Consider the following 144,179-nt stretch of genomic DNA (forward strand, 5'->3'; position numbering starts at 1 on the left):
TTCGACTTTGGAATTAAAAGTACTTCCAAAGTCCTGAGCTACCTTTTACATATGTCACCTCTAAGGTCTACAGGGACTTTGTAAAATATGTTTTATAAGCCCTGGTGTGGGAAAAATAGATAAATTAATTTTCTCCATTGTGGTGAGGGAAAAATAGATACATTCATTTTCCCCATTGTAGTAAATGTGCTCCATAGGCTATCATGGAGAGACTTTATTTTAAAATAATTAAGTCTTATTTTCCATAGGAAGGAGCTAAATATGCCATGTTTAGTGTCAAATTAAAAGTTATAATACATCCAACAACTTGCTACTGTTGAATGTAATATAACTTGTACACAGAAAGAGTTTTAGAACTCTTTCTAAAAGTTACCAGCTTTAGCTCTGCAGTGCCCTTCTCTGATTAGTCAGCCTATGGCAGCCTGAGCCAGGCTGTCTTGATGAGTTGTGAAGTGGCCCGGGCTGAAACAAAGGAAGCATCTGGTGGGAGGAGATCTGGGTCAACAGATGGTGAAACAGGATGGGGGAGATCAGCCAAACTGGTCTTTAAAGCAGGGAAGGACATTTGAGACAGCCACTATACATCCCCCATTTCCTCCCACCCAGACAGCCAGGTGCCCCTTGATTAGATTAAGGAAGGGGTGTGTTAAGGGAAACTTAGCCACACAAGTGGGTGAGCTCAGCCAGACCCAACCTCCGGGATTGATTTTTGCCACACTTTCCAGGAAGTGGTCACTTAAGACAGTGGTAGCCTGCACGTGATTGGTCAAGAGACCCCGCTACATTCAACCATATGTGAGAAGAATCCCAACCTAACTCAAAGACACTAAAGACGTCCTGGTACTATTAAGCAACCTAGAGTTTGACAAAGACCAGGATCAACTGATGACCCTAGATGTTGAGTTGCTCTATACCAACATTCCACAGGAAGCAACTCTAGAAGTGATCAGCAATTTGCTGAGTAACAGCGTCTGGGATTTCATCACTCCTCAAGAATTTGTCTTAGACCTCGCTCATCTGGCATTGACCAGAAACATTTTTGAGTTTGACAAAAAATGTTATCTACAGATACAGGGCACTTCAATAGGAAGCACCTTTGCACCCAGTCTGGCCTGCCTATATATGGACCACTTCGAAAAAGAAATGGTGCTCACAGAAGACAATCCATTCTTTGATAACATCAAGATATGGAAAAGATATTTTGAGACATCTTCCTCATCTGGAAAGGCACGAAAGAGGAAGCCACCACTTTTGTCACATGGCTAAATGCCCTGAATCCCTTCTTAAGATTCACGTCCACCATGGGGGACCCGGCCATCTAATTTCTCGACCTTCTCAAAACTGAGAAGAATGGTCTCCTCAAAACAGAGGTATACTATAAATCAACTGACAGGAATAATCTGCTGCAATTTTGCAGTTTTCACCCACATTCCCTCAGAGAGAACCTACCTGTTGGACAGTTCCTATGTCTGCGTCGTAATTGCACTGAGCTCACAGATTTTAAGAAACATGCCAAGAGTCTCACTGATAAACTACAAGTGAGAGGATACCCTGCATACCTCTTGAGGAGAGCTGAAAAACGTGCTCGCTTTAGCAATAGAGAGGCATTATTGCAACCCACCACCAGAACCAATAAAGCAGATACTTTAATTTGTGTTACTACATTTAACCCTGCGTCCAACACTATCAAAAAGATAATAAATGAGGACAGGAAAATTCTCACCTCAGGAGGACTACCCTTCCAACTGCCTCTGAATGCCTTTAAAAAGGCAAAGAGTATCCAGGACATGATTGTCCACACTCGACCATGGGACACTCCCGTTATAAACAGACAAGGAACCTTATGGTATTTACCACCCCCAAGCGGACATTTCCCCTGTGGCAACTGCAGTGTTTGCATGTTTACTAAGAAGACCCTTGCGGTGGAATTGGGCCTTCAAAAGCACTGGGAACTGAGGCAGATCACCAACTGCAACAGCAAGAACATTATCTATATGATAACATGCCCATGCGGTCTGAGGTACATTGGGATGACAACCCGAAGAGTAGGCACATGTATCTGCGAGCACAGGAGCACCATTCGCTGCAAAAGAGATGCCACAAAATTGACAGAGCACTATTTCACCAGAAACCATCATCCCAACGACATGAAATGGGTGGTCATAGATCAACTCAAACTCACAGTAACTAATTTAAAACAAAAGTTACTATTCCACGAACAGAGATGGATATGGAGGCTACATACTGATGCGAATGGACTTAATGACAACATTCAATGGTCCACCCTGGGCTAACATCCTTACTCTGTGTCAGCATGAGTATATAGAATATACTTTTATCTAGAATCTTTCCTGGTTTCTTCTCCCATTCATGCCTTAATATCTAAAACCCACAATAATAGACATTTTGTGCAGGATTTCAACTTCCCCCGTGTGTCCCTCCCACTCCTCTTTTCTTGGGTTCTTTCTCCTTTTTTCTTTTTTCCTTCTCTCTTCTTCTCTCTTTTTTTCTTCTGTCTTTTTCTCTTTCTTTCTCTCTTTTCCTGTCCCCCGCTGGTTGTCTCCTTTTCTTGCCTCAGTTTGTTTTTGGTTCTTTCTTCTTTTTCCCCCTTTTTTCCCCGTTCTTGTCTTCTTTTCTCCTCCCCCTTTCCCTCCCTCTCCCTTCCCCATCCTCCCTTGCTCCCACCCCTCTTCTTACCCCTCATCTCTTTCTCCCCTAGCCCCCTCACCCGCCCCTTATCTTTTCCACCTTCTTTTCCCCCTTGCCCCTCCTTCTCTTTTATCTTTCTTCCTCTGTAAGCCGTTTTTTATATTTTTATGGTTGCCCTTGAGCACTCAGAGCACCATGCACTCTTGAGCTTGGGCAGCCGCACCTCACTGAGGTGCCATTCTCCCAGGGAGACTACATTTCCTGTCTTCCCTGGGAGCGTTATGATGCGCCGCGGTTGCCGCGACGTGCCATACACGCGCGCCCGACCGTGTCTCCACACTCAAGACACGCGTCACGGCAGCGCTGGTGTAACTACACCTGGGAGCATTATGGTGAACCGCGGTACCCGCAACGCGTCATTTACGCAAGCCCGACCGTGTCCCTACTCTTGAGACACGTGTCGAGGCAGCGCTGATTAACATGCTTCCGGAAGCGCCGTATAAGTATACCTGACGCCAGATCTTTCCGGCGCTACACTGACGACATTCCTTACCATTCACTACCTCCTTTAAATACCGGACGCCCCGCATCCTGGCACCAGAGCAGCTGGGCACGGGCATGTAGGTACACCCACCGGTATTTCCCTTTGGAGTGGTAAGCCATTTCTCAGGTTTTGCCTGCATCTTACATCTTCTGAATTGTTTACCGTTTGGTCGGAGGTCTAGTTCCCCTACCTTTTAGCCCGTAAGCTAATTCCATCTGAGCTTACCATTCTAGCCATTAACTCTTCTGGGCATTACCCAGCTACTTACAGTTTGCTTTTCCGACTTCTGTCTTGTCTTTGTCATTGTTTAACCCCTTCGCTGCCAGGCCTTTTCCCCCTCCTGTGCCAGGCCTTTTTTTGGATATTTGGGGCAGTTTGCGCTTAGGCCCTCATAACTTTTTGTCCACATAAGCTAGCCAAGCCAAATTTGCGTCCTTTTTTTCCAACATCCTAGGGATTCAAGAGGTACCCAGACTTTGTGGGTTCCCCTGAAGGAGGCCAAGAAATTAGCCAAAATACAGTGAAAATTTTGTTTTTTTCAAAACAATTGGAAAAAGTGGCTGCAGAAGAAGGCTTGTGGTTTTTTCCCTGAAAATGGCATCAACAAAGGGTTTGTGGTGCTAAAATCACCAGCTTACCAGCTTTCAGGAACAGGCAGACTTGAATCAGAAAACCCAATTTTTCAACACAAATTTGGCATTTTACTGGGACATACCCCATTTTTAAAAAATGTTGTTCTTTCAGCCTTCTTCCAGTCAGTGACAGAAATGGGCATGAAACCAATGCTGGATCCCAGAAACCTAAACATTTTTGAAAAGTAGACAACATTCTGAATTCAGCAAGGGATAATTTGTGTAGATCCTACAAGGGTTTCCTACAGAAAATAACAACTGAAAAAGAAAAATATTGAAATTAAGGTAAAAAAACAGCAATTTTTCTCTACGTTTTACTATGTAACTTTTTCCTGCAATGTCAGATTTTCCAAAGCAATATACCGTTACGTCTGCTGGACTCCTCTGGTTGTGGGGATATATAGTGCTTGTAGGTTCATCAAGAACCCTAGGTACCCAGAGCCAATAAAGGAGCTGCACCCTGCAGTGCGTTTTCATTCTATACTACGGTATACAGCAATTCATTAGCTGAAATATAAAGAGTAAAAAATAGCTATCAAGAAAACCTTTGTATTTCCAAAATGGGCACAAGATAAGGTGTTGAGGAGCAGTGGTTATTTGCACATCTCTGAATTCCGGGGTGACCATACTAGCATGTGAATTACAGGGCATTTCTCAAATAGATGTCTTTTTTACACACTCTCCTATATTTGGAAGGAAAAAATGTAGAGAAAGACAAGAGGCAATATCACTTGTTTTGCTAATCTATGTTCCCCCAAGTCTCCTGATCAAAATGATACCTCACTTGTGTGGGTAGGCCTAGCGCCGTGACAGGAAACGCCCCAAAACGCAATGTGGACACATCACATTTTTTTAAAGAAAACAGAGGTGTTTTTTGCAAAGTGCCTACCTGTAGATTTTGGCCTCCAGCTCAGCCGGCACCTAGGGAAACCTACCAAACCTGTGCATTTTTGAAAACTAGAGACCTAGGGGAATCCAAGATGGGGTGACTTGTGCGGCTCTGACAAGGTTCTGTTACCCAGAATCCTTTGCAAACCTCAAAATTTGGCTAAAAAACACATTTTCCTCTCATTTTGGTGACAGAAAGTTCTGGAATCAGAGAGGAGCCACAAATTTCCTTCTACCCAGCGTTCCCCCAAGTCTCCCGATAAAAATGATACCTCACTTGTGCGGGTAGGCCTAGCACCCGCGACAGGAAATGCCCCAAAACGCAACGTGGACACATCACATTTTTTCATAGAAAACAGTGCCTACCTGTGGATTTTGGCCTCTAGCTCAGCCGGCACCTGGGGAAACCTAGCAAACCAGTGCATTTTTGAAAACTAGAAACCCAGGGGAATCCAAGATAGGGTGACTTGCGGAGTTCTGACCAGGTTCTGTTACCCAGAATCCTTTGCAAACCTCAAAATGTGGCTAAAAAAACAAGTTTTCGTCACATTTCGGTGACAGAAAGTTCTGGAATCTGAGAGGAGCCACAAATTTCCTTCCACCCAGCGTTCCCCCAAGTCTCCCAATAAAAATGATACCTCACTTGTGTGGGTAGGCCTAGCGCCCGCGACAGGAAATGGCCCAAAACACAACGTGGATACATCACTTTTTTCATAGAAAACAGTGCCTACCTGTGGATTTTGTCCTCTAGCTCAGCCGGCCCCAGGGGGGACAGAAATGGCCTAAAATAAATTTGTCCCCCACCCCTCCAACCCCCCCCGGGAGCGACGCTTGCCTGTGGGGTTGCTCCCCCTGCGTGATATTGGCGCCCAAAAAAAAATCCCCGGTGCCTAGTGGTTTCTGCCCCCTTGGGGACAGATTGACCTCAAATCAGCCAAAAATTTACCTAAAATCTCCCACGGGGGCAGAAATGGTCTAAATACAATTTGCCCCCCAGGGGAGCGACTCTTGCCTAATGGGTCGCTCCCCATCTCTAAAAAAACAAGCAAACAAAAAAATAGAAACACAAAAAAAAAATTTGTCCTGGCGCCTAGAGGTTTCTGCCCCCAGGGGGGCAGAAATGGCCTAAAGTAAATTGGCCCCGCACTTCCCCCCACCCCCCCGGGAGCGACCGTTTGCCTACGGAGTCGCTCACCCTGCATGACATTGGCACCAAAAAAAAAATCCCCGGTGCCTAGTGGTTTCTGCCCCCCTTGGGTGCCGAATGGCGTAGCAAAAAATGGCCAATCTGCCCCCAAAGGGGGCAGAAATGGCCTAAATACAATTTTCCCCTCCAGAGGAGCAACCCTTGTCCAAGGGGTCGCTCCCCATCTGTGAAACAAAAAAAAATTACAAATCCCCGGTGCCTAGTGGTTTCTGTCTCCCTTGGGGGCAGATCATCCTAATCAAAATATGCTGATCTACCCCCCAGGGGGGCAGAAATGGCCTAAAATAATCCACCCCCCCCAGGGGAGCGACCCTTGCCTAAGGGGTCGCTCCCCTTGCGTGAAATTCATGTAAACAAAAAAAAATCCCTGGTGTCTAGTGGTTTCTGCCCCCAATGGGGGCAGATTGGCCTCATCAAAATAGGCCAATCTGCCCCCAAGGGGGGCAGAAATGGCCTAAATATAATTTGCCCCCTAGGGGAGCGACCCTTGCCTAAGGGGTCGCTCCGCACCTAAACAAGGCCTTCCTAAAAAATGCCCCCCATTGGGAGCTACCCTTGCCCAAGGGGTCGCTCCCTCATGTCTATTTCACCAAAAAATACCATCCCTGGTGTCTAGTGGGCATTTCAAAAGCCGGATTGCAAGCAATCCGGCTTTTGAAACGCTTGGAGAGACTTCAAAGGGAAGGAAATACATTTCCTTCCCTTTGAAGCCTCTCCTTGCCTCCCCCATGTGATCGCGCTGGAAGCTGTGCTTCCAGCACGATGGGGGAGGCCCTGTGACAAATCAGCACGCGCTTGCACGCTGACGTCACGGGGGGTGGGGGGTCGGGGGTGGAAGGGGAAGGGCTTCCCCTTCCATCCCTGCCTAGCACAGGGGGGGAGCGCTAGTGCTCCCCCCAGTTCCTGAGACTTGGACGAGGTGACCTCGTCCAAGGCACACGGGAACTGGAGCCTTGGACGAGGTCACCTCGTCCAAGGCACAGAACCGGGTAATCCCCCATTAGAGTGTGACTCCAAGGGATACCTCCCCCGGCATTTCCCAGACAAGAGGCTAGTCCCCTTTTCCCCTGGGGTAAGTCACAACTGCATGTGAGTGTGTGTGTGTGTCTTTTTAGCACTGTCTTTACCACCGTGTGTGCTGTGTTTTGTGCTGTGGTTTGCAACACTGTTTCACCATATTATAATTCCAGTTTATTCATTTATCCTGTAGACCTACCCTAGTATGAACAATCTGTTCAGGTAGGCCTTTTACCTTTTTCCTTACACTTAGCGCGCATGCCTAATAGCAGTCATATTTAGGGGATCCTAGACCCTGACGAATGCCCCTGACCTTCCAGCACATAGAGAGGGCAGAAACATGTTGGTCTCTGCTTTTTAGACTCTATGAGACATTAGCACTTAACTGAGTCCCAATCCCTTTTTAGCCTTACCTGCGTGCACCTTCATTAAAATACCCAATCGGGATAGGTGACATGTATGGTAATTTTATTCCCACCTTATCTGGATCCCTGATAATTATCCAGTAAGATTTATTTCAGCACTCCCTCTGTTGTTCCTTTAACAACAAGGTTGAGTCCCCCCAGGTAGTACAATCTTACCTGGGTGGGGCTAGGTGATCAAATGATGAAGCATGACACTATTATGTGTGTGAGACCACCTAGTCCGTAAAAGGAACTCCTTCTTGTAAGACACAGACATTTCCATAGTTACTTTCTACATACACCTCCACTTAGAACTAACCTACGCCTAATCAACACTAATAGCTGAGGATACACTCATCCAGTTGCACCCTCATCTCTGACCACCCCACACTTCCAGTGGTATATGTAAGGATAACATCGACAGGGCTGCACCCCACCTCAGATCCCTACAAGGAAAAAGACCAGAAGAAAAAGGACTGCTTTGCTGGACCCCTGGCCTGCACCTGGACATTGCACTCTGAAGGACTGCGCCAGCTGCACACTTAGGCTTCACCACTAAAATGATTTTGCCTGTCTTCAACTACTTCAAGAAGGGACTCCCTGTTTGCTACAGGCAGAAAATAGCTGATCAGATTCCCCTGCATCAAGCCCTGAAGAAAATGACCAGTGGCCAGTGGTCATTTTTGGATTTGAGCCAGGTGCATTATAGGCGTTGGAGTCCTAACTTTACTATTACTTTGGTGAGGGTTTGTGGAAGAGGGGCAGAAATGGCAAAAACTGACATTCAGTCGGCATTGAGATTATTGCCTGTGCAATAGGATGATTTTTCACTTTTAGGTTTACAGTTTGATAATATATTTGTGGATAGGATTTTCAGTTTCTTGTTCCCTTTTTGAAAAATTTGGTTGTTTTTTGCATGTTTTTTTCCAGCACCGGAGTGGTATTCGTCTTGCAACACACTACTTAGATAACATTTTTCTGGTAAGGCGAGCTGAGTCCACTGATTGTCAGAGAGGTTTTGAGAGTTTTCAGATGGCCATGGAAGAGTTGGGTGTTCCACTGGCACCGGATAAGACTGAATGTCCATCTATGTGCATTACATTTCAGGTATAGAATTGGACTCAGTCAAAATGGAGGCAAGACTGCTAGGTGATAAAGTGAATAAGTTGATTTAATTGTTGGAAGAGGCAGTGAGCAAAGCCAAGCTTGAGTTACGGCAGGAGAAAGCCTTGTTGGGACATTTGAATTTTGCCTATCGAGTGGTGAGAGTGGGAAGAGCTTTTTGTAGGCGACTTGGTTTTGAGATAAAAGAAGCAGATTTACCACACCACCATATTTGGCTTAAGGCCAGCATCAAAGAAGATTTGCAGATGTGGATTTCCTTCCTTAAAGGATTTAACGGTATTACAATGTTCATGGCTGATGAGGAATGGTTGTGGGAAGTCAAAAGATTTTCTGATGCCTCTGGAGTTCATGTTTCGGAGTGAGGATGGTCATTGGGCTGCTGAAAGTTGGCCTGAGTCTTGGAGAGCAGTACACCACAGCATTGTGTTTCTTGAGTTGTTTCCTCTGTTGGATGCTCGGGTTTTATGGGGTGACAAATTGGCCAATAGGCGAATGGTATTTAATGTTGATAATCAAAGTGTGGTCAATTTGGTTGATCTACCAAAAGCGTGCGCTGAACAAGTTTTGAAGCTGTTGCAGCTCTTTTACTCAATTGTTTGAAGTTCAACATTTTATTTAAGGCAGATATGTTCTGGGTGTAACTAATGATATTACTGACACGCTATTTCGTTTACAGTGGCAGAGATTCCGTGAACTGCTCCGGGAGCAGATGTTCAGAAGAAGGCCTTGTTGCAGGATCTTTGGGGGCTGGGAATCTGAGGATGTTACAGTTGATTCTTCAATCCATAGATCTGTCCACTCAGAACAATAAGGCCTAGTTTTAATTCCTTAAGTCAGGTGCAGTTAGGGGATGGGAAGGTAATTATGTACAACAGCACAGGTGTAATGACGCAGTTCGATTCATTATGGGTCAGATTGATCTGGGATTGGCTGTGGTTACTATATCTGGGAAGATGTTAGATATTTCATTTTATGGTAAGTATTACTGGGGTTATGACCCAATGGAAGGTAAAATATGCAGAAAAATTGTTTCTGGTTGAGCTAGGGAGGTGGAAGTAAGGGTTAACAGAAGGCATTCTATTACTGTTCAATTGTTATGAGTTAATTTGTTAAGATACATATTGGGAACTGTAGACATGGTTTGCTTTTCCTCCTAGGAGGTGATGCTGTTTTCCGTCTTGGTTATAACATGGTGCCCTCATGCTTTCTGAGTTGCTGGGGACAAAGGTTTATGGAGGCTTGCGACTTTATCACATAAGTATCCTGGAAGATGGAGTCAAATTATGGTTGGTCTTGTCAAAAACAGACAAGTTCGGTAGGGATCATGAAGTTGTTTTATGAGCAAATTTGTGTTCTTATTTCCCTTTAAATTGTTGGAGTTCATTTTCTTCTTTGCTTTTATCTCATGTGGGTGGATATGTTTTTATGACCGGGGATGGTTCTGTCTTACCCTTGTTTCAGCTCTTTGCTGTTATAAGAGCTGCTCTTGGTAAGTTGGGAATATTTCCTTATGTATATGGGACACATTCATTCTGCATTAGAGTTGCTACAGATGCAAAAAGGGCAGGTAAAGTGGTAAAATGATTATTGATTTTGGGCATTGGGGGTTGGAGGTCACATAGTTTAAAGAGATATATTAGACCAAGTACATCGGCTAGTTAACATGCTCATAATGTCTTGTTGTTGGCATATTTGGTTTTCTTTGGTAAATTTTATTTTTCTTTTCAGGTGTGTGGCGGGTGCTGATAGATCCGGTTCTTCAGTTTGGATTGTTGCCCACTCATTTTTTCATTGAGGATCCAAGCATGCGGAGTCACAGTGTTTCAGTTGTCAGTTGGAGTTTGATGGTGTCAGAGTAAACATTTGGTAGTGGAGGGGGGAAGTGGGATAAGACGGGGTGAGCTATTAGGGGTGCTTTCTAGGAAATTGGTACAGGATTTCTGTCCTGATTTGTTGGTTTTGCAGTTAGGCGAGAATGATTTGCTTTCAGTGTCAGGTATTGGTCTGCTGAAAGTTATGAACTTAAATTCACTTAGGTTACAAGCTAGATGGTCTGTAACACATATGTTGTGAACCAAATTGGTCCATGAGACCTTGGAGAGGTGCAAGGAGTTTCTCTGGTATTGAGAAGCTGCACAAGAAAGGTGAATAGGGAAATGAGGTTTTTTTTCTAGGCAGCCTGGAATCTCAGTTTTGCAAAATTTAGAAATTGTTTCAAATTATGTTTCTCTAAATTGACAAGATGGAGTACACTTATCTTTTTTGGGCTATGAGTTTTATATCATGGAATTACATCTGAAGATTGCTGTATTCCTAAGTGAACATTTGTGGTACACTTAAGTTTTACATTTTGCTTTGGGAGATCATTGGTTTGGGTGGGGCAGGAAATCACTTATGGGTTTTTATTGGGTGGTGGATCTCAAAGAGATTTCATTGGTTCGGAAGGGGATATGGAACCACAATAAGGAGACAGCAAGGATATTGAGAAGGACCAAAGGGATGAAGGGGCGAGGGAAACAACATGAAGTGGAGACCAGGGCAGAGGGGCACTGGATTTTTGGGCAAGTGTGGGTTGAGAAAGATTATTGAATTTTATTAGAGGCTGGGGGTGGGGTGGGGTTTAGAGGAATTTAATGTATTAGTGAGGGAATGATTTAGTTTTGTTAGGCTTCATGCCAAAGGTTGTTTATAGTTGCCACACCTGTTCTGTTAAAGCAGCATTTTACCCCTTAACAGATGTAACGTGGTGCTTTGAGTGCTGTTTTCGTCTGATGGAGGTTTGGGGGGAGTAAGGGCTTGCCCGGTCTCCCCCAGGGCTTATCAGACATCAGTGGTGCAATCCACATGGAAGCTCTTGATTGGTGGGTGGTCATTATGGGTGGGGTCAGATAGAGGATTTATAAAGGGTGGGTAGGGTGTGGGCAACCTCTTTGGCTGCTGTCACACCCCAGGTAGCCAGGGCGTGGTTTTATGTCAACCCTCCCACCCATCCCCGAATTGTTTTTTTTTTTTGCATTATTCATAATTTCATCTTTATGAGTTGCTGATGCTTGTCTCCGGTTCGGGTTTTTAAGGGGATTGTTTCCTCTCTTGTACAGTTCTTTTTCTTAATCTTTTAATAGGACAGGTCTACTATTTTTGGCTGTTATGTTTTTTGTTGGTGTAGACAGGTCTGGTTAGGCGGATCTGAAATATACTTCATTAGTTGGGAAAAGGGGATGGAACCACAATAAGGAGAGAGCATGGATATTGAAAAGGACCAAATGGATGGAGGGAGAAGGGGAGCAACATGAAGTGGAGACCAGGGCATTGGGGTACTGGATTTGTGGGCAAGGGTGGGTTGGGAAAGGGCATTGAATGTTATTAGAGGGTGGGAGTGGGGTTAGGAGGAGCTCAATGTATTAGTGAGGACATGATTTAGTTTTGTTAAACTTAATGCCAAGGTCGTTTATAGTTGCCTGACCTGTTCTATTAAAGATGCCTTTTACCCCTTAACATGGTGTAGCAAGGTGCTTTGTGTGCCGTTTTCGCCCGATGATCGTATATATCACATCTATCCCAAGGCATATTAGCACGCTTTACACAAAATCATCATTTTAAGTGAGAAATTAAAAACATTTCTTGAACAACTTGTAACTTGGTAACAAATGATTACAAGGGGTGGTATCAGAGAGATTGATACAATACACCAGAGGAGGATTTTCTGAGACAATTTCAACTAATTTGCACATAGCAGAAATACAAGTGACAAAATAGCAAAGAAGGAGTCTATTTATCTCTGCCTATTGTCTAGTTTGGGAGGAGGGCAAAGTTCAGAATTGATTTGTAATAGTATATTCCTCATACCTCTACAATCGGAAGAGTCTTGTACTGGGGTGTAACAAAGGCCCTCACAGCCCCAGCGGAGGGTGGCCGAGCTCCAGGGGGACCACTTACTACAGCACCTGGCCTCAGGGACTCCGGAGGGGGCTCCCTCTATGTTTTTGCCGGGGGCCCCTTCCAGTTTTGTTATGCCACTGGTCTTCTATCATTAACTTGATAATAATTTTGATACAATGGCCACTTGATAAAATAGTCACATAACAAGGGAAATAGATAAAATATTATTTCTTATAATACCTGAAATTTGCTTAAGAAAGTAAATAAACCTGTATTGTCCATATTTGTCTCACTAGACCAACATGAGATCAGCTATTGCAGTTTTCAAAATATAGGAGTATATGCCAAATTAATATTTCAGAGCATTCATAATGAATTTATCATGCAGACATTGATCAGATTATTGTAACTTTTGCATACATGAATATTATATTGTTTACTTCGAATATGTCTCACATTTTTCATGCGTATACAATATGTCCATTTTTGTAATTGATGCCATTTGTATTATTTGGAATTTCATAATATTAGTATTGACTGCTTTTGGACTAGAAATTACAGAGGATTTGCTCTGAGGAAGTGAAAACAGATTGTTTAAAGTGGCAAAACACTTGTTGGCACTCTGGCAATCTCCTGTTTTTTCTAAATATTGATACCACCTTGGAAAAGATACCTCTGACGACCTTGAGTATTCCTTTTCCCCTTAATAGTTCAGGAATAGACGAAATAGAAATGGGGTTCTGATCAGGGTCAGACTGGCCTATTGGGCCGTCAGGCAATGCTCGATGGGGTGGTCTGACAAATCAGTTCATGAGTCGTTTGTACTGTTAATTTCGCTGGTATTACCCCAAACATTGCCTGCTGTAAGCTCAAATCCATGCACCCTTCCATAGTTTGTAAAACACTTACAAAGTATATCTTTGCAATTTCAAAACTGGCCTGACTTTTACCTGTAGAATTCGCTCACGGTGGCCAAGCCTACTTTTTGTTCCATTCCCACCAGGGTTATGATCCATAGATGTAAGAAGTTCCAGGCCGAAACTGAAGCCCCACTGAATGATCAATTCTGAGTATGGGAAGTATTAAATTGTCATGATTGGAAGAGTTACAACTTCTGAGGACGCTGAGACATTACAAGAAAAGCAGAAGTTTTCTAAAGATTAGGCTGATTGTTCTGGTGCATCGTTTTGGATGCAGTGCATCAAGGTTTAAATGTGATCCTTGCCTTTAGAGGCAGTCAATTAAAGATCATGGGTTGAATGTGACGGCACTTCCCCTGAGGCCTTTATTAATCTAACTACTGAGTGGGGTTATTGCTATATATGGTACAATCTCATTGTGAGGTGCTGCTAGGATTGAATTCCTGAAATTATGTCTTGAAACAACAATTGCATGCATAACTATTTTCAGAAAGACTGCAGTGATAATTTGGCTGGCTTTCTTGAGAAAGTGGAGGAAGATATTGTCAAATTTTGCTACTTTCTTGATATCTGGAAAGAGAGTAAGGCTGGGACCAAGTGTAAAGCTGAGGTTCTATGCATGGAGAAGAATGATAGAATACTTCACGTTTCAACAATTTCCTTAATTGTACATAAAGTTCTCATTTTGGAGAGAATTAGAGAAAGAGCTCTAATTTTGAGGGTTGAGCAGAACATAATTTTCTGAACCCAGATCCTGTGGATTTTGCAAAATGGAGCGTAGGAAGAAAATGTCTTAAATGACAGACGTTTTAAGATATATTTGTGTGTCTCCCCCTTCCCAGAGTCCTCCCCCACCCTCCCACTCCCACCCGCCCCCCACATATACACCAATACATGCACATACATACACATACATACACACATGCATACACACATTCACCCACGCATGCATACATTCATTCACACTCACAGCAACACTCACAAACATACATCCAGACACACACGCAATCACATGATACAACATGCACGTACACACCCACCCACTCATGCACACACACATTACACATGCATGCACACATTCACACACAGTCACACACAACCCCACACACGCATACAGCACCCCATACCCCCCTCTCCTGTCAGAGAATCCATCTTACCTGCTTGCAGGGGGTCCTCCGGCCGGAGACGGGACGCGGCACTGCTGCCAGCAGCAGCGTCCGCCAGCAAAACACCACCAGGCTGTATCATGGAACATGATACGGTAGGCGGTGTTTACCTTACCGCCATCATGACGATCACTGGAATTCCTCCAGCCTTCTGGCAGAATTCCGGCTACGGTCATAATTCCATGGACGGTCAGTACGGTGGTGACAGTATGTTGGCGGCCGTTGCCTTGGTGGTAGGCGGCATTTGCCGCCAATGTCATAATGAGGGCAAGAGTCTGCTCAGTTTGAACGGAAAGAAAAGTCAGCCACATATCCTCCAAAAAAGTTTCAGGCAATGTAAATCACACACTCAATACGCTTCAATCTGATGGTGAGGTAAAATGGCTGTACTAATAAAATTAGTTTCCAAATAAACCAATAGGCTTTCAAGAAAATAATCTGCATCAAATAGGAAACATTTGAGATCCCCTACTTTTATGCATAATTATAGGAAGGTGCACATTGGGAATGTAGAGAATATCACAACATTTGTGCAATGAATGAAAATAATAAACAGTACTACTGCTTAGACCAGACATGTGCAATAGCCTTGAATTTGCTCCAATACAGGAACATTCTGCATGTGGCTTCCTACTCTATGAATGCAAATTGATACATTTTAGCATGACAAGTAAACAGTACCATGAAATGAATTCTTTTTTGCTCATTTTCTTTAAACTTTACACTGCTAGCGAGCCTGGTCCTTAGTAAGTAAACTTACAAAGGCGCGCGTAGTGGTCAATAAACCTTTTGATTCTCATGGAGTAATCGAGCCATGTAGTAATCGATGACCATCAATAATCGATACACAAATCGATGACCATGAAGGAAAATATTGATCATCAGGCAACAGCGTCAACACTTCATGAATAACCATAACTCAACTATGCGTTTTATCAATTTAATTTCCCTATTAGTTACAATGCTATTTCATGAGGTTAATTCAAACTTTATTCAATTGACTGCAGTATTAATTCATTAGTGACCACCAATAACATAATCTAAGCAGAACTTGAGAAAACATGCTTTCTAATGCCTCAACATAAGCCAATAATGATATATATGTTGACATGAATAACAGAGTTCAGCAAATCAGTCCATGAATCATTTGTCACCGTATATGTCAGCATTTCAAAATAGGAACCCGACCTAACCCTGATTAGCATTAGCATGTGGGACTTCATGCGAAAACAGTTTGGAACATCTAGCTAGGGGAAAACTATAAAACAGCGCAGTTGGTACCTGGAAAGAAAAGGCACAAAAAGTCAATCAGTCACATTGTCATAGCTACCTATCCATGGTATGAATCAGCAACAAAGTCAGTCTTCATCTTCAGGTCATCAATTGATCAGCTACGCATCAGGCTCTCAAGAGCATGAGCCCAATGACAGAATCTTGCATCAATTTCAACAAAAGGTCTCTTCCCAATCATTTGCCTCTAACATCGCCTCATCAGTTCTGAAGTTTTCCCCCTTTGTCACAATATTATATTAAAGTCACCCAGACTATCCCTCAAATCCTGATTGGTCAATTAGTCACCATATGTGAACCTACCCAATACATTCAGCTCTTCAAATCTATGAATTCTAATATTACGTCATTCTCAGGGTGTCGATTGGTTCACTGTACGATGTCCTCATCATCCGGCTCATCAGGTATAAAAAATGTTGCACCTTCTTCTCCCGCCAGTGTCTCTATTGTTTGAGTCCTGGGAAAGTACACCTTGTCTGCTTTGCACTGAATTGAATACATACTCTTGTTCCCCATCTCCTGTTCATTGGGTCATTGCAGAAAATTCTAGCTAAGCAGATTTTATTCACACGAACAGTTCAGGGTCAGTTCAGCACGTTAGCTTCTCTACATTGCATGATTATTCAGCTTCTGCATGAGGCCTGGAAAAAAATAGCCAAAACTCCAGCTAAGTTAGCTCTACAATATAATGTAAAACATACATTATATATCTCAATATGACATATTACTGCATTATTATTACGCATTTTCAACATTTCACATATTTTTTGTCATTTTTAGTATAATTTGTGTATCTCGATGACCACTCTCTGTGGGCACATTTTCAAACGTGCACATTAATTTTCTACATTATTTTTCTCTACCCTTTATCATTATTATTATTATCTCTAATTAGCATATTAGCTTTAACATGAATGTGCTGGCTAACCTTGGCCTACTCATGTTAACAGAATGCTGGTTATGCTAATTAAAACACTTTTAAAGCGAGCATCATCTTATCATAATTAAAAATGTATTTAAAAGGAGCAGCCTCAGAAGTTCACAATACGGGTTAAGTAAAGGAGAGACTAGAATGGAGCCATGAGATATGATGTCATTTTCCCACCTAAAACGATAATCTCAATCTTAAATGAAGTTAGAAATTATTGCTATTTGCCAGCTTACATCAGACATCCAAATCACCTTGGTACCTCCAGGATTTTCACTAGACTGCCAACTATCAACTTGGCTATCAATTCAATCACAAGCTGCTGAGAACTCTGAGATGACAAGCATGCAAGATTCTCCTTTGTCAAAAGAGACAATACAAATTATCTAGGATCTTTGAAGTTACAGTTTCAATGCCGAAACCATAGCACATGACGATTTGTGGTCAGCCAACAGGTGTTCCTTGGCAAATAAGTTTTTCAATTGGTTCCCAACAATAGCCAAGCTTAACTCTTTACTGGGCAGATGTTTGATGGAAAATATAGATTTAGGTGATGTTTTTATGACAATGGGGACCAGGGAAAAACAGAGAAAAGGACAACAGAAACATTGGAATCTTTTCTGTGATTAATTCCTCTCAGGCACCTCTTAGGAACTGTCTTAAACGTTTTAAACTCAGCTATTGATAGGTTAGAGACCTCATGGACCACAGGTCCAGATATAGGGAGCAGTTACACATAGTGTGACAGTCACATACCCGTCACAGAGAGTGAACAGTACAATAGGAGGTGTTCACTTCCAAATTTGCCATGAAGAGATGCTGGAATGGCATTTGGAGATGAGAAGACAAAAGGTATGTAGATGGCTGAAGTTCCTAAGAAATAACAAATGTAGATAGTTTGAGGGAACGAAGGGGAAACAGTGACTGCAAGGGCACTAAAAAGGGCAAAACCCACAAAAGATATGTAGAAGAATGGTTGGGTGGGAGCTGAACAATGTGGAAAGTCACAACAACCAAATAATAGGCTTCCTGGCATTTGCTTCATGTTGTTTTTACCTCATCACTCCTGGAACTGTACTTAGAGCCAAGAAGTGAGTCTGTGAGGGTAAATCTTTATTGTGTGGTGTGATTTGAATGCTTTCAGTTTTCAAAGATCTATTCTCTAAAGTTTCTAAGCCATTTCATTCACTGGTATAATCACAGGACTGTGTGTGTGTGTCAGGTCTGAGAAAGAGCCTCTTATCAAGTCACTCAGGGAAAGTTTGAAAGTAAGGAAGTTGTTTTTGATAATGTAGGCAGGTAGGGTACCGAACAGATAATTTGCTGTTTAGAGCTTCCTAGTGGTATCTGATAGTTATTATCTTTGGATGGGTAGGAGGGTGGTCCCTCTGTTTGATGTTTTAGGTAGCAATGTTTGGAATTGTGAAGAGCTTTTATTTCTAAATAGGACTTTATGTTATTGAAGAAATATAGAAATTCTTTTCATTTGGTGGGGAATGGTACAACACTGCACAAGCAGCAGCTTTCCATTTAATATGTGGATAAGTAAATAAATCTGTTAATGAGTTGATTTAACTCTTTCTGTATTTAGACTTGGCTACTTGTATATTACTCTTATCTTCTCCAGTATGGTGAGCAATTAAGGAGATTAGTTTTTACACCACGATTGTCTGATGGTTCTGATCTCTCATCTTTCACTTAGGGTTGGGTCAGAGATTTATGGTAGTTTTTTTGTTTTTTCCTATTAAGAAGACCCTCATTGGCTGCTTTTGTGATAATATTGTTTAACTTTTCAACAAGGAAACTAATATAAGGTAGTAAGCATAGGGGCATTAGCTCTATTAGTCATGCCCTTTCTCCAAGACTGGCATCTTTTTGAGATTGAGAAAAGCTGAGATAAGAATGAGACACAAAATGAAAAAAATGATCAGACATCTCAGTTTGTATGGGAGACATTCATTTGATGATATCAATATTACAGCATATATTTTGCCTTTTGACAAGCATAGATAGTGAAGAGTATTCCCTATACTTTGCCATGTACAGATCTACCCCCAACTGAGGAGTCTCTGTGTGGTAAAATATAAGAAAAATGTAAAAAAAATAACTTGAAAATAAATAATACAAATGTGTTTATTTTAACTATTAATCAAAAGGCGAATTATCAGGTCTTTACCACTTTTGAATGTGAGGAGATCCTCAGTCAGATACATTTTCAGAGGTAGAGATTTCCAATGGAGTGCCGCTAAGCAATTAAAAGAGCAGCCATCCATTCTGGCTTTTTTAATTCGTCTACTGCACACCCGAGCTTGACTCGAAGATTGAAGTGCTCTTGTAGGCTTATAGAGAATCACTTGGCCAGGCATGTGTGCTGGCTCTAAACCACAGAGTGCCTTCTAAACACAGCAAAGTATGTTAAACTTGGCTCTTTTACACACCGGTACCCAATGCATCAAGTTAAGGCAAACTTAAGGCAAGTTAAGGCAAACAAGTTGAGGCTGATCTTCTGCTGGAGCTATTACAAATCAAACTGGCTGCCTCATTTTAGATACGTTGCAGATGGTTAACCAGTTAGTTAGCTATTAATGTGCATTCATCAACTATGTATTTACTTTACATGTAGGACATGTTTTTTCTTTTTTTCTGTTTTCTGTGCAAAACACATATAAGCTTCCTTGCTACATCTATGGTTCCACCACTCAAGTCATCATAAAGATGGAAAACGAAACCCAGCACTCATGGACACATAATGACATAGCCAATGCATCAGGGCAATAGTTAAGCGGATGCTACAAAATTGGCTGAAGCTAATCTTATCAAATGTAGAGATACTCACCTGCAGCGCATGGTAAAAATCTGTGCAGGAAACTCAAAAAATGGAAATATTAAACACAAAGTGAAATGGAACGTGTGAATAATGTCTCAGATACATAGTTGGAAAAAAGCTTGCACTAGATCTCTAGATACTTCAAACAGAGAAATGGCGTGCAAGATTAGAGTGAGGTGATTTTGTTGTCCTTAAAATCCACAACACATATACCCATGCACCTCAAAATCAATATTAGAAATGTAGCAAGGAAGTGGTATTAATGTTACAAGTTTGGTGGGAATATATAAATATATCCAGACATCCGGCAAAGACATATTGAACCATATAGATGCAATCATAGGAATACTGATTACCAGAGTCAAGGATCCATTCTCCTACATCTAGGTACTGGGGGTGCTGGAGGAGGAGTTAACTACAGTGAGCTACAATTACTCACATATTGCAGTATTTAGAAAAAATAAAGTGTTCAATCTTCCCCATAACACAATGGATACATATTTTATGGCAAGTTATGGCTAAAAGAACACATATGATATCCAGCAAACCACTAGGACCTACCTTGCATCCCTACAGTTGTTGAGAGACTTACCTCCAAAATTGAAGGCTCTGGACCTGTTCAAGAATAATTATCTTTGAATAACGGATGAATGTGTCAAAGTATTAAACTTTGAAGGGTTAAGAAGAGCCACTAAGGACAAATCCAAGTGGTAGGGTGGCCCCTGAATTGGAGAGGGAGAGAGTTATGTTAGAGAGTTGGAGTTAACTATTATGGATGTTTTTCATCTGGAATAAGAAGAAATAAAGCCTGTTAGGAAGATTGACGAATGTCCAACAACAAGTCTGAAATGTGTGTAATTTATTCTGATTATAGGTCCAAATGTATTATATATTCCAAATACAAATACCATTGTTATCCAAACAATATCACTCAACCATCTTGACTAATAAACAGGACCACCCCCAAATATGTTTGCACAAAACCTGGGTGTGATCATGGACTCCAACCTCCAACCACAGGTCAACGAAGTGACCAAAATGCATTCTTCAAAAAGAGAAGCCTATGCAGGATTTTCCCTCACTTGGGACTCTCTCGCAGGGCCATGGCATCTAGAGCTCTAGTGTTATTCAATGACTATGCAAGTAGGCTTTACATGGGCTCCCAAAAATCATAAGACCCTGTTCAAAAAGCTAAGGAACATATTTATACTTGTTTCGCGCCGAATTTGCGTCATTCTTTTTTAGGCAAATTCGGTGCAAAACTAACTCCATATTTATACTTTGGCGCTAGACCCATCTAGCACAAAGTTATGAAATTAAAGTCATTTTTGGGACGTGGAAACCTACTTTGGGTCAATGAGATGCAAAATACGTGTTCCCGTGCAAAAAATGACTCATATTTATCCCCCTGTGCTAAAATCACACATGGAGGGAGGAGAGGTCAAATAATGGTGCAAAGCTTGCTCAACACCATGGAATGAGCCCACAGGTGCCCTCCCTAGGCCCCAGGGACACCCAAACCAGAGGGACAGCAGAGAATGGGGGACCCGGTCCCAAGAAAGTATAGGTAAGTATTATTTAGTTAGTGCAGTTTTGCACCAAAAAGTATAAATCAGGGATTTACAAAATGTGCCCATAAAGTATGTTTATGACCAAAGTTACCTTTTTTTCCGCCTTAATGAAAAAGGGTTAACAAGGTATTTCTGGTGGACGAAAGTCCATTTACTGATGCAGATGTCCCTGTCATGAACGTAAAGAAATCCGCAGTACTAAATCCAATTCAAGTGTTGGAAAAGGCATGGCATGGTGGGTTTTTGGAAGTTTGGAAAAGCCCATCAACATGTACATTTGTGAGCATTTCCAAACTCATCTCTGACCATTATCTACCCTTGAAATGGTTGGAGATTTCTCTAGCCAGTGGCTGGATAGGGAGAGGGATTACCCACAGGTTTCCTGGAGTACAGGGAAAAGGCTTTCAGTATGGGAATAAATGTTTCCCTGTGTGGGGAAACAGGGCTTTCTTAGATGAAGCTCCTATTCCTCCTCTGTGGAGTTCTCAATATCAGAGAATTTCACAGAGAAATAATAGGAGCCCCCTGTGCAAAAACACTTTTTAATCTGCAGTGAAAATATTGTGGAAAAAACACGCACAAAGATGGGCCTTTTGGAAAAGCTATGATATTCCAAGCAGTAGGCCACGGAAACTGCCTGTTGCACAGCTTTTTAGATGTACTTCTCGGAATGTTGTGAATGCCCTAAATACGTACAAGTACATTCTGGCACAGATTTAAAACTTTTCCTGTACTTTTACATTTAAAATAATGAATAGAGCCCTTAATGAGCAAAATATAACAGGTCCTGAATGCTGCAGCAAGTGAAGTGCTCAACTTAAGTAAGTGCTACCACACTACCCCTGGCCACTAGGCTTTGCGCTAGCTTCCAGAGGCTTCACAAATCTCATTCAAATCTATCTTCCTTACTCACAGGCTATCTTCAGAAAAACATCCATAGTCCTTAAAAGAAATGCATACCCTAATGCCAAAAGAGGACTCAGAGATGCAGAATGGCACAACACCATTCCCTACCAAATAAAACGTGATGGGCTATCTGTACAGACCTGTAAACCCCTGAACACACGCCTGGCAAAATGAGGATATTCAGCAACCATCTTGGGTTTAGAGGGGCCCCAAAATATAGGCTCTTTGTTGAAATATACGGCCAGATTTACAAGGCCCTGATGCCACCGGAGCATTCTGCAGCACACATAAAAAGAGCAAAAGGCCATGAATGATTGTTTATGGGCAGGAAGGTGTTTGCTACTCATCCTACTTGACCTATCAGCTGCCTTCAACATGGTCTCGCATAACACCCTCTCCTCCAGACTCTACATAGCTGGCATCCACGGCAAGGCCCTACAGTGCGTGTGCTCCTTCCTGACCGGCACAACACAGAAAGTCCTGCCACACATGTTGGAACCGACAGAGATCAGCTGTGGAGTACCTCAGGGCTCCTCCCTGAGCCCCACACTGTTCAACATCTACATAGCGCCACTCACATCCAACGCCAGAAGCCATGGACTGAACATTGTCTCCTATGTGCATGACACCCAGCTGATCATCTCACTGACAGAAAACCCTACAACTGCCAAGAAGAACTTCCACAATGGGATGGAAGCCATCTGTGCCCAGATAAAGGAAAGCTGCCTCAAGCTCAACTCAGGCAAGACCAAGATCCTCCTCCTAGGACCCTCCACATCAGCATAGGATGACTCTTGGCAGTCTGCTAAACTCAGCACCCCCCCCAGATCCCAACAAACCATGCACACAACCCCAGCTTTATCCTGGAGTCATCTCTCACCATGACCTGCCAGATCAACTCTGTTGTATCCTCCTGTTTCCACACACTCCGACTTTTCTTGAAGATCTTCAATTGTATCCCAAATGACTACCGCAAGACCGTAGGCACACCCTGGTCACCAGCAGGCTCGACTATGGCAACGCCCTCTACGCCAGGCCCACCCAGAAGAATTTGAAGAAACTACAGCACATGCAGAATGCCTCCACCAGACTCATTCTGGACGTTCCCCATCGCGAACAAATCATCAGTCACCTGAAAGAACTCCACTGGCTCCCCATCAAAAAAAGAATCAACTTCAAACTCCTTGTCCACACATAAGAGGCTCTCCACACAACCTAGGACACACCTACCTCAACCACCACATCACCTTCTTCTTCCCTGCCAGACATCTCTGCTCCGCTCAACAGTCACTAGCCACCGCACACGGAAAACCTTGGCTGGAGGAAGATCCTTTGCCTTCCTCGCAGCAAAGAGCTGGAACACTTTGCCCCTTCACCTCAGACAGCCACCATTGTTACCTAAGTTCAGGAAGGACCTTAAGACCTGGCTCTTTGACTGATAGACAGAAGACCGCCCCCCCCACGACAGTGCCTTGAGACCCTTAGGGGTGAGTAGTGCACTCAACAAATTTCTGATTGATAGATTTATACGTCTATGTGTGCTGCATACTGCATTGTAGATTGTTTATGTGCAGTAAGGGGCACTTCCTGCACATACACAACCATTCCCAGCGCTATGTTGCCTGCGTTGGCAGCTATATTTAGCGCCGGTGCAGGAGGAAACATAAAGATGCCCCGTATTTTAGTAAATATGGAGCATCCCTGCATTTCTAAAGGGATGCAATATGACACTGCAAATTTTAGCATAGCACCACGCTGCACCACTTTATAGTAAATCCTCCCCATAGTGTCATTCGTATCAGGGATTATTATAGCCAGATTTACTACATAATGGAGCAGCGTGGTGCTGCTCCAAAATGCGCTGCGCCACTTTAGAAACACAGTGATGTTCCATATTTACTAAAATACAGTGCACCCCTGTGTTTCTCCCTGTGCAGGCGCTTAATATAGCTGACAGCACCAATGCAGGAATCCTTGCACCATAGTGAAAGGGTGTCTCTGTTGAAGGGAATGATTGCCTATGGGCAGGAAGCTGTCCCATCTTGCACATAAACAATCTACAATGGTGATTTGGCACTTCTATGTGTGCTGCAGAATGCGAGCACTGACATAGCAATAAATATGAAATATGAGTCCTTGTACAATATCTTTGTGGTAGGAAGATCCTTGACTACTTCAAATAACATCATTGAGGCAGTAATTTGCACCTGTTCCCCTATGTCAATGAAAGAACTGATGTTTTGTAAAAAAAAAGGAGCCAAAGCCTAGCATGTAAAATGTATATGCACAATTTCCACTTGCTCAGCTCCACATCAAAAACATCTACTTTCAGGTCTCCTGCCCCATTTACACAATTTAACCACTGTGTAATAGAGATCAAATAATGTTTTATAGTGCAGACTCTTAAGCCCTGCTGTGATCAATATTCTACTACTAAGATCTAATGACTTTTGCATCTCCCCAAGTCGTCAGGTAACCCTTCTAATACCAATGAGTATAGTATCCCAATCCTTGCTTTTTTAAAAACAGCATCGTCTAAGGAAACTCGGTCAGGTAAGAATTGAGCCTGATCCATTTTGTTAAATATAACCCACACTCTGGAGAAATTTGAAAGATTCTACTCTCCCTAGATCAAACGTTTCTTGGAGATTACTAAGGAGAGCATCTTCTCTACCTCAAAGAATTCCAAAATTACTGTGACCCTCTTTTGTGCCCACCATCATCCTACTGCATCTTGAAACACCTCAGGTAATGTGGGGGTCCCCTAGAGAGGTGTATATTAATTAAATTTCAGAAGCCCAATCCATCTTTTGACCATTTACAATACCTTACAAGCCCCTTGTAAAACCTTAAATTGTGTTTTCTTATGATAGCTGGGTTCGATATTTTCCCCTAGGCACCCCTTTGCATCCTGACCCAGTATTAGCTCATAAATCAATGGGGATTCTGCTATGGAAATATTCCTTTTTTCTACCCATAATTAATATACCCAGATGTTGAAGCAGTCAGGACCAGTAATACAATGTAAGGTTCAGTACATCTCACAACCCTTGAGCAGTACCATAAATGTGAAGGCCCTTTTTGCCTGTTTAAAGTCACAAATTAAACTGTAACATAAACTCTCAAATCTGGCCAGCCAAATCCTACCAAATTCCAACAGGATAACTCTAAATAGATACAGGAACTTAGGCAACATTATCATTTTCAGGATGTTATACCTTTCTATCAATGACAGTCAAAGGGAGTTAATTCGCCTAAGATCTTGTCCGATCTGAGTAAGAAAAGGAGACAGATTCAGGTTAACCAAATGATCTATCCTTGATGTAATTCTTACTCCCAAATACACAGTTTCCTCCACCCATTGGAAATCCTCAAAGCAGGTGCCCTTTGTGCATATAGTCTGTGTTTTTGCCACATTAAGCTTATACCCAGAGTACTTCTCAAAAGATTCTGCATTTTTCTCTATTTTCTTAACTGCCTCAGAGGGGTTAGTAGCTATCACTACTATATCTTCTGCATAGACAAGAACCTTGTTGTTAGCTAAATTCACTACCACCTTTCTAGCAGAAAGATAAAGAGGTTATTATAAACAGCAAATAATAACGGAGAGCATAGTCACCCCTGCCTAGTTCGTCTTGTTATCAAAATTCTCTCTGAATCATAATAATCCTTGATCCGAAGTTTAGCACTTTGAGATTGATACAATGCCTTAATAGCCTGGATGAAACCTGATCGAAACCCTGTGCAAGAACTTGCCATTTTTTCAGCATCCAACAATATCAGGCTCATGTCATTTTCAGTAGCTTCAGAGATATCAACTCATGTAATCGCCCTCCGAACATGATCTACTGTGCCCTGAAACAGAATAAAACCATGCTGTCTTTGTGAGACCAAAAACGAGATTACCCCGCCTAAGCGATTAGCCAAAACTTGAGAATATATTTTTGCATCTCAATTAATTAATAATATTGGTCTGTAAGTCCCTGGATTTAGAAGCTGTTTCCCTTTCTTCTTAAAAATAACAATATTTGTTTTCTCCCAAGAGAGACGGATGTCTCCTGCCTGAGCACTGAGAAAGGTTGCTAGCAGGTCCTGTGTTATCTCCTGAAAGGAGAATTTGTAAAATTCTAAGGGTAATTTACCAAAGCCAGTAGCTGTGCCAATGGATAAAGAGGTAACCTCAACTTTGATTTCATCCTCCGAGATAGCTGCTTCCAGGCCATCCCTCTCCCCCAGAATAAGTTGATTTCTATCAAATCTCTTTAGCAGGCCCTCATACTCTCAATTAGGGATCTAGCCCACTTCCAAATACAGTTCCTGATAATAGTCTCTAAAAACCTTTATTATTTCAGCAGCAGATCCAACTTCATTCCCATTTGGATCCTGTAGTTCTTCAACCCCTTTTTCTTTCTCCTCCTGCCTGATGGCAGTCCCAATAGCGGCCCCACATGTTCCTCTAAATCATACCATTCTGTTCTATGACTCAAAAATGTGGCAGCTATTTCCTTACCAAAGGACCAACACATTTGTGCCCTCAAAACTGCAATCTTCTGCTGAATTTCCATACTATCCAATTTCCCAGCTATTAGATTTGTTTATTTCTCCTCAGCCAATGACAAGGCAGTATAAAGGGCCCAAATCTGCTTATGTTTCTCCTTTTTCCGAAGCAGAGAGGAACTCTGTGTTCCCCATAGCCAATTTAAGAGCTTTCAAGACCACTAGATCTCTAGCAGCCCCTCTGTTAATGGCTATAAACCCTCCTAACCAATCATGCATATGTGCGACATATTGGTCGTCAAAGAGCAATTTCCTATCAAACGACCAATTGTTATATGGCCTGCTAAAACCACAGACCAGGACTTCTTATACTAATGGATTATGATCTGACAGGTACCTAGGAAATCTCTTGACAGTTGCATGATGACATAGCGAAGTAGAAACAAAATATAATCTAGATGAACCTATTTATTGTGTGGGGCCAAAAAAAAGGTTTATCCCGGGTCAAGGTTGATATATTTATCCCATGTGTCCACCAACCCATGCCTTCTTAATCTCTAAATGTATATTGAGATTCGGCATGGAACAAGCGGAACAGGACAAGCAATTATTCAACATTTAAAAAATGAAAGGCATCAGCCTCATTCAAATTGCAGTCATATACTGAACATAATGTATATCGTCCTCCCCCCAAGCAGCACTACAGAAAAACCCACCTGCCCCTTTTATCTTCAGTACTTCAAATCACTGAATAATTGATCTGACTCGCTAAAACAGCCACCCCCCTGGATGCTGAATCCAATGGGTGTAAGCAAGGAGTGAGAGCCTCATATCTGCAAAAATAATTCTGCCCCAGGGGATATGTCTTTCTTGGATACATACAATAACCGGTTTCATCAACCTTAGTTATAATGCCATTCTCCATCTCTTAGCCTTGTCATTAAGACCACAGATATTGATCATACAAATATGTAATTTGCTTTCAGGAAGAAAAAAGAGGCCAAATAACTCCTTCACAGTTACCAAAAGCCTGGGGACAATCAAAAAAAATGAGCAAAATCCAGGGGTCAACTGCTTTTCCAGCACCTGAAAAATCCTACAAACACTGCTCCTTATTACCAACATTTACCCTAGCACCATCCACCCATTGTGTTTGCTTTTGTGTATCCTGTCAAAAAATAGAAGCTCAGGCGTCATCCCTCAACCTGTCCCCTCCAACCTCCTCTATACCCCCCATCCCTTCAGCCCCAACTCTCCCAACCCTGCCACTAAGAGCAATTGGAGCAGCCAGGTGCCCCCTCTTTCCTGTGTCCAGAATACCAAAGACAGTGTCATACAGAGTCCCGTCCACCCTGCAAAAAACAAAAAACAAGACCCCCAGGGCCCAACACTGAGCCTTAGATCAACATTATTATCTTGACATATCTCTCTGATCCACTTTAAGCTACATGGTTGTTATAGCTATTATGAGTTGCCAAAAGGCAGGTACCATGATTCAACCCATCCAAAAACTCTTTTACAGCAATTTCCAAAGTGAAAAAATTCACCTCATTAGATACAACAACTTTTAAGTTTGCAGGAGCCTGTACAACTGCCTCAGCTTATTTATCCTGAAATGGTTGTATCAACTGCCTTAGGAGCCATCGCCTCTTGACAGTAGCATGACAGAAGTCAGGATAGATAAAAAAGAGAATCCCTCATGAGTGCACTTCTTATTTGAACAAGTGAGCTCAAAGATTGCTAATCTTAATAAAAAGTTGCAGAGGAAGATCATAATTGCCTGTGGTTTACCTGTGACCTATGGATGTCTCGGATGCTGTTGGAAGCTGTACTTCCAGGTCCTAATTCCATTGAGACAGTTCTTTAAAGGTATTTTGGAACAAGTCCACTATAAATTTCTAAGTATCTGCTCCTTCAGTTCCTTCCGGGATCTCAAGTACCCACAAGTTGTTCGCCTCACTCTATTCTCAAATTCTTCCAACTGTTAACGAGTGTCCATCATTTGAGCTTTCACTGCTTCAGTCTTCTTACTCTGTGTCACATCCTCACTTTCTAGTTGAGCAACTCTGGCCTCCACCTCAGCAATCCTTTGGGAAAATTCTGGGCAAGTCTTTGCAAACCTGCAGATAGCCCCTTGAAGGTTCTTATTGGCTGCCTGGACTTTGTGACTATCTTCTCTGGGCTCTTCTTGATGACCCATAACCCCCTGATAAATTGCTTCCAAGGTTGCTCCGTTGGGCTGCTCAGATGGGCCCCGCCCTTTACCATTTGAAGAGATGCCATCAAGAGGAGTGTTAGCTGAATAATCCCATCTCAGGTCAGCCCCTGCATAAGTCATGTTGGTGCTTGGAGGTCATCCTGCTATTTATGTTTCTCACATCTGAGTGTTCTGAAAGAGAAAAAAAATATTCCCCAAATTCCCCAGCTTCTGAGTCACCATGAGGAGGAGGAAGAGGTTGAACGTGGTCAGCCCCCCTGGCCTTTGACCCTTGCCTGAATTCTCAGTCAAGCCTTGTAAACATCCTGAGTTCCCTGGTCCTCTCAGAGCTCATCTCTTTTATTCCTCCATTGCCCCCAAGACCTCTGGTTCCACCACTACCTTAGAGTCATGTGGGTTCTCTGTTCCTTCCATATGGCGCCCATCCAGAACATAAGTAGTATTAGTCTCTCCCACTATATTCTCAAAAATAACATCAACAGAGCTGGAAGAACCAGCAGTACTCACAATTAAGTCAGTATTATGCTGCGATACCGGAGGGGTATTAACTGAGTTCAGGGCCTACGCAGTCCACATAGCTCTAAACAGGAGGTCTAATCCCAATCCAATCTGAGTGCCTTTGAGCAAAGTTCCATCCTGATCCGTGACATCTGATTGAGCCACAGTAGTGCGAGCCGGTTTCTTAAAAAAGTCTGTGGGTGCCAGAGTCAGCTTACTAGGCTTGCCAGGAGCATCTGCCAATCCAGATATCTTTTTGTACTCTGTGGAAACACTGAGCTTGCCAAGTTCCTAACAGCAGCAGCTAGCCCTTCCATGCCATCCGAGTTCTTCTTTTGCTCCACCCCTCCCATCCTAAGAGGAGGGAGAGCATCTCTGGTATGAGACTGCAGCATCCTCTGAGTCTTTCCTAGTTTCCCCAACCTTGGCTTTGGCACCATCTGGAAATATGCTCTGAGAGAGCGAGCCCCCAACTTGGAACCCGCTGGTAACTCACGGCTCATGAATGCTGCAACTGCGACTGCAACAGCATGAAGACCAGAGCTCCAGGCAGTATCAATAGGGGAGCTGCACTCACTCTGATGGAATCCAGCACTCCCCTGTAAGTACAAGCGCCGCTTGACAGGATCTTCAGTAAGTATTCCCACGGAACCAAAGTGCTATTCCATGCCCTCCTCTTCGTCTGTCAAAACAGGTGGGCTCATAGAAGACAAAGAGCATTTGGTTTGAAAAGGGAAGAAGAGTCTGATCCGCTGCATTACATGGTTGCCACCTTGCTTGCCATCTCACTTACAAGCTGTGCATTTCTTGTGTAGTTTCTCATCACATCACATATGCTTTCAATAGTCTGTACTAGCAGGTGATCAATGTGACTGTGATGTACAATGTATACAAGCACATATCTGTAGCTTTGTTAATACTCACAGTCAAATGTCTCTATAGCCACTGGTCTGAAGGTGCATTACAATTACTGTCCACTGGAAAAGTAAGCTGTCACGTGTTGTGGTACTGAAACTAGAAAAACAATGCAATTGACCTGCAATTTGGACAATTATAGCATGTAAGAGATGTTGATTACAATGCAGTGCACTAAGAACATAGGCCGTCATTACGACTCTGGTGGTGAGTGATAAAGGGGCAGTAATACCGCCAAATTATGACCATGGCGGTGAAAGCGCTCATAGACAGCCAATGTACCACACCAACCACCAGGGAGGAAACAACACTCACCACGGCGGTAGCTGGCAACAGCCAGGTGGGAGACAAAGTACTGCCCACCATATTAAGACACTGTAAACCGCCACCTTTTCCAGGGCGGTACCAACGGCATCAAAAGCCTGGTGGAAACACATCAGTGAAGAGAAAAGACTCACCATCGGAGACACAGGGAAGAAGAACGCCGCCATGGAACACGAACTGCAAGTTTTTCAATGATCTTCTACGTTATGCTCCACCTGGAACACCAACGCCGACGAAGATGACTATGGTGAGTACAGCCGCCTAGCACACAAGGGAGGGAGGGAGGAAAACAACAGTGACACACACACGCACAACATACACCCAACACACACACACCATACACATAACCACCTGCACATGTAAAACAACTTGCCCCAATACACAGCAGAATAATGCAAGGACAGCAGGAATGGACGAAAGTGATTGTATTCAAATCATCATCTAAAAAGTTATCAATTTGTCAATGAAACTTGTATGTACACATGTACACAAAGGGACATTGCCCAGTCCACTGTTCAAAGGGCCCACATGGCCAAAGGGCACAGTCTAAGGCCCAACTCAAATCCTGACCATATACGGATAGAACACTGCAGGGGCATCAGGTTGCAAGTGGGCAGGCACCTCGGGAGAGGCACCTCAGCTGGATGCGGGAACAAGCCCACTGGTTCTGGATGGGGCTCCATGCCCATTGCTCTGTCCTGGGGAATGCAAGGCCACAGTCTCACAGGTGGGTGACTTCCCCACTGGTTCTGCAGGGAGCAACATGCCCATTGCTCTGTCCTGCGGAGTGCAAGGCCACAGTCTCTGGAGTGGGTGACTTCCCTACTGGTTCTGGAGTGGACCCCTTGTACAGCATTCCCTAGAGTATGGCTTACATGGCATCTGCTGTTAGTGATGGCTGCAGTGTGGTGGAGGATGGAGGTGCCTCCTGCGCAGCCTTTGTAGTTGGTGATGGCTGCAGTGTGGTTGTGGATGGATGTGCGTCCTGGGCAGCCTCTGCAGTTGGTGATGGCTTCAGTGTGGTTGTAGATGGGGATGCCTCATGGGTAGCCTCTGCTGCTGGTGATGGCTGCAGTGTGGTTTTGGAAAGAGGTGCCTCCTGGGCAGCATCTGCAGTTGGTGATGGCTGCAGTGTGGTGGTGGGTGGAGGTGCCTTCTGGGCAGCCTCTCAAGGTGGTGATGGCTGCACTTCTTCAGCTGGTGTGGTAGCCCCATGACAGCTAGTGCTGGTGGAGGTGTCATCCTGGCAGCCTCCCCTGGAGTAGAGGGCTTTGTCTCCTCCATTACATGGGGCGTGGATCCCTTACCCTTTCTGGCAGGGGTGCATGGCATCTCCCCCTTCTTGGATGGAGGTGTAGGCTCCTTCCCCTTCTTGGATGGAGGTGCGCGGTCCTTCCTCTTCTTGGATGGAGGTGCAGGCTCCTTCCCCTTCTTGCCTGGAGGTGTAGTATCCTTACAACCACAAGTAGGTGGTGCCACCACTGTCCCCATGGACTGTTTGGCTCAGGTGCTGAGCTGGGTCTTTGTACCCTGCTCATACGGGCAGGACGGGGGGAGGGAAAAGGTCAAGTTGGGCAAGGAAAAGCTTTTTAGGAACAGTAGGGTGGGAGGAGTGATGGGAGTGGAGGTAGAGGGAGTAGTTGTAGGAGGTGTATGTCTGCTGGATTTGGATGCAGGTGTATCCTGATGTGAAGTCGATGGCTGTTGGGTGTGTGAGTACTTGCATTTGTGTCCTTTAGGAAGGGGGGGACAGACAGGGTGGGAGAGGACAAAGGGGGTGTATGCATGGTGGTGTCTGCTAGTGAGGTGTGTGTGCTGCTTGGTGGGTTGATGCTGGTGGTGGCTGCTGATGTAGTGCATGCAGGTGTGAGTGTGGACATGACTTGGAGGGAGGCGGAGGAGGAGGGGAGACAGTGGAGGCAATGGATGTTGTTGTGTCTGCATCTGTATGGTGTTTGCATGAGTGCTTGTGTGATGAAGTGTGGTGCTTGTGTGTGCCTGGGATGGGTTGGAATTGAGGAGAATGGGCCTGGGAAGTGGTAGCTGGAGGGGGGACGGTAGAAACAGGGACAATGGCTGCCATCAGAGAGGTGGCCTGAGCCTGAATCGATCTCTGTTGGGCCACCAATCCACTGTGAATGCCCTCCAGGAATGCATTGCATTGCTGCATCTGGGATGCCAGCCCCTGGATGGCGTTCACAATGGTTGATTACCCTACAGAGATGGATCACAGAAGGTCAATGGCCTCCTCACTGAAGGCAGCAGGGCTCACTGGGGCAGGGCCTGAGGTGCCTGGGGCGAAGGAGATACCCACCCTCCTGGGTAGGCGGGAATGGGCAACTCGCTGAGCCCTCGCTGAGGGCATTGCTGGTACGGGGTGGCTGTACCTGCAGCCGGGATGGTCACAGAGTTGTCTGCCACCCCCAAGGAGCTCCTGTCAGTAGGAGGTATCTGAGTCTGTGTTGTCACCTCCAGTCTCCGCCATAGTGCTCCCCTCACCCTCCATCCCACTGGTTCCCCCTGCGTCGGTGGACTCTGCCTCCTGGGTCCTGTGGGATGCAGCTCCCTCTGTCACCGGTGCCCCTGCTCCTCTGCCAGATGATGCTAATGCACACAAGGACAGGATGACAAAACAAGTAAGGCGGAGAGAGAGACAAAGGATACACTAGGTCAATGACTGCACCAACACTACTATTGGCATACACATCACAGTCACACACAGGGAAAAGGCTTAAGCACTATGCATTGCACTACCAGTGATACCGCTAGTTACTAAGGCAAGATGAGGATCACATACCGCCAACTGCAGCACTCCTGGGACCCACGATGCCCAGCCTGAAATGGACTGCTCACAAGCTAGGTTACTGTATTTGCCATATACCCATTACCCTTCAGACGACCCACCTACAATGTCTGGCCTGGCCTTAGGGGCACCCACTAATACACATTCACCACCTGTATACCACCCCACCTGCCAAATATGTAATGATACCCACTATACTCACCCCCTTGTGGTTGCTCTGATTCCTTCAAGCACCCATCCAGCTCAGGGTATGCCACCACCAGTATGTGGGCCATCAGGGGGGTCAGAGTCTGACTGGCACCCCTTCCTCGTTGGGAGGCCATCCCCAGCTGGGCCTCCGCAGTCTTCCATACCCAACGTCGCAGGTCCTCCCACTGTTTCCGACAGTGGGTGCTCCGCCTACCATAGACCCCCAGGGTCCACACGTCCTTTGCGATGGCACACCATATTCCTTTCCTTTGACGGGCGCTGACCCACAGAGGCAATACAGACAGGAGAACACTATTAAACAAACTGTCCAGCCTGTCACACAAATGGCCCACCATACCCGTTTCCATCAACATTGGCACACACATTGCCCAGCGCACAACATGTACACCGCCATAGGACATTCCTCCCACCCACCCACCCCCCTTATGCAATGTTTCACACACATCTCCATGCATCCTTCCCACATGCATTGTACCCAAAGTGTACTCACCTGTTGGTCTGGAGTCCCATACAGCTGTCTGTACTGGGGTAGGACCCCATCCACCAGTTGCTCCAACTCCTCCGAAGTGAGGCAGCGTTCTTTTCCCCGGTCACACGGGCCATGGTAGGTTCCAGACGCAGGTCACAGCAGCACATGCAGTGTGGGTATTCTCCTGTTGAAGGTCAGGAAACAAGTGAGGAATCAGATATAAAATGGCGGTCGTATCTGCGGCGTGTACACCATCACCACCAGCGCAGATCCCCAGTGGTCACTGTACGCCATAGAACCCCATATTAGCCAATGAGGAATTGCACGGCGGTGCAAGACCACCTTTGCCACTACGCCCAACGTCGGTGGAATTACCTCACTTCCACCTGTACCCACATACAGGACAGGCGGTAGCAATTTCAGGGGCGAAGAACAGTAAAATCGACAATAACTGCATCACAGAATAGATTGGCACATATCTCGCCATTAACACTGTTCCATTACATAAATGGACCATGTAGACTGCTGTTGCAGTTTCATCGTTCCAAATGTAACAGCCTAGTTACTCTTTTGTCCCTTAGAATCCTACCGCTGCAGATGGATAGGAGGTGGAGACATACCCCCATCTACAGAGCCCTGGTGGACTTGGCTACACGGGAGGACAGGCATATTATCCTCACCTATAGACTGGACAAGGCAACAATCACAGAGCTGTGTGTCCAATTGGAGACAGACCTGATCTAATCTATCCATCATCCAACTGGGATCCCCCCTCTTGTGGAAGTGATATCAGTGCTCCATTTCTTGGCAACTGGTTCCTTCCAAGTGACATTGGGCTTGTTAGCAGGAATGTCACAGCCAATGTTCTCAATTGTGCTGGCTAGAGTGTTATCTGCCCTGGTGAAACATATGTGCAGCTACATTGCTTTCCCCCAGGTGGAAGATTTGGCAGCTGTGGGACATATCACCAATTATATTGGGGTGATTGACGGTCCACACATTGCATTTGCACCCCCTCCCCCGGCAGAATGAACAGGTGTTCAGGAATCATAAGAGTTTCCACGCCACTGCTAAGTATCCTGGGACAGTGCGTGATGCCCTTGTTCTGAGGAATAGCAGCATCCCAAATGTGATGGCCCAGCTACAAAGGCACAGGTTGTGGCTAATAGGTGAGCCTTGGTCCCCACCCACTGTATGTTATTGTATGCCTCTGGTGTTAACCCCATAGCATTGTGTGAGGCTAAATGTGCTCCCTCATTCCTTTCAGGTGACTCTGGCTGCCCACACCTATCGTGGCTGCTAAGCCCTGTGAGGAATGCCACAACAGGGGCAGAGGAACGTTATAATACGGCACATGGGTGAACCAGATGAATCATCGAAAGGACCTTCCTCCTCCTGAAGGCCAGGTTCAGGTGCCTCCATCTGTGAAAGTCTGCCAGATAGTAGTGGCATGCTGCATGTTGCACAACCTGGCCCTCAGATGCCATGTACCTTTTCTACAGGAAGAGGAGACTGGAGATGCCCCTGTGGCAGCAGTAGACTCTGAGGACAGTGAGGATGAAGTGGCTGAGGAGGAGGATGAGGACAACAGAACATCAGTTGTCCGTCAGTACTTCCAATGCCACACAGGTGAGACAGCGCAACTGTACATATCTATGACTATTGGAGTATTCTGTTTGGCTGTGGCATGATGGAATGAACTTCCTTTTATCTCAACTTACTGTCTGCTATGGTTTGTCATTTTACAGATGTTGGTGCCATAACAACTGTGTATTGATGCGCTGACTACAGCCAGCTACAGGTCATTATTTCAATACTCACACAGTGTACAGTTAATTTGCAATGGATGTGAATGTTTCCATTAATACACATTTTCAACACATAAAATGCTAGTAGTCATGTTGTGTTCAAGGATGTTTATTGTAGTGCTAATAAATTGAGGGTAAAGTGCAATGGGATGGGGTGATGATGGAGGAAAGTCCAGGGTCTTGTTCCAGTCTTTTTGTAGCACATGTCCAGTGTCCAAGGGCCCATAGGAAGGGGAGCAATGGCAGTTCAAAGTGGACAAGGTGACTGAGTGGGACACAAGTGGGACAATCAGGAGATTCTCATTTCCTGGTGGGGGTCTTGGCAAGTGTCTCTAGCTTCTGTCTGGGTGGCAGGGAATGTTTGCGGTGTGGTTCACCTTCTGCAGGGGGAGGAATGCTGGTAGCCTGTGGGTCCTGTGGCAGGGTCTCCTGCCCCATAGCTGCTGTGGAAGTGGAGGGATGGTCAATGGACTGGCTAGTGGCAAAGGCCCGCTGGTGTGCTGTTGCCTCCCTCATAATGTTGGTCATGTCTGTCAGCACCCCTGCTATGTATATCAGGGTGGTGTCAATGGCCTGCAAGTCCTCCCTGATCCCCTGATACTGTACCTCCTGCAGCCCTCTGTTCTTCTGCACCTTGTCAAGGATCTGGCCTATTGTGTCCTGGGAATGTTGGTAGGCCCCAGGATCTCAGAGAGTGCCTCCTGGAGAGTCGGTTCCCTGGTCCTGTCCTCCCTCCGGCGCACAGCAGTCCTCCCAGTGTCCCTGTTGACCTATGTCTCTGTTCCCTGAATGGTGTGCCCACTGCCACTGACCCCAGGTCCCTGACTGTCCTGGGGTGAGGGGTGGCCTGGTGTCCCTGTACAGGTGGGCACCCTGCTGATTGACGTGTCCTGGGGACAGAAGTGTTGGTGCGCTGGGTGGGTGCTGTAGTGTTGGATACTGAAAAGGGGGGGTCTGTGGTGGACTGCGATTGGGCTTAGGTGGCCGGCTGCCCAGTGGTCACTGATGCACCAGGTAGGTCATCCAGATCCAGAAGTCAAGAGTTACTGTCATCACTGGGGGCATCTTCTTTTGGGGGACTAGATAGTCGTGGCACCTCCTCTCAGCTAACATTGGCTGGGGTACCTGTGGGGATGTAAGTGATGTATTATGCTTCATGTGTATGACATATTCTACATCTTTGGCTTCCCCTCTATCGTTGGCGTTGCCCTGCCATCTTTTGCTTGTGAATGGTGATGTATTGTGGGATTAGTAGTTTCCCTATGCTGTGCATGCTTTAGTGATGGGTGTCCATGGAGGGCTGGGAGGGCTGTCCATGCATTGGTATAGCATGCAGAGCGTGGCATTGGAGTTAGTCATATGTGTAAGTGCAGTATGTGGGATGGGGCTGAGTGTAGGGAGCAAGGCTGAGGGAATGTTATAACATGCAGGTATGGGGGGTGATAAGTAGTAAATGTTGACTTACCATTGTCCAGTCCTCTGGCTACTCCTGCGAGTCCCTCATGGTGCAGTATTGGCAAGACTTGCTCCTCCCATGCTGTGAGCCATGGGGGTCCACCGCCAGTCTGCTGTATGGTGAGCTGGTGCCTTGCTGCCACGTAACGTACCTTCCCCCCAGGTCATTCCACCTCTTCCTGATGTCGTCCCTTGTTCTTGGGTGCTATACCACAGTGTTCACCCTGTCCACGATTCTCTGCGATAGCTCCATCTTCCTTGCAATTGATATCTGCTGTGCCTGTGCTCCAAACAGCTTTGGCTCTTCTATGACAATTTCCTCCACTATGACCCTTAACTCCTCATCTGTGAAACGTGGGCGCCTTTGTGTGGACATGGGTGTTGTGTGGTGTGTGTTGGTGAGAGTTTGTTAAGTAATGTGGTGGGGTGTGTGATTGGGGGTGAGTGAGGGATGTATGGGTGTAAGTGCTGTGTGTCTAGTTGTTGCAGTGGTCTTGGTGTCAGTCTGATGGCAATGATTTGTATTCATAAAGAGTTGTGGTCAATGTGAGTTTGTGTTTTATAGTGGTGTGGGTGTGTGAGTGTGGTGTGCGTATGAGTGTCAGGTGTGTATGTTTTGTATTGGCCAATGTGGTGTTGTTTTGTATCTGGGTGTCCATTTTGAGCACGGCGCTATGTACCGCCAATGGTTTACTGCAGTTGAATGTCCACTGTGGTGATTCGTGGGTCATAAAGTGATGAGCGTTGTTTTGTTGGCATAACAGTATGGGTGTTGGGACCGCCACTTTATCACTGACCTTTGGGCTGGCGGATTTGTGTATGTGGCTGTCAGATTGCTGTGTGTGTGTCATAATATGACGAATGGATATTCGCCATTGCGGCAGTATGTTGGCAGCCGTCAGCATGACGTTAAGTGGGATTTACTGCCAGTGTTTTAATGAGGGCCATAATCTGTTTTATGTGCATCTTGAAACAGTACAACATTGGCTTAGCACTAGAGCAGATATTACAGGAGAATGGTGGCTAATTGATGACGTGAGCTATCTCTTCTTCTACCGTTCCATTTACAGGGTCAAAGGTGAAGGGAAGATTAACTCTGCAACACTACATCAGCCAAACTAACGAATGTGATCTTCCTCCATTTGTTTGTGACAAAGACATGGCAAAATGGTCTGTTTTGTGTATTTTGATAAACTAGTGTGGACCTATTACCTTATTTTATTACCACACACTTGTTCTGGTTTGGTTGTTGTGCAAGATCGCTTTATATGCGTAGTGGGTCCAGAATTGAGTCACAGAAGTAATCCCTGTTATGCTCAAATTGGCTGGTATTTGTTTCTGTTTGTGAGGCTACCTTGCTTTTAATTCCTTCAATTTATGAAAATGCCTTGTTTGTGCTATGGAATATGAGCTATATTTTCTTTGTGCTATATAAATGCCTGGACGTATCAGTTTTTAATTTTAAGAGTTATCTAAACCATGAGAACATAATGATACAAATGTAATATTTACTCGAAAGGATTGTTATTTTTCATAGTGGACTATTCTATTTTTTTGATTACTTATGTTTACATAAGTGCACGACTTACATATTTTTCACTGGATCCTTCTTATGAGAAGTATATTTCTCTGTTTGATTTGCATAATTTCAAAAGCCATTTTATAGGCTATGACTGGAGAGGTTCTTCCTGCATGCCATATTTGTAGTGCTTGATAAAGTGTGTGTAGCTTTGTGACTGAGTACCCCTCATTAAACACTATGGAAGAGCACTTTATCGTGTGTTGTCTTCCATTAACCACTCTATGTAGCCTTTGTCACTCCTCTTTTTGAGGAATGATTCTTTACTCCCAAAGGGAACTGGATGTTTTGACAAGTTTAAAGAGCTTTGTGTGTTAAAGAGCCCGGTTATGAATGGGTTTCTTCATCATGAATAGGGTATTATTCTTGACTTGTGCTCTAATGGCTAACCAGTTCAGATGTGATGTACTGTGGAGTCAAACACTTGCTTTTTCTGGCTGATGATGAGTCTGAGGGCCCTGTTCAGAAAAGACTGTAGTTTCAACATGATTTTCTGGAATGAACTGAGGAAAATAAAAGAGCCCTATAATAGTTTGTAGAAATAGCATGAAGAGAAGGATAGAACCAACTACAGTTAGACTGTATAGGTAGAAGATGGTGTTCTTTTCACACATTAGATATATTGGAAAATGGGAGATACAAATCCAAGACTGTATGCTGTTGTAGGAGGGTTTTGTTAAGGCTAAAGTTTATTGGGCCGGCTGAAGGTGATTTCTGAGGAATGGATGTTCCAAAAGCCTGGATCTCAGGTTTGGTTTGTGTTAGGAGATAGCAAGTTCTTGCATATCCAGGCATTTATGGATAGCGGACATGGAGAGATAGCGTGTGTGTGTGTGTCTTAGCAGTATTTATGTAAATGCAGTCCCAAATTGCCTGTTGAATTGCCAGGCATCCGGTAGTGGTAAAACAGCTGCAGTGGCTACCAGAAATGTGGTTTGGGCTCTTCCAACTGTAATGTCCCCAGTGCCATTCTGTGGGGAGCAACTAACTCACCCTTGGAGCCCTACTTTGGATTGAGGCCCACAGACCTCAAACCAATCAACTTAAAATCACCATCAAGGAAGGGCAATGTGTATTTTACAAATATTCGAAATCTCCATCAAATGGATTTAGTCCATCACTTCAGAGCGAATGGTCAAGAATCAAGACGGTTCACAAAAATATTGGATGTCCAAACACAGGAACGTTTCCACTTCTTTATTCTTATAAACTGTCCAATTTGCACTCCTTTACAAAAACACCCAGTCAACGACTTTTGGTTCTAACTTGGGACTAGCATGGCACTATATGCAGTTGTTGTGCATAATTCTAACCGTTGCTCCAATTTGTGACTACATTATACTGAAAGGCGATGACCATTCATGTGCAATCAGTTAAAAAGCATTACTACTAGGAAGGGTGTAGGGAACTAGGTTGGTACTCTAAATTCCCAGAGGTTCTGCCGTTTGTGATTTGTCAAACCATCATATGAGATTCATTAAATCATGCATTATTTTGATTCCCTTAAAGTCTTTGGGTCAGCACTCAAAAGGCTAAGACTCTCAGGTTGTTGAAATTAAATGTGACATGTCATGTGACTTATTTTAGGAGTACATCACACTTAAGTCAGTAGGAAACTGAGCACAATGAAACACAAACCTTGCAATGCAGAGTTTTATTTTGCAAAATAAATCAGTAACGAGGATGCATGTGAATAAACAAATAGAAATATTGTATTTGCATCACATAGGTAATTGATCAAAATAAAAGCACTTAACCCATAGTATTATCTTTATTGCCAAAATGAGTTTTGTAAATGTTTCACGTGACCTGTCAGATGATTTTAACAGTCAGAACTGATGGTCCTGCCCTCTCATAGAGTGAACTGTGGCTCATAGGTAATTGGTAATTTGCACACCTCATTGTATCTCATGTGAGAGGTATAGGTGGAAGGTGGGACATTCAAACCTCAAGGCCTTTGTAAGCATTGACCTTCATTTCAGTGCAGCCATTTTCCAGGCCACATTTAAGTGCCAATGAATTTCATTTTACCTCTGTCATTTCAGATAAAAACCTTTTCAAGTCTAGAGACACCCCTCTACATATGTTTTCAGGGAGGCACATCTAAGAGGGCCAGGGGTGTGTTTGATCCACTGGAGTTCAGAATAGAGCGGCCTTGGGCGGAATTAGAAGCATAGATCCCTGATTTTGGAAACTGATAGTGCAAGACGTTGTGAGATTGTTTTTTACAGTAATTTCACTTCTTGGAACTTGGAATCTCCACACAGACTCCTCAAGTGCAAAGAAAGCCAGCTTCTTTTTGGCCCAAAAGGATAAAGAGGTCCAAGTCTTGATTAGAGGTCTTGAATAGAGGTATCTACTAGGGGTCCCTGACTACTGTTGGAATGTCTCTCCTGAGGCTGGGAGAGAGAGTGCAAGATCCTAAAAAACCTAACAGCTCCCTTTGCTTGAGAGAAATCGTGCAAATAGTTAGTAACTGGACACTAGAATCAGAAGTCTTTTTTATAATTCTAACCATAGCCTGTTGTCTATGGATGCTTCTCTAAAGGTGTCTGAAGGTTTGGAGCACTAAGGGAGAACTTGTTTTCGCACTCCTGTTATTTTTTATTTACTATCCCTGAATACTCTGGGGGTGATTCTAACTTCGGCGGGCGGCGGAGGCCGCCCGCCAAAGTTCCCCCACCAAAATACCGCTCTGCGGTCGAAAGACGGCTGAGGGTATTTTGGGATTTGCCCTGGGCTGGCGGGCGGCCGCCCGCCAGCCCAGGGCAAATCAACCTTCCCACGGGGACGCCGGCTCAGAATTGAGCCGGCGTAGTGGGAAGGTGCGACGGGTGCAGTGGCACCCGTCGCGTATTTCAGTGTCTGCATAGCAGACACTGAAATACTTTGTGGGGCCCTCTTACGGGGGCCCCTCGGCACCCCCTACCGCCATCCTGTTCCTGGCGGGAGACCCACCAGGAACAGGATGGCGGTAGGGGGTGTCAGAATCCCCATGGAGGATTCTGCAGGGCAGCGGGAAACCGGCGGGAGACCGCCGGTTTCCCGCATCTGACCGCGGCCGAACCGCCGCGGTCAGAATGCCCTGCAGGGCACCGCCGGTCTGTCGGTGGTGCTCCCGCCGACCCTGGCCCCGGCGGAATGACCCCCTCTATCTTTAATTTCAATTTGGTGACATTTTGTTTAGCAGTCATGTTATTTTAACAAAATCGATTTGAGAATTATAATTTGATTATTTCTCAAGTATGATCTTGATTTGGTGCTGCGATTTTTTACTCATGTATTTATCTCAGAGGCATGCTTATCAGAAGCCGTTGGGAGACCTGGTGCCTTCTGGACGTTTGTTATGTTTTTCGAGAGGTGCATAAGTACCTGTTTCTACATGTTCATAAAGAAAAAAGTTGGCATCTGGTGCAGTCTGTTCGTAGGACCACATAACCTGCATCATACATTATAAATCTGGCTTGATTACAAGTAAAAATCCATACTTAAATTTAATTGAAGAACCATAGTGAACTGGAAGGTTTCAGGTCAGGTGTATACAACACGTGTGTCATTCACATGTTACAGCAATGAGAGAATTGGGGACCATTCTACTGGAACACATTTTCAAATGCTTCATTCCATAAAAGCTCTATCATATATATATATATGCACACAAAAACAGAAACATCATCCCTATGTGTTCAAATCCAGTGGAAAACATTCAACAATCAAGATCATCCAGGCACAACTTAAACTCAAACCTCACTCACACCTTGACAATCAATCCTAATATTAATAAATTATTACTAAGAAAAGTAAATATAATGAGTATAGGGAATTACAATATTTTGTTATAAACATGTTTGAAAAGAGAATTATCAACAATGTTGTTACGGAATGATTCATTTTCTGAATGCCCTTATCAGGCAAATATTCTCTTTTTAAATTACATCACAACAAATCTCCTGTTCAAATAAATGAAGAAAGTACAAACTTTTGCAATAATTTTAGATGGTCATAAGATAAACTTTACATTCTTTATTGGTCTCAATATTGTATTTTTCATCACCTTTCCAAATGAACATGATTCATTAACACAGTGAGGATAGCACACCCATCTATACCCATATAGTATAGGTAAAGAATTGTCATAAAGCGCTCAAGAAATTGTGGGGTGGAAAATCATATAGCATTGAAATGGGTATAGCCATTCTCAGATAGTCCTATTACCAATCAAATGGGCTATTAGTTTGATGAATTGGAGGCAGTGCCACAGAGTAGGTACACTGATTCCAAAACCCACAACAAAATGTAAAGAGAAACCTAAGAGAATCACTAGAAATCCATAGTCAATTAGTCACACAATAATTAAGATTAAACGTACATCAAACATGTTCTTTTCTCTTGATCATATTAACCGTTCATTAATTTGCCTACTTTTGTTTTTATTTTGAAATCCCCAAAGTTGTGAATCTTCAATATAAAGCAAGCTTGTGCTTCCCAAATAGAATTTAGGTGTAATCCTCTCAATATGGCTACTTAGTTAATGATAAACAAAACAAATAAAATCTCATATTTTCCGATTAGTGATTAGTTTTGGAATTTAATATGTAATGAGAATGTTAAACAAGACGTAGATGTTGAGGCATGGTCATGTTTCAAAATACTTTGCTGGTATCATTGTAAATGGGCCACTTCAGCATTAACAACATGAAGCAATAGAAATTAAATTATTTGTAGGTATAACCCTATTTAAAGAATCACTACCTCTTAGGTCTGACTTTACAGTGTAATAGCCCAGAACATCTATTTTGCCAGTTCTTCAACATATTCATGAGTGTGGGACTTTCGATCTGACCAGAGGAATACTTCTCTCTCACTCATATTCAAGGCCACTTGAATTATGAGGCAGGGAAGCAACAAATTAACAGGTTGACTAAATTATGCAACAGGAAAAAACAAACTATGTGGCATAATGCACATGATAGTATTGTGTCTGCACAGATTTAATCTGATTAGTACCAGTCTAACAGATTTCATCTCATTAGTACTTATCTAACAATTAAGTATAGGAATTAGCAAATTAAAATGTCTGTTTAGCCTTTGTGAGGATCCTTTCACTGTGCGAGAACACATGTTGTCACTTTTTTAATAACTTTTGATCCATTTGAGATAGGAACATATTTTTTTGATAAAATCCGCAGATTATTCAGCAGATGATGGAACATGTCACAAATGCAACAGATCCATAATGATGTTTACAATAACGCTGCAGCCACAAAATCACATAAATCCAGTGGCCCTGTTCATACTATTGGCTGTTTGGTTCATCATTATGCCTTTTAGGAAGTGCTTCTAATGGACTGTAAATGTAAAAAGTACACTCAATCATCACACTATTAGTCACCTCCAATTCTGTATCCTGTATTTGCATTTTGTACAAAAAGCAATCATTTTTTGCTACTTTTTCCCCTCACCTTTGCCATAGCCAATAGGGTTGGCTTTACTGTGTTCTGCAGCATTTGTGCATGCCACCTATGCAAACACAAAATACTAGGTTTACATATGTTATGCTATTCCAACCAGATCAATTTACTTTGCTGATGCTTATTTACTTTTAATCTTTACATTAAATTGGATAACTAAACTGAAAATCATAACAATATTTGTTCTTGGTTTTTGTCTGTAGAAGACAGCCTTAGAAAATTCTCCTTCCACCAACTTCCATCAATTTTGGAGATATTTCCTTTTCATCATTATTCCTAAATGCATTTACTGCTGTCCTTAACTGTAACATGTATGTGAGCATATTTGATGTAGGACACTACGTGCAAAAGTGTTATGAACAGCACAAACCTTGAGAAATTCTGGGTATCGACCAACTTTTACTTGTGGACCCCACATGAATGTCCCACTTCTAGAATTGATCACTGACATAATATTGGAATCAGTGATCTCATGCAACAAAAATATCATGTGAACGTGTCAAAAATATTTTTAACAAAAATATTGTTTTCTTATATGTACAATGGTGAATGCACAAATATTTTATAAAAATGGTTTCACATTAATATCAATAACAACATACAAAATATAGTTTTTTAACATAGTTTAAAATAGTAAATCTTAAATATCTTAATATATACCATTAATCTATTATTAGTTAAATAAAGCTCACTATTATGTAATACTATGTATATCATATACTTTTATGAATACACATACATTAATATGTGTGTATGTTCATATATATATATATAACAAACAACAAAGAAGGTTTCACCGCACTCCACGAGGTCTCAATAGTGCAATTTATTCCAAAATAACAACCACCAATGCGTTTCAACTCCCCCTGGAGTCTTGTTCACAGTGAATGAGTCCCTCTTCCCTTTTGCTATTTATACTCAAAATCACTACATCAAACATAATGCATTATGGATATTGTGGTTTACATATATTACAAATAAAATTACAAACAAATGATTTTCTAAACTTAAAATTAAAAAATCCCATTTCCAATGCTTGATGCTATTCACTTGTGTTTCTCTCTGTTCTTCCAGTCCTTTCTGATTTATAATTTCATATTGTTTGGATTTACTATTTCCCTTTTCCCTTTTGCCAATGTCACCATTTCTACTATCCAGTAGATGACACTATTACCCTTTGACATTTATTTATATATATATATATATATGTGTTTAGGTTGTTACTTCTGTATTGCAACATATTCTAAATAGTTAGTTACTGTGTGTCTACATTAATCTTGAGAGATTTGTTGCATTCATTCATTATCCTATTATTATATAATAATATAATATTTTTCTTCTCTCTTACTTTATTCTATTGATTCCACATAAATATCAATGAATGCTTTTTCTCTCCAATTTGTTATCTACCATCATTTGACTATAATGTCAATTAGTTTAATAATAGGTAACCACCCTACACTACATGATTACTGTTGTTGTCATATGTTTTCGAAATTATAAATGTACATGTAATTCCTCATCCATATTCAGTCCATAAGGCATTTTAGTATGGAGCTGAATAATAAGTTTACTCTCCATCTGGCGTAGCTTTCGGATTCTGTCACCCCCCCCTCTCACTTTTTTTCATTTGCGCTATTCCCATGAATCTTAGCGATCTCCAATCATTAGTGTGTGATCTCGCAAAATGTTTTGCCATTGTGTAGCTCATATCTTTGTTAGTGATGGCTCTAGTATGTTCTAAAATCCTTTTCTTGAGCGACATATTGTGCTGCCAATGTATCTCAAACCGCACTCACATTCAAGCATGTATACTACATATTGGCTATCGCAAGTGATTCTCTGTGAAATATGTATGGCCTTGCCATTATGATCCATATGGGTTTTCGTGTTTTTTTCAATCTGGCACACTTTGCATTAGTTAGATTTATAAAAGCCAGTTGCCTCATTCTTCAACCAATTTCTTGAAATTGGTGCCACATAGTGGCTCTTTACTAATATATCTTTCAATGAGCGTGATTTCCTATGCGATATTTGTGGTTTACAACCTATTCTCTTTGCCAAATCCTGATCACTTCTTAATATTTTCCAGTGTTTTCTAAATATTGATTCTATGTCTTTACTTTCTTTACTGTAAGTATTGTAGTGAAAATAAATTTTTGTTCTTTTGGTGAGTTCATCTGTTTAAGTTACTTGGATATTTCATTTTCTTGTGACTCATTGCATTCTTTGGTTCTTTGGGATTCGGATTTTTGTACAGGTTCCTACAATTCTCAAGAATATATTTTTTACAATATAATATTTTTGTTCAAAGCTATTACTATAAAAATAACATTTGATATATATATATGTGTAAATATCAAACAAGAAACAAAAGTATTAGCAATCCAATTCCAAAAAAGTATATAAATTACTTTAAAAAACAAAACATAAAAAAAGACATTTACCAAACATTGCAAAAACAGGGAAAGCGTTGGACTTCACAGGGGATACATTTATTATTCCTACTCCAGTCAACAGTAGGGACAGCCTCGGACTTCAGGTGGGTTAAAAATTACTATTCCCATTCCAGTCTGGGCAACAGTAGGTAAAGCATTGAATCTTGGAGGGGTTAAAATTAATAATCCCACTCTAGTCTAATCAACAGCAACAGCAAAGTAAGTGTTGGACTACAGAGGGGTGAAATTTAGTATTCCCACATCAGTATGAACAACAGTAGGGGTAAGCATTGGAATTCAGGGGCAGGGGTAAATTTACTATTCCCACTCCTATCTAAGCAACAGTAGGTATCAGTGTGGCTCGCTGATGTCATTTTAATTCAAAACAAAAGTGAAATGAGCTGATCGGCTCATTTCACTTTCCCTGCCTCAGTGCTCAGGAGGCTATCAGCCCCCCAAGCACTGAGGCAGGTGGGAGAGGTATCAATGCAAAGGAGAGAATCTCCCCTTTCCAATTCTACATTTGCCAAAAGGAACCTTCCTTGGGGATCACAGAGAATCTCCCCTTTCCAATTTTACCTTTGCCAAGTGGATCCCTCCTTGGTGATCCCCAAGCAAGAATCCACCCACTGCCCTAGGGGCAGATGAAATAATTGCCCCCGGTTTGCCACGCGGGGGTGGGGTGGAGCTCACTAGACACAAGGGATTGTTTTTTAATAAAAGAGGGGTGGGAGCTGCCAAAATTGGGCCTGGCAATGTCCACACTCCCAAAAATGGGCACAGTCCATGTGAGTAGAAAACAGCAAATTATAGTTCTGTGGTTCAAAAAAGTGATTTTAACCATACAAAGTGTTCTTTCTTGCCTTTTGTGAACTTAGGAGTGCAAAAAGTATTCGAAACTGGATCCAACTGTCTCTTTAGATGAGAGTGTGACCCCTAAGGGACTGTGGAACAATGGCATTTACATCAGCTTAGCGGGCATTAGCAAAGCCTATGTAGTTGTACTGGGGACAAGTGGTATTTGGTGTCCACTTGAATCTAAATATTGCTTCTTATTACTCTCCACCTAGGGATAAGCCAACCCATTTTCCTTGTTAACATTAGCACCCTTGGTACCCTCATTATGCCATTGGGCAAGCAACCGAGAGATGATGACAGCCTTGTCTGCATCAAACAGTTTGAAACTCTGATGAGAGCACAGTCCATTGTGTTGTTTATATCTGACCTTCGTTCTAGTTAACATAAAACGTATCCCTCTCATTCTAATTGTATCTGTTGCCTTTAGTCATCCAATAGGTATTAGATGCTAATCATATATGTAGATTTCCATCCCCAGGAGTGTGGTTCATGCTGTGACACCCAACATACACAGACAAATGACTAGTGGTTCTCGCCATATGATACATTGCAGATTCACCATATTCACCTATGCTCTTTCCTACTACTTCTATTGATAGTCACGTAATGGTCCACTACTAGGGGTGGCTCCTCCCCAATAGCGAATGAGCATTGCCCAACTGGCTAAGAGCCAGCAGCTGAAAAAATAAAACAATATTTTACTATTGTTTCATTTTTCAGCTGCTGACTCAGACAGCATGTGCAGGGAGGGCAGGGCTGGGCCATTGGAGGGTGGAAGGGGAGTGGAGTGGAGCTCACTAAGTCCGCATTTCAGTTTGGCTATCCATCTTAGGCCGTCCAAACTGACATATGCACTTAGGTTTCTCCTGGGTGTGTAGCGCACCCAGGTTGGAGAAACTGCACAGACTCCAATGCACTGTCTGTGCAGCAGACTAAGAAGCTCAAAACAATCCTGGCACTCCTCTCATGCTAGACATAGCATGAGAGGAGTGGCGGGATTGCATGGAGGACCTGTGCTTGTGTCCAAGGGGCTGCTGGAACACCATTAGGAGAGTACAGGAGAGAGGTGGACGGTGGCGGGAGCAGCACAGGTAAGTTTTTTATTAATGTATTATTATTTTCTGAATTTAGGTGGTAAAATGGAAGTCACATTATTTTGATTTCTGCCTTGATGAGAATCGTCCCACTTTTCCCGCACAGGACACCGTTGGGTGGCCCATGGTCATCAAGAATCCTCAAAACCTTCAAAGGAAACAATTGGGGATTCAGATTGGTATCGAGGAAACCAAATTGATAAGCTAAAAATAAAATATGTTTCAGCCAATTTCACTGACATCCTGTGAACAATTAGGTTGGCACTTGCTATCAGGTCCATCTGGTTGGACACATGACAGCCAAACAAAATGGCTCAAACAAATCCGTGGCCTTTTAGGACAGTTAGTGTCCTGAAAGTAGCAGGTAATCTTACACATGCAGCAGATTTAGAGCATAATATATCTTAAAGATGCATGTGCTGTGCAGTAGGACCTGAGCTACTAGATATGGATTATGGATGTGCACCAGGGTCCGTATTATGAATATAGCACATGTTTCTTGTTTGCACCAGGGTGCACCTTTCAAAAGGTGAGCCCTGCACAAACAAGGAAAGTGCACCCTATTAGAATGAATGTGCGGCACTGTGGCTTTGAAGAAAGCTGCTCTGTCTTTCAGTGTGCTGGTGGCAACCCATCAGCACTTTTAAGAGGGGAGTGAGATGCCCTTGCAGGTAGGTACGATGAATGGCTGCACCTGCCTGCAAGGGGAAGTTCCACATTTGCAAAATTTTGTACCTCTCTGAAATTTTAAAAACTGTTCTGTCTGTCTCCTTCACCATATTACAGATGCTTTCACACATAAATAAAAAGCCCTTAGGGGTGCTCTTATTGTCCACCCTCAGTGGTAAGATCACATTTAGAACCCTTTGGCAGTCAGAATAGATGTTTTCTGGGACCCTCAGCATCTCTCTAACAGGTGATTTATTTACATACTGCATCTTTCTCCAGGAGGATACCCATGGATCTCTAACAAATACGTACCAGTTCCTCAGGTAGTGAAACACAGTGTAGCAGTTTAAATCTGTGGTGGAGCAAGGCTGTTATCGGCCCTAATGCAGGCAAAGAAAAGTGTTCCTATACCAGTGCTTAGGTAGGAAAACAAACTGCAGAAATTGAGGGGAACCACTCCACTATGAACAGGTGCCATTGTATATGTTGCACTAATGACAGCTATGCTCCTGTTCCAATATTTTCATTCTGCCATACCCCTGGATCATCTCTGAATATCACCAGCCTCTTTTTCTCTTGCTTGTCCTAAGTATTATGCTTCCTTTCAGTTTTCACTCCCCCTTCCCTAGTATCAATCTACTTATCCTCCACATCTCACTCTCCACTGATGGTTGTAATTCCCATAGTCCCCTCTCTCCTTTGCCCCCTGCATCCTTCGTGTCCCTTTCACTCTATCCCTCATATCTCTTGATTTATCCCAATTCTTGCTTAATCTGCCATTATTTCTATATTCTTCCTTGTGTGTTTCTTTATTTTCACTCTGCCCTCCTCTCACTGCCTGTGTTTCCCTAGTATCTGGCGTTTACTTTCCCTATTCTCCCATCTATCACTGCACTTTCCACTTCTTCAGTTTCCACCGATGTTTCCATTCTTCACTTTACCTCTCTACCTCTCTTCCTCATCCCCTCCTATATTACTCTACTTTCACCTTTTTGCATTATTGACTGATGTTTCCATTCTGCACTGTACCTCTGTCTTTTGTCTAATCTTTTTTTATTCACCTTTGTTCTCACCATCCTCTTTATTCTCCTACTTTCTCCCATTCTCCACAATATCGCCATATTCATCTATAACTAGCTGCTTTACACCTTTTGCCCTCCCATTCTACCCTCAATCTTGATCTCCATCTGAGCTCTCTGCTTCACACTGTCCACTCTTCCTCTTCCTCCCCTGTATCTTCCAATCTATTTCTTTCCATCTGCTTTCCATGCTTCATTACCACTTGATATCAGTAGCCAAATGTGTCAATCTACTGCACTCCTTTTGCCCTCCCCCACTCACCCTGCATCACAAGACTCATCTATATCTTACTGGCTAACATTTTTGCTTATCCCTGTATCATGGTATCTGTTGGACCTGGCCTTTTGTACATGATCACTTCTGATCTTTCTTCCTTTGCTTAACCCATTTGTGTTGGCTTTTAGGACTCTGCTAACTCTACTCTAGCTAACCAGTGGTAAAGTGCTTGTGATGTCCCATCCAAACATGGCATATCTGGTGCTTGTTATACCCCTGATTGGTACATTTAATTTACTTATAATTCCCTAGTATATGGTATTACCTGTACCCATGCCCTGTACATTAAATGCTATGAGTGGTCTGCAGCACTCATTGAGACCTTCCTATCTGATAGGTATGGTTCACCCTTAATGTAGGCCCTGAAGGCTCTTAGGGCAGGGTGCATATTATTTAAAACGTAGGACATGTGTATGTAAGTTTTACATGTACTGATGGTGAAAAACTTCAAAAGCCGTTTTTCACTGTAGCAGTCCTAACTCTCCTGTATACGAACACTGGGTTAACTAATTACACTCAATAGGTGATAACTTCAGTTGGGTAGCAGATAGAGAAGTACTACTCCCAATCATTTGAACTGTAAATTTAAATCATCTTTGATGGTAAAGTTGCATTTAAAATTACTATTCTGAAAATGCCACTTTTAGAAGGTTGGCATTTTTCTGTCTAAACCAACTATGCCTTTCTGCTTGTGTCACAGTCACATGGCTGTTAATGGCTGTCATTTGGCATGATGATTATACTTTCTGGACAGGGAACAAAATAGTCTTGTATGTAGGGAATAGTGTTCTACTCCTGATCAGGATAGCCAGTGGGAATTTCCTCACCCCTTCCTAAGCTTCAAAGGTTAGTCTGAGGGCCATGCCCACCCCCTTCCTGACTTCTGAACCTGCCTGTCCTGTCACGGACAAATGCATCTCACACCTGGGCTTATCTGTCCTTTGTTACCGTAGACAGATTTGTCTCAGACCTAGGGAAGGGGATCAAATGACCAGAACCAGTTTAAGGTTAAACAAAGGGGGTGACCCCACACAAAGGCCTGCATTGAGTATAAAAGTAGTAATTTAAGCACCTCTCATTAGAACCCTCCTAGACTAGTGGACACTCAGAAGAGGGACTGCCTTCTTATCTGAATCCAGAAGGAATACTGGACCTGCTTGCCTTGAACACAGTAGCCCAGAAGTGATTCCAAGGGTCAGTTGACTGACCTCCTGTTTGCGCTACAGGGGCACAACACGCTTCCAGTGGCAATCCCTGCAACTGCCCAGGTGACCAGCACCAACTGGACATGCCTAAACCCTCCTGCTATCCTTTCTGGAGTTATGACTCCCAAACAGGTGCCTCACGAGGTCCTGGACCCTTGGCTGGTGTCAGAGTGTATCCCTCTAAACTGCAAACTGCAAGAACTGGACTACAGGTGGAAACCTGGACGTTCTGAGCTCTTTGAGACCACAAATGGCTAGACACATCTTCTTCCAACTCGAAGTGCTGAAGGTTACCTGACTTTGTGCAAACAAGTTTCTCTTCACAGCTACCACAAATTCGAAACTGCAACTGAGGTTCTTTACATGGAACTGGATTATGTGACAAGTAAACTTTACAGTGGGACAAACCTGGCTCCTGTATCCAACTCACACTCTTTTGCATCGGACTCAACTTGTGACTTTGACCAGGTTCAGTGAGACCATATAATTATAAGTGGTGCTTTGTGTTTCTTGGTGCCATTTGTACCTCAAACTCAAAATTATTAACTCTGGTTCCACTTATTGGATTCATGTTGCCTTGATATCATTTTATGTATTCAAATTTGATAAATTGTTTTGTGATTTTTCAGGTATTTTCACTTTATTACTGTTGAGTGCTGCATAAATACTTGTCTGATCCAAGGGTTGGAGTGGGCCCATCACCCTTTTGGCTATGGTGCCCTTGCCTGCATTCTGGGATACAGGGGCCTCACAAATGTAGTCTACAGATTAGGTGAAAAGTTCACCATGGACCAATCCAGTGGCTCAGTACCATGTTGACTGAGGGGACCAACTAGGTTCAGAAAGGTGTAGAATTGACAAGTGCCACTGCAGAAGAGTGCCATTTTCCATGTTCTATCACATGAGCAGGGAAGCTCATCAGAGTCATTATTATTCTACCTTAGCTTTTGGATGGAGGAGAAGCATGTTGGAGTTAGCCTTTTCTGCTGGGTCACATCAAAGATTTGTTTTCCATTGCTGAACCCATGTTTGTTGGCTCTGCATACTTTACTCCTGCTAAAAATGCTTTTGCACTTCCTTCCAAACATCATAAACCTGGTACAACTGTGATTGGTACATTTAATTTACTTAAAAGTCCCTAGTTTATGAAACTACCTGTACCCAGGGTCTTCACAATATAAGCCACAAGTGGTCTATAGCACTCATTGTGCCCCCCACTAAAGTAGCACTGTAAAACATGTCTCAGGCATCCATGTCAGCCTGTCTGTGTGAAGTTTAAGCTGCTGTTACAGCCTGACAAAACAAACCACTTGCCAGCCCTAAACCTTCCTTTTTTATACTTGTATCATTCCAAAGTCAGCTGCTAAAGATTCATAGGGCAGGGTGCATTGTATTTGAAACACAGGACATGTGTACTAAAAATGTTCTGGCAGTGAAAAACTCTAAAAAGCACTGTAGCAAGGCAATTTATGCCATGTAGTTATATTAACACTGGGTTACCTAAGTACATTCTATAAGTTATAACCAGCTGTGGAGCAGATGGAGAAATAATTTTTCTGCTCAATTGAATTGCAATTTAAAATCCTCTCTGATGGTAAAATCATATTTTATGTTACTACTCTGACAATGCCACTTTTAGAAAGTTGCCATTTTTCTCTCTAAACCAAATGTGCCTTTCTACCAGTTCCAAGATTACATGGCTGTCAATGTCTCTCCTGTGGTGTGATATGTATTCCTTCCAGAAAAGGGACAAAGGACCCTGGGTAAGGGGAAGGCTGTTCCCCTCCTAAGCTGGGTGGCCTGTGAGGTTTTACTCATACCTTCTTGACCTTCAAAGGGAAGCCCATGGGCTGTGCCCACCTGCTTCTTGACTTCTGATGCGGACTGCCCCGTCACCGGCAAAGCCAGCTCACACCTTGGCATGCTTGCCCTGTGTTACCCTAGACAAATTAGAGCCAAACTACAGAGAAGGGAAAGAACTGATCAGTTTAGGGTTAGACAAATTGTGTATCCCCACAAATGCTGACACTAGGTATAGATGTGGCACCCTCACAACCTCTCACCAGAACACTCCTGGACCTTCCAGACCTTCCCTTTTTAAAAAAAAATCTCTTTATTGAATTTTACAGTTAACAGCTCTTACTTTGATTTAATAAACAGTGTAATTATTATGCAATTGTGAGTTTCATTTTCTTTTCTTTTTTTCCATTATTTTGCTTCTGAACAATTTATGCATTTTGTTCTACATGTTTTGCAGTTAGAATCTTTATTGCATTTGGTTAAAGGAGCATTGTAAAAGTAATGAGAAAACTGGAAAGAGGAAAACAAAAGAGAAAGAATCCGGAATGGGGCTGTGGAAACAAAGTTATATACATAGTGGGTTGGGGGGAGTTGAGAAAGATGCTAGTGGTGGAGATGCGTTGGTGGGGGAGTTGACGGGTTCTTTGTGGGTGTATGTTAGGGCGGCGAGATCCGTGTGGGACTTGGGGGGTTCTATATTTCAGTCTTGTGTGTTTCTTTTAGAGGAGTATTGCGAGTACTTGTATATGGTTTACGGTTGTAGGGTCTTGTTGCTGTAGTCATTTGCCGTTATCTTGCATCATTGTTCTAAAGTGGGCGAGTATCATCCTTTTCGAGTAACTGCTCTAGGAAGGTGTCCCATGTCTCTGCATTTTTTACTACAATCCCTATATCTTTTAATGAGTCCAATACATGTTTTTCTGCGTTGGCCCAGTGTATTAGGTCTTTATGCCATCTGTTTATATCCGGGGTGCCAGGGGACTTCCATTGTGTTGCGATGAGACGTTTAAAGATAATAAACACTAGATCTGCGCATCTATGTTTTTGCCTGTCTTTATTGCGTCTGTGCCATATGCCCAGTATGCAGGATTTGGGTGCAGGATTCAGCTTTAGACCCATCCATTTATTTGCCTGTTGTGTGACGGTGTGCCATGTACGAAATAGTGGTGGGCAGCTCCAGGTCATGTGACAAAAATCTGCTTCCATGGTTCCGCAACGTGGACATTATGCGAAGTGGGGTTAAATATGTCTGGTGTAAATAATTTAGTTGGGTGTATCTGAAGCGGGCGTTGTGGGAAATTTCTTGCGTGGTCGTTAGGGCCATGGTCCATTGTTGCTCTGTGAGAGGTGTTTGCAAGGCCTTATCCCAGTGCGATTTAGCTTGTGCTTGTGTTTTTGCAGGGTAGGCTTGTAGTATTTGGTATATTTGAGATATACTTGGTGGCGTGTTAATATCTGCTAGTAGTTTGTGTAGGGAGGGGGCTGTTGGTGGTTCTTAATTGCCTTGGCCCCATACTTTGCGTATCAGTCCTTTGAGTGCCCCGTATGTTATGAATTCCCCTGGTCCTAAGTTGTATGCCTCTGCCAATTTTGTATTTGTTATGTATTGCTCGTCTACATATAGGTCGCCGATCTGCTGTAGATCTTTTGTTAATCACATCGTTAGATACAATGTTTCGTGCAGTTTATTTATCCCTGGTATGGCTAGTAGGGGAATCTTTGGTGAGTATTGTGGTGCGCTGGTTCCCTGAGATACGTATCGGTTCCAGGTGCGTTCGGCAACTGTCATTAGTGCGTTTTTGTGATGTGAGGTGTGTGTCCCTCCTATGAGCCAATCTAGTATCTTTGTTCTCCCTAATTGTGTTCTCACTTTGTGTCCCTCCGGATTTGGGGAGTCTTGTAGCCAGGTCATGATCCAATGCAACTGTGCTGCTGCATAGTAATGTTCGAGGTGTGGTACCCCCATTCCTCCCTTTTCTATTGGGAGGTAGAGTTTATCAATAGCTACCCTTCTGCGACCATTTGCCCATATCAGTTCAATCAATAATTTGGTTAATTGTCTAAAAAGTGTTTTTGGTAGAATTAGTGGTAGTGCTGTGAAGTAATAGAGTAGTCGAGGTAGTACTATTATTTTGGCCAGAGCCACTCTTCCCATAGGTGAGAGGGGTAGTGAGCACCAGAAGGGTATTGAGCTTTTAATTGATCTAATGGCTCTGTCCAGGTTGCCTTCCTTTAGATCTATAGCGCTATGATAGATGTGGACTCCTAAGTATTTAAAAGTGGTATGTTCCCATTGTAATGCATCATCAGTTGACGTTTCGGCGTGTGGTGTTGGGGACGGGCACATGGGGAATATGCATGATTTGGACCAGTTGACACGCAGACCAGGTAGGTCTCCGAATGTGCTAAGTAGTTGTAATATATGTGGTAGAGATTCTGTGTGGTTGCGTAGATATATTAGTGCATCGTCTGCATATAGTGATACTATGCGGAATTCTTCGCCATCTGGGATACCCCCTTGTACTGTTTCATTGCGTAGTCTTGCCGCGAGTGGTTCTATTGCGAGTGCAAATAGTAGTGGTGATAGCGGGCAACCTTGTCGCGTTCCTCTTCCTATGTCAAATTTCTACGAGATGATTGAGCCGGTTTTGATCCGTGCTTTGGGGTTAGTGTATATTATGGATATCCAGCGTGTAAAGCCAGCACCAAATCTCATTTTTTGTAACGTTGTCATCAGAAATGGCCAGCCCAGAGTGTCAAAGGCTTTTTCCACATCCAGTGACACAGCCACGCTGGAGTGATCCTGTTCCTGAGTCATGGACATAATGCGTATTAAGTTTCTTATATTAATAGCGGTATTACGCCCTGGTATAAAGCCAGATTGATCTGGGTGTATTAGGGTAGTCATTAGCGGCAGGAGGCGATTGGCTAGGATTTTCCCCAATATTTTATAATCTGAATTTAACAGAGATAAGGGTCTGTATGAGCGGACGTTTAAAGGGTCACAACCTTTTTAATGTAGGACTACAATTGTCGCTTCCCTTTGCGTTTCTGTGAGTTGTCCTTTTTCATATGCTTCTTGTAGCATAGTTTGGAGTGATGTAATTATCTGTGGTGTGAAAGTTTGGTAGTATTCGATGGGGAGTCCATCCGTTCCTGGGGTCTTATTGTGTGCCAACTGTTTTAATGCTTGTAGAATCTCTTCCCTTTCGATTGGTCTATCAAGGTTAATTATTTGTTCTGCATTTAGTCTTTTCATTGGGGCTTGTTGAAAGAACTTTGCCAGTTGTGTCGGATGTGGGGGAGGTTCAGCTGTGTATAGTGTTCTATAGTATTGTTTGAATGTGTCGTTGATCTCTTGTGGTGTGTTTATCATTGTGCCTGTATCTTGGCGTATAGCGTTTATGGGAGTGACTTTCTGTGTCCCTTTTGCTAGCCACGCTAGCAGTCTGCTAGAGCGGTCACCTTCGGCGTGTAGATGTGCTATGTAGTGTTTATGATCGAATTTACGCAATCGTGTCTCAGTTGCATTCCATTGATTTTTTTAGGTTAGTTAGTTCGTTACTATTGCCTCTCCCCAGAGCCAATTCACATTCTGTGTTGCAAATTTTACTTTCTGTTTTGTGTAGTTCTGCACTTTGTGCTCGGCGGACCCCTCCTGCCGTTGCTATACACATGCCCCTAATAACTACTTTGTGACCGTCCCATTCTACAGCACGTGATGTTGTTGTCTTTGTATTAATTGCAAAGTATGTTTCTATTTCTTCTGCTATTTTAGCGCAGAAAGGGGGATCTCGTAGTAGGGTGGGTTGTAGGCGCCATGTTGGTATGCATGTTGATTGTCTGCCCCATTTTAATATTACTAGTAGCGGGCAGTGGTCTGATAGAGTTTTGGCCAGGTATGTTGCGTTATGTATCATATGTACAAGCCCGTTAGTGCATAATAATAAATCTATTCTCGTATGGAGATGGTGTACTGGTGAGTAGAAAGAGTATTCTCTATCTGTGGGGTGTAAGCGTCGCCATATATCTTGTAGTTCTCTTTCTTGTATCCATTTATTGAATGCGCAGGACAGTGTCTTGCCCTGGGTGTCTCTCTTTGGGGGGTGTGATCTATCTAATGACATATTCAATTATGCTATTAAAGTCACCTCCCCATATAGTGGGTATGGTCGGGTCATATGGGATTTGCGTGGTGATGGTTCGGAGGAATTCTCCCTGTCCTGTGTTGGGTGCATATAGTCCAATTATCGTTAGTTGCTTTCCGTCTAACTCTCCATCTAGACTAGTGTATCTTCCATTGTTGTCTGTATGTACGTTTTTGATTGTGTACGGTACACCCAGAGCTATGCATATTAATACTCCCTTTGCATATGTCGAGGTTTTGGTTCCGTGTGTTATTCCCGACCATTTTTTATCTATTTCATGCAGTTCGTGTGCTGTGGCATGCGTCTCTTGTAGGATAGCTATGTGTATTTTGTGTTGTTTAAGGTATGAGTGTAGGGGACTAGCATATTTGCTAGTCCCCTAACGTTCCAAGTTACTATATTATATACCGTCATTTTGTGTGGATTGCTTAGTATAGTGTGTTTCACGTGTCCCGGGTCCCAGGCCGTTACGCACGTCGCGCCCCAAGTCTCCTTTGTGTGGGATATTAAGCATCTTGTGGGAGAGAATAAAAGTAAAAGAGAAAGTAGAACTTACATTGGTTAATCTCACTGGGAGCTGCAAGGCACAACTGGTGCAACTTTTTACATTTGCTACTGCAAGGTCCATTCGGTTACCCATTGGGTTGGGGGGCGGGGCGTTGTTCTGTTTTCCAGAGTGTCTCCGATTTCCAGCCCGGTTGTTTGTACTTGCATCCCTTCACGTGTTCTATTTTGTGCCAAGTCTGGTTGTTGCTCCAGGCTTACTTGATTTTTGGGGGAAGAATTTCTGTGATATTTTCATTGTTCTGCTTTTGTACCTTGAGTTCTTGAGTACGCACTAAGGAAGTCCTACTTTTACAGAGTTAAAGGTCATCCGCCGAGCGTGGGGTAAACGTTGGCCCCGCTGTGAGTGCTGACATGGTTAGGCCTTGTTGACTGTTCGTTGAGTCGGAATCTGAATTTTTTGTGTCTTGGCTGGATCGAGGTTGTATGGATGAAAACCTGTTCACCAGTTTTAAGACTTGAAGTTGTTCTGCCTCTACTTGCGATTTCGTTGGACCCGATTCTGTCTTGCCTGTTGATTTTCTTTTGCGTCGCGGTTTTAGAGTCAGCCACTCTTTTTGTTTTCGGGTCTCAGCTGTAGGGTCTATCAGGCCTTTCGTGTGTATCCAAGTCCATTCATCTTCTGATGTTGGGAATATATGAGACCTTTCACCATCCACTGCCTGCAGTTTAGCTGGGTACATCAATGAGTATAAATAGTTTTTATCTCTCAATATTTGTTTTGCTGTGTTGAAGGTAGCGCGTTTGCGTTGGACTTCAGCTATGTAGTCTGGGTAGGCAGTGATTTTTGTATTCTCTATGTCAATTGGGCCTGTTGTGCGGAAGTTTGTTAATATCTGGTCCCTGTCTCTGTAGTTAAGAAGTCTTGCGATTAGTGGTCTTGGTGGGGCTCCTGGACGGGGAGGACCCCCTGGAACTCGGTGTGCTCGTTCCACTATTAATAGTGGTGGGGGGTCGTTTGTAAATATGTTTTCACTAAGCCAGCGCTCCAGGAATAGTTCTGCGTTTGGGAGTTCGATCTTCTCCAGGGAAACCGAGGAATCTCACATTATTGCGGCGAGAGTGTCCTTCCGCCGCGTTGGCCCGTTTGTTTAGGCGTAATATTTCAGTTTCCTGTTGTTGAAGCCGTTGTTTTAGGTCTGTTATGTATGGTTGCGCCGATTTAAGGGTTATTTCAGTTGTTGTGACCTTTCTGTTAGTTTTCGTTGTTCCATTCGAAGCGTGTTGACTTCGGCCACTACGGTGTCTATTTTTCCTTCTAACGATGTTTTGGTGTCAAGTATTGCTTGGAGTACCTTTTCCATTTGCACGGAGTGGGCGGCTAAGGTCTCTGTTACTCTGTGTAGGACATTTGGGTGAAGTTCTGTGTCCATTTCTGAGGCTGATGAGGGTCCATTTTCAGTTTGTGTTTTTTGTGCTTTCGGTTTCACCATTTTTATATTAACCTTGAGTTCAAGCTTATCAGATTCTAAGTTTATGCAGATTGTCCTCCGCGGTAGCAACCCGTCACGGGACCGTTGAGCAACAACGTCATTCTATCCGGTGGCCCTGATTTTATAGTTATATCTGCTCGTGTGTTTGGTGATATGTCCTGATTTTGGGGCTAGATGAGGTCGAGATCCTTGTTATTTTGCGTGTGTATGCAGTGGTTACTTTGTGGGTCGCTTAGTTCCTTATTCAGCCGTGTCTATCCTGCGACATCCGGTTTGCGCCCTTCGACGACTTTCACACTGAGTTTCTCTGTGCTAGTTGTAGAAGAATTGTAGAAATGTCTCACTATAGTGGAGTGGCGCCGCGCCGCGTGCCACGTCCGGTTTGTCGGGTTGATTTAAGCGTTGGTGCTTATTACTCCATCGTTTCTGTAGGCCCTTTGCTCCGTACCACCCCGCCGATCACGTCCAGGTTTAAGCGATTTTGAGCCCTCGTCGCTAGGTGGTTCCGCCCGCCCTGGGCCTTGTTTCACAAGTGGTTTCGGCGTGGGTAGTGGCGTTAGCAGCGGCGCGAGTCAGAGCCCCGATATATGTCTCGGGCCGTGCGCTCCTCACCTCCGTCTCGTCCAGGTCCGCCGGTCGGATTTCTCCCTATTCAGGTAGGCCCGCGTGCGGGCGTTGCCTCAGCTCCTTTGCAGGTCGTCCGGTCTGCGCTCACTGCATCGTGGGTTTCCGTTGTTCGGTTTTCCTTATTGTGTTTTCCTCTTTGCACTCATTTGCTGTAGTTTTCATGTGCAATATATGGGATTTTGATGCTTTATCAGGATTTCTTGCCGGCTGTGGACGGAGCTCCCTTTAGAGCGTCCTTTCACGTCGCCATCTTGACCAGGCCCCCCCTTCCAGACCTTCACATAGTACAAGAGCTGGACACCATGTAAAAATCCAGAAGTTGTGCGCTACCATGAATGACCACGGCATCTCTCACCAATGCGATGCTCAGACAACAACCTCTTCTTCATTATCAGCAATCACTCCACATGTCTCTCTCCAACGCTAAGGTCTGATGGTGACCTGCTGCACACATCGACAATGATCCACTTGTGGCTCTCCCCAAGAAAAGGGTCTAGTTGATGATCCTACCAAGGAACTGGTCTGTGTAAAGAGGTAAAATAGTATCAAAAAGTTCAAAGCATCAAGGATAGTCACTGAGAAGCAGTAGACCTAGAACTAGGTGTGATTAGAGCCCAAGCGAGATGGGGCCCTAGTTGGATACACCCACTAGATTGGTCGTGATGAAAGTCTGGACATCAAAAAGTTTGAAAAAGTGTCTTGGTTTTGCTTCATGAAAAGACCCTACTCAAGCAGCAACCACAATCCTTGTCAGGGTGAGGCTCAAGTAACCCTAAACTAACCTCTGCTCAACACTCGGATAGATAGCAATCAGGCTTAACTCATAGGCAATGTGTAAAGTATTTATGCAACACTTCAAACAGTAACACTGAGAAAACACACCACAAAAAGATCCCACTTTAGATTAGAAAAATAGAGTAATTAATGACAAAAATCTAATCAGTAAGACCAGAATATTCAAAAATTAAAACATTTCTGTGAAAATCGTGCCAAATAGCACTAAGCGCCAACTATGAATAGCTAGTCATGCCAGACTGGGAGAAAGTCACATGTTCAGGCCAACCTTGATAGAGCATGGGCTGGTTACAGCCTGCTGAATAAGAGTACTTTAAATCCTGGTTGTGAAGTGCTGGGAGGGCCGGCATCAAAGATGCATTCTTCAGCCATCAGAAGGTCAGAACATCAGGTGCATCAGTCCTTCAGAGCAGCAGTCCAGCAAAGTGGGAGTCTGTTCAGTAGCAGAGCAGCCCTTCTTCCTAGCAGAGACCAATGGTCAGAAGTGTACTGAAGAGGTGTGGTCTGAGGTCCAATATTTATACGTGGTGCCTCCTTTGAAGTGGGGGAGGCTTCTAGAGTTTTTCTTTTGAAGTGAACAGGATTCCTGCCTCCCCTGCCCTGGTGCCAGACTAACTACAGGGAGTTTACAGGCCTTTGTATAGAGGCAGGACACAGTGTATTCAGGTGTAAGTAGGGCTGTGCCAAGCTTAGCCCTCCAATCCTGCTAGGGATGGGCAATCCAGGCACACTTAAGCTCTCTATTGTGTGCTTCTGTCTAGGAGGAATACACAAAGCCCAACTGTCAGCTACACATAGACACACATGCATGTGATCCAGAAACAGGCTATATGCACTAAATAGCTAAGGCAGGGAAATACCAACTTTCTAAAAGTAACATTTTCAAAATTGTAATTTAAAATCATCATAAGGGATAATTTTTAATTATACACATGAACAGGTTACCCATCCCCCCTTGTCAGTTACAGTTCATTAAATGTAGTTATGTACCTAAAATGTGATACCATGGGAGGGTTTGGCCTTGCAATAGTGAAAAATAAGTTTTTCACTATCAGGGCTTGTAAAACTTAAAAGTGCATGTACTATTTTTAAAATACATTGCACCCTGCTTTCTGGGCTGTCCAGACCCTAACCTGCAGGTGACTTAAATGTGTTGAAAAAAGGGCTTGAGCCTGGCCAAGGGTTTATATTGCAAGGTTAGCCTGGTAGATTAAGACAGTCATTGATTCATGAAGGCTTCCAAAAGGCTGGGGAAAGTGAGTAAGTAGCAGTAGCCGACACGTGTTTCGCCCTTAATGGTCAATTCACCTGGGGCTTTCTCAAGGCTGTAATCAATTGAGAATGAACAGATTAAAGGTCTCTGGAAGACCTTTTTAGATTGGTTAGATTAATGGTGAGAGGGTTATGAGCATGCAAGGTGACATGCAGGACTAAAGCCAGCCCGTGCTATTATTCCTAGATTTAATGTGAAATGGGTGATGGTTAGAGTTATAACAGAAATAACTGTGGATACCCTAAGAAAAACCTATGTGTTTCATAGTCCCCTACTTTCCTCTGTATCTTAGTAACCAGCTATCTGCTTTACAACTTTTGCTTTCCCACACTTACCTCTGTATATCTCAGATTCCATCTGTATTTAGCTGATTTACATATTTTGCTCTTCAAACATTTTCTTTTATCTATCTGAATTGAGATAAACACCCCTTTTACTCTGACCTGAATCTCTGTATCTATCTGTACCTATCTGTTTTACACCTTTTGGGTTCACCTACTCTCTCTTATATCTTGATATCCCTCTGAATACGGCTGCTTTACACCTTCACTTTCCTCCACTGTCCCCTATATCTCAGTTTCCATCTGTATCTGGTTGCTTTACACCTTTCACTCTACACTGGATCTTGGTATCCATTTGTATCTAGCTATTTCAAAAAAATTCACTCTGCCTATTGTCACTGTTTATTGGCTTCCACTTGTACCTCTCTGTGTTATACCTTTCACTTTAATCTACTCTCACCATCTGTATCTAGCTACTTCACATGGTTCGCTCTGCTCTAGATGCTTTATTCCTTTCAAACTCTCCTAATTGATGTTGTGTCTTTTATATTATATCTAACTATTTTATACCTTCATCTCTCCCCCATTGACCCCTATATCTTGCTATCCATTTTTATCTAGCTGCTTTACATGTTTCACTCTCCGTCACTCTCCTCTCTATCACTTGGTTCTCATGCCCTTCTTACAATTGCTCTACTCATTCATTTACTCTTTGCTCTACCTTTCACCTTTTCCTTCTCACCTGCATCTCTCTATTTTGTTCTGTCTTTCTCAAGTGACAAATTCAGCTCTCCATCCTACTTTTGAAACACTCTCCTCTTACCCTTATCCCCTATGTCACCCTACCCTTTATTATCTGCCCACTCCCCCAGGTTCTATTACGCAGATTTGTAGAGCACACTATCACCCAGGAGGGTATCCTGCTGCTGAGCAGGTGTTGGTCTAGCCAAGCCTTGGGCCTAGTGGAAGTTCTCAAAAATCTAGGTCCTCATCTTCTTGTGGAATTCAAGAAGTGAGGATGAAACTCCTATGCCCAGTGGCAGCTCATTTAATGCTTTAGGAGTGATATAGGTGCAGGCTTGGCCGCTGGATCTTGTTTTCTGTATGCAAGGGATATATGCAAGTAGGAGTCCAGACCAGCAGAGGTGTCTGCATAGTTTGTGACAGCTAATGAGATTGCTATGGTTTGCTGGGCCAGTGTTATGTAGTGCCTTGAAAGTGTGAATGAGGACTTTAAATTGTGCTTGTTTGTGTGTGGGGAGCCAGTGGAGCTCCTTCGAGTGTGTTGTGATGTGAGTGCAGCATGGGAGGTTGGGTGTGGTTGTGGCTGCAGAGTTCTAAATAGTCTGCTGCCTCTGGATGAGTTTTTTGTTGATTCCGCCATTGAGGGTATTCCCATAGTACAGCTTGCTTGTGACAAGGGTGAGTATCACTTTTTTCTGGGTGTTGATTGGGTGCCATTTGAAAATCTTCAGCATCTTCAGGGTATGGAAGTAGGAGGTGGTGACAGCATTGACTTGGGTTGTCATTTTGAGTTTGTTGTTGAGGATTCTAAGGTTTTTTCGTGTGTGTAGTGGATGTTGGTCCTAGTCCTGTTGGCCACCCGTTGAAGTCCCATGGTGAAGTGCTCTTTTTGCACATCACACTTTCAGTCTTGTTGGTGTTCAACTTCATACAGTTAGGCTTTACCTAGTGGGCGATTTTATTCATGCATATCTATCCATTCTCCGTATTATCTTTTTAGTATGTCATCTATTTATGTTTCCCCACAGTATGTCTCCATTCTCTCTTTCTTTATTCTTGTGGAGGACCACAACTCCCCATTCCCTCTCCCCACCCCTCATAAAGAGCCACGCCCCAGACAACACTTAAACTTTCAAACTGCAGCTGATGCAGGATATCTGCTGTGGGCCATCCCTCTGCTCTAAGCCTCGGTGCCACTGTGCCAGCTTCAGCACAGATATCTACATGCCTGGTTTAAAAAAGGGTGTGTAATTGACTGCTGCACTCAAGTGGGTGCATGGTCAAAGTAAGGGTCCACACTGGCAAAAATTCTGGAATGTGCACCCAGTTTTGAAAATCTTGCACCTGTTGTTCCTGCCTGCAGATGCAGAATGAGGGGCATATTTAGAAGAAATGTCTCAGCGCTGCATCAAAGTAACTTGCTCTTCAGTATGATAAAATCCTATGCCATGGATGTTCACATTCACAACATGGAGCACCATGGCATAAGGATCCTGGGTGTACCAAAAAATGATACATCCATGTACACCATGTCATAATAAAATCTGACTCTTCTGTTGCAAAGTGTTGAGGACTGACTTGCAGGACGTAAAGTGACTCCATACTTCCATGCGTCATTTTTGAGTGCGGAATGCATTAAAAAAGTCCAAATAATGATGCATTGGTGGAAAAAATGGTACACTTCACAGAAGGCACCTATGGAGCAGGGAGCCAGCAGCAAAAGCAAGGAAAACTACCCCAGCACCAGTCAGGAAGTCCAGACAGACTCCCAGGGGAAGAGGAAGTGGAATTACAGTGAAGAGGAGAATGACATCTTGATTATTGAGGTAACAGAGGACCAACATCAGCTCTTTGTCACCTGCAAATTGCCATTAGGGAGGAAAGAGGCCATTTGGTAGTCTGTAGTGGAGAAGGTGCACAGTGTGGGTCAAGCTCAGGGGACTGTCACCGACTTCAAGAAGCCAACAACCAGAAGGCAGCAATATCCAGTGCCCCAGGAAGAGCTGGATGCCTTAGAGGAGCGGGTGGCAGCTGTCATACCAGATGAGTTGGTGACTTGAGTACCAGGACACAACAGTCCAGCACACAACGAACAACCACAGCCACAGGGTAAATATTACCAGGGGGCAATGTGGGCAAAAAGGCCATGTTGTACAGTGTATCTACCTATGTCCCAGTGCTCCACTGTTCTGTGTGCAGGGTGAAGGGCAGAACTCTGGATTATGTCCCGTTAAATGGCTCAGAAATGTCAGTCACACTACCCAGTTACATGTTGCACAGCTCAGTCCTGCTCTGTCACGTTTCTCCATTCTATGCGTGAAGTGCAGCACCAGTCCAGGTCAACTTTTACATACTGGCAACATGGGTCACCAAAACTACAAGTCCCCCATTAGAAAGTTAAAATCATGGGGGTCTATTCTCATGGTAGGTGGCTCAGGGCAGCACTGCAATTCACCTTCCTTCACTGCCCTGTGCCACATGGAAAGTCAAGGAATGGGCTATACCTACAAGATATAGCACATTCCTGTCCTCTCCCCCGCACTGGCGCACACAGGACTGCCTAACGCCGATGCAAGCATGCTTGCACCGTGCTACAAGGATGTCAGCATTGCAGACGGGAGTATCTCTGGGCAGGAAGGGATACCTTCCTGCACAAAAACAATCTTGGGAGGTGTTTTCCTCTTTCTATGTGTGCTGCAGAAAGATGAGGATGACAGACTCACAGCCTTCCAACCTACGACCAAGACCCCCTCTGGCAAATCCTGGCCTCCTTTTAAACATCATCTCTGGTTGCGGGAAGGGCCATCTGGCATTACGGGAGCTCTACAGGATCCACCCATCACCCAACAAACACCACCTGCCAGCCTACCTCCAGCCCTGGACTCTGAGGACCCCCAAGTAGAATTTCATCGTCATGCGGTAGGAGTCCAGGAGGAGATGGATGATGTGTTGCGGGTGGGGATGGAGACCATGGTGGGCACACCTAAAGTCAGTACGTAGGTGCCTCAGTTCCAATAAGGATACCATGGCCGCAATAAGAGGCACCTATCCTCCACTCTGTGGCCTCAAACAGTCCCTGGCCTACTTCACTGATATCATGAGGCAGAGGCACGAACAACTGCCCTGCCAAAATGGCTCCTCCAAAGTTGCCAAACAGTTGGAGGTGATTTGCAACATCATGGGGTCCATGAAGCAGAAGCAGGACACATACATCGCCACAATGGCTGTCTATCATAACAACATTGGTGCTGTATTGGCAAACCAGCAGGCCTTTCTCAGTGCAGTGCTGCCTCACTTGTTGGCACAGAGAAATGCAGTGGCGGACAGGGGATCCACATCCTCAGCCCCTGATGTGTATGTCCCTTCATCACCTCTGGCACATACAACACCCTCCTCACAGGAAGCATCACACACATAAGAGGGGGAATATGTGGACTTCACCTCTTTCCAACATAAAACTGCCCAGTAGCATTTTTCTGTTACAAATTTCCAGTTTCTCTTTTGCCCAGTGCTGACGACCATGCCAGTGTACTTCCCGACTGGTACTGCCCTCAATTTGCGGTCCTACCTGTTAATCGCACCTAGTTGTAGACTGTTAATGTAATCTTCCCTATTGGCAATTTGTTACATCTGTTTCTCACTGAAACACTCATATTTTCGCACATGTAAATAGATGTACTCAGTTCAACCTGTGTGTTGTATATCTGTTGGTTTACAAACTAACAACAACATGGTAGATTTTATGAGCCAAAGACACCAACTACTCCCCAAAGGGACAAATGTGCAATGGAGCCATGGACAAAGCTACACAGGCTAAGAGAAACATATTTGGTGAACCCTACATGTATCAAGACTAGGGATTGGTTACTCAAGGTAACAAGCATGAAGTTCAACAAGTAGAATGCAGTCAATTTTAATGGTGAATGAAGTCACAGCACTGGTGGGGAGCACATCCGTGGACACTAGCCAGCAAACAACACTGCAGTGACAAGCAAATGATGCAAGGGTGAGTTTGTAAGGCACTGGCATCAGTGTGTGACCCCAAATATCCTTGATTAGTGAAAATGGTTTGACATCACCATCAGTCCAATGCATATCACATGACTTATACACACTGTACAACAGTAGGTGAATGCCTGTTTTGGCCTGTGCATCCATTCACAGCAAAAGTGTCACTTAGAGTGATCAGCTATGTGTATATATCCCTTAAGGGATTTCATATCAAACTTTACAGGTTCCTCTGAATAGGTCTTTCACCTAGTCACACATTCCTACGAACACTGCTAGTAAATCCTATTGCATTTACTTAACACAACCTAAGTAGATCTGAGACTTCCTACATAGTAAATAATGAATTGGACTTGTATGTAAAAAAGACTTTGCTGCAAAGTCCTGATCATTTGCATAAGTGTGCTCACCTGCAGTTCTAAGCCAGTCAGCTTCAACTTCATGTCTGCATTGTCTTTCAGGGCCTGGTGTTCACATGTTGTAATTTAGCCTGGTATTGTGGTGACATCCTGTGGTGCCACTGCTGGCTGTGCTGTAGAGGTTCCAGCAACTGCCCCCAGATTGTCTGCATTGGACTTCTCACTCACCAATTATGCTTGGCCTGTCCAGCAGTTCCTGAGGTTGTGACTTCCAGGCCTCTGCTGCCTTCCACTCCTCATGCTTTCTACCCATGCGCCTGAAGGCCTTGCCAACCTGTCTAATGTCCTGGCAGCATTCCGAGAATCCAGTATGCCTTTTCCTGTTCTTGGGTAATGTTGTCTTTTGGAGAGGAAGGACTTATGTATAAGACCAATCTCAAGTTGTCCCAGTTGTCAGTCAGTCAAATAACTTTATTTGGCAATTGCCATAAAAGTACAAACCAAGACACATTTCCCAATCTATAAATAGTAAAATAAAACTTTAAAACCATTACTGGAAGCACCAGATGAACATCCAATCTGAAACCCCTTGACATACATAGATAAATATACTAGACATGATTAAAAATCACAAAGTCAGAAAAGTACAAATGTTAGCGTTAAAAAGATATACTATACGTACATAAAATATTTAAAAAGGAGTAGGCCTTTTCCTAATACGTAAAGAAGCTGTGACAAAGTCTAATACATGGTGACAAATTTGGATATTAGGCAATCTCTGAAGGTATAGCAGGGCTTCCTTATAATGAATAGGTCTAAAAAGACGTAACGTGGGTAAAATAAAGGCCCCTCTAGGTGCAGCATATAAAGGGCAAAAAAGAAAAAAATGCAAAGTGCTCTGGGTTGATTTGGAGTCACAGGGACAAAGCGGTAAATCCTTTTTCCAGAAACATGGTTCAGGGAAAGCTACCTTAAAATGAATTAGATTAAGTCTAAAAAGTGTTAAAAAGGAAATTATTTTAAAACTTGAAAACCAAGACAAATAGGGTTCAAGGCATGGAACAGTCACAATCCGAGAATAAGAATCGAAAGATTTCAATTTCAGGGAACTATAAAATCTCAGCTCTGATATGTGCTTGGAATAAGTAGACTTCAAAACAGACCTAGAGTTTCTGGTTAATAGATATGGATCATCAAACATATATCTAAGCCCTAGGTTCTCAAAGGAGTTTTGCAGAAACATAAGCCAGGGAATCCTATTTGAGTATTCCAATTGAAGACAATCAGTGATACAGTCTTGGACCAAACTTGCCATAGGGTTTGACCAACATTTGATCCACAGCAGTAGGGGAGCCATAAAGACCCTGTCCTCCAAAAAGCACTGACCCAGTTCTTCATGGCAGATTATGTTTGCGGTGCATTTTGGAACCAACAATAATCTGCGCAGGAATTTATTTTCTACACTCTGAAGAGACGGTATTTTATTATAGCCCCAGACGCCTGCCCCATAAAGGACTGATGCAGTGCATTTGGAATTATAAAGAGTTTTGAACTGAGCAGGGGGTCTATGACCTAGTTTATTTGAAAAGCGAAAAATTGCTTCATTGTTCCTTATCAACTGTTGGAGCTTAAAATTAATGTGTGTCTTCCAGGACAAAGAAGAACTCATGTACATGCCTAGATAACAAAATTCTTTGACCTTATTAAGAGTGTGCCCTCCCATAGAAAATAGTTTAGACTTTGTATTGCGTGGGCCACAAGTCATAACAAAAGTCTTTGGGTAATTTACTTTCAGATCCAGATTCAGCATAAAATCGTAAAATACATCCAGTAGTCCCTGTAAACCGTTTGCAGTACGGGCAATTAAAACTGCATCGTCAGCGTATAATAAAACTGGAAGGTGTCTCTGACCCATCTTCGGTATGTCCTTTGCATGTTTTAAAAGTGAATCATAGAGCCCATTTATATAAATCAGAAAGAGAAAAGGGGCTAAGATACATCCCTGCCTTACGCCCCTAGTTGACGGGATGGGGGAGGTTCTCTGCCCATGTGAGCCGACCTGAACAGAAATTGTTAGGTCTGTGTGTAGGCGTTTAATAAGCTCCAATAGAGGCGGATCACAGCCTAAGGCTTCCAAAATTTGCCATAACTTTGACCTATTAACCATATCAAAGGCACTGGTTAGATCAATGAAAGCCATGTGAATAGACTCTTTTTTGACTGTCACATATTTGCTGAGTATCAGCTGCAAGTTTAAAACTTGCTCAACTGTGCCTACACCAGGTCTAAAACCAAATTGAATAGGGGATAAAATCTGGGCCTCGGACACCCAGTCTTCTAACCGGGACAAGATCACACTACCTAAAATCTTTGCCGTCGAATCAATAAGAGAGATTGGTCTGTAACAGGAAGGATCTTGTCTATTACCTTTTTTAAAGATAGGAACAATAATGGCCGATTTCCATGAAAGGGGCACGTTACTGTTTACCACACTATTCAAAACATTTGTAACTAGCAGACCCCAAGTTGTCATCGATTACATGCATCGACAAGCATTAGAAGAACAAGTGGCATCCATTGAACGAATCATGACCAACCATCATAAGAAGCATGGGCCTGATTCTAACTTTGGAGGACGGTGTTAAACCGTCCCAAAAGTGGCGGATATACCACCTACCGTATTACGAGTTCCATAGGATATAATGGACTCGTAATACGGTAGGTGGTATATCCGCCACTTTTGGGACGGTTTAACACCGTCCTCCAAAGTTAGAATCAGGCCCCATGTGCCTTTCCTACAGTTCCAATGCTAAAGTGCTAATGTCTTTGCATTGTAGGTACATGAATGGCTGTGCCTGGCATATAAAACATTTACACATTTAAATATTAAGACAGATTGTGAACAGTGTGTGTGCACAGGGAATGGTACACATGGTCCATCTAGGTACTCCCTGGGTATTGTAATGCAGCTTGCAAGAGAGGATACAATATCACCACCAAAGAAATGAGTAATGTGTAGCAAGTACACATATTGTGTAGCAGCAATGCTTCACTGTTATGGCAGGAACACAAGCCAACACACATTGCAGCACTGAATGACTCAGTGCCTGGTAGTTGTAATCTAGAACAGAGTATGGCTTGCCATCTCCAAGTCAACAGACCTGTTGGGCACTTCTCCAATATTGACTCATTGACATACCTGGAACACTTTCACATGGCTCATGTAATGGAATTAAAAAAACAGCATGCAGTCCTTAACAAGTGTCTCTTCATACATTTCTCTACCGGTTGCAGGTAATTGCTTGTAAATGTTCAATGGTGACAACTCCTGGGGAGGTAGTATGGGTAACAAAAGCAGTAGGTTGAATGTGAAATTGACTGTCTGCAGACAACACTGTACATACATGCCTGTGGTACTTAACACATTGCCCTTATCCCCCACAAAAAACTACAAAGTTATGAACGCATGCCTGTCATAGGGCATTGGGTATATGAGGGCATGAGTCAGGCATGTAACTGCAATGGCATGTGTGGAATGGTGACATGTCCCACATCAACTCATGCCAATTCTGTCAGTATTGAGGTAGAAATCAACACACTGTGTGTACCTTCCAAACAAGATTGACCATACATTGCCATGTGAATGCCTACACTAGCAATGTGCATCACACAGGCAGATGGATGTTCACCCCTCAAATATGATGTTCACATCCACTTCCATGACAACATCCTTCACACCTACATGGCGTTTTGGCAATTGATCAGCTGTCACCCCATTTCACATTTCACCGATATGCAATACTCAGAGGAATTCACCGGTTCCCATGAAGTAGGATTAGAGTTGCCACATATCATGAGAAATGTGAGCTAAGGGGTGGATCCAAGTAAGTTACTGAAATGAACAATGGAATTACACACTCACTGCAACAAATGGGGAAATGCGGCTTTGCCACTATTTTTAATATCATGAATGATACATTTGAATGATGACACATCACAAATACATATGCAGCATCTATACTGCAAAGGAATCATGTTCAGTATGGTGAGCCTGCTTACATGGTCACCCAAGTCCACTGTAGTACAAACGTTTGCTAGACGCTGCACTCGCAGGTACATCTATAGATCCCAGAACATTCTGCTGTTTGAGTGGCATGAATGTCTGACATACTTCCTATCATCCAGCCTTTACTGATTTAGGTAGGGTGAAGGGTTATATTAAGTGGCTATGGGCATGGTATGTTGTGTACGCACAATAGAAGGACAAATATTTCGGAAAAGATGTTCACTGTGCACATGTAAAGATTACCTGTGCTGCTGACAATTGGTAATATTGTCTGGGATCTGTGCTACATCCCAAGCACACTTGTGTCCTAGTCAAATTAGGGATTGGGCAAACATACTGTGTCAGGAAAATCACAGCCTACCCCATGCAACATTTCTGTCATATATTTTGAGGAACATGTTGTCACTTACTGTCCATAGTATGGGTGAGAGGCATTTGCACTAATGACCCTTTGTTGGTTTTAGGGCAGGTGACGGTACATATGCCACAGACATCCACACCATAGCTGGCACAACATTTGCTCATCAGATTCAGTACCTTCCATCATGTGGGCCTGGATACATTGAAAATTAATCAGCATTGCAATTTGGCCCTATCAATTGCACATGCAAATGTGTCCTTCTCAAGCTCTCTCTGCCTTTAAATTTGTCACTATAGGCTAGTGACTACATTTACCAATTCTGATTGGCATACTGGACCCCCCCTTATAAGTCCCTAGTTTATGGTACTTAGGTACCCAGGGCATTGGGGTTCCAGGAGATCCATATGGGCTGCAGCGTTTCTTTCGCCACCCATAGGGAGCTCAGACAAACCCTTACACAGGACTGCCACTGCAGCCTGCGTGAAATAATGCACACATTATTTCACAGCGATTTTCACTGCACTTAAGTAACTTATAAGTCACCTATATGTCTAACCTTCACTTGCTGAAGGTTAGGTACAAAGTTACTAAGTGTGAGGGCACCCTTGCACTACAGAAGTTGCCCCCACATAGTTCAGGGCCATTTCCCGGGACTTTGTGAGTGCAGGGATGCCATTACACGCGTGAACTACATATAGGTCTATACCTATATGTAGCTTCACAATGATAACTCCGAATATGGCCATGTAAGTTGTCCAAGATCATGGAATTGTCCCCCCATTCCAAATTTGGTATTGGGGAGCCAAATCCATGCATTCTGGGGGCTCAACCATGAACCCCCAGTACTGCCAAACCAGCTCTCTGAGGCTTGCACTGCTGCTACTGCTGCTGCCACCTCACAGACAGGGTTGTGCCCCCTGGGGTCTGAGCAGCTCAGTCCCAGGAAGGGAGAAAAAGGCATGTCATTTGGGAGCAGGGTGTTACACCCTCTCCCTTTGGAAATAGATGTTACAGGCTGGGGAGGGGTAGCCTCTCCCAGCCTCTGGAAATGCTTTGAAGGGCACAGATGGTGCCCTCCTTGCAAAATCCAGTCTACACCGGTTTAGGGAACCCCCAATCCCTGCTCTGGCATGAAACTGGACAAAGGAAAGGTGAGTGACCACTCCCATGGACATCACCACCCGAGGGGTGATACCCAGAGCTTCTCCAGTGTGTCTCAAACCTCTGCCATCTTGCTTTCAGAGGTGTGGGGGCACTCTGGAGACCTCTGAGTGGCCAGTGCCAGCAGGTGATATCAGAGACCTCTCCTGATAGGGGCATACCTGACTAGGTGGCCAATCCTTCTCTGAGGGATATTTAGGGTCTCTCCAGTGGACTTTTCCTCAGATTACAACTTGCAAGAATTCATCAGGGTTCCTCTGCACTTCTCTCTTAGACTTCTGTCAAGGATCGACCACTGACTGCTGCAGGACGCCTGCAAAACTGCAACAAAGTAGCCAGAAGACTACCAGTGACATTGTAGAGCCTAATCCTGCTGGCTTTCTTGGCTGATTCCTGGTGGTGCACAATCTGGTGCTGCCTGCCTTCACCCTGCACTGGAAGCCACAAAGAAATCTCCTGTGGGTTGACAGAATCTTCCCCCTGCTCCAGCAAGCACCAAACTTCAACTTCACTGGTACTCTGGGTCCCCTCACATCCTGACGAGTGTGGCCACTGGAACACAGGTGGTGGACCCAAGTGACTCAGACTGTCCAGTGGTCCAACTGTCTGAATTTGGAGGAGTCCTTGCCTCCTCTCCCCAGACAGTAATTATGTGCACCATGAGATCTGTAGCAACAAGGGCTTCTGTGCAGATTTCAAAGAAATCCTGCATGCACAGCTGAGCACTTGGTCCTGCAATGCTCAACTCCTTGAGTTGATCTCCGGTGTCGTGGGACCTCTCTTTGCAGTGTTGAGACGACCGCCGTGTTCAGTCTTCTTGAACCCATGTTCAAGGACTTCTGTGGGGGGGCTTCCTTCCTGTCCGTGGGCTCTCTACGTTGCTGAGGGCTTCCTCTGTTTCCCCTCCCAAGTGGTGACATCCTGGTCCTTCCTGGGCACAGGCAGCACCCTTTTTCTCCAACAGCAACTCTTGCAGGTAGCAAGGCTTGTTTGTGGTATTTTGCCAAGGAAACAACTCTGCATCCTCCAGCACACCGTGGGACATCTTCTCCTTTAAGAAGAACTTCCTACCTCCTTTCGTTGTTGCAAAACCTGCAGCTGCTTCCAACCGGAGGCAGCCATTTTGCACCTTCATCCGGGGTTTAGTGGGCTCCTGCTCCCTTTGGACACTTTAACGACTTTTGGACATGGTCCCCTTCATTTGCAGGCCTTCATGTCCAGGAATCCACCTTCAGTGCTTTGCAGTCTGTTGTGGTCCTTGCAAAATCCTTTATATGAGTTATTTTTGGCACATTGTCACTAAAATGAAGTACCTTTATTTTTAGTAACTATGAGTATTGTCTTTCTTATGATATAGTACCTATATGATATAAGTGGTATTGGATGAGCTTTGCATGTCTCCTAGTTCAGCCGTGGCTGCTCTGCTATAGCTACCTCTATCAGCCTAAGCTGCTAGAACACTACTACACTCTACTAATTAGGGATAACTGGACCTGGCATAAGGTGTAAGAACCATTGGCACCCACTACAAGCCAGGCCAGCCTCCTACACAGGCCCAACAAGATAAAGGCTGCATTGCTGTCCTTATCTAAGGAAGATCTCATTTCCGCTGATGCTACTATCAGTGCCGTTTTGCTGCTGTGGTTCTGCCTAAAACTAAACTGGGTATGGTCCAAATATTGATTATTCTCCATGAAAGCGGCTAGCTGTATATTCATACTCTTCTCTACCAGTTTGGTGGGGAATGGAAGTTGAAAAATGGGCTGGTAGTTGTTATGATCCAGTATATTCAAATTAGATTTTTTTAGTATAAGGCGAACAGACGCAGGTAGGGTAAGTAGCCACTACCTCAGGCACTGGATGGAGTATTTTGGGTGAAAAAGGGTCAATGGGAGATCCATATTTTGTGGTGGTAAAGACTGAAATTGCGTAATCTAGCCTTAGCAGGTTAAACGTATAAAAAATGGGTTTCCCTGCTTTTTCTTCAGATAGTATCTTAGTCTTGTTTTGGCTGACACAACTTTTGGAAAACCCATTAAAAATCAGCTCAACTTTTTCCTGAAAGAAGCTGGCTAAGGAATCACAAAAATCCTGGCTAATGAACACTGTATTACTCGTGGTTGTGGATGTGTTTCCTATTTGAAAAAGTTCTTTATTAGAATTACTGACTGATTTAATTTGGTCAGTATAGTATGCCGATTTAGCTGCCAAGGCAAGATTTTTATACTCTGGAATATAATGCTAGGCACATATCCGGTGCACCAGCATGACTTGCTACATGGTACAAGGATGCCTTGATTTGATGGCCATGTGAAACAGTCCAATTTTACTGACAGCACTCTGCATAGTATAATAATGCTGGGGAATTCTCAAGTCCGTACGTGTTCTTCATAATGATACTCACATCAGACAGTGCCCATGCTTATTTTTATTCTTCACTGAGCTCCTTACCTGTAACCAGTGCACTGTAAATAAACAATGATCATTCAAGGCCTATGCAGGCTCATAAAGGAATCATCAAAAAGTTCCCTATATATTAATGCATGTGTGATCATTGGTGGGTAAAGCAAACACCCTGTTCAACATGTGGCTTCATGACATGTGAGTGCACTTCCCTACAACATAGATGCCAGCTGGCCCCCACAGTTTTGAATCAGTAATGACCTATCAGGCCGGGTTACAATACTCCCCACACAATGCTGGATGGGTCACACAGCACCTATGGGCTTAGCCTGCACAGCATGGTCTGTTTTTGCATTTGTCATGCCACTTTGAACAGGGCCCTATGGCATGTGCTTTTTATTTAAGTGAGTTAGCCAGTATCAGATCATGCTAAAACTAATACATATCTGAGCCATCAGAAAGACACACAGCAACAACCTCATGGTATATAGGTTCTTACCGGTAGGCTCAGCAACTTCAATCCCCAGGTAATCAAGGAGATCTTGCTCATGGCTGACAATATCTGCCCAATGGTGCTTTGGTTGGTAGACTCTCCGCTGGACATTGAAAATATGGTACTGCACCTTCTCTCAATGCCGTTGTGTAGGATAGACTTGGATCACCCTACCACCACTCCTTATCATGTTTTACATTAAATGAACCAGCATCCAAAACAGGCCACCAAACTCCTCCTCTGACATATTCTTGGCTCTGCCTCTGCTCGACATCCCACCACCTAAACTAGCCACCCTAAACCGAAAAGAAAAAAAATCCTTCCCCGACCCGAACTAAAGAACCTCTAGATAGACAGACACCCAACAATAGAGTGGACAAAACTATACAATATACAATTCTAAAACACAAAGAACAGTTTAAATACAGGGACAGTAGAGACACCAACAAGACCAAAAATACATCTCCACCAACCAACAGAGACAATAAGACTGTCAGTGAAAGTGAAAGGAACTTCACACTTCCTAGTTTGCAACATGGCTGAGCCATTGCATAATTTCCTGGTTGGATGAAGTACATTCCTGACTGAAGAGTCACTTTTCCTACAGTGTCGCTTTTTTTATGATGCGTCACTAGGGATTTGGGCAAGGCACAAGTTACACACAGCACAAGGCATTGTTTTTGAAGCTTTGTCGTGGATGCGTAGATTTCAGCAAACGCTCTTCCTATTAAAGAGTCATATTTTCTACTAAAGCATAGATTTTTGGATGCCTCGCTAGTAAAATAGGCAATGAATGGGTTACACACAACACATAACAATGCACAAGGCAGGTTTATTTTTGATGATTTGTTGTGGATGTGTGCATTTCAGCTGACTCTCTTCCTACTAAAGTGTCATGTTTTCTACTAAAGTATTGTTTTTCTGATGCATCACAAGTGAAATAGCCAACTCATGGCTTACACAAAACATGACAATATAGAATGCATTGTTTGGAATGCTTTGTCTTGAATGTGTAGCCTCCAAACAACATTTGGGTGGTCATTATGACATTGGCGGTGAGTGATAAAGTGGCGGTGATACCACCAACAGGCTGGCGGTATTCACTGCCAAATTATGACTATGGCGGTGACAACTCCCATACACCACCAGTGTACCACACAAACCGCCAGGGTGTAAACACCACTGACCATGGCGGTGGCCATCAACAGCCAGGCCGAAGACAAGGTATTGTCCACCATATTATGACACAACACACCGCCACGATTTGCAGCAGAAACACAACACAGAAGACCAAAGACTGACCATTAGAGACACACAGAAGATCAACGCTGCCATGGAACCGGCAATGCAGGTCTTCCTGATGCTTTTTTATGCCATGCTTCACCTGGAACACCAACACCGATGAAGATGACGACGGTGAGTACAGCCATCTAGCACACAAGGGAGAGAGGAAAAGGAGAGTGAAACACACACGCACAACACACACCATTCACACACACACCATGCACACAACCAGCTGCAGACAAAAAACAATGTCACAGGACACACATCATAATAATGCAAGGACAACAGTAAGGCAGGATTGAAAATGTGTTTACATGACAACAACCACCATTAGTACGGAAGTGACAAATATTATACATGAACCATTGTCCAGAAAGGGTCAATGCCCAGTCCAAAGAACAAAAGGCCCCCATGCCCACAGGGCAGCATCCAAGCCCCATCTTGATCCTGACATTCACAGCACCAAACTTTGCAGGGGCAACATGTTGGAAGTGGGCAGGCACCTCAGAGGGAAGGGGGGTGGGGGCACCTCAGCTGAAGTGAGGAACTCGTCCACTGGTTCTGGAGGGGGCTCCATGTCGATTCCCCAATGCTGGGGAGTGCAAGGTCACAGTCTCTGAAGTGGGGAATTCACCCACTGCTTCTTTACGAGGCTCCAAGCCCATTTCCCAATGTTGGGGATTGCAAGGTCACAGTCTTTGAAGTGGGGAACTCACCCACTGCTTCTGGAGGGGGCTTTTTGTCCAGTGGTCCCTGAAGGGTGGCATACATACCCTCTGCTGGAGGTGAGGGCTGCATTGTCTCTGCTGGGGGAGGTATCTCCTGGGCAGTCTCTGCTGGAGGTGTGGGCTACATAGTCACTGCTGGGAGAGGCGTCTCCTGGGCAGCCTCTGCTGGAGGTGAGGGCTGCATTGTATCTGCTGGAGGTGAGAGCTTCTTGTCTTTCATTGGTGGTTGAGTGGGAACCATTACTGTCATTGGTGGTTGAGTGGGAACCACTGCTGTCATCGTTGGTTGAGTGGGAACCTTACCCTTCCTGGCTGGTGGAGTGGGATCCTTCCATTTCCTGGCTGGTGGAGTGGAGCCCCTCCCTTTCCTGGCTGGTGGTGTTGGATCCTTCAATTTCCTGGCTGGTAGAGTGTGATCCTTCTCTTTCCTGGCTGGTAGAGTGGGATCCTTCATTTTCCTTGCTGGTAGAGTGGGATCCTTCCCTTTACTGGCTGGTGTAGTGGGATCCTTCACTTTCCTGGCTGGTGGAGTGGGATCTTTTCCTTTCCTGGCTGGTGAAGTGGGATCCTTCACTTTACTGCCTCCGGTGTCACCATGGACTGTTTGGCTGGGTCGTTGGGACCCTGCTCTTATGGGCAGGACGGGGACAGTCCTGCCCGTCCCCCGGCAAGTTGGGCAAGGAAAGGTTTCTTAGGGATGGTGGGGCAGGATGAGGAGGAGGGATCGGAGTGGAGGTTGAGGGAGTGGTTGTCGGAGGAGTACATCTGCTGGATTTGGGTGCAGGTGCATGGGCAGTGTGCTGATGTGAGGTGGATGGCTGTTGGGTGTCTGAGTGCCTGCGTTAGTGCCCCTTAGGAGGGGGACAGACAGGGTGGGAGAGTGATGAATGTTGTGGAGGTGTCTGCTAGTGAGGTGTGTGTGCTTCTTGGTTTGGTGATGGTGGAGCTGGCTGCGGAAGCAGTGCATGCAGGTGTGAGTGTGGATGTGACTGTGAGGGAGGAGGATGAGGGGGAGACAGTGGAGGCAGTGGATGTTGGTGTGTGTGCAACTGTCTGTTGTTTGTGTGAGTGCTTGTGGCCTGAAGTGTGCTGACTGTGTTTGACTATGCTATTCTTGTGTGATGTTTTGTGTCGATGCTTGTGTGTATGTATGCATGGGATGGGTTGGGGTTGAGGAGACTGGGACTGGGAAGTGTTAGTTAGAGTTGGAGAGGGGAACGGTAGGAACAGGTACAATGGCTGCCATCAGAGAGGAGGCCAGAGCCTGGAATGATCTCTGTTGGACCGGCAATCCACTGTGGATGCCCTCCAGGAATGCATTACATTGATGCATCTGGGATTCCAGCCCCTGGATGGCATTCACTATGGTTGACTGCCCTACAGAGATGGTTCTCAGGCAGTCAATAGTCTCCTCACTCAGGGCAGCAAGGCTCACTGGGCCAGTGCCTGAGGTGCCTGGGGCGAAGGAGATGCCCACCCTCTTGAGCGAGCGGGCACTGGCAATTCACTGAGGGGCTACTGGGAGGGTGGTGCTAGTACGGGGATGGCGGCTGTACCTGGAGGTGGGGTGGTCCCAGAGGTGTCCGCCACCACCAGGGAGCTCCCATTGGAGGAAGATTCAGAGTCAGTGTTGTCATCTCCTGACTCTGCCGTGGTGCTCCCCTCGCCCTCACTGGTTTCCTCGGCGTTGGTGGACTCTACTTCCTGGGTCCTGTGGGATGCAGCTCCCTCAGTCGCCGGTGCCCCTGCTCCTCCCCAGATGATGTTAATGCACACATGGACAGGATGACAGAATTAAAAAGGAGAGAGAGAAAGGGAACACTGGGTCAATTACAGCACCAACACCACAGTTGGCATACCCATATAACCATCACACACAGGGTTCAGCATTGGGCACTATGCACCACACTGGCAATCAATTTGCTAGGTGCCACAGCAAGATGAGGACCAAACACCGCTAACTGCACCCCTCCTGAGACCCACTAAGCCCTGTCTGACATGGAATGCAACTTAGCTAGGTTTTCTGAATTTGCTATACAACCAATACCCCTGAGCTGGGTCATGCTGCAATGTCTGACCTGGCACTAAGGGGCACACACTGACTCACAACCACCACCCGGATCCGATGCCACCTAACAATGACTGTAGTTATACCCATTGTACTTACCCCCTTGCAGCTGCTGTGATGCCCTCAAGTGCTCATCCAGATGTGGGTAGGCCACCACTAGTTTGCGGGCCATCGGGGGTGTCAGTTTCCGATGGGCACCCCTTCCTCGTTGGGAGGCCATCCCCAGCTGGGCCTCCACGGTCTTCCATGCACAGCGTCTTAGGTTCTCCCACTTTTTCTGACAGTCGGTGCTCTACCTGCTGTAGACCCCCAAGGTCCACACATCCTTGGCGATGGCATGCCACAAACCCTTCTTCTGATGGGCGCTGACCTGCAGAGGTAATACAGACAGAAGGACACCAGTACACATACAATCCAGCCTATCACACATATGGCTCACAAATCCCATTTCCATCTCCATTGGCACACACATCACCCGGCGCCCACCATGTACACTGGCAACAGACATACCACCCCCCCAAATGACACAGTGCTTGCACACACATCTCATTCAACCTTGGCACATGCATCGTGCCCAAGGTGTACTCACCTGTTGGTCTGGAGGCCCATATAGCAGTCCATACTAGGGTAGGACCCCTTCCACCAAACACTCTAACTCCTCTGAAGTGAAGGCAGGGGCCCTTTTCCCAGTCACACGGGGCATGGTAGGTTACAGACACAGGTTACAGCAGCACATGCAATGTAGGTGTTGTCCTGTGGAATGTCAGGAATCAAGTGAGGATTTAGATAGAAAATGCTGGTCATCTCCGCGGCGGTGTACACCGTAACTGACACAGCTGTCATTCAACACTGTACTCCATGGAGCCCCATATTATCCAATGAGGAATTGCATGGCGGTGCAAGACCGCCTTCTGTCACGATGCCCAACGTCGACGAAGTTACCTCACTTCCACCTGTCCCTACAAACAGGACAGGCGGTCACCATTTAATGGTGATGGACAACTTTCAGACAATCCATAACTGAGTCATTGCTGATGATTGCACGTACAATGCCATTTCCACTGTCCCATCACATTAATGCTCTATGAACACTGGGGTGGTGGTTCCATTGTGCAAATTGTGGCAGCCTACTCACTCTTGTGTCCCTTAGATACATACCACTATGAATGAATAGGAGGAGGAGACAAGCCCCTGTGTAGAGACCCCTTGTGGACTTGGCCACACTGGAGGAGGGGCACATAATACTCACCTATGGACTGGACAGGGCCACAATCACAGAGCTGTGTGCCCAATCGGAGCCTGCTCTGATATCAGCTATCCTTCATTCCACTGGGATCCCCCCTCTTGTGCAAGTCCTATCAGTGTTCCATTTCCTGGCAACTGGTTCTTTCCAAGTGACAGTGGGTTGGCAACAGGAATGTCACAGTCAATGTGTTCAATGATGTTGGCAAGGGATTGACTGCCTTGGCCAAACACATGTGCAGCTACATCACTTTCCCCCAGGTGGAAAAATTATATAAAGTGTCTTTAGTCTCAAAAGCAATAAATGTCTCTTGCAAGCACAAAGTACCTGGTTTGCATTCAAAATCTCCACAAGGAACTACATAGGAGGAGATGCGTGGAAAACAGGGAGGTGTGCTTTGATTCCTCGGGCCGCACACGGCAATGCATCATTTATTTTTCATGCAGGGAAGACTTTGCATCGATTTCCGGCACTCGGTCTTGGATCCTCTTCGGGTTGCATGGTTTTCGAACGCCCCGGGGATGATGCGTTGAAATCTGGCACAAACATGGCAAAGTCACAGGGGCTGCGTCAATCCGGTGGGCATTGCACAGAAATTTCTACCTCACGGCAGGTGCTGCGTCGATTCCTCTCAGAGAGTTGGGCTGCCCGTTTTAGCTCAGCTGTGCGTCGATCCAGTGGGCCGTGTGTCGAATTTCCGGTCGCAACACTGGCACTGCATCGATCTTCTCCTTGCGAAGTCAGGGTGTGTCGGTTCGGTGTGCAGTAATTTTTTCACCGTGATGCCGGCTGTGCTTTGTTTTCTACTGGCTGGGCATCAATTTCTGCTGCATAGGGAGTTTGTCTTACAGGAATGAAGTATTTCTGGTCCTGAGACTTCAGGGAACAGGAGACGAGCAATATCCAAGCCCATAGAGAGCACTTCTCATTACAGCCAGAGAGAAGCAAGGCAGCAGGGCAACAGAAAGGCAGCGGTCCTTCACAGAAAGCAGTCAGGTGAGTCCTTTGGGCAGCCAGGCAGTTCTTCTTGGCAGGTTGCAGGTTCTGGTTCAGGGTTCCTTCTCCAGGAAGTGCCTGAGTTGGTACGGGCAGAGGCCCTGTTTAAATACCCAAATGTGCCTTTGAAGTGGGAGAGACTTCAAAGAGGGGCTTAGAAGTGCAAAAGGTCCCCTTTCAGTTCAATCCTCTCTGCCAGGCTCCCAGTAGGGGGTATGGCAGTCCTGTGTGTGAGGGCAGGCTACTGTCCTTTGACATGTGTCAGGCCCTCCACCCCCCCAGCCCAGGAAGACCCATTAAAAATGCAGATGTATGCAAGTGAGGCTGAGCATCCTGTGTTTGGGGTTTGTCTGAATGAATGCACAAGGGAGGTATCAACTGAACCTAGCCAGACGTGGATTGTAAGGCACAGAAGGATTTAAGTGCAGAGAAATGCTCACTTTCTACAAGTGGCATTTCTAAAATAGTAATATTAAATCTAACTTCACCAGTCAGCAGGATTTTGTATCACCATTCTGGCCATACTAAATATGACCTTCCTACTCCTTTCAGATCAGAAACTACCACTCAAACATTATACGACGGAAGCCCTAATCGTAGCCTATGAAAGGAGCAGGCCTCACAGCAGTGCAAAACTATTTTAGGAGTTTTACACTACCAGGACATGTAAACTGCACAGGTACATGTCCTGCCTTTTACCTTGCAAGTCACGGTCGGTGAAAACCTGCGAAGCCACTGTGGAATCATTTAAAAAAGGCCTGAGATGCAGGAACATCACTTTTCATGACACTTTGGTGGCCCAGGCCTCTGAATCACATCCATGAGGCAATGCAAAATTACCCTGGGTACCATTGCAAAGACTCAGAGATATGAAGTAAGGCAATGCAGTGCAAAGCACTGCGTTGCCTTACTCTATGACAAGGAGGCATTCTATGAGCCATGTGGTGGGTTTTCCATGCAACACAAATGGGCTTTGACACACTCTCAAATTTGCAAGGATCTGTAAACCTCAGAATGTGCCAAAACTGTGCACCTCCCCAGGGGAGGCATACCAAGGAAAATGTATTTTATTGCTTCTTCTTTTTTTATCTTCCTAGTTATGCAGCATTCTGCAGCACACATAGAAAGAGGAAAATGTCTCCATCGATTGTTTTTTTGTGCAGGAAGGGGTCCTGCATAAAAACACCCATGCCAACAATGCAGACACCTCAGCACCAAGTTGTGATCTGATGCTTGCAGAAGGAATAGTAATGGGCCTTGTTTCCTCAATATGGTGCATTCTGACCCTTTCCTTTGGACCCAGGGCAGCACAGCTAAGTGACTTCCTGTGTTGCTCTGAGGCAAAAACTCATAATTAAGGCCCTGTGTGTGTTTTGAAATGGTGGTAAGATCCTCAGCAATGTAACACTATGTAAAATGCTGTGTTGCAACACCGTATTGAAGGAAGAGCCTCCATTTCTGTTGTTTGTGTGTCCACAGGTAACTCCCATGACCATTAGGCAGGTCATGTATCAAATAGCTGTTAAACTGAGATATGTCACAAATAATTGGCTCCCTCCATGTCATGTATACAATGGAAATTTATATTAGTCATCATATACACATTTGCTGTTCGATGTGTGGTCTATTTGGTGGCACAAAGTGCAGGTAGGTAGACCCCCATGCACAAAGTACATCTCATAGGAAATTCAGCCACACATACACCATTTTGCTAATGTGCCTTTCTTGGTGGAATGCTGCCTATTGTATGCCACTGCAGGCTGCAAACTCTGGACACTTCAATTTGTCCTAGAATACATCCTATATTGCCCTCAATCGGTGAGGTAGGACAGTGTTGATAGTTCACTAGTTGCACTGTACAACGCAAAACACCCAGTTATCTCACCACTTGTGTTCTGTCAACATAGTGGACACAGTGCACTGCCATGTGTAGACAATAATGTCCAACATTGGCATCCACTCAAAAATCTAACCATGGCAATAGCTAGTGAACAACAGTGACTACTACTGTCACATTCAAATATGTGTGAATGAATGGGACAGCATCATCTGCACTGGGTAAATTCTAAGAAAAAAATGCAGTAGGTGTGAAATGCTAATTATAGTCCCATTCCAAAACAATAGAGAAATGTGATAAAAGTGTTTCCTCAGTGGCTGACTCCATACTAGTAAGGATTCACCACCTTTATGGCATTGGCACCCACAAGTATTACAAATGGTAAGTGTATCACACAGGCCAGTATACTTGTATGTGTAGTACAGTGTCAGTCATACCAAAAATGAAAGTGAGTATATGCCAAACAATGTTAGTGCACTTCCCATACTGGTGCAAATGAGTATGAGTCATTCAGGGCACATTACAGAACCTGAATGTGGATCCATCAACCGTCATGACCATTGACTGATTGATCATCTCCTGTGTTTTCAGCTGACCAAGGATATGGTCTGCAGCCATGGGTCATGACCCCATATGCTTATCCTCATTTGGAGGCCCAGAGGACCTACAACCATGCACGCGGCAGGACCCAATACATAGTGGAGCAGACTTTTGGAGTCCTTAAGTCATGCTTTTGTAGTCTCAAGATGTCCGGGGGGAGAGTCCTCTACTTCCCCACGGCATGTAAGATCATACTTGTGTGCTGCATTTTGCACAACATATGTGTGCAGACCAATATCCCATGGGACCAGTGCCTTGAGGAGCAAGAACCAGTGGAGGAGGATGATGAAGATGAGGACAGAGGGGAAAATATTGGCAAAGTTGCTGGGAGTCCTCAAAGGGACACAATAGTGGAGGATTTCTTCACGGAAGATTGATTTTGTTGGATGCCCACATATGCCAATCATAATTAAATGCCCCCAAAAATTTCAAATATAAATAAATAAATGAAGTCTATGGCCCTCATTACAACCCTGGTGGTTGGTGTTAAAGCGGTGGTAATACCGCAAACAGGCCGGCGGAGAAAAAAATGGGATAACGAATTTGGCGGAAACCGCCAACATAGACAGCCACTTTAACACAAACAAACAGCGCGGCGGACACCACCAACAGACAGGCGGAATACAATGTACCGCCCACCCTATCACAACAGGCCTATCCGCCACCTTTTCCAGGGCGGAACCAATGCGAACAAAAACACAGCGGAAACAGTACACAGAAGGGAAAATACACACCTCACCAGGAACCCGGACGCCATGGAACCCGAATTGCAGATACTGCTGATGATGGTCTTCCTTCTCTTTTATCAGGAGCTCCAACGACGGTGGCGACGACCACAGTGAGTACTGCACCTACAACACAGGGGAGGGAAAAGAGAGTGACACACACACGCAACAAGCAAAACACCCCCACCCTCACCCACAACACCATACACACAAATACATGCAGCAACATTACATATATATACCCCACCCCCTGGAAGAACGCAAGGGGTCCTCATGGCCATCCCCTAAAAAAAAGTTTGAGAAGGACGAGCTCTGGGGGTTAGGTACCGGGGGCTAAGATCATATAATAATGCTGGGTCCTGGGAATTGGCCAGTTTCCCCTAGAAAACACATTTTGGAAGGCCGGGCCACAGTGGATGGGGTCACTGGGGCCCTAATCAGATGGGGGAGGGGAGCTGCGGCCAACTACCGATGCCAAAGGCTGTGTGCAGCATTGGTTTGGGTGGTTAGGGGGGTTGCCTGCAGGGACTGACCGCAGGTTGGGTGGTTATAGGGAGTTGGCCATAAGGCCTGGCCTCAGGCCGGGTCCTGTGGCCAGCTGCCACCACGCACTGCCAAAGGCTGGATTAATGTATAGCAATGAAAATTACTTTACATTAAAAAAACATAGAAATTCACTTAAAAACCCACAGTTTGCAGGGACTTCATAGTTAGGCTCACGTTGTAAACATACAATTCCATAGAAATTCACCTGTTAGAGTTATCTCAAGTAACTGCTAATTACCCCACAAATAATGGGACTCATAACATCTTTGATAATATAATTGAACAGTTGAATTTCAAAGGTTTTGTACATTTAAAATTGGATCCTAACTATAACCTTCCTGTAACCATTGTTTTTTAAGTGAATTACATATGTGTATATATATATGGATATATATATTTTCACAAAAACAACTAAGATTACAGGGACATTACAGTTCAGCTCAGATTTAACAAAATTCAGTAGTTATAGTTACCTGAGCTATGCACTGCTTATGGCCTCACATATTACATCACTCATGACATGATCAGTGACATCACTGATGACACTGCTGATTATGTCACAAATGACATCATGAATAACATCACTGATGACATCAGTCAGTGTGAGTGTTTTGTAAAAGTTTGTCACACTGAAAAATGTATACTGAGGTGCTGCATCATTAAAATTAAATTCACATATATTCTGTAGTACTAATGAGCTTAGTATTTTTCACATATATCACATATATCTTCTGAAGTACAACTGCGGTGTTTTAATTATCAATGAACTAGCCCCTACACTGACATGTTCACTGCTAATATACATGTATAGTAGTCCTTTTCAACGGTCTAACCTTTTCATTGAGATGTCACTTCACATTGGTAGCTCAGTATAGTTCTGTTTTATTACATAGTGGACAGTTTCCTTAGACCTACATCCTTTGTGATGAATGAATGTAGTAGTAGATTGCAATAAATTCCTCTGTTCACTAAGGCATTTCTATAGAGTGATGGTCCGGTGAAGTAAGCATTTGCAAGAGATTGACCTCTCTGCTCATGTCATTCTCTGCGATCAAGAATGATTTTACTAGTGGTTTGTGACATAGGGACAGATGTATCAAAGGGTTTTACCCATTCTGTGTCAATGGGAAAATGTGTTCGTACATATGGTCCATAGTGCTTTGTCCACTAAGAACTCTGCACTTGGTGTGTGTTGTACATCTGCCATAAAACCTCTTTCAATGGTGACGATTGCTGTTATTGCAGTTTGTCGTAGAGTAACCTATATTGTTAGATTTCTTACTTTGGTGATTAGAGCAGTGATTTACAAGGGGCAGGGCTTTCCACTGAGAACTCTCTCCTGGGTAATGACTGAGTGTAGTAGTTGATAAGGTTACATTAAGTCCTGTGCTGTATGTCTGTCACCCATCTTCTTTTATTCTTTAAAAAAGAAATGTAATGCTTTTCTATGAAATGTATTGAAGTTATTTTGGTGGATGATATCATCAGTGATGTCATTTGAGATTTCATCAGTTCTATCATTAGTGATGTCACTCACCATGAAGTAATATGTGAGGTCATAAGCAGTGCATTGCAGAGGCGTAAGTTATGTTATGTTATGGTCTTTTATAAAGTGCGTAGCTACCCGAAGGCCTCCCAGCGCTGATAGCAGACCTCTGTGAGATAGTCTAGTGGTTATGCTCTGAATAGCCACGTTTTAAGTAGTCGATGAAAGGAAGGTTCATTGCTAGTAAGGGGGAGGGGAAGAGGCAGACAGTTCCAAAACTTGGCTCCAATGTAGGCCATGGAACTTCCGCACCATCTGGATTTATTTACTCTGGGAACTGAGGCCAAAGCTGCTATTGAGGACCTAAGCTGTCTGACGGGCCTATAGAAGGATGCCAATGCCCTTAGCAGAGGGGGCCCTCTATTATGTAAGGCCCTATGGACACAACACAAGGTTTTAAACTTTATGCATTGTTCCACAGGTAGCCAATGGAAGGAAAAGATAGCCGCTTTGGCTGAGACATGTCTCTGTATGTTTAAAGAAAGCCAGGCAAAGGCATTCTGCACCACCTGCAGTAATTTAGTCACATATTTGGGGGAGCTAAGATATAATGCATTGCCATAATCTAATCTGGAAATTATAAAGGCCTGAACAATGAGTCTTTTCGCAACAAATGGAAGAATTTTAAAAACCTTCCTTCAGAGCCTAAGTAAGCCAGAACGATAGGGTGAGTGACGAACAGTTGAGGCTGGAGTTGGTGGACAGTGATACTACCAGCTGAGTGTCATCTGCATAAGACACCAACAAGAGACCAAAAGGCTTCACTATCTCTGCAAGAGGGGACATATAAATGTTGAATTGTGTCGGACTAAGTGACAAACCCTGCAACACTCCACAACTGCTCTTAACAAAACTGGAGAGAAAAGACCGGTCCCGTACTTGAAACGATCTGCCCTCCAAAAAAGAGGAGATCCATCTAAGGGCACTACCCAAGATTCTGACCGCCCTCATTCTCAAAAGTAATATATCATGAATGACAGTGTCGAAGGTGGCACTAAGGTCAAGAAGAATGATAGCCGTCGCAATCCCATGATCGAGCCGCCGTCTGGCCTCTTCCGTGACTGCAATCAGAGCCGATTCTGTGTGGTGAGGGGTCTAAATCCCATCTGAGTGGGATGAAGAACATTATTATCTTCCAGAAAACTTGAAAGTTGGGCATTAACATGCTTTTCGATTATTTTAAATAAGGCTGGCAGCAGAGAAATAGGCCTCTGGTTATTCAACTGACCTGCATCCAAGTTAGGCGTTTCAAGCAGGGGTTTAACTATGGCATGTTTCCATTGTTCTGGAACAAGACTCCTAGAAAGTGAGGCGCCTAGAAGATCAGTAAGAACTGGGACTATGGCTGAAGCACCTAGAGCCAGCACCTGAGGAGGGGCTGGGTTAGCTCAGCTAAGTCAGTTGGGTAAGTAAGCTGGGGAAGCTCAGTTATAGTTAGCTCAGCTAATTATAACTGCTGAATTGCTATGGTTTTGCATGTGTAACATCTGAGCCCTGCTCGAAAGTCTCTGTAACCTTTGATTTTTAAGTGAACTTTAATTCTATTTCCTAACTATAACGTCCCTGTAACCTCTGTTTTTCTTCAGTAAACTCCCCAGTTTTTTTAAAATTAAGTCCTAACTATAACATCCCTCTAATCTTTGGGTTTTTCAGTGAATTTCACTGTTTTTTAAAATAAATTCTACTACAATTTCCCCTTTAAGTTCATATTAGTAATTCTATTTTTACAAATGTATAAATGTATTTTATTTCCACATGTATTGTTACTTTACATTTTAAAAATAAGAAAATTACAATTCAAGGTAATCTAATTGATGTAGTGTTTTTTAATACAGTAAAGCACATATTCAATTTCTTTTTAAATCATTTCATAGATTTGCGAATCAGTCATGGATTAAAAAAGGTGCCCATACAGATACTCTAATGTTGCTAGTTCCAATGATAAAATCGCAGCGGATCTGCTGATTACTCAAAATGTTCAAAAATTTACTTCACTATCACATACATGCTCCTCAAATTTTAAGATTGGCATGAGAGATAACATGCCCATATGTCAAAATTTGGAAGCATATGCAGGTTTTAAGACAAGATTTGCAAGTTTGGCGAATCTGCTGATGTATGGGCTGGATCCGCAGATCCACCGTATTGCTTGGAACACACCCAAAGCTCAACTTCTGATTGATTACAGTAAGTCCCCACACATGCACATGGAAAACCACACCTTAAGTCAGTCATTTGGTTTTCAGGTCTCAACAGAGAAAACTGGAATCCAGTGTTGGGGTGAGTTATGTTGCTTTGAGTAGAGCTTTGTCTTCCGAAGAGGTCCAGAGTCTTGTAACAAGAAGAGGAAATTCCACCACCCAAAAAAGAATATACCGTCTAGAGAGAAGAATGTGGTAGCAAAGATTGTTCAGTGCAACATTTGTTCCAAAATACTATCATGTGGAACAGGAAAGAAGTATTCATGCAGAACATCTTCCTGGTGGAAGCACTTGTGAACAATCCACATAGGAACATAAAATCAAATGATGAGGGAGAAAGCAGCTGGTGGCCCATCAACATCAGCAGGAACATATGGAGAACAATCAGGAGCACCATTTCTGGTTATTCATTGAAACTTTCCACCATGGTGATACACTGTGGCAAACGCCACATGCCTATCTGTTTTAATCTGTCTTGTGTGGCTGCGTATATGGATGCAGTGAATAGCCACAGATATTATGTTTTGTTCGCCCCATTAGATCTTTAATTTTTTGGGGAAAGACTGAAGACAGTTAAAAACTTCTGTGCATCCTCTGAAGTATTTTGAGTAAAGTGTACAGATCCACTTCATTGGTCTACAGTGTCTTGAATTACTTGTGCAGAATGTAATTTTATTTTCTCTGTGTACAGACCAAACAATGTAGAACACAATACGTTTTAGTGACTCCCTTAAGTAGTGTCTACCATATGAGGTAATGCAAACAAAACATTTACCATAATAATAGCATAGCAGTTCACACCTGAGGGTTTTGACAATTGAAAACCAGCAATGACTCAATCATTGTCAATTGTTTTTTAAGAACTTCCTTCTACTGTTTCCTTTCCTTCTTAGGAACACCATCACTACACTGCTGTGAAACTTTCCACTTCAGACAGAAGGAGAGTTTCTCATAAACAGGACACTGTCCTAAAAGAGGAGCATAAGAGCTTCTTAATTGGTTGCATTCTGTAGCACAATATGAGTCAGCATTTACATTGCTCTCATGAAATGCAACAAGATACACACCCTCAATGTCCTAACTCAAACAAAGTTACATATGACATACCTTTCTTAAACACAGTTCTACTAATAATAATAAATGCACCTTCAGCCTTGTGATTTCCGAAAAGTAACAGCATATGCTAGAGAAACTGGGAACTGTTTTATTGAACACATAAATATTTCTCAAGCAAAAAAACATGCAATAGCATTTTAATCTGCTTTGCCATTCTGATCAAATTCAAGCATAAGGTATTCCACCTTATTCCAATTAGGAAAATTAATAAAATCAACAACTTTCCCCATAGCACTATTAACCAAACCTTTCTCAACATTTAAATTGTGATACAAAATCACCCTATAGTTTTTGCATACAGTTAAAGATTTCTCGAATCCTGCAGTTCATGAAACAGATGTTTCTAATTAATCCAGTTTTGCATGTAACCTTTCATTTAGCAATACAGCTACAACCATGTGTTCCATTTTATCTATTGTCTTCAGTTATAAAATTTCTTCTTTCTCTAGTTCCACCAATTCTTTGTTGAAAGAGGCACACTCCTTCAATGTATGCATCAGGCGCACATGATGTTTACTTTCTTGTATGAAAATGAACATCAGTTCTGCTGCTGTCACCTATCCTAATGTCATTCAAAATATTTTCAGATTTTATTGTCCAATGCTTGTAGCATATTCCTAATTAATTCATTGTATTACAAATTTTACAATTAATCACATTTCCAATTCCTAGTTTCCCCATGCAGGAGTGTTTTGAACACAGACTTTCCCTACACAGGTGTAAGTTGTAGTAGACCTCCAAAAACAATCAAATGTTTTTCTCCAAATAGGACATCATAATCCATTCTCAGAATCTGTTGAATTCTTTAATGTACAAATGAAAACATTAAGGGTCTCATTTACTAGAATCTGACACATCAGCATCAATATGTTTGATTTCTTGTACTTCCCTACGATCCCCTAACAATACCATGGGTGTGCTGTATATACAATACAGAACTCCATGGTGCACGTTTTCACAGTTGCATCAGAAATGTTGGCACATCTGTTGGCGCTAAACTGACGCATTGGTGAAGTAACATTGTAAAAATGCCTCTACTCTATCAATGTGAGGAGGTTCTCATTGGAAAAATCCCTGCATCAATTTAACACCTGCTCTTAGCAATTCTGATGCAGTGAAGTCACAGAATGATGCAGTGAAAGGTTGTACTTTTCACTGCGTCAGTTTTGTGTGACTTTTTTGCCTGGGAACGCCTACCCTGTATACATTACACCTGGCGCAGGTATAATCTGATATAGGGCGTTACAAACTGACACAGTGGGCTTGATGCAGCAGTTTGTAAATCTGGAGCGGTGCGGTGCACTGACAGTGCCACTGCTGCATCAAAACAAATTAAGCAGCGGTGGTGCTAAGGACTTGTAAATGAAGTCCTAAGTTTGAGACCATGCTCACCTCATTGATGATAAAACATGTAACTTTTGTAATACTCTTGACACTCCATGGCAAGCTTCAGCGGATATGGTATTTCTTTTTTTTCGTATTCCACAGGCAGAATTAAAAGTCAATGTAAAGCAATACCATTTGCTATTGTGTGCAGGTAATATAGTAGGTGTTGTCACTACACATGACAAATTACAGTTTATAGTCTTCAATGGGAAAAACAAGTAAGAACTTGTGTTAAGAAACGTTTACCAGTATCATCTTTACAGCTTTCATACAACAATATAGGCCTAAATGTTGAGCATGCACACTCTTTCTTGTCATGATGCAATCCATGCTCAGCTGTGGCCTTCACCTCCAGATATGTTTCCATTTGCTTATCATTTAGTTGTCTAACTAAATCCGCCAAAGTAACTGTTTCCTGTCTTGTTTGTTCCATTGCAGTCTCCACCTACTTCATTGTAATAGTAGCTTTATTTTCAATTATTGGCTATCCAAGTGGATTTTGACTTTGAGGGCCTGAACTTTGGTTGCTTTGTGAACTCTCCTTAGCTACTTTAACAGCAAGTGTATCTTCCTGTTCAATTTAATTATTTAACACTTTCAAGTAGTTTGGGAATACTGAGCACTCAATGTCATCCTTTGCAGCATTGAAAGAGTGTTTATAGCAGTCAAACTGACTGACTGCAAATACTAAGCTTTAAAGAGCTGCAAAAGCATCAAATAGAAAAATGATATTTTTTCAGCAGTCTGACAACTCAGTTTTCTATGGTTAATTAGACTGCCTTTGCTGTGTCGCACCAAACACCCATCACAACAAACGACTGCTAATTTACCATCATCTATATTTTCTGTTGCATTGTTTCTATCTGTGCAGTTATTAAATATTTCACATAGACAAACATGTTCAAGATGTACACTCCTTGATAGTAAGTGTCCAACATGTTTGTTTTCACAATGTCTGTACTCTCTGGCTCAAATTCAACAAGGTATTCAATTTTTGGAAAATACTTCAAAACTCTACTTTGAGTAGATTCTAGACTTACACTCATAAACTAGCAGAACTCAATCAATCATACCATTCATAGAATAGAATTTGTCTGGGTGAAAGCATCTTAAAACTGAAGCTGTTCAACTTTTTTGTTACACAATTTTTAGCTGAAAATGTTTCCTATAAATCTTTCATCTCTGTTTTCTCAGATTTTGTTATGTATGAAGTTATATAATGAGCAACAGTTATAAACTTGGCTGCCACATATTGAATATCAATATTGTCATTCCACATTTTCAAAATTAATAGCTTTTTAGACAATTATATATTTCGAAGCCTCTGCTCTCCTCAGGTTGTAAGTTTTTTTGGGTGACTTATGTGTAAATGTATGTCTCACTGCATTACAAAAAAAAATGTTCACTCTTCCGTTTGCAATATGAAGTTATAGAAATCCAAAATGGCATTATGTGGAGATGTTTCCTTTTGCTCTGTATTTCCTCTGGCAGTATTCCCCACATCTGTGTGGCTGGAAACACAGGACTTGCTGCTTTAGGCTTTTTTTGTTCAGTGGCCTTTGTGATGATATATGCAACATACTGTTCTACGAAAGAAAGTACAGACTCATCTATGTGTGTTCCAAATGTAGGTGAATCTTTTGTTCACAACATCATATGAACATGAGAAAAACTTCTTGCTTGGTGCTCTTTACCCAAAACTAAATCAGTAACTTCTCCAAGAGGTAATTGTTTTTGCAGATGAAGGACAAAAGAGCTTGAAATATGTGATTAAAGTACCAGCAAACATTTGCAAGAGCCAAAGAGTAAACTTCTCCTGGTGTCTTCAATTCGATTCATTTAATGTAATAGTTTGCTTCTCCCAAAAGCTTGTGTAGATAATCCCATGCATACTCTGCACACCTCAGTATTACAAATCAAGTTGGTACATCTAAATATCACAACATACACTTTAATTCACCATGAAGATGATACTAGTATTCATTGGTGCCATGTTGGCATGCCATACAATTGATCAAATTGCACTTAAGCTTCACCATTAATTCTTTCCACAAAATCTTTTGCAGACCTTTTTTGCACATTAACTCCTACCATAAGAATATGGTTAACAGTGAATAATAGTCCAGACAAATCACTTTCAAATAACAATTGGAATACTTTGTTGAAATCTAGGGTCCTCTGTACATAATATAGTTGACCTATACTCAGATTCAGGGACTGGCACAGAGCAGTCATCATACCGTCTGTCTATTCCAGTTGGAAATAGTTGAGGAAAACACTGAGCTTCTAAAGTTTTTCCCATACACTCACTGGAGCTCCTTTAGCTTATTTAATCTGATTCAGTTCAATAGCACCCCCATTACCTCTTTTGAATGCAGTGGATGGATACTGTAGTCCTCATATATTTCTTCAGATTTACTTCTTTCCACTTTTTCAATCTGTCCACTTCAAGGCAACATTTCTCCATCTATGCAACTTGCATCTGTGACAACATCCACTTCTTTGTTGCACATGTTATTGTCTTTAAGATACAAAGTAGCTTTTTTCACTATGTTCACATCCACTAGTTCCAGCCAGGTTTTTTTGTTTTTTTGGGGGCACACCATTCACTAGAATACCATGTAGTTCATCCAGATGTCTCTCTACACCCACTGTTTCAATATTGTATTTTAAATCCAAAGGTAACTGCACAACTCTACATTTTAGGACTTTCTCATGCTCAGTGGGTGGCGGTTTCCAAAACTTTGGTTCCATACAAACTATTGCTTGAAAACGATGTATAGATTGTATGAGTTCATTTAGATGTCAAAGTTCCTCTGGAATTCGAACCACCTCTTACTTTTTGTGTATTGCTCTGACAAGCATTTTGTTGTCCTCTAGTTTATCATAGTAATACCTACATATGATTTAGCTTGTCGCCAAAACTACATTTTCCTCCACAAATAAATACACAATCAATTCTAGCCAGTTATCTCTATTTTCTTGGTCCTTTGTTGAGAACAAATCAACATTTAAAATTTGGCTTTTGTAGTGAGTGCGCTGACAACAAACACAAATGTAATTTGGCTACTCTATAGAAACTGTACAATACTTTGCAATTTCTTGTGCAACGTTATCAGTACTAATATCTGGGTTCTGGTCCTTTAAACTCAAAAACAAATTAATCATTTTGCCCAGAGTCCCCTTCTGGAACAAAGAAACATAACTGAATAGCTTCACAAATATTTTCAACCTCTGATACTGTACCATGCAAAAGTGCTTTGTTAATTTCCTCTAAACACTATGCTGGACTGCTTACAAATTAAGGTCTTCTGACCAAATTTCACATTTTGGAATGATGAACAGTCAACATTTTAAAATGATGAAAAACACTTGTGCACACTTTCCTGGACAGACATGCTAGCGAGTGTCCATGCAAATTATTATATTTCCTTACTTTGCATGGATCTTCCACTTGCAACATTGCAGTTTTCTGCTTCACACTTCTATCTGTAAATTGATGTAGAGCATTTCTTAATATATCAATTGATTCCTGGATAATCCTACAAATTCTATTGCAGCCCCATTTATACACAGGGCGTTTTCTATACCTTTCTTGTACCTCTTCAGCTATCTTTTTCACTACATTTCTAGGAACCATTTCCTCTTTTGCGATGATAGTGCCATCTTTTACCTCATAGTATTGACCAGTTCTTTAAACTGCATGCACTAATGTGTTCTCTTGAAAGTAGCTTTCTTCAATAAAGAAAGCGTCAGTACCAGACGTATGCTTCCATTTTCCTTTGAAAATTTTGCAAAAGTCACTTTTATTACAAAGTTTTTTTTTTCTTCTTTTCTTCTTTGACAACACTGTTTTATCCAGTGCACTTATTCTGTTAAGTATCATGATAAATAGTTTGATCTTCAGGGCAAACGCTTTAGCAACCACACTAAGGGGGTCATTCCAGCCTTGGCGGGCGGTCATTCTGGGTTTCCCACTGGGCTGGCGGGTGACCGCCAAAAGGCCGCCCGCCAGCCCAGTGGGAAACACCCTTCCATGATGAAGCCAGCTCCGAATGGAGCCGGCGGAGTGGAAGGTGTGCGACGGGTGCAGTAGCACCCGTCGCAAATTTCAGTGTCTGCTAAGCAGACACTGAAATTCAAAGTGGGGCCCTCTTACGGGGGCCCCTGCAGTGCGCATGCCATTGGCATGGGCACTGCAGGGGCCCCCAGGGGCCCCGCGACACCCCATACCGCCATCCTGTTCCTGGCGGCCGATACCGCCAGGAACAGGATGGCGGTATGGGGGTCGGAATCCCCATGGCGGCGCAGCTTGGAGGATTCCCATGGGCAGCGGAAAGTCGGCGGTACACCGCCGACTTTCCGTTTCTGGCCGCGGCTATACCGCCGCGGTCAGAATGCCCAAAGGAGCACCGCCAGCCTGTTGGCGGTGCTCCCGCGGACCCCGACCCTGGCGGTTTTTACCGCCAGGGTCGGAATGACCCCCTAAATGTTGTTTTTGCATAAAAGCTGCCCAAGTCTTCTTATACTACTTCATGTTTCAAACCAAATTCTGTATTACCCTACTTCTAAACATTCCCAGTCATATTTCTTTATATGGCTTTTTATTGCTTTGTCAAACTAGGGGCCAGATGTAGCAAATTCCCAAATTGTGACTTGCAATTTGCGAGTCTCTGCGAATCGCAAATTGCAAGTCGCAATGTGGGATGCAGAAAGGTGTCTCAGACACCTTCTGCGAGTCGCTATGGGGTCGCAAAGACCCACCTCATTAATATTAATGAGGTGGGTCGCAATTTGTGACCCCAAAGCGATTCAGGGCACTCACGGGGATGGAGGCCTGCTATAGTCAGCAGACCTCCATGTCCGTGACTGCTTTTAAATAAAGCAGTTATTTTTTTTTTCAAAATGCAACCTGTTTTCCTTAAAGGAAAACGAGCTGCACTTTGAAAAATAAACCGAAAACTTTTGTTTCGGTATTTTTCAGGGCAGGTAGTGGTCCATTGGACCCCTTCCCGTTTGCGACTGGGTTACCATCCACTTCAAGTGGATGGGAACTGCGCTTTCATTTGCGACCGCAATCGTGGTCGTAAATGAAATTGCATACCAGTGCGAGTCGCAAATAGGAAGGGTACATCCCTTCCTATTTGCGACTCGGAAATGCATTTTGCGAGTCGGTTCCTACTCGCAAAATGCATTTCACATAGCAAAGTGTCTTTAGCGACTCGCAAACGGCGATTTTCGCCGTTTGCGAGTCGCTAAAGCTTTGCTACATCTGGCCCTAGGTGCTTTCTTGTAAGATTTCTTGCTTTCAGTCTGACTTATTCCTTCTCCTTCATGAGTTGATTTTAAAATTCACTTTTTATTTTCAATTTTTTAACATTTTACATTTTTCCACTTACTGTTTTAAGAAACTCCTTAACTCTCTTACCAACTGCTCTTTTTCGAGTATGTTCTGCGCATCATGTGCAGATAGTACTGTCTCCTCTGTTTTTTTTTTCCTTTCTTTCTTTCTTTCTTTCTCAGCATCATAAGTCCTCCTCTTTAAGCACACTTAAATCTCTGAAAAGCAAACATAGAAAACATTTAACTTTATACTATGCCCTTCTTCATTAAATCCTATGAGCAAATCAGTAGCTATATGAATATTTATCTCATTTTGTAACTGGCTCTCTCCAAGTATTTAACTATAAGTGTATAGATCTGCAAATATGTTGCTTTAGGTCTAGTTGTCTAGGTGTATCACTGGTTTAGTGGCTATCTTATCAAGTGTATCAGTGCCTGTGTGTGTGTGTGTGTGTGTGTGTGCATGTGTGTGTGTGTTTGTGTCACTGGATGTACATGTAGACATTTGGGTATGGGTGTTTAAATAGGTACATAAGTGCCTCTATGGATTGTAACTGTCTGTATAAGTCAGTATTTGGGTCTGTAACAGTGTGTACCACTGACTCAGTTAGTGGCGCATACATAACTGCTATGTGGTTGTGTGAGTGGATGTGTATTTGCCTGTATCCCTGTGTGACTAGGTGTATAAATGACTGTTTGGTTTTATAAATAGGTTTATGAGTGCTTGTATGTGTAGGTAACAGGTGAATAACTGGGTAGATGCATGTGTAAGTGTCTGTTTACCTAACTGTCTGACTGCTGTCTATATGAAGGCCTTATAGGTGTGTGAGTGGGAATGGTGTTGTATGTATTGATCTGTAAATGACTATGTAAGTGGATCTATAGCTAAGTATATTTATGTGTGAATGCTTTTATTGGTGTGTTTTTGAGTGTGTTGCTCACTGTCTAGCTAGAGTGGTGGGCTATGAAAGTATTTTTGTGGGAATGAAACTGGGTGTATGAGTGGCTGCCTCACTGCATCAGTGAGTACAAATTAAAATACTATTAAGTTGCATACTATAACCAAACACCCATTTTAATTTCAAGCACATTCATTCATCTCTGCTCTATAAAATAGCTATATTTTCACGATACCGATTCCTCTTTCTCCTTTACTTGTCAGTTTGTTCATACTGAATGTCTTCATCTAGCTTATCTTCTATTTTCCCTTTTATTGTACAGTATGCATTTTCCCTCAGCTTATATGCAGTAATGCATAATTGTTTTACACATAGGCCCTCATTACAACCCTGGCGGTCGGTGATAAAGCAACGGTAATACCGCCAACAGGCCTGCGGTAACCAAAATGGAATTATGACCACAACGGAAACCCCTCACACAGACAGCCATTTTAACACACCGACTGCCACAGCGGTATCAACAAGCACCACGGCGGTAACCGCCAACAGCCTGGCGGAAGACAATGTACCATCCACACTATTACGACCGGCCCATATGCTACCTTTTCTGGGGCTGTGCCAATTACATCAAAAGCATGGCAGAAACAATGCACAGAAGTCAAAGGACTCACCTCTGGAGACTCAGGGAACAACCCCGACACCATGGAGCCTGACTGCACATATTTCCGATGCTCATCTACCTTTTTCCGCATTATGAGCATCAACGCCGGCGAAGACAACCACCGTGAGTGCTCCCACCTAGCACACAAGGGAGGGGGGAGGAAAAAGAGAGTGACACACACATGCAACGCGCAACACCCCCACCCCCAACACCATACACACAACCTGATGCACAAACATTACATATTCACCCGGTGCCCCTCAGGAATAATGCAAGGACAAAATGATTAGAAGAAAGTAGGTGTAATACGAGAAAATAACATGAATAAGTGCATCAAAATAAAAACGTAGATACATATTTACAAATGTAGGGACACTGCCCAGTCCTCAATGTCCGTTTTTTTACAGGGCCACAACACATAGGCCAAGGCCCCACCTCACTCCTGCAACAACACAGAGAGAACAATGCAGGGGCATGAGGTCGAAAATGCACAGGCACCTCAGGGAATTGGGAGGCACCTCAGCCGGAAGATGGTACAACACCACTGGTCCTCGAGGGGGCTACATGCCCTGTGTGATGTCCTCGGGAGTGCAAGGCCACAGTCTCCCAAGTGGGTGGTTTGCCCACTGCTTGGTGCTGGGGAGTGCAAGGCCAGAGTCTCTCAAGTGGGTGGGTTGTCCACTGTTTGGTCCTGGGGAGTACAAGGCCACAGTCTCTCAAGTGGGTGGTTTGCCCACTGCTTGGTCATGAGGAGTGCAAGGCCACAGTATCTCAAGTGGGTTGCTTCTCCACTGGTTCTGGAGGGGGCCTTGTGCCCAGTGTTCTTCATCCTGGGAAGGATTGGGTGAGTAGATGGCTTCCTCCACTGGTTCTGGAGGGGGCCTTGTGCACAGTGTTCTTCATCCTGGGAAGGATGGGGTGAGTGGATTGCTTCTTCCACTGGTTCTGGAGAGGGCCTTGTGCCCAGTGTTCTTCATCCTGGGAAGAATGGTGTGAGTGGATGGCTTCTTCCACTGGTTCTGGAGGGGGCATTGTGCCCTGTGATGCAGATCTTGGAGAGTGCAAGGTCACAGTCTCTCACTTGGGTGTCAGACCCACAGGATTTGCACACGCCAGGACGCACAACATCCCATGGAGGCAGGACTACACACTGTCCGCCGGCGGTGATGGCTGCTCAGTAGTGGCAGTGGGAGGCTCCAACCCATCCCCTGCAGCCTCGGATGGCTGCCCACTTGCTGCTGCTGTCAGTGGTGCTGGTGGCGGTGCTGGCAGTGGTGGGGGGAGGCTCCAGCCTATCCCCTGCAGCCTTGGACGGCTGCCGACTGGGGCTGCTGCTGCTGGCAGTGGTGCTGGTGGCGGTGCTGGTGGCAGTTGTGGGGGGAGGCTCCAGGCTTCCCCTGCAGCCTTGGATGGCTTAAGCACCATGGTTGGTGGTGGGGGCTCCGAATGAGTCCCAACACCAGGCCTCCTGTCCTTCCTGCCTGCTGGTGCAGGCCCCTTGCCCTTCCTGTCAACAGCCAGGGATTGCCCCATGCCCTTCCCTCCTGCAACTGGTGGTACCACCTTGCCCTTCCCTGTCGCAGCTGGTGGTGTCTCTTTGCCCTTCCTTGATGCACCTGGTGCAGGAACCCTTTCAGTGTTGCTGCCTGGTGCCCGGGATACTCTCCCACCTGCAGAAGCTGTCGACATTATTGTGCCCCTGGACTGGGTGGCTGAGGTGCTAACCTGGGTTTTCTTTACCCTGGCCTGACGTGAAGGACGTGGGGCAGGAGGGGGAGGAAAGAGGTTAATGGTAGAGAGGAAAAGCTTCTTAGGGACATTGAGGTGGGAGGAGGGTGAATGTTTGGAAGTGGAGGAAGAGGAAGTGGTTGTTGGAGGTGTCTGTCTGCTGTGTTTGAGTGCAGGTGCATGGGCTGGAAGCTGTTGTGAGGTGGATGGCTGTTGGGTTTCTGAGTGCTTGCGTTTGTGTACTTTGGGAGTAAGGGCACAGACACAGTGGGAGAGGACACAGGGGACGTGTGCATGGATGTAGGGTGGTGATTGCCAGTGAGGGGCATGTAGTGATCGGTGTGATGGTGATGGTGGTAGTGGATGAGGATGTAGTGCATGCAGGTGTGAGTGTAGATGCTGCTGGGAGGGAGGTAGACGAGGAGGAGGAAGGGGACACAGTGGAGGCAGTGGATGTTGGTATGTCTGCATATGGATCGTGTTTGTGTGAGTGCCTGTGGGGTGATGTGTGTTTGCCTGAACCACACCTGTGTGTTGTCCTGGGTGCATGCTGGTCTGAATGTGTGCTTGGGATAGGTTGGGGTTGAGTGGAATTGTATTGGATAGCGGAAGTTGGAGGGGGAAGGCTAGAAACAGGGACAATGGCTGCCATCAGGGAGGAGGCCAGAGCCTGGATTGAGCACTGTTGGGCAGCCATGCCAGAGTGAATGCCCTCCAGGAATGCATTTGTTTGTTGCAAATGGGCCAAGAGCCCCTGGATGGCATTCACAATGGTTGACTGCCCAACAGAGATGCATCTCAGGAGGTCAATAGCCTTCTCACTCAGGGCTGCAGGGCTAACTGGGGGAGGGCCTAAGGGGCCTGGGGTGAAGGAGATGCCCACCCTCCTGGCTGAGCAGGCACGGTAAACACACTGAGGGGCTGCTGGGAGGCCGGTGCTGGTACAAGGCGTGGCGGCTGTACCTGTAGTTGGGGTGGGCACAGAGGTGTCCACCACCACCAGGGAGCTTCCATCAGAGGAGGTATCACTGTCAGAACTGTCCCCTCCAGTCTCTGCCATGGTGCTCCCCTCACCCTCAGTCCCAATGGTGCCTTCACCGTCGGTGGATTCGGCCTCCTGGGCCCTGTAGGATGCAGCTCTCCCCATCGCCGGTGCCTCTGCTCCTCCGCCAGATGATGCTAATGCACATAAGGATAGGGTGACAAAACAAAAAGGAGGGGGAGAAACAAATGATACACTTGGTCAATGGCGCCAACAACACCACCGTTGGCATGCACAACACACATGCACAGGGAACAGCCCTACACACTAGGCAATGCACTAACAGTCACAATGCTCATCACCAGCCCATGGACAGGGATATCTAATGCCAATTGCAGCATACCTGAGACCCACAGACCCCTGTCCAGTAGTGGATGCCTACTAGCTTGGTTGGAGGACTCTCACATCAGACCCTGCCCATCATGGGCCCTTCTCTGCAATGTCCGGCCTGGCCTAGGGGCACCCACAGGCCCACATCCCCCACCCGGATGCAACCCCACCATGCGCAAGTAGTATAGTGGGACACTGTACCCCCTTGTGGCTTCTGTGATGCCCCCAAGCACCCATCCAGCTGTGGATAGGCCAACGCCAGAAAGCTGGCCATCAGGGGGGTCAGGGTTCGACGGTCACCCCTTCCTCGTTGGGAGGCCATCCCCAGCCGGGCCTCCTCCATCTTCTGTGCCCATTGTCTCAGGGTTTCCCACTGTTTGTGACAGTGGGTACACCGCCTGCCATAGACCCCCAGGGACCGCACGTCTTTGGCAGTGGCACGCCAAATACCCTTTTTTTGATGGGCGCTGACCTGCAGGTAACCTCACAAAGGAATAGGACTCAGTCAAACCGTCCTGCCTGTTACACTCATCCTCTTACGTACAGACATTGCCCACCATACGTGCAGCACGTTGCCTAGGGCCCTTCCACCAACCCCCCCACATGAGGCCCTCACACACAGCACTCCATGCATTCATGCCCCATGCATCGTGCCCACAGTGTATTCATTTGTAGGTCTGGAGGCCCATACAGCATTCGGTACTGAGGTAGGACCCCATCCACCAGTCTCTCCAACTCCACAGCGGTGAAGGCAGGGGCTCTTTCCCCAGTGACACGAGTCATGGTCGGTTCCAGACACAGGTCACAACAGCACTTGCAATGTAGGTCCTCTCCTGTTGAAGGTCAGGTAGCAAGTGAGTGAACAGATAGAAAATGGCGTTCACGTCCGCGGCGGTGCGTACCGTCATCGCCGACGTAGATCCCCATTGGCCACTGTAACCTATAGGGCCCAATGGTATCCAATGAGGAGTTGCACTGCGGTTCTAGACAGCCTCCCCGCAATGGTGCACAATGTCAGCGGAATTACCTCATTTCCACATGTCCCTCCATGCAGGACAGGTGGACGCCATTTTAGGGGGGCAGGCCATGACACCTAACTGTGTCACAGTACACATAGGCACCATTTGGGCCTATCCCACAAGATACTGTTAGTCACAACATTCAATGCAGTGTGGAAATATGTTTGGAACAATCTTTGCTAGAACTAACCCAAAAGTTCACAAGACTGTCTGTGAGCAGTTTATTAGCTTCAAATTGAACTGTAGCAGTTGTGGTTGACAGTTTGTGATACCAAGCATATCCCAAACAACATAGTGGCCCTCATTATGACATTGGTGGTAAGTCCCGCTTACAGTCAGTCAGTCAGAGAACTTTATTCGTCAGTTGCCATAAAAGTACATACAAAGACACATATTAGAAATCTATAAATAATATAGAACACATTTAAATACCATAAAAGCAATACCTAAAAACAACATATAAACGTCCAATCCAGACACCCTTTGTCGAATGGCAAATAGGTATACCAGACACAATTTAAAATCACAAAAAGTACAGAATTTACAGACGTTATCCCAGAACAAAAACTATTAACAGCTACCTTAAAATGTTCTACAGAAAACTGTCACAAGCATATAGTGCCTCTTACCGCCACGCCGACCGCCGCCAACATACCGGCACCACAGCAGATTACAGCTACCCATATTACGACACACACATACCAGTCCGTCAATATACACACACACACACACACAAGTCCGCCAGCCCAAAGGTCAGTGATAAATTGGCGGTACCAAAACCCACACCGTTACGCCAACAGAAATATGCCCCCAGCATTATGACTCCCGAATCACCGCAGCGGACATTCAATGGCGCTAAACCATTGGCGGTACATACCACTGTGCACAAAATACACACACACATACAAAACTACACCACATTGGACAATTCAAACTACACACACCTGACACACATACACACACCACACCCACACACCCACAACACTATAAAACACCCACCCACAATACCCACAACCCCCTACGATGAAAAAATATTGCCAACTAAGAGAGACAGACCAAGAGCACCCACAGAACCAGAGCCACAAAACACCATCACCCATACACCATCCACACACCTTACAGCACACAGGCCAACACATCAGCCCACACACCCTCAAACACACCACACACACTACACCCATAGCACCACAAAAACACCCCAGGTTCTCAGAGGAGGAGCTAAGGGTCATGGTGGAGGAAATCATCCGTGTAGAGTTACAGCTATTTGGATCACAGGTGCAGCAGACATCCATTGCTAGGAAGATGGAGCTATGGCGGAGGATCGTGGACAGGGTCAACGTCGTGGGACAGCACCCAAGAACAAGGGATGACATCAAGAAGAGGTAGAACGTCCTACGGAGGAAGGTGGATTCCGCAGCAGCAAGACACCAGATAGCAGTACAGAGGACTGGTGGTGGACCCCCACCTCTGCCCCCACAACTAACAACATAGCAGGAGCAAGTCTTGGCAATCATGCATCCTGAGGACCTGGCAGGAGTAGCAGGAGAACTGGACTCTGGTAAGTCAACTCTCTATTACTATCACCCCCTACCTGCATGCCATCACATACTCCCACCCCTGCCCTCGCCACGTCACCCCACCACCTCACATACACCCCACCATCACAACCCACTCATCCCAATGCCAAGCCCTGCACATAACACCAATGCACGGACCCCATCGTAGACCTGCATGGACACGCATCACTAAAGCATGCACACTTGAGACAATCACATAGCCCACCAAATCACTACTCAGACAAGGCTAAGCTGCCAGGGCAATAACAATCATATTGGGCAACACACCTCTGCACAAGATGGCACACACAGAAACAATAACACTGCATTTACATGCCCACAGGTTCCCCATCCAACATCACCAGAGAGGAGGTGCCAGCAACATCAAGTCCCCCCCAGAAGAGGCCCACAGTGATGACAACAGCTCTGGACGCCTGGATCTGGATGATCAACCTGGCCCATCAGTGACCTCAGGACAGTCGGTTACCCAGGGACAGTCACACACAACCACAGAGCCTCCCCCTCAGGAAACACCAATACAGCACTCACCCAGCGAACCCATACCACTGTCCCCAGGACACATCAATCTACAGTGTGTCAACCACTACAGGGACCCCAGGCCACCCCACAAACACAGGACGATCAGGGACCTGGGGTCAGTGGTAGTGGGCACACTGTTCAGGGGACAGAGGCACGGACAACAGGGAAGCTGGGAGGACTGCTGTGCTACAGGGGGAGGAGAGGCCTAGGGAACCGACTCGCCAGGAGGCACTCACCCACATCCTGGGAGCATACCACCATTCCCAGGAGACAATGGGTCAGATACTGGACAAATTGCAGGAGACCCAGCGGCTGCAGGAGGGACAGTACCTGGGGATCAGGGAGGACATCCACACCACCCTGGTCACCATTGCAGGGGTGCTGGCAGACATGGCCAACACCATGAGGGAGGCAGTCGCACACCAACTTGCCTAGCCAAACCAATGAACAACCTTCCACCTCCACTGCTGCTAGTGGACAGGAGGCCCCGCCACAGGAACAATAGGCCACCAGCACTCCTCCCCCTGCTGAAGGAGAACCACCCCACTAACGGTCCCTGCGATCCAGGCAGAAGCCAGAGAACATTGCCAAGACCCCTGCCAGGAAATAGGACTCTCCTGAATGTTACCCTTGTGTCCCACTCAGTCACCCTGTCCACCTTGAACTACCATTGCTCCACTTCCTATGCCCCCTTAGACAATACACCTGTGATACCAATAGACAGGACTCTACCCTGGACATTCCTCCATCAGCAACCCAGACCATTGCAATACCCCTCCACTTATTAGCACCTAAGTAAACACCCTTGGCACAAACACAAGTATGGAGTCTGTTAATTCATGGAAATATGTATTCGTTTAACAGGCTGTAAACATTGCAATTCAGCTGTGCAGTAATGTATACAGGACTCAACACACCAGGAGCCAGAGTGGGTCACAAATATCTGAAAATAGAGATGCCAAAGGGAACAGTAAGTGGCCATAGTGGTGGGAAAATCAGCCTGCCATGTACAGAGTCCAACCCAAAGCTGTCAGTGGAAGGTGAAGTTACAGTGTCTTACCTGTTTGTCACTGGAAGTACTGTATGATTGCTGTTCTGTAGTCTTCATCCTCTGCCTCCTCTTTGTCACTGTCCACAGTGTCCACTGCTGCCACACGCCCATCTCCAGCCTCATCCTCCTGCAGAAAAGGCAGCTGGCGTCTCAAGGCAAGGTTATGCAACATACAGCATGCCACGATGATCTGGCAGACCTTCTTGGGTGAGTAGCACAGGAAACCACCTGTTAGATGGAGGCAACAAAACCTGGCCTTCAGGAGGATGAATGTCCTCTCAATTATTATTCTTGTTCGCTCATGTGCCTCATTGTAACGTTCCTCTGCTGTTGTCCTGGGATTCCTCACTGGGGTCAGTAGCCATGAGAGCGTGGGGTAACCAGAGTCACCTGCAAATATCGATGGATACCTGTTAGACAAACACTAACCCTTAGGGCCAACACCATACCCATACACCAACATATACTGGGTTGGAACCATGGGCTCACCTATTAGCCACACCCAGTGCCTCTGGAGTTGAGCCATCACATATGGGATGCTGCTATTCCTGAGGGTAAAGGCATCATGCACAGACCCAGGATACACATGGGAGATGTACTGGTCCACCAGGCACACTATCTGCACATTCATGGAGTGAAAGCTCTTTCGATTTCTGAACTTGGGGATATGTCCCATTGCATAGGAGTCAGCTTTCACTGTGGCCAATTCCCCAACTTGGGGGAAAACAATGTAGCTGTGCATGTGTTTAATTATGGTAGACAACACTGTGGTCAGCACTTTTGAGAACATTGGCTGAGACACTCCTGCTGCATAGCCCACTGTCACTTGGAAAGTACCAATTGCCAAGAAATGGAGCACAAATAGGATTGCACAAGAGGAGGGATCCCAGTGGAGTGACGGATAGCAGATATCAGGTCTAGCTCCAATTGGGTACACAGCTCTGTGATTGTGGCCCTGTTAGGTCTATAGGTGAGGATAATGTGCCTGTCTGCCATTATTGCCAAGTCCACCTAAGCACTACATTTGCAGACATTCATTAAAAATTAATATCTCAACTTCTGCTTATTGTATATTTGGTGTTTTGATTGTGTTTTGTTCATTTAATTAAGCTCTAATTTTCTACTATGGTGTGCATTATTTTTGTGTGGTGTTTTCTCTCTTTTACTGTTTTTAGTGTTGCACAAATATGTTACACACTTGCTCTTAAATTAAGCCTTACTGCTCTGTACCAAGCTATCGGAGGGTGAGCACAGGTTAACTTTTAGTGTATATCTGACTTAACCTGACTAGGATTGTGGTTCCTGCTTGGACAGAATGCATACCTCTGCCAACCAGAAAGCCAATTTCTAACAGGAAAATTCAAGGATTTACTTCTGCATCACATTGTGCATTCAACTAAAAATATAACGGTGGATAAATGAACCTCATGTATAAGGTTAGCCTTTATGAATGTCTTTCATCGTAGCTCGAGACTATGACTTTGTGACTTGGACTCAGTCTATTTGTTAACAAATCAAAACATGTTTCTAATAAATCCGAACTTTACACAGTTTCTCTTATTTTTATCAGAGACAATCAAACCGTTTAGTCCAGTATTTTTCTTATTGGTTTAAATAAACATTGGAGGATGGTAACAGCAGCAAAATAGCCATGTAATATATAACCAAAAAAAAAAGTGGCCTTTGTGTTATGGTACTGCAAAGCTTTCTTAGGATTTTGGAGACGTTTATAAACCACTTGGCTTTTAGCCTTATGTTTTATTTTGTCTACAGATTATTGCCCCATAAAACACGGTTATTTGTTATGTATACAATTTATTTATTACTAATTCAATGCGTGTAAAAGTGAGGAATCTTTCACTGTTTAGGGGGGATTATAACTGGTAACACATTGAAATCAAGTAAATGCGTAAATGACCTTCCGTAATATAAGAAATGTTTCTATTTTTTAATGAACACCACAGACTGACATTCATAAGATACTGAGTGTAATGAACCATTCTTATTAAAGGTTGCCTCATTATCTTAGAATTTTGAGATAGTTTGCCCTATAAAACTGGATAAAATTAAGGTTATTATGCAATGCAGTTAACACCACACAAGAGCATTTTGTATATCGTCGTTATAATGTATTCTAATATTAAACAGCATATTACTAGTAATTAATTTTAGTAAGCTTCACATTTGTTCAAGAGCTGACATCTCGGCTATGTGAGAACTACATTTCTAATTGAAAGCTATGTATTCTCTGTATCTAAAATTTCAAAGTGTTTATGGATATGGTACAAATACTTATAAAATAACTTAGAGATAGGCGCTCCAAAGATCAAGGCCCTGATTTATTTTTCACTCTCAACTGCGCCAGTGCAGTTGAGCGTCAAAAACTACACCGCCGGCTAGCGCCATTTCAAGACACCTGCTGGGCTTCTTATTTATGGAATGGTGCAATCCGGCATAAAGGGTGGGCTAACGTCATGAAGAATGACATTAGCTGGGTGGAGGTGGTGGTATGGGAGTAGTGGGTTTAGCATTAAAAAATGATGTTAGGCTGGTTAGAGTTTAAAAAAGATGACTCTAAACAGCATAGCGTCATTCATTGATGCTAAACCTACCATACAACATGACTCCTGTCCTTTAAAAGACAGGAGTCATGCCCACCACCCCAATGGCCAGCACAGGGGACAAGGGTCCCATGGACATGGCCATTGCACCCAGTGCCATGTATGGGGGCTCATTTCTGGGGCCCCTATGGCACTTTATGGAAAAAAGGTAAATACTTACCTTTTCTTACCTGTACTTTTTTGTGCTTTCAGCCTCCTTCCAGTTAGTGACAGAAATTGATGTGAAACCAATACTGGATCCTGGACATCTAAACATTTCTGAAAAGTAAACAAAATTCTAAATCCAGCAATGGGTCATTTGTGTAGATCCTATAAGGTTTTCTTGCAGAACATACCAGCTGAAATAAAAAATTAAAGAAAATTGAGGCGAACAAAACAGAAGTTTCTCTCCATGTTTTACTCTGTAACTTTTTTCTACGATGTCAGATTTTCAAAAGCAATATACTGTTACGTCTGTGCGACTCATCTGGTTGTGGGGATATATAAGACGTGTAGGTTCATCAAGAACCCTAAGTATCCAGAGCCAATAAATGAGCTGCACCTTGCAATGGGTTTTCATTGTATACTGGGAATACAGCAATTTTTTTGTTAAAATATAGAGTTAAAAATAGGTATCAAGGAAACCTTTGTATTTACTACATGAGCACAAGATGAGGTGTTGCGAAGCAGTGGTTATTTACACATCTCTGAATTCCAGGGTCCCTATACTGGCATGTGAATTACAGGGCATTTCTCAAACAGATGTCTTTTTTACACACTGTCTTAAATCTGGAAGGAAAAAATGTAGAGAAAGACAAGGGGCAATAACACTTGTTCTTGTATTCTGTGTTTCCCCAAGTCTCCCGATAAAAATGGTACCTCACTTGTGTGGGTAGGCCTAATGACCATGGCAGGAAACGCAACATGGACACATCACATTTTTACACGGAAATCTGATGTGTTTTTTGGAAAGTGCCTATGTGTAGATGTTGGCCGCTAGCTCAGCCAGCACCTAGGGAATCCTACCAAACCTGTGCATTTTTGACAACTAGACATCACATTTTCCCAAAGAAAACTGATCTGTTTTTGCAAAGTGCCTAGCTGTGGATTTTGGCCTCTAAGTCAGTCGGCACGTAAGGAAACTTAGCAAACCTATCTATTTTTTTAAACTAGACATCGAGGGAAATTTAGAATGGGGTGACTTGTGGAGCTCTCACTAGGTTTTGTTACCCAGAATCCTTTGCAAAATTTGGCAAAAAACACTTTTTCCTCACATTTCAGTGATGGAAAGTTCTGGGATCTGAGGGGAGCCACCAACTTCCTTCTACCCAGAATTCCCCCAAGTCTCCCGATAAAAATGGTACCTCACTTGTGTAGGTAGGCCTAATGCCAACAACAGGAAATGCCTCAAAACACTATGTGGACACAACAAAATTATCAAATACAAAACTACCTGTTTTTGCAGGGAGGGCACTTGCATTTTTGGTCTTGGGGCTCAGCAGCCATCTAGGGGAAACCTACCAAACCTCAACATTTCTGAAAACTAAACACCCAAGGGAGTCCAGGGAGGTGTGAGTTGTGTGGATTCCCCATTATTTTCTTAACCAGAATCCTCAGCAAACCACACATTTGGCTGAAAAATCTAATTTACCTCACATTTCTGTGTGGGATCACTGCAACTGGACCGATTTCCTACTATCCAACATGCCCCTCGACCTCCCGATAAAAATGATTCCTTCCTCACTTGTGTAGGTGGGCCAAGTGCCTGTGACAGGGAAGAGCCAAAAACATGTTGAAATTGAGGGGGAACCAAAGCATGTCCAAAAGGGCAGTTGGAAAAAAAAAACGGTTTTAGGCTGACACGTGGGGCAGAATTTTTAATGGTCTAGATGCAACAATCCTGGGTGGTAGGAACTTTGTGGGTTCCTGCAGATTCCAGAAGCTTCCATCACAAAAATGTGGGATAAATGTCTGATTTGAAGCTAGCTGACATCATCAGACATCACTGGGAGGGGTGGGGGCCACAGGTGGAAGGGGTGGAAATTCCCCTTCCATCGCTGCCCAGGGAGGGGGGTGAGAGGCACCCGGGGAGAGCGCTAGTGCTTCCCCCGAGTGCTGGGTCCAAGACGTAAGTCTTACGTCCTTGGCACCCGAGCCGTGCAGCCGAGGAAGTAACCGTTACGTCCTTGGCACCCAACGGGTTAAAGTGTATTTGTTTTCTGCTGGTGTTCTTTATCCAGCTTCAAAGCACAATGCTTCATATTTGCAGTTCCTTTTGTGCACATGAACCATTCAAGCTGAATTTGCACGTTTTTTTCAATTATCCTGAATATTCTAAAGATGCCCAAGGTTTGTTGATTCCCCCAGGGGACTGAAAATATAGACAACATATAGCAAAAGTTTGAGTTTTTTGACAAAAGTAGGGAAAAAGCGCTCCAGATAAAGGTGGCTGTTTTTTCCCTAAAAATGACATCCACAGACAGGTTGCTGTACTGAAATCACCATCTTCCCAGCTTTCAGGAACATGCAGAACTGAATCCAAAAAAACACTTTGTACCTCTGCTTCACCATTTTTTCTGAGAGATAGCCCTATTTTTTGTGCTCTCAACCTACTTCCAGTTTGTGGTGCAAACCAGTGAAAAACCCATAGGTGATCCAGAAAAACTATACATTTCTGAAAAGTAGACAAAATTACAAATTAAGCAAGAGTCGTATGTGTTGATCCCTCAAGGATTTCCTAAGGAAAACAACTGCTGAAATAAAGTAATTTTGAAAATGAGTTGGAAAAAACTGACAACATTTTCATCTGTAACCTTTTTGTCACAAAGCACGACTGACAAACCAATATATCATTACATCCACTAGACCTGTCTTGTTGCCAGGATATATAGGTTTGTAGGTTCCCAAAGGACCCAAGGTACCCAGAGCAAACAACTGAGCTGCACCACACAAAGGCATTTCATTAAGTACCAAGTATAGACCAATTCTTATAGCCAGATAGGCGGAGTGAAAAATGGGAGTCAAGGAAACATATCTATTTCTGAAATGGGCATAAGACGTAGAGTTAGGAGCAGTGGTTATTTCTACTTCTCTGAATTTGTGGTGTATCTGTACCTTATCTGTACCTTTGGAGGGTATTTTTTCAAAACGTAATTTTTCCTATACACTGATTTACATTTGAAAGACACAAATGCAGTAAAATTCAAATTGGTAATAACAAACGTTCTACTATTCTATGCTCCCACAAGTCTCCCGATAAAAAGGTATCTCACTTGTGTGGGTAGACCGAGTGCCCAAGACAGGAAACAGCCGAAAATGCAACATGGACGCAGTACATTTTTCCAATGAAAACTCTTTTTCCGATGTGGGTAGCTCTAGGTTTTGGACCCTAGCTCAGCTGGCACCTTGGACACCCTAGTCAACCTGTTGATTTATTACAACTAGACAACTAGGGGTATGTAGGGTGGGGTGACTTACATGGCTCTCACCACATTTATTTTAACCTAAAATCCCCTGCAAACCTCAAACATTGACTAAAAAGACACCTTGTCCTCACATTTATGTTATGGAAAGTTGCAGAATCTGCAGGCAGCCACAAACTTCCTTCACCTAGCATTCCCTCATGTCTCCCAATACAAATAGTATCCAACTTGTGTGAGTAGACATAGTCCCCGTGACAGGACAGGAAGTTGCCCACAACGTAACGAGGATGCAGCACATTTTTCCACTAAAAACGGACCAATTTTTTTCCGATGTGGGTAGCTCTAGATTTTGGATTCTACCTCAGCCAGCACCAAGAGAAAGCTAGCCAACATGTACATTTTTGAAAACCAGACACCAAGAGAAATCCAAGATGGCATGATATGTGTGGATCCCATTAGGTATTTTTACCCACAATCCCATGAAAATCTCAAACACAGCATGAAATCCCTCACTTTTCTTACATTTCTTTGATGGAGACTTACGGAATCCATAGGAATCCATGTAATTCCTACTATCCAGCATTGCACCACCTGTCCCAATAAACCCACTTCCCCACTTGTGTGGCTGGGCCTAGTGGTGCAACAGAAATGGATCAAACCAATGATAATGGGAACCCTTGCATAGAGACTCCTATTGACCATAGTTGGATCCATTCCTGTCACTGACACAGAGCGTTTATCAGCACAAGTAAGGCAATGTTGGGTGGTAGGAAGTTTGTGTATTCCTGCAGATGTTGGAAGTTTCCATATCAGAGATCTAGGGAAAATATGTGACTACAGGCAAAGTTGAAGGTTTGCAGGGCCTTGTGGGTAAGAAAATGGTGTAGGGTCATGTGAAGCACACCACCTTGGACTCCCTCGAATGTCTAGTTTTCAGAAGTATCTAGGTCTGGTATGTTTTTTCAGGTAGCAGCCTACACAAGCCCAAAAGGTGCAGCCGCTCACCATTGTAAGGCGGTCGATTTTGGGACTAAGCCAAGCTCTCCTGGCCCCTATGTTAAATGAAAACCTAAAAGGATCAAATGCCCTCTTGCTTGCTATTGGGATGAGATGCTTTAGTCTGTAGAGGAAGCAAACAGGTGCAGAGAGCCACAAAGAGGACCCCGCACCGATGGGTGTGGGTGCACACTGCAGGCGACAGCATTGCTGCCAGCTTGATTACGAGCCGATGACAATGCTGCCGCCACTTTCCCGCTGGGCTGATAGGTGGAAACCTTGGCCATACTCCCACCCCTCTTATTTAAAAAAAATATTCTTCCCTGGTGTCTAATGGGCTTTCTATCAGGGGTTATAATCCTCCATCTGCCCCCCAGTATGGCAGCAAGACTGTGTCCATTAGTGTTGGGCAGCCCCCAGCCCTAGCTATGAAAAAAATAATCCCTGGTGCCTAATGGGCATCCTGCCTCTGGGGGGAGGGGGCACACTGGAGGCTTTTGCCCCCATCTGCCCAGAGGGGAGGCAGAAAGGCTGTTTACATTTGTGTTTGGAAGTGGATGGGAGTAGAAGCATGTCCATTTTGGGCAGCCTCCACCCCTAGGTATGAAAAAAACATATTTGGTGCCTAGTGGGATTTCTGCCCCCCTGCGGGAGTAGATCAGGGCCTATTTCCCCTGTCTCCCCCCTTGGGGCAGAAAGACTGAGTATATTTGTTTGGGGCGGGTAGGGCATTGGCATTCCCATTTTGGGCAGCCCTCACTCCTAGTTATGAAAAAGAATCCCTGGTGTCTAGTGGGCTTTCTGCCAAGACGGTTTACTTGTTTGGGGTGGGTGGGGCATTGGCAAGCCCATTTTGGGCAGCCCACACCCCAAAGTGTGAAAAGAAAGAATCCCTGGTGCCTAGTGGGCTTTCTGCACCCCTATAGGGGACAGATCTGGGGCTGTTGACACTATCCACCTCCTGAGGAGGACAGAAACACTGTTTATAATTTTTGGGGAGAGTGAGGGCATTGGCAAAGCCCATTTTGGGCATCCACCATCCAAATGTTTGAAAACAAAATCCCTGGTGCCTAGTGGGGAACATCGGGGGCATAAAAATATGAGCGGACCAAAAGCCCTTGCCTAAGAGGCTGCTCTCCCCTCTCTGTTGGAGTGGATCCCTGCTTGGATCCACTAGGTAAGGGTGCCATTTGAAAGGGGTGAGTCTCCCCTTTCCATTGATACCTTTCCCATCTTCCTAGGTACTCGGGGTGGGAGGCGTGGCTGAGACAGCCCCACGAGCACCTAGGCAGTGAAAGTAAGATGAGCCAATCGGCTCATTTCACTTTTGTTTTCAAAGAAACAATGTCAGCGCACTGTGCGTGCTGATCATCATGCCATTGAAAACTAAAAACAGCCTTGAGAGCTGGGAAAGCTCTTTCCCAGCTTCCGAGGCTGTTTTCAGCAAACCAGTAATCCCTCTGCTGTAAACAGCATAGGGATTTCATGTTTGTGTGAAGAGGATGGAACGGTTACATCCTCAGCACTCCATCACAGGTGCATGTGACAGAACTGCTCCATCATGAGCACGAAGGAGTTAACTTAAAATAGCCCTATCCTGTCATAGGCAAATGTTAGCTGACACCTGGGAAAAGGCTTTTCTTTGTTCCCCTTAAGAGAAAGGCACTATTCCAGTGGGAGAGGAGCTGTGTTTCTGAACTGGTTTGAAGTGACCACATTGGGGAGGTAGCCTCATTTGCTTTCCAACACCTCTACAGTGGACAGACAGACTCTGCCCATTGGGAGAAGAGTTTCACCATCTTAGATTTAGATGGAGAGGAGCACTACGAGATTACTTGCAATAGGGCAAACTGGAACCACTACAAATATGGTTAGGGTGACCATTAGAACATTTTTCCTATTGGTTGGAGAGGGACTAACAGTCACCCCTTCTCACAGGCTAGTGCAAGGCATACAAGTGGCATCCATGGGCACCCTCTTTAGAACAGTACTTGACCTGCGGAAATAGGAGAAGTGCAGCACCTTCTATTGAGACCTGCGAGGGGACCTAAAATGGCTGGACCTGCTTGTACACAGTACCAAGAAGTGAACTTCAAGAGTCAGATGCCTGACTTCCCTCATACCTATATGGCTACAAAAAGCTCCAAGACGTCCCTGTCTCCTGAAGAGCTTTGTTCCAACTGTATCTACCCACAGCCATGGTGGTGACTTCTGCTGGAATGAGTCTTGACACCCTAATGTTATTCCTGAGGTCCTGGGACTCTTGATTATGTCGCAGTGTACATCCTAAGATCACGAAGAACCAAGAATTTAGAAAGTGTCTTCCAAAGGACCAGAAAAAATCTGCCAAGTCAGTCCGATAAGGTGCTTTGTCATTGGGCCGAAGATTCAGGTTGCTCCCACTCTAAATACTTGCTACAGCAAGAAATCCATGTCAGCAGGACATTGCACACAAAATTGTGGCTTGTCATCTGAGTTCTACAGCCCCTTCCTTCACTTTGCTATTACTTATTTCTTAACACGCCTCCTCCTACATACTTTATCGCACTTTAGGAATGTCAACACTATTCTGCTCTTTCTACTGTCCCTGGTATTACGATTTATTTAATTCAAAATGTTCTATATGACCCTCTCCATTTAAAGGACACAGATCATAATGAGCTTCATGGATGTCTACTGTCACAGGCAGGCCTCCATCCTAGCATTTACTGCTTTTCAGAAGGATTGACAAACAAATTTGTACATCACTAATATGCATTAGGGGATCTGGGGCCAGATGTATCAAGCAAATTTCAATTGCAAACAGTGCGAATCGCAAAACTCAGCCATTTGGGAATTCAAAAATGCCTTTCAAGATGTATGAACGGCATTCGCTGTGCAATTTTAAGAAATTGCAAAAATAGTGATTCCTTAAAATTTGGACCCCATTTAGAGAAATAAATAGGAAATCACAAATAGGGAATTCCTATTTGCGATTTCCAAAGCACATGTATCAAGCAAGCATTTCCTGTGTCCTTACAATGATCCCAATCTTAGGACGGTAGAGTCTTTCAACAGTTGGATGTCCACCTCCTTAGACTCTATTTTGACGATTACGACAAGACTAATAAAATCCACACATAAGCTCAACTCCTGTTTCTCTCCACAATTGTTAGAACAAAAAAAGAAGTGTAAGAAGTTGGAAAGAATGTACCGAAAAGATTATAGTATTTCTTCCAAGGTAATCTACAGAGAAGCTGTTAGAAATTATCATGAAAACATTAAATCAGCCCAGTCCCTACTCTACAGCACTAAGATCGAGCAATCATCAAACTCCCAGAAAGAGATTTTTCATATTTTTAAAGAACTTTCCCACCTTCCTACTAATGAATCACCAATAGAGGCCTCTACCGAACATAGCAATAACGTGGCAGTCTACTTTCAGGAGAAAATCACTGACATGTACTCCTCCTTTCCTACCACTACCAGCCAGGAGCTTATAAAGGAACAGTGTGCCAATCTCCAGTCTTCAGGGATTTTACTTTCAGAGTTCCGGCGCTTAACAGAATCTGTGGTTACAGACCTCCTCCATAATATAAAGTCTGGATCCCTCCTTGATCCCGCTCCTCCCACCATTATGGTATTGGCTTCTGACATTATTGTTCCACGATTGACTAAGACTCTCAATCACTCTATTTTTTTTTAAACATCTTTTATTATTTTCAAGATTTATCACATATTGTTATGCTTACAGTACATTATACTGGTAAATTCCGAGGTATATCATACATATAATTGTTTGGTCGTCAGAGGTATTTTACATTATACAACATGTAAGAAAACCTTGTAGGCAGCATAATACATTCTGCATATATGTAGCTTTATACATTTTAATCCTGCTTTACTCATAAAATTTAACCATCCTATTCTACATTCTTTTTTTAAAATTTTTAACTTGACATCACAGCTTTATAGGGGAGCATTGACGGTTGCGCAATAGTAATTTCATTATCAAGTTGTACCTCTATGTGACTATACAACATATGCTTATATTAGGAGTTCTTCACTATCACTCATAACACACGTTTTTATTTCAATAACAAGTTACTGCCTGAGACGGTTCATTGGCATTCTCATTTATACTGCTGCGGCGGTCGAACATAGACAATTCTATATTTTAACCTGGATCCCTTCCACTTCACATGATGTTACAAATGCATCTAATAGTTTGTCCCATTCCGCAGCCAAAGGATAGCTTCTCATTCCTCTACTCTCCTCTCTTCTTAGGGCTATACATTCTGCTCTTCCCCAGTCCATCACTTCTATACTCCATTGCGTCACCGAGGGGGCCATTGTGGCCTGCCAACGCTTGGTTAGTAGGCGTTTTGGCAATATGAGTGCTAAGTGTATTAATCATGGGAGTGCTTTCCCTTTTCTTGAGTGTGGGAATAGCCCCAGCATACAAGCTTCAATTGTATTGCATACAGTGCTTCCCGTTGTTTTCTCTAATATAGTTCTCACCCATACCAATATTGGGCAATAGTAGGACAGCTCCAAAGAATTCTGCTTCAACTCAACTCCACATCTGGGACATCTTGATGGTGCTTCTGGTATAGTAAATGTAACTTGTGCGGTGTGAGGTATGCTCTATGCAGTACAGCATACTGTATAAATTAGAATCTTGTGTTGCAGGGAATTTGACTAGGATACTTTAATATTGCCGCCCAGTCTTCATCAGACAGCTTTCTGCCAATATCTGTTTCCCACTTAGTTTTTAGTTTTGTCAGGGGTTGTAATAAGTGAGTCCTGAGACCTCGGTAGAGCCATTTTATTAAGTGTTTTCCATGCCCTGCAGTGTATATAGTACTTACAAGATCGTGGGGTTCCATACCGTCTGGGGCCCAGTGTTTTTTAACATATTGTATAATATTGGCATGGAGAAGGAAGAGCGACGATAACAGGTTATGCTCATGTGTGAAGTCAATGTGTGCAAGTCAGTGTTGGTCTTTAAACAGTGAACCAACCGTGTCCACGCCATCATGTGTCCATCTTTGTATTTGTCGATGGGTCAGTGCACCAGCATTAACTGGCAATCCCAACAGTGGTATATTAGGGGAGTAAGGGATTGTTTTAGCTGTGTATTTCAGTGACAGTTTCCAGTATTGCTAGGCCACCCGTAGTGGAAGTGGCATTTTCTCCGGAGTCTGAGAGCCAGGACACAACAAGGAGTGTATGCTGCCTTTATACAGCATTATTTGGGTGTACTCTATTTCCTGCAAGTTTTGTCCGGCCAGCCAGTATGCCAGCCATTGCAGCTGGCTCGCCACACAGTAGGCCTTGAAGTCCGGTGCACCCATGCCTCCCTGGCCCACCGGCATCTGCAGCTTGGCTAGGCCTATACGGCGCCTTCCCCTTCCCCAAACAAGTTCAAGCAGCATAGAGTGAAGTGTCTTAAAGTAAGTCTCTGGCACTTTCACCGATAGGTTCATAAAGTAATATAGAATGCGGGGCAGCAACACCATTTTGGCCGGAGCCAGTCTACCTGCAATTGATATTGGTAATGTTATCCAAAACTGGATCTGTGGCCTAAGTGAGGTCATCGCTCTTTGAAAGTTACCTTCTAAGAGGTCTATTGGGGTGTGATAAATTTGTATACCAAGGTACCGAAATGTATCTGTGGCCATTTGTAGTTGTTTATCACCAAATGGCATTGCGTTTCGCATATCTGGTCCATAAAAGGAGAATGCTATAGATTTATCAAAGTTTATGGCCAGTCCGGATAGTGGTGTAAATTCTTGAAATATCTGCGCTATAGTGTCCAGGTTTTGCCCTAGATCTTTTATGTATAATATAATGTTGTCAGCATATAATGATACAGTGTGTTTTGTTCTAGCTGTATCTATTCCCCAACACTCGCTATCTTGTCTCAATCGGTGAGCTAAGGGCTCTATCGCCAGGACAAACAGTAGGGGGGATAATGGGCATCCTTGCCTGGTGCCCCTGTGCACTTGGTAGGCATCTGAGATGTTGGTGTAGCATGTAACAGAAGAACCCAGCGTGTGTAAACGCGAGGGACACCACATTTCTCCAACACCTTAAACATATAGGTAGTCATTACGACCTCGGCGGTACCACCGTGCTGAAGACCGCCAGTGCAGGCGGTTTTCAGCTTGGTGAATCGTGACTGCTGGCAGCCCTCCATCCTTTGTTCAGAAGGAGAGCCACCAGCAGCCATACTGGCAGTCGGCGGGGAAATGGATGTTGCTCCACCTACACCCCCATCTTCAGAACACCGCCCACCGAATCACGTTCCATGATTCGGCATGGTGGTGTTCTGGTGACGGGGTGCTGGCGGCGGAGCAGCCCCCATGGATCCCGTCCCCTCCTGGAGGATCAACGGACAAGGTAAGTTGATAGTCCGTTAGGGGAGGGGGTGGAGGAGTGTTGCGTGTTGTGTGCGTGCATGGGGGTGTGCGTGTGAGTATGTAGAGGGGGGGTGTGAGTGCGTGTATGACTGTGTGTGTGTCTGTTGGCGTGTTTGTTGGTATGTGTGTTGGTGGTGTCTGTATGCGTGTAGGGAAGGGGTGTGTTCCGATGTTGGGGGTAGGGGTGGGGAGGGGGGTCCTGCCTCCTTTGGGGGTGGCAGGGGGGTGGTTGTGTGGGGGGAGGACTCTGGGGTGGGTGTGTTCGGGGAGGACTCAGGGGTGGGGATGGGGGGTGGGGGAGACACTTATCAGTGCCAGGGAAGGAATTCCCTGGCACTGATAGTGATTTCATGGCGGTTCCCAACCCCACGAAATCCATGGCGGTCAGCATGGTCCTGATACCGCTGGCGGTCTTGTGGCAGCCGCCGGGCTGGAGACCGTAGTCTCCAGCCCAGCGGACATCTCCGCCCTGGAGGTCAGAATGGAGAAGTGGCGGATGACCATGGCGGTAACCGCCATGGTCATAATTCCATTTTTTTTACCACCAGCCTGTTGCCGGTAATTCCGCCACTTCTCCACCGTCTGCCAGGGCCATAATGAGGGCCATAGTCCCAACTTAAGGAGTCGAACGCTTGACGAAGGTCTAATGAGAGACATCCAGCATGTGGGTACCATCCCTCTGCAGAGTCCATCACATGATATAATCGGCAGATGTTCAGGGAGGTGTTCCGAGAAGGAACGAATCCACATTGATCCGTGTGTATTAGACTGTCTATAAAGCTGAGTAGTCTTTGCACTAATATTTGTGCTCGTATTTTATATTCTCTGTTCAGTAAGGACAGGGGCCTATAGGACGAGATGTCTTTTGCGGCTTTTCCCAGTTTTAATAGTGAGGTAACTGTTGCCTGTTCAGTCGTATCTGGGAGAGCTCCATTTTGTAACAAGGCATAGTATAGCTTTTCCAATTGTGGGGCAAGCTGTGTGCAATAGAGGAAATAGAATTCGGACAGGAGTCTATCCAATCCCGGTGTTTAATTACGCGCCATATTTTTAATAGTCTCCCGTATCTCTTCCTGTGTTACCTGCGCGCTTAATTGTAATCGGGCCTCTTCGTTGAGTGTCGGTAATGTAATGTCAGCCAGAAAGGAGTCGATCTTAGCCTGATCTGCTATTGGCAGGGCAGAATACAACGTAGTGTAGTAGTCATGGAATGCTGCATCTATCTCCAATAGTGTAGTAATATTAACTCGTTGTGGTGTATTAATATGGAGAATGGGAGTGGGGGATGACTCTTCTTTCATGAGGCTTGCCAGTAGTGTCCCTGCTTTGTCCCCTTAGCTGTGAGTGCGTTCCCAGTATTTAGCATAGTCTATTTTTCATAGCCTTTCAATGAGTTCTGTATGTTCACCCTGGCTTCCTGTAGTTGCTGAGCCTTAGAGGGGTGTAATATCATCTCTTTGTCTACGGGGTTCAGTCGATCCTCCACTTGTTTTCGCTCTCTTGCCAATACCTTTCGTACTCCCCGACCCTGCTCCCATCACTGCCCCCCTTATCACTACCTTGAACGCCTCCCATTACATCAGTGGGGAGGACGCAGAGCCCGTGTTGTCAGCAAAGAAGTTTGTGATCACTTGGGTCATTTCATCCCTCAAAATGACGTCTTTGAATATTGATGGTTGTAGACGCCATGTAGGAATCAGCATCGACCGTCGGCCACACAACAAGGTCAGGCCTAAAGGGTTATGGTCTGATAATGTTTTCCCTAGGTATGTAACCTGTGGTATCTGTGTTTGCAGTGATGTAGTACATACAACGCGGTCTAGTCTCATGTGCACCTTGTGTGGGTGTGAGTAAAAGGATTGCTCTCTCATACCTACATTTCTAGCCCGCCATATGTCTGTTAGTGACCAGCCTTGTAGCCAGTTGCGCAATGTGTCTGCCTGTCTCTGTGCATTAGTGCCTGGTAATGAGGGGTTGGTGCGGTTCAGTGTGATATCTAGTACCGCATTAAAGTCTCCACCCAGTATCCATGGGATATGTGTCTATTGTGATAGTACCCTTGACAGGAGCTCTAGGAAGATGTCTTGGGCAGTAGTTGGGGCATATATACTACCCAGCATTATGGGTCTCCCATCTAAATTGCCTCTGATCAGTGTGTACCTGCCCTCATCATCTATCTAAGTCTCTATTACTTCGAAGGGTACTCCAGCCCGTATCCATACCTCCGCTCCCCTCGCAAATGCAGAGTATGATGTGTGAAGGAGTTGTCCCCGCCAGTTCTTGCGGAGTTTGGTCGCTTCATGGGTAGTGAGGTGAGTTTCCTGCAAATAGGCGATGTGTGTTTTTCGGCGATTTAATTGGGCCAGTATTCTATGTCGCTTTTGAATAGACCCCATTCCATGTACATTCCAGGTAATAATATTGTATTCACATATCGAAGTCATTCTGAGGTATTAATATGGTTATCATTCTCGTAGCCCAACTTGGCCCCGGCCCCTCTTGATGTATTATGTATGATGTGTGTGGTGATGTCGAACTTATGAACCAGTAAACAATGCCTCTTATTAGACTTAATACTAGGCAAAGCCGAAACTGGCTTTGTCAAACTTTTGTGCAATACAAAACCATTATTATTGCAAACCAAAGGAGAAATATACAAGGAGCCTACGCAATGGGGTTATACAAGATGTGCGTTCAGTAGTTCACGCCCGTGGCCGACGGGTTTCATTATGTATAATAGGGATCGCGGTGCTCAACCACCCGGGCCCACCATTTAGGAGGGGAGATGTTATCTCTACAGAAGATGGGTGCATAGTCAATGCTAAAGTAGTGGGTTTTTCCCTTAGAGGTCTTGTGCTGTCTGTGGGGTGACAGAAGGGAATAATGCCAAGCTTCTCTCTGAGTCAGATGCTGCGGTGCTCTTCATGGACGAAAGATCTCTGTGTGGGGAGGCGTCTATTCCTTGTAAAGAGTATGCTAATTGTAATGCATCAGTTTGACCTTCCAGAACTTGTAATTGCGTTGGGCGAGTTTTTTTCCATGCTGATTGTAGTCTATTGCATTTGTCTCTGCGGGGCTGGTGGGGCTGTCTCGGGGAGGGATACCACTATGCTCTCCAGACTCTGAGTGAGGGAAGGTTGCATCCAGCCAATTACATGCAAGTCAGGTGTTTCAAAGAAGTGCATTTTTTGATTGAATGTGATTCGTAACCGGGCCAGGAATAATAGTGTGTATGCTATCCCTTCTGCTCGTAATCTCTTTTTAACAGATTGGAAAGAAGCTCTGTGTTTCTGGACCAATAGCGTGTAGTCTGGGTACAGGGAGATTAGGGCATTATCCACTGTAATGGGGTCTAAGTCTCTCGCTGTTTCAGTATAGTATCACGATCTCTGTAGTTTAGTATCTGGGCTATCAATGGGCGTGCCGGTGCTCCTGGTGGAGGTCTCTTACCCGGTATACGGTGCGCTCCTTCTACTGTGAAGTGAGCTGAGAATCGGTCCATTGTTATCTTTTTCAGCCAGTCTTCTACATATTGCGTGGAGTCTCTCCCCTCCTTTCCTTCCGGGAGACCAATTATTCGGACATTATTGCGTCGAGATCGTCCTTCTGCATCTTCGACTCTTTCCTGCAAAGCATCCACTTGTTCCAGGAGGTGCTCAATGGCATTTTTGTTTTCCTTGTGAGTCGGGAGGATCTCAGAGACGTTTGATTCAGTTTGCTTCATTCTATCTGACAATTTCTTCTGGTCGTCTTTCAGGATACTCAATTCTATTGTAATGGAGCCCAGTTTTTCTCAATCGCTTGTCGCGAGTCGTTGATTTCCTGCAGGATAATGTCAAGTTTGTCCGTTTGGCCTCCAGATAGCATTGTCAGCATTGGATCATCGGGGGTCGGCGTCTCCATGCCTTCAGGTTGCTTGCCTTTTGTGCGGCCCATTATTATATGTCTTTGAAGCAGTTCTTTCCAGCAAGTTGGTATTTTTAAACACTCAGTGAAGTCAACAGGGGAGTTTGCGCAGGTTACGGTTTCTTCCCACACAGCTATAGTTGATTAATGGGCAATTGAGCAGGGAGCTTTCAAATCACAAGGTAGACACCGACTGATAGTTCTATTCTGCCCAATTTAGAATCCAGGCCCTTCTTACATCGAAATGTACGTTTTTGGCTTTTAGCCCTGTAGTTGTGTCGGTTAGTTCACTGTATTTTTCCCTCTTTTAGGTTTATGTTTCACTTTAGTGTTTTACGGGCATCCCAACTTTGCCACTTGACCACTCTTTATGTGTCAGACTCTGTTTGTTGATGAATCCTCCTCAGCGGGGGAAGGCGGGATCTGCAGCCCCAGCCCTGGCTCCCTCATGCAGGATCAGTCACCACTAATTTTCCAACACCTCTCCCGCACATCGGGGCACGCTGTTGTGACTTCGCAATGCTTCCTCAGTCCTGGCCACAGCATAAGCGTATCCACCTCTGTGTTTGCCTCTTCCCTCGCTGCACCATGCTTTGAGTTCTTTGTGATTTTTCACTGGGGAAAGGGGGGCGGGTGGAACTCAAGGCCGTTAGCCCCGATAGAGTACACCGCCTCGGCCCAGATTCTTGCGCTCGGTATTGGCCCCGGCCGCACCCCCCACTCACCGCGGCGCGACTCCGGCCCGGCTGCCGTCCTGCCTCAGCTCAGCCACCGCGCAGCAGGCCCGGTTTTTGGCAGGGTCCAGCGGCACCCTTTCATACCGAATAGGGAGTTTAAGCTGCGCTCCGCAGATGCTCCATCATCTCTCCCGAGCAGCTGACGGTCTGTTGTTTGTGGTTAGCTCCAATTTCATTCGGATTTATATGATTTGGTGGGCCCAAGATGGGAGCCCCCCCGATCAGACGACCGCCATCTTGGGCGGTTAGCCACGCCCCCCACTCTCAATCACTCTATAACCTCACGAATTCTGTCTCAGTCCCTTAAACATGCAATCATCAAACCTCTTCTGAAAAAGCCTAAACTTGACCCCACTCTGCTCAGTAACTACAGGCCCATCGCCCTTCTCCCAATTTTAGCAAAAATCATGGAAAAACATGTCAATAAGCAACTGACACGCTTTCTTGAGGACCATGAACTCCTAGACCCTACTCAAATGGGATTTAGACCCCAATACAGTACTGAGTCGGCCCTCCTGTCTGTTACTGAATCCACTCGGCAACTCTTAGATCAGGGAGGTTGTGCAGCTATCATTCTATTGGATCTCAGAGCCGCTTTTGACACTGTAGATCATGATATCCTCTGCCATAGGCTCTCCAGTATAGGGATAGAAGGTACAGCATTAGCCTGGCTCTCCTCCTCCCTCACAGGAAGAACCCTTCAGGTCTTAGATCGTTCCTTCCTGTCCAATATCTTTCCCTCGACCTGTGGAGTTCCTTAGGGCCCTTCTCTAAGCCCCACTCTTTTTAATATTTATCTTTCCTCTTTAGCCAAAATAGTTCAACCATATGACCTGTCAATGGTCACCTGCGCTGATGATACTCAATTAATAGTATCTCTTTTGAACACTAAAAATCCGTCTCTAACCAATTTTTCCCTCTGTTTGGCTGACATTGGTAAATGGATGAATCTGTCCAAGCTGAAACTCAATGATGGAAAATCAGAGGTGATGATCGTAGGCAACGGCGTCCCCCCCTCAACATTTTTGCACTATATCCAGATGCCTTTAGCAATTCCCCCCCCAACGACCACATAAAGAGCCTTGGTTTTTGGCTGAACTGCCACTTAACGATGGAACAACAAGCCAAAAAGATTTCTTCCTCCTGTTTTGGCCTCTTTAGAACCCTAAGGAAAGTTTTCAAGCTGTTACCTCTCCTGGCCAGAAGAATTCTTATTCAGGCGATGATTCTCTTGTGACTTGATTACGTCAACTCTCTTTTCCTTAGCTCTCCTGACTACATAGTGAAGAAACTCCAGGCCGTACAGAATGCTGCTGCAAGATTGCTTATGAATCTGCTGAGACATCATTCTACTAAGCCAGCCTTAGCCACGCTTCATTGGCTGCCTATAAAACAGCGTATTCATTTCAAAGCCTTATGCATGATACACAAGGCCCTGCATGGCAAGGGACCCCACTACCTTAGAAAAATCATTCTTCTGTGTGTACCCGCTAGATATCTGAGATCCTCCACCATCCACCTAGTGCACATAGCACGCTTCAAGAGGTCCTCATGGGGAGGCAACTCTTTCTCAATCAAGGCAGCACGCCTTTAGAACACCCTACCCCTAGAACTCTGGCAAGAACCTCTAGAACTATAATTCCAGTAAAAATTAAAAACTGTCCTTTATTTGACCTAACTTTCTTCCCCTAGTCACCTACTTTCTTGCATTTGAAGCAGTTACTTTCCTTCTTAGCGCTAGGAAGCCTTTGGGTAGCTATGCGCTTTATAAATCTCCTAAACTAAAGTAAACTAAATGCGAATTGGGCATTTAGGAAATGCTATTACCACCAAATCCAATTTGGTGGTAAGCATGTGCAATTTTTTTTAAATGCATTATAAATGCATTTTTAAAAATGACATGTAGTGCACACGTGCCCCTGGAGCATGTGTGCGCTTTACATATCTGCAAATATTTTTTGGGGGTGCATCAAAGGGGGCCTTAGTCTCCCAGCACCCTGGGGTTTGCATTACCTAATTAGCGAATGCCTAACTGTAATTCACAAATTAGGTCATGTAAAACCGTTTGCATCTATGGGCCTATAGGGATGAATGGAGTCCCATTCCCTAATTGCGATTCGGTAATAGTGATTGCGAATTTTAAGAAATCACTATTACCGACTCGCAATTTTCATACATCCCATTTTGCATTTCTTAAATAGCGATTTCTTAAAATGCCCTATTTAAGAAATGCAAACCGGGAGCTTGATACATCAGGCCCCTGGTGTTGTGCTCTAACTAGCCTCTGTTGCTGTTGAGCATTAGGTCCATCATGCCTACATTTAGACTATGATGTCTTAACCAGTGAAAAATGAAATTTTTGTTTCCCCCATCTAAATATAGATATGTTGCAGAATATTCTCCCTGTTTCACAGTAATTCGAAATAGAGCTTCTACGCTTTACAGCATGTCGGAATTTACGCTTTTCTCTAGCACCCTTTATCATCCCTCCACTACTAATAGACATATCACTCATTATCTAGTGTCTGCAAAGCTCTCTTCCATCCTCCTCGATTGTGTGCTAGTTACCAAAAAATTAAGATAAATCAATCTAAATAAATCAATATGAATTTAAGATCTGAGTTGTCCATTGTTAAAAATTAAATAGTCTATGTTCAACAAAGTTTGTCTTTTGCCAAGCGTAGCCAGCTAAATGGAGAGTGGATGAGATTATGGATTTGTGAGCTTTTCCGATGATTGTTTTATGTCGCTTTCTAGTTTTTATGCTTTTTTATAGTAGGAGAAAATACTTTTACATATTGCTTTTTTTGTGTCATAAATGCCTTATTTAGATTGAGAAAGCCATCACGAAATTGCCATGCACAATATATGCTAGTGTTTTAGAAAGAGCAAACCTACATAAAAAGCTACAAAAAAAAGTCAAATCCAGCAAAGCGTCCAAATACCACATAAAGGTGATTATTAAATGAGTTCATTTTTTACAGTTAAAATAAATTCCAGATAATCATAACATCTTAAATATGTCCCCATTTTTTATTAATCTTCTCTTTAAACAGTGAAATACTGCATTAAATCATTTTAACATAAAATGTATATATGCAACCTCAGTTAATTGGTTAGAACTGTACTTCACTTGTGTTGCCTTTCTTCAAATGTAATTTTAATCAACGCCTGCGCAGGCTAAAATGTAGCAACCGATTCTAACTGTGGTCTGAATAACACAGTGACTCAATTTATTACTCCTCTATCATTTTCTGAGACACCAATATTTGTATAGCTTGTAAAGCGTTGGTTTAACAATGTGTCCTTTGTTCAATACTGACACAAGACATTATTAACATTGGATAATACATATTTTTTTGCTTCATCTCAAGACAGATGAATCATACAATTTTGTGCAAGGTATAAATAGCAGGTCAGCGTGACCTCTGACCTGCCTTAGGTCTAGAGCTCGCCCCCCACGTCCGCAGCACCAACCTGCTGTCTCCTGCCTCTGACCCCCACCCACGCTGCTGCTAGCGTGTTCGAGGCCCTCCTCCACCCGCAGGCATCCTCCTGCGCCTCATCCCTGGTGTCTAGTGGGCTCTAGTAAGCTTCACTTGACCCGTGTGCCGCTTTCCGCCGTCCTGTAAGTGTTTTCCTATATTTTCAGCGCCTTGCCTCCTTGCGCTTCTGCCCCCGTCGTGCCCCTTCTGATTGTGCCGCTTTCCGCCGTCCTGTAAGTGCTTTTCTATTGTTTTTTTCAAGCGCCTTGCCTCCTGCGCATCTGCCCCCGTTGTGCCCCTCTGATTGCTGTACCCCGATTGTATTTTGTGCCATTAGTGTATTTTTGTGACTGTTTTTCAAATTGTGCCCGACATTTTTGTGCCTTGTTTTTCTTGTTTTCGCCCCTTGGGCGCTCCCCCTTGCAGTTCTCTCCCAGCTGCTCCTCCCTCCCCCTCCCTTCTTAATGGCTGGCGCTGCGCGTCCTCGCGCAGCGGGCGCGCCAGAGGCAAGCCCGTTTGCGCCTGTCTGCGCCTGTCTGCGCCCGTCCGCGCCTGGACCGCGCCCAGCGCCACACCCCCTGGTCCTCGCGCCCCATGCCTTCGTTACTCGGCCAGCGAACTCCTCGCCTTCAACCCTGGCCCCTCCACAGAGTGCTTCCAGGCCAGCCCGAAGCACACCAAAGGACCTTTTTCCTGCCGCACCTGCAACTTCACCTGCAACAGAACAACGAAGCCAGCAACAACCAACAGAAACCACCTGCACTGCATCCTCCTCAACACACGCTCCGCACGAAAGCACGCCATCGAACTCTGGGACCTGCTCGACAGCACCGCCCCAGACGTAGCCTTCCTGACCGAAACCTGGTGGAACGACTCCTCGGCCCCTGACATCGCCATCGCCATCCCTGACGGCTACAAGATCACCAGAAGAGATCGCACCAACGGAATCGGCGGAGGAATAGCCATCACCCACAAAGCTACCCTCAAGATCCATACCCACACGGACGACACCCTCAAAACAGCCGAACACCTCCACTTCCAGATTCACACGGACCCCAACACTACCCTCAGAGGAACCCTCATATACCGTCCTCCAGGACCAAGAGCCCTCTTCAGCGACACTGTCTCCGACCTCACAAGCACCCACGCCCTCGCCTCTTCAGACTACATCCTCCTGGGAGACCTAAACTTCCACCTGGAGAACAACAATGACGTCAACACCGCATCTCTGACCACCAACCTCTCCAACCTCGGACTCCGTCAACTGGTCAACACTCCCACCCACATCGCCGGCCACACCCTTGACCCACTCTTCAATTCAAGCAACCACATCTCTTTCAGCCACACCTCCGAACTCCACTGGACCGACCATCACTGCGTCCATTTCTCCTTCAAGAAAAACACCGAACACCACCGCACCCCTCTGCCGCCTCACCGCCGCTGGGGAAAAGTCACCAAAGACCAACTCACCAACACCCTCGCCAAAAACCCACCACCCGACCCCACCGACCCGGACTCCGCCGCCATCAACCTCCAAAAATGGATCCTCAACTGCGCCAACATCCTAGCCCCACTCAAGAGACCCACCGCCAACCAAGAAAAGAAAAAAACAGCCTGGTTCACAGACGAACTAACCACCTCCAAACGCACCTGCCAGAAACTCAAGAAAAAATGGATCCTCAAGCGCACACCCGAGAACCTTGCTACCCTCAAGGAAGCCAACCGTAAACACCACCAACTGATCCGACTCGCCAAGCGCTCCCACTTCACAGAACGCCTTAACAACAACGCTCACGACTGCAAGGAACTCTTCAGCATCGTGAAGGAACTCTCCAACCCCAACGCCAACGTCAACGACATCCCTCCATCCCAGAAACTCTGCGACGATCTCTCCACCTTCTTCTACCAGAAAATCGCAGCCATCCACGACAGCTTCAACACCTCACCTCCGCCAGACCCCACCCCCAACAACTCCTCCCACGCCGACCACATCACCACCTGGACCCAAGTAGACGACGCCAAAACCCTAAAAACCATGAACTCCATCCACTCAGGATCTCCCTCTGACCCCTGCCCACATCACGTTTTCAACAAAGCCGACGTCGCCATCGCCCCCATACTCCGCAAGATCATCAACCTTTCCTTCAACACCGCTACCTTCCCGGACAGCTGGAAGCACGCAGAAATCCAACCTCTCCTCAAGAAACCTAAGGCTGACATCGAGAAGATCGTCAACACACAGCTCGCCCACTACCTTGAAGACAACTCCATCCTAGACCCCTCCCAATCCGGGTTCAGACGAAACCACAGCACAGAGACTGCACTCCTCGCCGCCACAGATGACATCAGACTACAAATGGACAACGGCGAAACCTCAGCCCTGATCCTCTTAGACCTATCAGCCGCCTTCGATACAGTCTGCCACCGCACCCTACTAACCCGTCTACACGAAGCCGGCATCCAAGACAAAGCCCTCAACTGGATCTCCTCCTTTCTCTCCGGCAGAACCCAGAGGGTCCGACTCTCACCTTTCCACTCCAAAGCCACCACCCTCATCTGCGGCGTCCCCCAAGGCTCCTCACTAAGCCCAACGCTATTCAACGTCTACATGGCCCCCCTCGCACAACTGGCCCGCCAGCACAACCTCAGCATCCTCTCCTACGCTGACAACACCCAGCTCGTCCTCTCCCTGACCAAAGATCCTCACACCGCCAAAGCCAACCTTCACGAGGGACTGAAATCCATCGCCGAATGGATGAGCAACAGCCGCCTAAAACTTAACTCCGACAAGACGGAAGTCCTCATCCTCGGGCGCACCCCCTCGGCCTGGAACGACTCGTGGTGGCCCAACGCCCTGGGTCCTCCACCCACCCCAGCCAACCATGCACGAAATCTCGGCTTCATCCTCGACTCTGCCCTCACCATGTCCAAACAGGTCAACGCAGTCTCATCCTCCTGTTTTAACACCCTCCGTATGCTCCGCAGGATCTTCAAGTGGATTCCAACAGGAACCAGAAAGACGGTAACCCAAGCCCTCGTCAATAGCAGACTCGACTACGGCAACGCACTCTACACAGGCATCCCAAAAAAAGACATCAAACAACTCCAACGCATCCAGAACGCATCCGCCCGCCTAATCCTCAACATACCCCGCCGATGTCACATCTCCCCTCACCTGAGAGACCTCCACTGGCTCCCCGTGGACAAGAGGATCACCTTTAAACTCCTCACCCACGCACACAAGGCTCTACACGACACCGGACCCACCTACCTGAACACCAGACTCAACTTCTACGTTCCCTCATGTCAACTACGCTCTGCCAACCTTGCCCTCGCCATCGTCCCCCGAATCCAGCGCAAGACCTCTGGCGGCAGATCCTTCTCCTACCTCGCCGCCAAGACCTGGAACGCACTCCCAACCTCACTACGCCAGACCCAGGACCTCCTCACCTTCAGGAGACTCCTCAAGACATGGCTCTTCGAACGATAGCAGCACCCCCCCCCCACCCTAGCGCCTCGAAAACCTAACGGGTACATAGCGCGCTTTATAAATTATTGATTGGTTGATTGATTAATTGATTTGTAACAGAAGTATAATAATACTCCAACATTAGGAGAAAAATCCCCTGTAGAATCATCCTGTCTCTCTAGCAAACACTGAATGACAATAATGAGCACACAGTTTCAAAATAATTTTTTAGAATAGGTGCCTAATTATGCCCAAAAGACGAGGGAAAGGGCATGGGATTAGAAATCTGGGTGCCATAGAGGAGAAAGATTAAAGTAACATAAAGCAGGATGAGAATATCTGAACTTTTTGAGAATTCGTGTTTTAAATTAATAAAAACAATAAAAGATAAATATGGGTGGGGCTTTACGCCTATACCACTTTTGCATTTATTTTGGGGTATTTTGTATTGAAACATGGCTTTAAGAAGGGGCAGAGTGTTTAACAGAGAACAGTATCTCAGATGAACTAAAATGCAAATGAGAATAATAGAAACTAGAAACATCAATACCCAGTAGCAGCATGTGCAAGTGACAGATTTACTATGTTTTCACACAATGCAACAAAAGTTGCTTTGTTGTGTGAGAGTGAGAGAGCAGAATAGCAAAGTCTCTTTACATTTATGGCACTGTTTATCACTCCTTCATTGCTGACACACTCTTGCACCTTAGTGAGCATAGGTTTCGTACTTGAAGGGAAACTTCCCAGTATAAAATAATATACTTTGTTAATGTAACACTTTCCCCACATGGCATGCGAGTTTTGTTGGAAAGAGTTTGAGAAAAGATAACTTTTCTTATTCATTACTCCTGCCTTGTGGAGACATCAATTGTTGGTATTGGAGGTTGGTTATTAGGAGGGGAAAGTGCACACCTACAACTAGTAATAATGCCCCCAAGCCAATGTTATAGAGCTTTTTCCCAAAGTTGCTCCAAACTTCTGGAACTTCTCCCTGAAGTTCCTCTTGACAGTTCAAAGTGCCCAATCACAATTCTAATGGTTTAGAAGCTCTGAGATGTTCCTTGGAACTTTACGACTACAGTTCCCACAAAGCCACTGGCCAAATCCTTAAAAGTCCACTGTACTCATCACATGCTGGGGACCTTTGTGATAATTGGTGCAGGCAAGCTCTGTTATCCTGTTGCTTTCAGGCTAACAGAGCTTGCCTGCACCACTCCTGAGTCTTTTTTGAAGCATGGCAAAGTCCTTAGGGCTGTTGTTCCAGTGTGCAAAGAGTGCAGTCTTTTTGGTTGCAGACCAGGGTTCCAGTAGGGCAGTCCTTCTTCTTCTTATGATTTCAGGCAGCAGCTCTGCCACATTCATTCAATCATCTTGGGAGACAAACAGAGGGGCAGCCCTGTCCAATGAGCTGCAGGATGCCACCTAAAAGCATGACATATTCCTGCAAAGTGGGGCATTTTCTTCTTCCATAAAGCACTGCACTTTCAAATTCCAAGATGGATGTTTTCTTTCCAGAGGAGCAAGACCTGATTAAACCAACCTACTGGCGTGGCTCATTTCCATTAAGAATCCCCTCCAGACTATCTGCAAATTCCTAATTGCTATCTATCTTTGAGATACAGGGTGAGAAGGCAGGTATTCCTTTCTGTCCTGCTTCCTTTGAAGCCTAGTTTGATTTACTGAGCCCTCTTATTGGCCTGGCCTCGGCAGCTGCAGATCTCCCTCCATCAGATAACCTCTGGTCAGTGCAGGCCACTTATCACCTCTTTACAACAGCCTGGCTAATCATGTTAAGGCTGACCAATCAGGAGAGGCCACCAGCAGGCTGGATGTTGGTTTACAGAAAAGAAAGTCCTATAACTTATTTTCTGTATTAGTTATGATATATTCAATAGTGGCAAGTTGTTAGATTTACCTTTAGCAATCTTTTAAGCCCTTTCATTACACATTTAGCCCCTTCCTAGCAATATTTATACATCTATGAAATGAAATATTCCCATGTTAACCTATGGAGCTAAGTATCTACAATGGGGGAAAATACAATGGGCAGCTTTCCCATACCCAGGGCATATAAAAGACCAAACTCCCTGCTTATAGTAACATGGCACCACACCCCTGGGGCTCCTAGGGGAGACATACATGTAAAAATAAAGTAGATTATCATGTTGGAAGTACCATTAATTCTAAAGTCAAACGTGCACACATTTTTCTTATTAAAAACCAAGACAGCAGGCAACACAGCAGTGCAGGACATCTACTGGGCCTCTAAACCTCCATTCCCTATTATATACGAGGATCTTATAGGTAGTTTGATTCCCGCTTGCCCTATTATAGACTAGGGACTTACAGGAATATGTAATTGCCAATTGTAATTGTACCACTTTACAATATACCTTTTGTTCAGAGCACTGGCTGTGGGCCTCGTTAGCAGATCTCAGGGCACAGTCAGGGTCAGTCACCACCAGTATCAGTCAGAACAAAATGGGGTGAACATGCTAAAATGATGACTTACTCACAGTTCTGTCTACCTTTTTTAGTAGAGAGGGCTTTGCGTCAAAATCCATGGGTGATTTTATGGGAACACCCATGTACCACCAATTTAACAGCCCCTTCACAAAGTGCTACTTTGCATTACTTTAGGGCTTCTCTAAAGCAAAAATCCAGTTTACCTCATAACACCATTTTGATCTGGGTTTGCATGACATTTGTGATGCAATCCTGGTGCAAAGTGTTTATAAATCTGCCCCACAATTTCATAAATACACTGATAGATTGACATGACAAGAATGAAATCAATGTAGTCTAAAATTCATAGGGTTAATATGTCCAACAGCAGATCTTTGATGAGGGAACACGTTGCTAAAGAATTGACCTGGGGCTTGCCAAACAGTCAGAAAGTTGGACGTCCGATTGCAGTTGGAGCAAGAATTAGCTCACTTCAAAACTAGAACAAGGATGGAGCCAGTCTCATTTACTGAGGCACGTGATTCCAAAATATCTTTGAGCATGCACAATATGTGAGTCTTCCTTTTTCTGCATGTTGGCTTCTTTTTGAGCCTGTTAGGCTTGTGTCCATATCTCTTGTCACTTGGGGCCATAACATGAGGCCAGTCCACGGCAAGCAATGGATGTCACGCCTGATACTCTGAATGTGTACGGGACATTGCTTGTACATAGCTTCAGAAGAGAGATGTGAGGAAACAACTTTACCATCTGAAGAGACTTATGTCATCCCAAACTGTTTGGCCTCTTCCCTTCAAACTTGAGTCTTTCGAGTAATGTGTGCTCCAGTATGAAAACCTGTGTCCTAGCACAGACAACACATTACAGGACAATACAAAAATGTTATTCACATCACAAGTTAGAGATGTTCTGCAAATTAAGCATGTGAAATACTTTGATTATTAAGACATGTCTAGAAGCAGTCCTGAAAGTTCATGTTTTAAGTACAAAGTATTATTTTGAGAATGTGAAGAAGCATGTGCACCAGTGTATTTGTTGGCCTGCATTACTGTCAAAAGTGTCTTAGTTTCATGTCACTGTTTATTCCACACTGCTCCATGAGGCTTCCTTTCCCCAGAGCCCCTACATTTGATTCCGAAGGATAATTCTGATGGGTTCCTTGGTTTCAGTGGATCTGGTCATGACAGAATGCCCATGCAGGAGCATTGGCTCACACAAGATTTCCTGGTAGAACATGCAGCTGTGGCTTTCTTCACCATGGTTTTCTGTCAAAGTTTTGGGAGTTCCAATATCTCCATGTTTAGCTTCAAAATCAGACCTGGCAGCCTTAGGGTGGTCTTCCACAAACATTTTGCCTGCTTGCCTCACAATTTTGCTGATTTCTTTTTGTAGGCCTTAGGACTCTGAGCACTTTATCACTGCTGACCAGTGCTGAAGGGGAAGTGTTCTCTCCCTAAAACATGGTTTGATTGGTATATACTTAACTAGCATATGCAACTGACTTATAAGTCCCTTGTAATGTGCACAACAAGTACCCAGGTCCTGTAAATTAAATGCTACTAGTGGGCCTGCAGCACTGCTTGTGACACCCACTTTAAAACATGTCCCAGACCTGGCTTTGTAGCCTGAATACAGTGTTAGACTGCCATGTCGACTTGGCATTTAAAAGACTTGCCAAGCCTTAAATTCCCCATTTATTACATGTAAGTTAACCTATGGAACTAAAAGTCAGGGCATATAATTTTAAATTTTACATGTACAGGCAGTGAAACTCTCAAATGTGTTTTTCACTGCTGTGAGGCCTACCCCTCTCATGGGATTGTTGTGTAGCTATTTTAGTTATAGCTCCATGCACGTTATTTTAACATACTAGGCTTCCCGCTGTGCACTTTAGCCTAGATATATTTGATTTGCCTTCACTTTATTATTGTTACAGTAGCCACTTTTACAGTCTTGTTTTATTTCTTTCAATCTAGCTGTTTTTGACTAGGCCAGCACTGTGTTCTCAAACAAGACATGCTTGCTCACTCTGTGCTTCTTCCAAGGCTGCCGTAAGATAGGTTGACGATGAACGTGGTATAAGTTTTGTCTCTGACATTCATAAAAAACACATATCCTTACATAGGGACATTTTCTCAGAACATCAGCTGTTTTATTATAAAAACACTTTCCTGTACTTTACATGTTAGAGGGAGATTCCAGCCAGAGAACCACAACTGTCTGCTGATCGCTGAATGCTTCGCTACAACTGCTTATGCGTACTTCAGGCCTTTGCTCAGGTATAGGGGATGATGTCTTCCCAGGGGAACCTGAAGGGCAGATTTAGGGCTTAACACGCTGTGCTCTAGTATAGCCTAGGTAGGAATTAGTCTATTGACTTTAGTGATAATATGGTAGCGTTATTTCTATGCTCTACTTTCCTTGTCACAATCTTAATCTTGTCATGCTGTAGCGTCCTGGTTATTGCAGTCCATGCTTTGCTATCTAAGATGCAGTCACTTTAGTAAAGCACTGTTGAAACCTACACTGCCTCTGTCATTGTGTATGTGAGACTAATGTAACTGAGAGAAACGGATGAGACCTGAGTGACCACGGTTTCCCTAAGAAGTCAATCATGTCATGCGCTCGGCTTCCCAATCATCCCACCCTTGGGTCGAGATGAGGCACTGCTAGTTAGCAGGAACAAAACCCAGATTGGAGTGACAGGTGTTACTTGGAGTGGGTTAGTCTCAGTCTCCCACACCGCAGGTGATTCTGCCGCTCAAAATCCATAATAAGAGCCTACACGACATGGGGCCGCCAACGTTTGGTCAGGCTCTAATTTTCAGGTCCTCCTGACTATCTCTGTTTCACTATATACAAAGACACCTCAGTACTACATACGGAGACGTCCATGGTGTTGAGGATTTCCTCCTCAGCTAAATAGGGAACAACCATCTCATGCTGGAGGTTGTTCAAGCTTAAACCCGAAAAGGAAAATCCCCATTTGCTATGCTTATCTCTGAACAAAACTACCATCTAATATGGCAAATCCGCAGCAGGTAGCAATTGCACTGTATATTTAGTGGCAAATAGCCTAACGGCCCAGGGGGATCCAGTCACATTTGTTTTGGACACTTCAAACACTGAGGGCGGGTTGCGTTCCCTAGCAACATGTCAGCACAAGGGAAATATTTACTAATTTTAACTTAACACAACAATGACAACAACTAATGGCTATGAAAGAAGCGACTTATGTCATGCTAACCATCAAAAAGTTAGAAAAGTTTACTGTGCCTTTACTGTGGCTGAAATACCATCTGCTGAATGGGTAATACACAGGGTCATTAATCTGCCTATTTCCACATTACAATTCACCTCTTGTTTAAAACATTTTCCTGTAGGCAGATAGGAGAGGCTGGGAGATAGTTACATCCATGAGGTGTGGGAGCTACCCTTCTCGTACAAATGTCTCAGTGGCATGAATGCAAGACATCTGTCAGCCATTCAATAGTTTGTAAACAACTGTCCTTGCATGGGGCATGTAACGCGTCTGCAGCAAACTTGGCTTGTTATCTGAAGGGAGGTTCAGTCTCCTTGATTAGACCTATGCTCCAGGTGCTTTTAAACGGCAGATATGTCCTCCTCAATGGTGAAGACTGTTGTGGGATGCGAGTCAGGATAGTTTATGTTGTTTCGGTCTCTAAGGTTGTTACATGGTGCGGGAATGTACTCTTTCCTGCCACTAAAATAAAAGAGATAGCAGACATTTGGCCCCATAATGCTACTTCTAATGTGAATTTTGACAAGTTGAGCAGACTCAAGGCTTTATTGTTTCAAAAACATGTGGCTCTCACATCTGCACGCGAGACCTATGCACTTCAGGTGGCAAGGTCGTCAGCAGAGATACAGTCCCTTTTAAGTACCAACTTTCAGAGACACTTTGGCGAACTAGTGGGACGAACATTTAATGTGTCTATGTAAGAGATGGGGTCTTTGGTTAACAGTCAGGTTACCCCCTGTCCAAGCAAGGACCCTCACTCTAGTCAGGGTAAGTGACACACAATCCAAATTATTCTGTGCCCACCCTCTGGTAGCTTAGCACTGAGCAGTCAGGCTTAACTTAGAAGGCAATGTGTAAAGTATTTGTGCAATAAATCATACAATAACACCATATAGAACCCCAAAAATACACCACACAGTGTTTAGAAAATTCATAATATTTATCTGGATAAATGTTGGTCAAAACAATTAAAATGCAATAAGTATATGTTGAGCTATCACTGTAAAAGTGATATAAAGTGTCTTAAGTCTTTTAAAAGCAAACAAAGTCTCTTTCAAGCGCAAAGTACCTGGTTCACGTGCAAAACCTCTGCAAAGAACTGCAGAGGAGGAGATGAGTGGAAACAAAGGGGGTGTGCGTCGATTTCTCTGGCAGCATATGGCAATGCATTGTTTAGTTTTCACTCAGGGACTACTGTGCGTCAATTTCCAGCAATCGGTTGTGGATCCCCTTCGGGTTGCGGGGTTTTCAGACATCCCGGGGACGATGCGTGGATTTCCTGTGCTGGCAGGACGAAGTCACAGGAGCTGCATCGATTCGGTAGGCGTTGCGTTAAATTTTCTACCGTACAGCAGGTGCTGCGTAGATTCCTCTCTGGAAGTCGGGCTGCGTCATTCCGGCTCGGCTGTGCGTCGCTCCGGTGGGCCGGGCGTAGAATTTCCGGTTGCTACGCTGGCCCTGCGTCAATCTTCTTGATGCGAAGTCGGGCTGCGTCGTTCCAGTTCAGCATGGAGTGAATTTTTCACTGCAGTGCAGGCTGTGCTTTGTTTCTGGTAGGTTATGCATTGAAATTCACCGCACAGGGAGTCCTTCTTGTAGAGATGAAGTATTTTTGGTCCTGAGACTTCAGAGAACAGGACGCAAGCTCTATCCAAGCCCTTGAGACCACTTCTTCACCTCAGCCAGAGAGCAGCAAGGCAACAGTCCTTCACAGAAAGCAGTTAGGTGAGTCCTTTGGGCAGCCAGGCAGTTCTTCTTGGCAGGATGCAAGTTCTGGTTCAAGTTTCTTCTCCAGGAAGTGTCTGTGAAGAAGAGTGTCTACCCCAAGAAGTATATGAGTTGGTAGGGTCAGAGACCCTGCTTAAATACCCAAATGTGCCTTTGAAGTGGGGAAGACTTGAAGGAGTGGCTTAGAAGTGCACAAGGTCCCCTTTCAATTCCGTCCTGTCTGCCAGGGTCCCAGTATGAGGGTGTGGCAGTCCTTTGTGTGAGGCCAGGCTACTGTCCTTTTAGATGTAAGTGTCAGGCCCTCCACCTTCCCAACCCAGGAAGACCCACTCAAAATGCAGATGCATGCAAGTGAGGCTGAGTATCCTGTTTGGGGTGTGTCTGAGTGAACGCACAAGGGAGCTGTCAACTAAACTTAGCCAGAAGTGGATTGGAAAGCACAGATGGGTTTGTGTAGAGAAATGCTCACTTTCTAAAAGTAGCATTTCTATAATAGTAATATGAAATCCAACTTCACCATTAAGCAGGATTTTACATCACCATTCTGGCCATACAAAATATGACATGGCTACTCCTTTCAGATCAGGATCTACCACTCAAACAGTATATGAGGGTAACCCCAATGTTATTGAAAGGAGCAGGCCTCGCAACAGTGTAAAAATTTATTTAGGGGTTTTACACTACTAGGAAATATAGAACACACATGTTCATGTCCTGCCTTTTACTTACATAGTACCCTGCCCTATGGGCTCCCTAGGGCCTACCTTAAGGGTGACTTATATGTAGAACAAGGGGAGTTTAAGACTTGGCAAGTACTTTTAAATGGCAAGTCAAAGTCACAGTGAAACTGCACACACAGGTACTGCAGAGGCAGGCCTGAGACATGGTTAGGGGGCTACTTATGTGGGTGGCACAACCAGTGCTGCTGTCCACTAGTAGCATTTAATTTACAAGTCCTGGGCACATGTAGTACACTTGACTAGAGACTTACAAGGAAGTAAAATAAGGCAATTGGATATGAGCCAAAGTCACCATGTTTTAAGGAGAGAGCATATGTACTTTAGCACTGATTAGCAGTGGTAAAGTGTGAAGAGTCCTAAATCCAGCGCAAATGAGGTCAGGAAAAGAGAAAGAGGAAGGCAAAAGGTTTAGGGGTGACCTTGCAGAAAGGCCATTTCCAACATATCCCCCTTCCAGCCTAAAGCCAGGGTAGACTAATCAACACTCTGATGGATTTCCCTGCTTAAGGCGATAGAACATGGACAATGGCCCACTACTGCAGGGGCATTTGCCAGTTCTATGACTTTCTGACTCCGTGAGACTCCTCTGTCTATACTTTCTGGGGCCACTTAACTGACCCATGGGAAACCCTTCTCATCACCTGAAGACCCCATCTGTGAAGCTCCTAACTTTAATTGGCTCACAGATGCATCCCAGTATGCAGACAGTACCACCATGGCCAACAAAGTGATGTGGCCTGTTCCATTCCTTGGGTCTGACTTCTGTCCCCAACTCAGGGAAAACTATGTCCACAAGGACAGAAACCAACAAATGCCACTGACAGCTGTCAGTTTCAAGAGCAAGGCCCCAGACTATCCACTGCTAAGTGGAGACCCTAAGTAGGGCTTTTGGATGAGCTTCTCCTCCGGCTGGAGGGCTGGTAGGGACCTCCCAAGGGGCTCCTGAAGCATATGAGAATGGGGGGCAGTAGCCCCAGGGGTCTTGTACCCCTTCTCTATTCTTACCATTTCAGGTGTGGGTCCCTGATACTGATCACTCAGCCCACGGTCTGTACCGGACAAGTGTGAGTCCTTCCTCACCTGGCCTCCACATCTGGGATCATGTACCCTCCTCTGGGGAGTGGTACTGCCAGACAGCTGAATTGTCAGGGCACCCTTATGGGTCAACCCTCTCAGTTCTCCTGACACTAGGGGTAACTCATTCCCCAGAATGCAGTCAATGGGCAGCTGGGGACTAACTATGACCCGCTTCTAGGTCACCTCCCCACCCCACTCTAGGGACACCACAGCCATGGGGCGGAAGAAATCCTCCCCAATGGCTGGAGTCACTCTAAACACCTGGCCGGTGTACTGCTCTGGTGACATTAGTCTTTCCACCATCATGGTAAGACTAGCCCCTATGTCCCTCAGGGCGGTGACTGGTTCCCCATTCACTCCCACCTGGTGGAAATGATGACTCCCACCCTCAGGGATCACCAGCTTACCCTCTGAGTCCACCTCCCAACTAAGGGAGATGAAGGGATGGTCTACGACCTGCTCCTGGGGACTATTTTCCCCTAAGGCCAATTGGCCACCCCTGTAGAGATCCCACCAGGAGGTGATTTCTTCGGACAGACAGTCCCCTTTCCTGGGTCCTAGCTGGGAACACTCAAAGCAGGGGGGTTGGGATGCTTTGAGCCACTGCCCACCAGAACCTCCACCCTGTTTCTCAGATGCAGCATGGCAACCCTTTACTCCCCCCTTACTCTGGGACTTGTCTGGGGCATCTCTAACCCCCTCACTCTGTTGGGGGGAACCAGAACCACCCTTCTTGGAGTCACTCCCAGATACCTTTTTGGACACTCTGGTACTACTCCAGAGGTCCGCCTCCTCAGTAGGCTTCCTGGGATCAGTCAGCTTACTGTCAAACAAGTGCTGGTGCAACTCTGTAGCACAAAGACTGAGCATATGCTCTCTCAAAATTAAATTGACTAACCCTGTGTAATCATCTACTTTGAGGTCCCGCACCCATCCATTCAGTGCCTTATTGGAGAAATCAAAACAATCCACCCAAGCTTGTGTGGAAAGTTTGGTGCTGTCCCTAAACCTCTGACGGTATTTCTCAACGGTCAGCCCAACCTTGGCCAGTAAAGTGGCTTTCATGGGTGTACAGAAAATCTGATCATGTGGAGCTAGTGTAGAAGTGTGTCCCTCCCCACTGCTGGTACATAAAACCACAAGGCTACCCCCCATTATCCCTCAGAGGTCCCATGGGCCCTTCGTGCAACTTCGTAGGCAGCCAACCACTTTTCAATGTCATCTCCCACCACAAAACTTGGCACCATATTTTTGGGTATACAAACCTTTTTCTCCCCAACAGGTCCTGCATGTATGCTACCACCATCACTGCTGGACTCAGACTGTCTCGCCTTGATCTCCAGCTCCTTGAGACTTAGTTAATGAGCCAACAAAAATGTATTCTCAGCCAAGGCTCTCTCTGCTGCAGTCTCAGATCTCTCTGCCTCAATCTGCTTAGCTGCTCTCTCAGCTTCATCCTGTTTGGCTTCTCTCTCTGCCCGCCTTTCCTCCTGTTGAGCTTCAATTTTCAACCTTGCCATTTGCAATTGAAATTCCCTCTCTTATCTCCTTTCCTCCGTGGTCAGGCCCTGATCATAGACACTGCTCCCTGGGTTAGCAGGGGGCACAATTGCAGTGGTAACATCATTCACTGATGGCAAAAAAATCCTCTGAGGGGCCATCCTCTGGACCCACCTCCTCAGCATCCTCCTCTGAATGAGCTTCTGCCCAGGCCCTCAAAGCATTTGAAATTCCTCTTTTCTGGAGGCACCTTGGGTGGTTACTGCCATGTCCCTGCAGAATCCTTTCAGCTGTTTGACAGTATGGGGCATATTTATACTCCGTTTGCGCCGGAATTGCGTCGTTTTTTTGGCGCAATTTCGACGCAAAACTAACTCCATATTTATACTTTGGCGTTAGACGCGTCTAGCGCCAAAGTCCATGGAGTTAGCGTCATTTTTTTGCGTGGACACCTACTTTGCGTTAATGAGATGCAAGGTAGGCGTTCCCGTCTAAAAAATCGACTCCGAGGCATGTGCGTCGGATTTATACTCCCGGGCAAAAATCACGCCCGGGAGTGGGCGGGTCAAAAAAAAATGACGTACGGCCGCTTTTGCGCCGTTTTTTTGCGCCTGCAAAAGGCAGGCGTTAAGGGACCTGTGGGCTCTGAAGGAGCCCAGAGGTGCCCTCCCATGCCCCCAGGGACTCCCCCTGTCACCCTTGCCCACCCCAGGAGGACACCCAAGGCTGGAGGGACCCATCCCAGGGACATTAAGGTAAGTTCAGGTAAGTATTTTTTTTATATTTTTTTGTGGCATAGGGGGGCCTGATTTGTGCCCCCCTACATGCCACTATGCCCAATGACCATGCCCATTGGGCAAGGGGGCATGACTCCTGTCTTTGCTAAGACAGGAGTCATTTCTATGGGGGTTTGGAGTGAAAAAAAAATGGCGCAAATCGGGTTGAGGCGCAAACATTGCCTCAACCTGACTTGCCCCATTTCTTGACGCCCAAGCTCCATTTTCCCCTACGCCGGCGCTGCCTGGTGTACGTCGTTTTTTTTAACGCACACCCGACGGCGCCGGCGGCTAACGCCGGCTAACGTCATTCAATAAATACGGCGCCCGCATGGCGCTTCAGAATGGCGTTAGCCGGCGCTAATTTTTTTGATGCAAAACTGCGTTAGCGCAGTTTTGCGTCAAAAAGTATAAATATGGGCCTATATGTCTCCAACAGGGCGAGGTCAAACTCTCCAGCTTGAGACCCAGCCGGAGACATGTTGAGTGAGGATTTTAGTTAGAAAATCGTCTGGAAAAACGAAATTGCAGAAAAAGATAAAAAATCAAGTTGACCTTCAACTGTGGGTAGGTAGTGAAATACTTAGCTACTTATGTCACTGCACAAACACAAGTCCTATCCTCACCGCTGATCACCATATCAGCTGTTTTATTATAAAAACACTTTCCTGTACCTTACACATTAGAGGGAGATTCCAGCCAAAGAATCACAACTGTATGCTGATTGCTGAATGCTTCGCTACAGCTGCTAATGCAGACTTCAGGCCTTTGCTCAGGTATGGGGGGTGATGTCTTCCCAGGGGAACCTGAAGGGCAGACTTAGAGCTTAACAC

Source organism: Pleurodeles waltl, chromosome 1_2 (assembly GCF_031143425.1).
Source record: "Pleurodeles waltl isolate 20211129_DDA chromosome 1_2, aPleWal1.hap1.20221129, whole genome shotgun sequence".
Classification (NCBI taxonomy): Eukaryota; Metazoa; Chordata; class Amphibia; order Caudata; family Salamandridae; genus Pleurodeles; species Pleurodeles waltl.